This window comes from Neofelis nebulosa, chromosome 10 (genome assembly GCF_028018385.1).
Source record: "Neofelis nebulosa isolate mNeoNeb1 chromosome 10, mNeoNeb1.pri, whole genome shotgun sequence".
Lineage (NCBI taxonomy): Eukaryota > Metazoa > Chordata > Mammalia > Carnivora > Felidae > Neofelis > Neofelis nebulosa.
This window is the reverse complement of record NC_080791.1, coordinates 16,291,370-16,417,225: the sequence shown is the minus strand read 5'-3', so window position 1 is coordinate 16,417,225 and position 125,856 is coordinate 16,291,370. Positions and strand designations below refer to the sequence as shown.

Below are 125,856 nucleotides of genomic sequence, written 5' to 3'. Positions count from 1 at the left end.
GGGGCAGAGAGACAGGGAGACACAGAGTCTGAAACAGGCTGTCAGCGCAGAGCCCTATGCGGGGCTCAAACTCAGGAACGGCAAGACCACGATCTAGGCTGACGCTGGACTAAGCGCTTAACCAACTGAGCCACTCAGGAACCCCTCAATGATATATATATTTTTTAATAAGGCAGAGGTTTGGGGCACCTGGCTGGCTCAGTCAATAGAGCATGCAACTTTTGATAAATAAACTTAAAAAAAATAATGCACAAGTTTAATTATTGTAGTTTTAAATTTTTTTTCGTGGGTAATCTTGCTTATTTTTTTCCTAACAGCTTTAGAGTTGGCTTATCTGAGAGGTAGCAGGGATGAGTGGGTTTAAATCCTGACTGCCACTTAATGGCCCTATGATTTGGGCAAATTTCTTAGCCCCTTGCCTCAGTTTTCCCATAAAAATCGTGCCACCCTCATACGGTTGTTGTGAGAATTAATGGAAATAACATAGGAAAGCTCTCAGGGCAGTGCCACGCACATAATGCGTACTGTCTAAATGTTTGCTGTTTTATTAACCAGAATCCTGAAACAGGGCGCCTGGGTGGTTCAGTCGGTTAAGTGTTCAACTTTGGCTGAGGTCGTGATCTCACAGTTTGTGAGTTTGAGTCCTGCGTCAGGCTTTGGGCGGACAGCTCAGAGCCTGGAACCTGCTTCAGATTCTGTGTCTCCCTCTCTCTCTGGCCCTCCCCAGCTCGTGCTCTGTCTCTCTCTCTCTCTCTCTCTCTCTCTCAAAAATAAATAAACATTAAAAAATAATTAAAAAAAAAAAAAGAATCCTGAAACAAAATGATAAATGATGGCAACTGGAGATGGTAAGTAAAGGAATTTAAGGAATTTATCTTATTAAGGGGATATCAATTTTGGAAAGCTTAAGGAATAGAGAAAAAAATAAAGTCAAGTATGGATCTCAATAATTAAGGATACACTGCCTCCAAAACACTCACTTTCTTTTTTAAAATATTTATTTATTTAAGTAATCTCTACACCCAATGTGGGGCTCAAACTCGTGACCCTGAGATCAAGAGTCACGTGCTCCTCCAACTGAGGCAGACAGGTATCCCCCAGAAGACTCACTTTATTTTTTTATTGTTTTTGCTTTTTATTCTTCTTTATGTATTGGTCCTACCACGTGACCCATGTTCCTATGTGCACTGGCTACCAAAAGACTAACTTTAGGTCAAAAACAGTAATATGTTGACAGTGAAAAAATGGACAAATTATATTCCATGCAAATAGTAACTAAAAAAGTAGCTGGAGTAGTTCTACTAGTTTCAGACAAAATGGACCAGAAGTCAAAAGAGACTTAAGAAAGACATTCTAGGGGTGCCTGGGTGGCTCAGTCAGTTAAGCCTCTGACTCTTGCTTTCAGCTCAGATCATAATCTCACACTTTGGTGAGTTTGAGCCCCGCATCGGGCTCCATGCTGAGAGTGCAGAGCCTGCTTGGGATTCTCTGTCTCCCTCTCTCTCTGCCCCTCCTACACTCACACTGTCTCTGTCTCTCTCAGGATAAATATATATATATATATATATATATATATATATATATATATACACATATATATATATACATATATACATATATATACACACATATGTATATACATATATATACGCATATATATACATATATATACACATATGTATATACATGTATATATATACATATATGTATATATATATGTATATATATATATATAAAAAGAAAGACATTCTATATTTTTGTTACGTACACATTTTTCTTCATTATAAGAGACAAAGACATGATGTATTAATAAAAGAATCAATTAATTAAGAAGCTATAACAATTATAAACATATGTACCAAACCAAGGAGGCCCCAAATATATAAAGCATGCAATGACACTCAATGAAAAATTGAAGGAAGAAATAGAACTTCCACAGTAATAGTTGAGATTTCACTACCCTACTTTCAATGATGGATAGATCTTCTAGATGAAAGATCAGTAAGGAAACAGCGGGCTTAAAACTCACTATAAATCAACTAAACCTAACAGACTTCACCCAGTAATAGGACACTCCGCTGAGCAACAGCAGAGTTGCTCATTCTTCTCTATTGTACATAGAATATTCTTCAGCATGGTCTATATTTTAGGTTCCCAAACAAGTCTCAATAAACTCCATAAGACTGAAATCATACAAAGTATCTTCACTGACACAGTCAAACGAAACTAGACATCAGTCACAAAGAGAAAACTGGAAAATTCATAGATACGTGGAAAGTAAGTGATACCATCTTTTTTTATTATTATTAAAAAAAATTTTTTTTTTAACATTTATTTATTATTGAGAGACAGAGACAGACAGAGCATAAGCCTGGGAGGGGCAGAGAGAGGGGAAGACGCAGAATCCGAAGCAGACTCCAGGCTCCGAGCAATCAGCCCAGAGCCCGACCTGGGGCTCGAACTCACAAACCCCGAGATCATGACCTGAGCGGAAGTCAGACGTTTTACTGACCGAGCCACCCAGGCGCCCCGTGATGCAATCTTAGACAGCCAATGGATTAAAGAAGAAATCACGAGGGAAATCAGATACTACCTCAAGATGAATGAAAAGAACACTGGAGAAAGTAAAAAAGATAAGTGGTTTCTAGGGGTCAGCGGGAAGGGAGAGAGGAATAGGTGGAGGACAGAGGATTCTCAGGGCAGCGAAATCGTTCTGTACACTTTCATGGTGGCTACATGTCATTCCCAACCCAAAAAATGTACAACACCAAAAGTGAACCCTAATGTAAACTGTAGACTTTGGGTGCTAATGATGTGTCAGTGCAGGTTTATGGATTGTACAAACCATACCACTTTGATGTGGGACGTTGATGGGGAGAAGACTGTGGGGGTGGGGGTGGGGGCAGGGGGTACATGGGGCCTCTCTGTACTTTTCCACGTAACTTTGCTGTGAAGCTAAAACTGTTGTAACAAATAAAGTCTATTGAAACACACATGCTTGTGTGTATACATATATATACACAACATATCAAAACCTGTGGGGATGACTGAAAGCAATGCACAGAGAGAAATTATAGCAGTAAATGCCTACACATAAAAAGAATAAACATCTTTAATGAACAATCTCACTCCACTGCCTAAGGAACTAGAAAAATAAAAGTCAACTAAACTCAGCGTATCTGGGTGGCTCATTCGGTTAAGCGTGGACTCGTGGTTTCAGCTCAGGTCACGGTCTTGCAATTCATGGGTTTGACCCCCGTGTCCAGTTCCACGATGATGGTGAGGAGCCGGCTTGGGATTCTTTCTCCCTCTCTCTCTGCCCCTCCCCTCCTCGAAATAAATAAGTAAACTAAAAAAAAAAAAAAAAAGTAAACTAAACTCAAATGTGACAGAAAATAATAAAAGTGAAAGCAGAGAGGAACAAGATAGAAAAAAAAAAATAGGGAATCACTGAAACCAAAAGTTAATGTTTTGGAAAGATCGACAAAATAAATAAATCTATTAGGTAAATTAACTAAAATAGAAGACAGAGAGGAATCAAATTACTAAAATCAGAAGTGAAAGAAGGGATATTACTCCTAACTGTACAAAACTAAAAAGGATTGTAAGAGAGTGGTACGAATAACTATGTGTCAACAAAGTGGATAATCTAGATAAAATGGACAAATTCATAGACACACACAAACTACCAAAACTAAAAAAAACCCAGAAAGTCAGATTAGACCTATAACAAGTAAGGAGATTGAATCAATAATCCAAAATCTCTGGGGGTGCCTGGTTGGCTCAGTTGGTTAAGCGTCTGACTTTGGCTCAGGTCATGATCTCACAGCTGGTGAGTTCAAGCCCCGCGTCGGGCTCTGTGCTGACAGCTCAGAGCCTGGAGCCTGTTTCGGATTCTATGTCTCCCTCTCTCTCTGCCCTCCCCAACTCACATTCTGTCTCTCTCTGTCTCTTAAAAATAAACACTTAACAAAGAAAGAATATTCATAAAATAGAAGAATAAAAAAAAAGAATGGAGTTCTTGGGTGGCTCGGTTGCTTAACCTTCCGACTCTTGATTTCGGTGCAGGTCATGATGACACGGTTGTGGGATAGAGCTCTGCGTTGTGCTCCACGCTGAACGGGGACCCTGCTTGGGAGTCCCTCTCTCTCTGCCCCTCCCCCAATTGTGCATGTGCGTACGCTCTCTCTCTCAACATAAATAAACATTAAAAAAAATTTTTTTTTAAGTTTTTAAAAAGTTTTAATATGTATTTATTTCTGAGACAGAGAGACAGAGCATGAGTGGGGGAGGGGCAGAGAGAGAGAGGGAGACACAGAACCCGAAGCAGGCCCCAGGCTCCGAGCTGTCAGCACAGAGACACATGGGGCTCGAACTCACAAATCGTGAGATCATGACCCGAGCCAAAGTTGTCGCCCAACCAACTGAGCCATCCAGGCGCCCCCCCCCCCCGCAAAAATTTTTTTAAATCACAAATATCTGGAAAGGCTATAAAACTACTTCCTTTCCAGCTACATATCTGTGTGAGGCTCCATCTTCATATGCTTCAACCAAGCTAGCGCAGGCAGCAGTTTGAATGCAGAAGCAGATGTGAAAATACAGTGGTCTTCTCTTAAACCAGAAGTTAAAGAGATTTGCAAAAATGTAAAACGATCTCACTGTTCTCATAATTGTTTGTTTGTTTTTTTTTTAATGTTTATTTAATTTTGAGAGACAGAGAAAGGCACAGAGTACGAGCTGGGGAGGAACAGAGAGAGAGGGAGACACAGAACACGAAGCAGGTTCCAGGCTCCCAGCTGTCAGCACAGAGCCCGACGCGGGGCTCGAACTCACAAACCGCGAGATTATGACCTGAGCTGAAGTCGGACACTTAACTGACTGAGCCACCCAGGCACCCCTCATAAATTCTTTTTTTTTTTTTTTTTAAACGTTTTTTATTTATTTTTTTGGGACAGAGAGAGACAGAGCATGAACGGGGGAGGGGCAGAGAGAGAGGGAGACACAGAATCGGAAACAGGCTCCAGGCTCCGAGCCATCGGCCCAGAGCCCGACGCGGGGCTCGAACTCACTGACCGCGAGATCGTGACCAGGCTGAAGTCGGACGCTTAACCGACTGCGCCACCCAGGCGCCCCCCTCATAAATTCTTAAAATATAATTATTTGTCATTTAAAAAGCTATTTACATTGATGTCCTATTTGGTTTATTAGCATTACTTTAAAATGTATTCATAAGTACTTTTTAAATCTCTCAGTTTTTTCCGTTTATTTTTATTTTGAGAGAGGGATAGAGAGTGAGTGGGGGAGGGGCGGAGAGAGAGGGAGAGAGAGAATCCCAAGCAGGGTCTGCACTGTCAGCACAGAGCCCGAATTAGGGCTCAAACCCACAAACCATGAGACCATGACCTGAGCCAAAATCAAGAGTTAGATGTTTAACCCACCGAGCCTCGCAGGCACCCCTCTGTTTCTTTTTTAAGTTTATTTATTTGTTTTGAGAGAGTGAGAGAGAGAGACAGAGACAGAGAGAGAGAGAGAGAGAGAGAGAGAGAGAGAGAGAGCGTGAGTGGAGGAGGGGCAAAGAGAGGGAGAGAGAGAGAATCCCAAGCAGCCTCCACGCTGTTAATGCAGAGCCCAATGTGAGGCTCGAACTCAACAACTGTGAAATCATGACCTGAGTGGAAATCAAGAGTCAAAACCTTAACCGAGCCACCCAAGCACCCCCTAAATCTCTCAGTTTTAATAATGTGAAAAATATCCACAGAGATAACCTACATGGCTCTTTAGAGTCTTCAATGATACTTAAGAAGGTAAAATTATCCTGAGAATACCGGATTCAGATGATCTTCCTCTACCCTTAAAACTGTTTTCAGATGACTTTATATATAGAAAACCCTAAAGACCACCAAAAAACTGTTAGAACTGATAAAGGCATTCAGTAGCCTTGCGAGATACAAAATGAAGGACCCCCAAATCACTTGTGGGTGTGGTTTTTCTAAAGCCATATTGTTTTCCTTTTTTTTAATGTTTGTTTGTTTGTTTGTTTAGAGGGAGGAGGAGCACAAGTGGGAGAGGGGCAGAGAGAGGGAGAGAGAGAATCCAAGCTGAGAGCGCAGAGTCCTATTCGGGGACGGATCTCATAAACCATGAGATCACGACCTGAGCGGAAATTAAAGACTCCAACGCTTAACTCACTGAGCCACCCAGGCGCCCCTCACTTGTGTTTTTTTATACACTAACCAGGAACCGTCCAATAAAGATTTTTTTTTCCCCCTGCAAAAAGCATTATTGCTTCTATCTGGCCTAGGGCTTGGGAGAGAGCTGCAGGGTGGTTAAAAAGCTGCCTAGGGGCTGCGGGTAGAGGCTCTGACAGAAGCCCCCACACCAGGGGGTGCAGAAGGGCCCCTCAAAAGCCGTGGGCTTCGGAGGCTGCTAGGGGGCAGGAGGGTGAGTCTCTGGAAGAGACGCTGCGCAGTCGTCCCCGGGAGCTAGGCAGGTGCACCCCATCTTCCTGACGAGGTTCACCTGCTCCTATAGGATCCGGTTTTCCAGCAAGACCCAGAGTGTGTGTGGGCGGGGCTTGCAGATCCAGAAGGGCCTGCTTCGGGTTTTCTCCTGGGCTGGGGCGGCTTCCACTGAGTTCAGGGTTTGGCCCTGTCAGTCTTGGGAGGCTTCTGCTCGTCCTGGAAGAGGGCACAGCCGCGGTGCGGGGTTGACATCGAGGGGCTCCCAGTGCCTTGGCGCTGGTCCTCTGCCCACTGGCGGAGGAAGTGCCCCAGCCGTCCAGAGCCACACCGTCGCGGTGGAAATAGAAGCTGGGAGGGAGGTGGGGTAGGAGGCCCGCAGATGCAGGTTGATTAGGCGGCAGGCCACGTGGGTGGAATAATTCTGGCAAATCTGGGAGCTCAGTAGCTGGTCGACCACAAGGGGCTAATCTCAAAAGCAGGTGTTGGCTGGTCCCGGAGGCAGGGTGTGGTGTGAAGACGGTTCTGAAGGTTGCCTATGGACGTTGATCAGATGTTGGAAGAAATTGAAGCCTGGAGAGAGGTCAGGTAGGCCCACAGATGAAGGTTGATGAGGCAGTACCAAAGTATGGACCCACAGATTACTAATTACAAAGAGATACACTTGACAATAAAGAAATCAGGCGGACACCATTTTAACTAAATGATCAAACTTATCCCAAGCCTCCCGATGTGGTACACACATCATCATCTATACAGTACTTCTTCCAAAATTAATATTATCATCGCAAAAATAGTTGGACAAATATCGAGGGACATTATGTAAAACAACTGACCTAGACTCTTGAAAAATATTAGCCATGAAAGATTTTTTTTCTCTTCTTTTTTAAAAATGGGAAACTGCTTTCTCTTTATGTAGGCCTTAAGAAGAAAATTAACTTTGGTCACATACTCCCTTTTTAAAAAATCCAGTTTTACATATAGAAGACCAATTGATCAGAGAAGTAATTTTTTTTTATGTCAAATCGGGCCAAGTTTCATCAAAAATATAACACACTGTGTAATTCATATTATGTAAAGATTGCTTGGGATCGTAACATTCCAAATGTATGACAGTTGCCATCCCATCCTAAGAGATGTGGAAGTATTTCCTTTCGTGTTGCTTTGGGTCAAAGGCCAGTACCTAATCTTATGCCAACAATAATTTAGATTGCTATTGGCAGTAGAAATATCCATGATGAATAGTACTACTATTACAAAGAATAACACAAGAATATTTTTCATGAACATATCACAGTATCAAATAAGATTTTATAAGAGAAAAACATACAGGAACAAAAAAGGTGAAACAGTTACCACAAACTATAAAATGTCCTCCCTGTAACTGTATTTGGAAGGTTTTAAAAGGATGGGATTGGAAATTTGACGGTGCTGGGGTACCTGGGTGGCTCAGTGGGTTAAGCAGCAGGCTCTTGGTCTCATCTCAGGTCATGACCTCATGGTGTCATGAGTTCGAGCCCCACATCAGGCTCTGCACTGATGGTCCGGAGCCTGCTTGGGATTCTCTCTGCTCCCCCTCCTCCCCCCCAACTCATACTGTCTCTGTCTCTCTCAAAATAAATAAACTTAGACATTGTTTAATAACAAAGAAGTTTGATGGTGCCAATAAGGAAGAAAATTGAGTACTGTATTTATTTATTATCTTCTACAACCCTTACTCTTTGTCAAAATGGTTATAGTCATACCCATACAAGTGTAACCCATAGTATCTGCAGGCACTCTTTTAAATAATTATAATGTGGGGTGCCTGGGTGGCTCAGTCGGTTAAGCGTCCGACTTCGGCTCAGGTCATGATCTTATGGTCCATGAGTTCGAGTCCCGCGTCGGGCTCTGTGCTGACAGCTCAGAGCCTGGAGCCCATTTCAGATTCTGTGTCTCCCTCTCTCTCTGCCCCTCCCCTGTTCATGCTCTGTCTTTCTCTGTCTCAAAAATAAATAAACGTTAAAAAAATTTTTTTTAAATAAATAATTATAATGTAAAAGTCTGTGCTGTATAGTCCCCCACTGTCCATTATAATAAGGCTTTTATTTATATTCATTTTGATTCCAGTATAGTTAACATACAGCGTTATATTAGTTTCAGGTGTACAAGAGAGTGATTCAACCATTCTATATCTATACATTATTCAGTGCTCATCACGATAGGTATACTTTTTTTTGTAAGTTTATTTGAGAGAGAGAGAGAGAGAGTGCACATGCACGGGGGAGGGGCAGAGAGAGAGAGTGAGAGAGAGAGAGTCCCAAGCAGGCTCTTCCCTGCCAGCACAGAGCCCAACACAGGGCTTGATCCCTCGAACCATGAGATCATGACCCGAGCTGAAATCAAAAGCTGGACACTTAACCCACTGAGCCACCCAGGCACCCCATCATAAGAACCTTCTTAATCCCTTTCATTTATTTTACTTATCCTTCACCCACCTCCCCTCTGGCAGCTGCCAATTTGTTCTCTATGGTTAACAGCCTGTTTTTTGGTTTGTCTCCTTTTTCTTTGTTCCTTTGTTTTGTTTCTTAAATTCCACATATGAATGAAATCATGTGGTATTTGTCTTTCTCTGATTTATATCACGTAGCATTATACTCTCTAGATCCATCCATGGTGTTGCAAATGGCAAGACTTTACTCTTTTTTATGGCTGAGTTACACACACACACACACACACACACACACACACACACACACACCACATCTCTCTCTCTTTTTTTTAATGTTTATTATTTATTTTGAGAGAGACAGAGAGAAAGAGAATCCCAAGCAGCTCCAGCCATCAGCGTGGAGCCCGACACAGGGCTTGATCCCATGACCATGAGACCATGACCTGAACAGAGATCAAGAGCCAGACGCTCAACCAACTGAGCCACCTAGGTGACTCTATCACATCTTCTTTATCCATTCACGTATTGATGGACAATCGGGCTATTTCCATGATTTGACTGTTGGAAATAATGCTGCAATACACATAGAGGTACATATATCTTTTTGAATTAGTGTTTTCATGTTCTTTGGGTAAATATCCAGTAGTGTAATTACTAGATCATATGGTAATTCCATTTTTAATTTTTTGAAGAAACTCCATACTGTTTTCCACAGTGGCTGTACCAGTCTGCACTCCCACCAACAGTGCATAAGTGTTTCTTTTTCTCGACATCCTCTCCAACACTTGTTTCTTGTCCTTTTGATTTTAGCCATTCTGCAGGTGTGATGTGATATCTCATTTTTTTTAAGTTTATTTATTTATTTATTTAGAGAGAGAGAGAGTGGACGTGGGAGAGGGGCAGAGTGAGAGAGAGAGAATCCCAAGAAGGGACAATCTCTACACTGTCAGAGCAGAGCCCAACACGGGGCTGGAACTCATGAACTGTGAGGTCATGACCTGAGCCGAGACCAAGAGTCAGATGCTTAACCGACTGAGCCACCCAGGCAGCCCATCTCATTGTGGTTTTGATTTGCATTTCCCTGATAATGAGTGATGTTGAGCATCTTTTCATGTGTCTGTGGGCCATCTGTATGTCTTTGGAGAAATGTCTATTCATGTCTTCTGCCTATTTTAAAAATTAATTATTTTTGAGTAATCTCTGTACCCAATGTGGGGCTTGAACTCACAACTTGAGATCAAGAGTTGCATGCTCTACTGACTGAGCCAGCCAGGCATCCCTCTTCCACCCATTTTTAATTGGATTATTTGCTTTGTGGTGTTGAGTTTATATAAAGTATCTTTATATATTTTGGATACTAACACTTTATTGGATATGTCATTTGCAAATATCTTCTCCCATTGAGTAGGTTATCTTTTAGTTTTCTTGGGGATCCTTCACTTCATCCGGGTGCTCAGTTAGCTTGAAGTTCTTCAGCAGATTCTTCTTTCTCTGTGAACCACTTTCAGAGACATTTGGACTTTCAGAATCAGGTGAATCATCATCATCATCATCATCATCATCATCATCATCATCATCTCCAGCCATATTACTTTCTGTGCCATGATCCTCCTACCTCACTGAAGCCAAGTCTACAATGTCCTCAATATCTTTCTGATAGTTTACTATCCGTACTTTGCTGATATTAAGACTCCCAGTTCTTCATTACTTTTATCTTCTCCTAAATCGGCTGCCTCCCAATTGCTAGATCCAAGATTGTCATCTGGGAGGCTGAATGCTTCATCTTTCTGCTCAGGGGAATCCCTGGCTGCATTCATTGTTCTGGGTACCCAGACGGGAAATGAGGGGAAATACCAAACCCACCCACGATTCTCATCAGAATCCAATCAAGGGGCACCTGGGCGGCTCAGTCGGTTGCGCATCTGACTTTGGCTCAGGTCATGATCTCAGTTTGTGAGTTTGAGCCCTGTGTTGGGCTCTGTGCTGACAGCTCGGAGCCTGGAGCCTGCTTCAGATTCTGTGTCTCCCTCTATCTCTGCCCCTCCCTCACTTGTGCTCTCTCTGTCTCTCAAAAAATGAATACACGTTAACAAAATAAAAATAAAATAAGAGCTTTCATGAGGCATTCTGGAGTGGCACTGGTGGTGGCTGATTGCAGGCTTCTCCTCCCTTCCCTGATCACCTTCCTAATCTAAAAGATCTTTGCTGTCAACTTTGGAACACTTAGAATTCTTTCAGCAATTCTCCAGTAGTCTGTGAAAGCGATTACCTAAATTTTCTAAATTCTTATCTAAATCTTCTGTTGAGGGGCTCCTGGCTGGCTCAGCTGGTGGAGTATGTGACTCTTGATCTTGGAGTTGTGAGTTCGGGCCCCACTTAGAGAATATTTAGAAAAATAAGATCTTTAAAAAATAATAATAAATCTTCTGTTGAGTCCTCACATGAACCTATGAGGTTGGTAAGAAACTGGGGTTCATAGAAATTATTACCCGAGGTCACATTGTTAAAATGTAGTGGGTCCAGGATTAGAATTTAAGGTTTATTCCTGGCCAGGCACTTTAAACACCCCGTGTATTTTGTCTTAACTTTGTCCCCAACAGTCTGATTACAAATCAAATGTTCATACTGTATTTATTGAAGACTGCTTTAATTTCTTACAGAAAAGACTGTGCTCTCTACAAGGCCTTTTCCAGACTGTTAACGCGGAACAGTGATTGGTAGCGGGAGGCGCTCACTAAAAACTGGTATGTTGAATGCCATCGGTTAAAGAAGGGACCTACGAGTCCAGCCCCTAAGGGGCGCTGTTCTCACCCAAGGACCAGTACTACGGGCAGCTTTGGACTACACCCTTGGAGGTGGACTTGGCTCTCAGCCAGCTAGGCGCAGGCGGAGGCCCCGCCCCCTAGCGAGCGCAGGCGCATGCGCATGCGGTCCCGCCTCCGGGCTCTGTCCTATTCCGGCTCCCGCCTGCGTGCAGGTAGCGGGACAAATGCTGGGGAGGGGTGCCGCCTGAAGGCGGGGCTGGAGGGGGAGTCTCGGGTCTTGGGGCTCCTTTGTTAGAGCCCCAGTAAAGGTTGCCGTAACTTCCGATCCAAAGCGGAGGTGTTCCTGCAGCTGCCCCTTCTGGGATGAGGGGCAGTTCCTGGGTCTGGGGGCCTCTGAGGCGCTGCTCCGCACCAGCCTGCACCTGCTTTTTTTTGTCGCACCAGTCCGGTGTCTCCGTACCTCTCCGGCTGCCGGATCTGTGGCCTCGCAGCCCGAGTCAGGTGTCCTGGGTAGCTTGAGGACACGGGGCTGGGCAGGTGCCGAGAGCCTGCGCCTGGCCCCGTCCTGCTGGGCTGAGCCACTAGGCGCCTGGAGCGAGGAGCCTCCGGGAGACTATGAGCGGTCGCCTGCTCGGCTCTCGCCTACGCCTTCTGCTCCAATTGCTTTCCTAATCGAGCGGAAAAGCCGGGGGCGTGTTGCCGGGGCCCCAGAACGCTAGCGGGCTCGGCAGTGCAGCCTGAAGTCCGCGGGTGGACCTTCCCGCCCACGGGTCGTGCTGTCACTCGCCCTGCAGCCCCCAGCCAGCCAGAGGGCACCCCACACTGGCGTCATAGGGTAAAGGGACCAGAGGCAGCTGAGTGACCGTGACCGCAGGCTTTACAGGGGCTTTCAGTGCAACAGGGGCTTGCGCTGGGAAGTTCCCCTCGCTTACAATTCTGCAACTATCCATAAACAGCTACATCCCGATGTGTGCTAGGCATTGGGAGTTACAGGGCTTGAGTCAGCAGCCCTAAGAAGGCTTGGAAGTGGGGGTATGTGTTTGAGTGTGTGTGTGTGTGTGTGTGTAGAAACTAACCGAGCACCTAGTGCAGTGTCTGGCAACCAGTAAACCTTGGCTGAATGAATGAGAAGGTAGGTGGCTGAGGGAGCAGGGCTAGAGAGGGCAGCTCTGTTTTATCCCACCCCTGCCTCCCCTGGGCTCAGGCAGACAAAAGTAATTAGGTTGAGCCTTTAATCACAGCTGGTCTCACAGGCAGGCGGACAAGGAAGAGCGGAGAAAGGCAGAAATTCTAGGGACACAGCGTGCTGGCTTATGGGCAGTGCCTCCCTCTGGGACCCCCTCCAGCCCCCACAGATTCTCCGACAGTAATCTCCTGTTTTCTTGTCTCCCTCAGGACACTGGGTTCCCTACGAGCTGCCCCAGGCTTAATGATTGTCCAGAAGGTGGCTATAAAGGGAGCCTGGGAGGCTGGGTGGAGGAGGGAACAGAGAAAGCCTAACTCAGCAGATCTGGTCACTGAGAGAGCCACAGGCAGGAGCTGTGGTCGGAGGCTTCGCGTCTTGGCCACTGGGGCCTGCTCCCTTCCACCATGGCCGCCCAAGGCTACGGCTATTACCGCGCTGTGATCTTCTCAGCCATGTTTGGAGGCTACAGCCTGTACTACTTCAACCGCAAGACCTTCTCCTTTGTCATGCCGTCGTTGGTGGAGGAGATCCCTCTGGACAAGGACGACTTGGGTGAGCCACGGAAGGGCAGGGTGGTGGGCCCTGGGACCCAGGACCCGTAGGACAAGTTGGTGTTGGTGGCAGTGTCGTGCATAAAGGCACCTAGCGTGTGTGGAGCGTCTGCACAGTGGAGGGTAGGGAGAGTCGGCACACGCCGACCGGACTCTGAAAACCATACGCCTGGCTGTGGGCTAAGCACCAGGAGTGTAGTCGATACGCGTCTGAGGAGGGCTGCCTATGTGATGTGTCTTTGTGTGCCTGTGACCCACATGCGCCCCCAGAGGTCTGGCTTATTCCGAGTATGTTTAGGGGGCTTCTGGGCATGGTTTCCACACCTCGTGGGTGCGTGCTAAGACCACAGGGTGCACGCTGGCCACTGACATCGTAAGCAATGGGAACTGGACACTTGGCACAGGAACTTCACGTGGCCCCGCACGCTACATTTCAGGGGGAATAACGTCCTCGATTCCAATTCTAAGCTCTTTGCCCCATGCCCAGAGGTGGGGGTGACGGAATTACTAGAAGCCCTGGGTCGGCATCCAGGGTGAGGAGGAAATGTCATCAGGCATGGGTAAATCCCAGGGTGGGGCTGCCCTGTTCTCCCCTTCTTGCCCCCTGACAGCTGCAGCGGGAACTCTCCAGGTTGAAAAGCCAAGGGTCAGCCTGGGGCTAGCGCCGGCGGTGAGGAGGGGTAGCGGCGCCCCCTGAATGGGTGCTGGGATTCCAACACAGGCTGCTTCTGGTCCCCTTGGAAGGAACCTATCTCACCCTGCCAGGCACCTCTGCACCCGTGACCCCATGCCTTCCTCCGTCCCTCCTGTGCCCTTGGCCTGGCCCCTAACCCCCTAGGTGCGCTGCTTCCTGTTCCCCTCCCCTGCAGGGCTCATCACCAGCAGCCAGTCGGCAGCCTACGCCATCAGCAAGTTTGTGAGCGGGGTGCTGTCTGACCAGATGAGTGCCCGCTGGCTCTTCTCTTCCGGGCTGCTTCTGGTCGGCCTGGTCAACGTAGTCTTTTCCTGGAGCTCCATGGTACCTGTCTTTGCTGCTCTCTGGTTCCTCAACGGCCTGGCACAGGGGCTGGGCTGGCCCCCCTGTGGGAAGATCCTGCGGAAGGTGAGTGTCTGCTCCCAAGAAGCCAGTTGAGACTGGCCGAGGGGATACCTACAGGGCATGTGGGAGTACCAGCACCCCCGTCCCAGAGCGGGCCCCTCGGGAGTTCCGGTCCGACTCCTGTTGCTCGTCGAGATATTTTAGGAGCTAAACACGGTGGGATCAGGTGGCAGATGAGGGAATTGGCCCTGCCAAGTAGAGGCGCCCTCTTCCTCGTCCCTGTAATGTGAGCTTCTAGGTCTGCCCCTGCCCCACCTGACCCTCACCTTCAACGTGTTTAACGTGGGCACCTACTCTGAACCCTCTGCCCCACAGTGGTTTGAGCCATCTCAGTTTGGCACCTGGTGGGCCGTCCTGTCAACCAGCATGAACCTGGCTGGAGGGCTGGGCCCTATCCTGGCAACCATCCTCGCCCAGAGCTATAGCTGGCGCAGCACGCTGGCCCTGTCTGGGGCGCTCTGTGTAGTTGTCTCCTTCCTCTGTCTCCTGCTCATCCACAATGAACCTGCTGACGTTGGGCTCCGGAACCTGGACCCCGCCCCCTCCAAGGACAAGAAGGGTGAGCACGCACCCAAGCCGAATCACTGGGGCACCTTCATCCACCATTCATTTGGCAGACTTTCACTGAGGTCTGGCTGTATGCCCAGCCCTGTGCTAGCCGATGGAGGTAGGGGGAGGGATGGCGGTGGCAAGTTGGTGGGGAGTAAATAAAACTCCGTTCCAAGAGACACTTAAGTACCAGACAAGCGGCAGAGCCAACAAATGCTGTGTGACTCATGTTATATCCCGGTCCTTCCTCACAGCAGAGCCAGACTTCCCTGTCCTGTCCTGGACAGCATCCTAAGCTTAAGTGGCTTGGGTGCCTTCCTCCATGTGCCCTGGTCCCTGTTTCATTTGCTGAGGCCTATAGTGGAGGCGACAGGGTAGAACAGTGGGTGAAGGGGTGCCTTCCTGCTGGTCCCTGGCTGTGTGGATGGACTCTGGCCCTGTGGCTGGCTAATGAGTGGTGGGGGCTCAGTCGGGGCAGAGCAGCAAGAGTGGAGCCTCAGGCCTGGCCTCCTCCTGCCCCCAGGCTCCTCGAAGGAGGAGAGTGCTTTACAGGAGCTGCTGCTGTCCCCCTACCTGTGGGTACTCTCCACGGGCTACCTCGTGGTATTTGGAGTAAAGACCTGCTGTACTGACTGGGGCCAGTTCTTCCTCATCCAGGAGAAAGGACAATCCGTTCTCGTGGGTAAGATGAGTTTGGAATGGGGGTGGGCCTAGGGAGCAGGAGTCAATGAAGGGGATGGGACGTTTAGGCCCAGCTTCTCTTTATCCCTTCCTTCTTTCCCTGAGGCCAGGCACTACTCAGACAGCTGTGGTCGGTCACCCTTGGGGACCCTGTACCTCTCTGGGTTTAAGCCAGTCTGGGACAACCCCAGTGTGTAACACCCACCCTTCCTTTCCCTCTTCCCACCACAACTCCCTACTCCAGGTAGCTCCTACATGAGTGCCCTGGAGGTTGGGGGCCTTGTAGGCAGCATCGCAGCTGGCTACCTGTCAGACCGGGCCATGGCAAAGGTGAGTGGGCAGACGGGACAGGAAGGAGGAGGGTCCCTTTAAATCTTCCCAGCGTGACTGGGACAGGCACCAGAGAGGCGGGAGTCCTGGGGCACGGGCAGGCTGGCATAAGCCAGTTTAGGTTGGGGGAGGTTGGAATGATTCCAGGCTGCCATTATTCGCTGGGGGTGTGAAGGTTAAGACTCTTGGGGAAAAGGCTTTAAATGATGTCAAGGAGAGCTGGAATGTCTCTCAGCCTGGCAGTGGGCTTCTCCACAGCCCCAGGAAAACTGGGGTTGAGGAGGAAGCAGGTGCAGCTTGCCAGCACATGTCCCGACCCTGCCCCGTGGTGGAGGAAGGGATGTTGTGGAGTTTGGCCTCTGAACACAACGAGCAGGTCCCAGGGCCTCCCAGAGCTGCCCGGGGCCAAGAGCTGTGGTGGGATTGCCAAAGACCTGTCAGCAGAGGCCCTGCTGTATCAGAGTCCAGGGGTGGAGGTACTCTGCTGCTTTTAGGCCCTGACATTGCTGGGACTGTATCCACAGGCAGGCCTATCCATCTACGGGAACCCTCGCCATGGCCTGTTGCTGCTCATGATGGCTGGCATGACCGTGTCCATGTACCTCTTCCGGGTCACTGTGACCAGTGACTCCTCCAAGGTAAATAAGGAGGGCCTGGCCCACAGCAGGCACAAGGATGAGAAAGCGAGGGCCGCCGACTCTCAGGCTTCCTCTCCCTGGCTCCACCCTGGCCCAGGCCTTTCTTTGCCTCTCAGATCTCCCTTTCCAGGTCTGTCTTACCTCGTGTCCTCTTTGTACTTTGGTGCCCCTCCTGGACTCGGGACTTGGTTTCCTTTTCTTTCCTGTGCTCCTCTAGGATGTTGCTTTCTGGACTCCAGCTCTTCACCCTCTCGCTGAGCTCACAGGCTTTACGGAGCACGAGGTGCCTTATCTCTGGTTTTCTTCCTGGTTTGTCTTACCCTTGTCCTACTGTCTTCCTTGCCCCTAGCCAATCCAGCTAGCATGAGTTCTGAGAAGAGATAGCATCTAACTGGGAGGGATGGCTTCTGTACCTCCTTCACCTACCCACACAGGCCCTGGGGTTGGCTCGGTGTGGCACTCACTCCTCTAGCTCTGCCCTGTCCATTATATCAGAAAGTGGGGTGAGGGAGGTCATTTCCTGTGTCCTTACTACAGTTATTTGTTCTGTCCTCTGGCAGAGGTAGATAGGTAGGTAGGCTCTCTCAAACTCTGAATGCCACTCTGTGCTGCCCTTGCAGCTCTGGATCCTGGTGTTGGGAGCTCTGTTCGGTTTCTCCTCCTATGGTCCCATTGCCTTGTTCGGAGTTATAGCCAATGAGAGTGCTCCTCCCAACTTGTGCGGCACCTCCCATGCCATCGTGGGACTCATGGCCAACGGTAAGCGGAGTCTCCACCTCACCCCTACTTGTGCCTTGCACTTAAGCCAGCTATAGGCTGGGGCAGGCCCCGCCGGCCCTAGCCTCACAAATGACCCAGACTCTTCCCCTCCTCCTTGGCAGTGGGCGGCTTTCTGGCTGGGCTGCCCTTCAGCACCATTGCCAAGCACTATAGCTGGAGCACAGCCTTCTGGGTGGCCGAAGTGATCTGTGCAGTCAGCACAGTCGCCTTCTTTCTGCTACGAAACATCCGCACCAAGATGGGCCGAGTGCCCAAGAAGGCTGAGTGAAGACAGTACAGGCACCTGTGCATCCTCTCCCACCTGTGGACCTTCCCCTGCACAGGGCTGGGGAGGTGCGGGGGCGGGGAGAAAGAAAGTGGGGCTGCTCTGGCTACCGATGAACCTTGGATCGCCTTTTTTGCTCCTTTTCCCTCGCCCAGGTGGCGCTGGAAGTTATCAGTGGCTAATGAGGTCCCAGCTCCCCATCCTGTGCTCTATTTAAAAGACAACTTTTGTTCTTGGACTTCATTAGCTCCAATTTCCTGCCTTCAAACAGGAAACCCCTACAGTGAGGGAGTCTCCAATACCCTCTTCCTCTCCTGGACCCTGCCCCACCCCCACCCCACCCCACCCCACCCCACCCCATCCCCACAAGAGGTGAGGCTCCTCCTGTAGCTGCAGGGCACCAATGGGCCATGATTTCTGCCCTAAGGCCTCTTAGCACACGGTGACTGTTCTTGCCAATACCTCAAGATTCCAGGCAGAGAGGAGGCCATCACTCTCACCAATACCCCAGGAACACCGGGGCCTGGGTGGGAGGGAGGAAGACTTGATAAAGAGATTAAAACTAGATTTGATACTAAACACAGTGAGCCATTCTTTCAAAAGGGGTATTACAGACCAGAGACAGTTTTCCTTGGAAAATATTCTCTTGCTACCTGCTCTTTCCACCCCAAAAAGGACAGACTTCATTTCCTTGGAATGGGAGATCTGACGTATACTCCTTTTAGCTTATGTCTCCTTTGCCTTCAACTTTACACTGTATAATTCAATGATCATTTTAGAGATGAAGCTACTGGGTTTCAGACAAATTAAATACTTTGATGGAGGGAATCAGTAAACAGTGGCTTATAATTTTTTTTTTTAATGTTTATTTATTTTTGAGAGAAGGAGATAGAGGGTGAGCAGGAGAGGGCCAGAAAGAGGGGGAAACAAGAATCGGAAGCAGGCTCCAGGCTGTCAGCACAGAGCCCGACACGGGGCTCGAACTCACAAACTGTGAGATCATGACCTGAACTGAAGTCGGCCACTCAACTGACTGAGCCACCTAGGCGCTCCGAACAGTGGCTTATGATAGCATAGTCAGAAAGCCTGGGTTCAAACTCACGCAGTTAGTAACTAGCTTTGCGACTCTGAGGCATAGAGTGTCTGTACCTTGCTAAATCTCTTGTCCATAGTAGAATGTACCCCCTGAGATTAGGGTGAGGTTTAAGTTTGATAAAGCAGTAAAGGCTGGCTATAAACATTTGATAAATATTCCACCATCACCCTAGAAATCAGCAATTCTGGAACTAGACCAAGGTCCTGACTTAAAGCCCCAAGTTCATTCATTTAATGAACACTTATTTTTTTTCTATTGGAACATATCTCATCTCAGAATTCTCTTCTCATTCCTGTCTACCCACCAGATCCTTTCCCCCCAAACCATCAATTAGGATAGCAAACACAGATCAAAGGAATGTTTATTTAGCATTTATGGACCTACTCCCTCCATAAATAAGTCTGTACAGAGTTGGGAAATAGGCCCACGATAGACACGGGAGGGCAGAGAGCAGTATTAAGGCTCAGGGATCAGTATGTGTCATCAGGCTCTGCACCCTCCCATTGTCAAGTGCACTAAGGAAGCTGTGAGGATCTCCATCGGAGTGGATACAGCAGACTTCCTGCTGCAGGATCTCTCAAAATTTGGGAGATCCATTGCAGGCTCAGCCTATGACCCAGGTCCAAAAGTTCCAGCCTTCTCTGCCACCTCCAGGGCTAACTTCAGGTTCTGGTCAAACAGCTCACACCTAGGCCAGACCCAAGTGGCACAGATGAGGACAAAGTGTAAAGTCTCAGACTCTTCCCCACTTTGGGTGCCGAGGTAGAGCCAGTGGAAACTCTTCCATGAAGAAGGATATGAACCCCATAGGAAAGTCTTTAGTCTTCCAAAATAGCAAGAAAAGGCTAGTCACCTTTGTTTTATTTGAAAAATAACTCTTCTTACACTTTTGAAAAATATCCTTGGGGAAGAGCACAAAGAGAAGGGCAAGGACGCTTTGACCAATATCTGGGGAGGGCGACTACCTACCTGATAGGCATTTCCAGGGAGTAGAATGGATTCTTGAGGGCAAAGTCTGAGTAAATCTCATAAATCTTTCGGAGAAGAGAATCTATTCCAGCTTGCCTGGGATCTGCCAGTACCACAAACTTGATCCCTGGAGAAGGGCCAGGAATGGTTACCAAAGAGTGGAGAAAAGCAAATAACATCATCCTGTGTGTGTGTAGCATTTTCATAAGCCCATTTTTACTTTTATCCTATTGCTCCGTAAAGCAGGAAAACCAAGACTGTGGATCTATAAGACCAGAGCAGTAACATGACTTTATCACATCACCCACCTGATTGAGACCAGGCTTTGATTTCTAGCTCTGTCACTTAATTCCTAGTCTTGTGGTCCCTCGGCAGCAAGTGCCAGGCAGGAAACAAACTCAGGAAGTTTTCAATTATCCCCATTAAGGGAGTGAGGCAATGACATGATCCAAAGGTCATTTCCATTTGGCATTCAAGTTTCATTTGGAAACACTTACCAAAACATGTGCAACATTAAGGTTTTATCTGCACACAAGATAACCATGGCTGAGCGTGCTGGGTGGTGTGGGCAAAACTGGCATCAGATTAAATATTGGTTTTAGAGTCGCAAAACAGATGTGTCTGTGCAATTGTCCCAGGAAAAGCTAACCACCACCCCCTTGCTTACCAAAGTTGTCTCTGGTCAGTCCCTTCCCCCAACCAGCCCCCTGTGCATCCCTTTGGCCTATCTGAAGACGCATACCTGTCAGTGTCTGGAAACAGTGCAGTTTGAACGTGTCGGTCTCCAGCATCTCAATGCCTGAGCTGCCCTGTTCTGGAGACAGCTGGGAACCGATTGCGAACAGCCTATTTGCAAAGGAGGTAAGGTTGGGAATGCACCCCACTGTTTTAAGGGAGGGGTGCTGCTCAAACTTTTCCACTGAAGTAACCCTAGCTGCTGAGGAGTTTACATTACACTCGGAGAGGTCAGAAGAGGCAGTGTGATGGTTTGTGAGTTTGAGCCCCGCGTCAGGTTCTGTGCTGACAGCTCAGCCTGGAGCCTGCTTCAGATTGTGTCTCCCCTCTCTCTGCCCTCCCTCTCTTGCTTGGGAGCTCTCTCTCTCTCTCTCTCAAAAATAAACAAACATTTAAAAAAAAAAAAAAAGGAAGAGGCAGCTTCCTCAATTGCCTAGCAGAAGCACCAAAATTTCTTTAAAATTCATTTGAACTTTGCATGTAGTTTACACTCCTCTGCTGTAAAGCATTTTAGGTTGAAAGCTTTGGGTGAAATTAACACTGGGACTATGCGCCAGGGTTACTTACCCCATGACTATAATTATCCGGCATAGGTCATACTATAGTTGAGAGCAGGAAAAGGTCTTAAAGATCATTTAGTTCAGTTACCTTAAAGACTTAGAAACTAAAGCTGAGGGAAGTTGACTTACACAAGATCACACCATTGCCAGTATTATCTAAAGTCTAGTTATACTGGACTCGTTCTTTTTCTTTTCATAACACAAGAACTGATGACCTAAAAGGAGGCAAAGAGGGGCGCCTGGGTGGCTCGGCTGGTTGAGCGTCCGGCTCTTGGTTTCCGCTCGGGTCACAATTTCCTGGTTCCTGGGTTCGAGCTCTGCATCGGCTCCCTGCTGACACTGCAGAGCCTGCTTGGAAATCACCCTTTCCCTCTCTTTCTGCCCCTCCCTTGCTTGCGCGTGCTCTCTCAAAATAAATAAGCTTAAAAAAAAGAAAAGGCAAAGAAAGGTAAGCACTGCTGCTCAGGAGACTTCCCGCAGAACCACACTAATCCAGCTAGCCTAAGGGCCAAGTGAAGGCCAAAAGGCACTAGACAGGGTTGGGGGACTTACGAGTGAAACATGGAGGCCAGCATGAGCTTCTCATTGGAGGTGAGGCGGGGTCGGCCGAACCGAATGGACACCGGGTAATTAGCAGGGTTGCCCAGGTACTCCAGCACCTCTTTCCCATCGGCCGTGTACTTGCCGTTCACGTCCACGCCATTGATGGCCAGCACTGCGTGGCCCACTGTAGAGGTGAAGCTAAGGGTCAACGAAGCCCCAGCGTGGGGACTCCGCTGATGGGACCAGCGACCCGGCCTCACCCCCTCTCCCCCCACCCTACTGCCCAGCAGAGACACCAGCCCACTCCGCAGCACCGGGCCCGCCCATCGGACGCAATCCTAGCCCACCCCGGATGCCGTCGCGCTGGCCGAAGGCAACCAGCACACGCTCGTCGTGCAGCTTGAGCAGCAGATCAAGAGGGTAACTGAAAGTTTTCTCAGCCTCGGCCCGTGGCGCGTAGCTGTCCAACTGGTAGATGAGGCCGCCAGCTTTGTTCACCACGTACACGCTAAAAATCGCCATTGCGGCCGCTGCCCCTCAGAGGCGGGGATTCGGCTTCTTCCAGACGGCTCCGCCCCGGAACCGCAGTCGCGGGACCCGCCCCTCGCCCCCGCCCCCTCCTCCCAGCCTCGCAAAGCCGGCGCCTGCGCACTTGTAGCACCACGCTTAGCGGGATCGTGGGGGTAGTTACGGAGGCAGGCAGATTGTTTTCTCTCTTTATTAGTTTCCGGGACCAGGGGATAGCGACGTGTGACTACCTCACAACTAGCGGCAAAGTCCAAAAGGCCGCGGACAGTGTTCGGGGTGCGCGGCTGGGGAACAACAACCACCCTCCCTGCGGCCGCTGGACGAGGGGGCTGGACCTACGACCTTCCGCCGCTGGCTCCGCCCCTTGCCCCGGAAACGCTTGCTGAGGGTGGAGGTTTCTGGGCCCGTGCGTGAGCGCCGCTTCCTTTTTTGTCCGACATCTTAGCGAGGCTGCGGTGTTGGCTGTTGCTGAGCTTCGCTATGGTGAGCTGTTCCGAGTGGGAAACTGGTGCGGCTCTGAGAGCCGGGAAGCGCTGGGACGGGGTGGAGGCGGCACCAGACGCAGGGCCCCAGACTTGCCGGGCTACTTCGGGCGGGCGGGGGGATTGCTTCACCCATGTGCTCAGGTAGTGGGGTTTGGGCGGGTTGGGGGCGCTGTTGCAGACGGAGCTTGGGGCTGCCGTGTGATCTGGCTGCGTTCTCCCTTTTCCGCACAGCCGCCCAAGGACGACAAGAAGAAGAAAGATGCCGGGAAATCGGCCAAAAAAGACAAAGACCCAGTGAACAAATCTGGGGGCAAGGCCAAAAAGAAGGTAGGCGTGGAGTCCTCCAAGAGTGGGAGACACTGGGGACGCCGGGCCCGTGTAGCTGTAGTAATAAATGACGTGTATAGTAAATGGCTTTTAAGGTTGTGGCGTCTAGAGTCCGAGGACTAGAATTGTGCTCTCAAACCGTTTTGTGTTTGGAAGAATGGGGTGGTACACAGCAAGTGTGAATGTAGTCTGATGGTCACGTGGTGTTCTTTTAATTGGTTTAGTGGGGCTTAGCCTACACCCGAAACTCGTGCAGATGTGTTCGGGGGTGGTTTTTTTTTTCTTTTTAATCTCACTTATCTTGGATAACGTAAATGGCAATGGGGTCTTTTTTTTGTATCTTGGTTTCAGATTACTTGAATCTTAGTTTGCAGAGTTGCTGTAAATTCTAAATTTCGTAGATTTCTGCAGGGCAAGAACAGACAACTTTGCAGTATATTCCTATGGCCATGGAAAAAAAGTTCCGGTGACACAGATGGTTTGGTGAGGGAAAGAGTAATTTCTTCCAGGGAATGCTGACTGTCCTTTTTCTTTTGGGAGCAGAAGTGGTCCAAAGGCAAAGTTCGGGACAAGCTCAATAACCTGGTCTTGTTTGATAAAGCAACGTACGACAAACTCTGTAAGGAAGTTCCCAATTATAAGCTTATAACTCCAGCTGTCGTGTCTGAGAGACTGAAGATTCGAGGTTCCCTGGCCAGGGCAGCCCTTCAGGAGCTGCTTAGTAAAGGTGAGAGGGGTAAATTGTACCGGTGTGCTTTTGCATGTAAAACTGGTCTGACCATGTTAGCCATCTTAAATGTGTTTTTTACTGGAATTTATTAAAATGGGCGCAGGCTAACCAGTGATTGTAATATTCTAACATGCTATCTCTAGGGTAGACCTCAAAGCGGGGTTCCTGGCCAGTTTTGTGTCATGTGGTGAAGCACAGGGATTTCTTGTGTTCTCAAGTGAATAAATCCACTTTAAGAGTCACAGAATAGGGGCATCAGTTGGTTAAGCATCCACCTCTTAATTTCGGGTCAGGTTCTGATCTAGTTCATGGGAGGCTTTGGGCTTATGCTAACAGTGCAGAGCCTGCTCGAGATTCTCTCCCTCTCCTTTCTCTGTTCACACTCTCTTGGTCTCTCAAAATACAGTTACAGAAGTAACCCAAATGTACTGAAATACAGTTACTAAAATATTAAAAGCTTTGATAGTAAATCATTTTTTATTTCTGTGTTTTAAAAATCGAGTGGTGGGTCTACTCATAATCTCACTTTAATAGGAATATATATATTTTAAGCCCCTGCAGTGTCTAGTATGGAAATATAGTGACTTTTAAGTTTTATTAAAGTGCAATAAGGGTAACCATCCCAAGAGCAGATAGTGGGTCCCTCATTTAGAAAGGATAAATCAAATTAGATGATCACCAAGAAACATAGGCTTGCTTGCCTTTGTTATTAAACTCTCATGCTCAAATTCAGTATTTCTCACGTCTGTGAAGTATTTATTTCATAAGATTATGTGAAAACCTTACCCTTATTTTCTCCCCAGGACTTATTAAACTCGTCTCAAAGCACAGAGCTCAAGTAATTTACACCAGAAACACCAAGGGTGGAGATGCCCCAGCTGCTGGTGAAGATGCATGAACAGGTAGGCAAGAACCTACGGGCTCATCGTGTAGAAAGTATACATCCCCCTGCTGCATAAGGCTTTATGATTGTGATTTTTCTTTTTCTTTTGCAGATTCCACCACCAACTGTACATTTTGGAAAATAAAACTTTATTAAATCAAATAAGTGGGTATGTGTCTTTTCCTAAGAAAAGCAGTTACAAAGGATAAGAGAGAAGAGCAGGTATGGGTTTGTTGGCTTGGCTTTGTGCCTCATGGTGGTTGGAAAAGCATCAGGAAACATTTGGCTTTTTTTCTTTATGTGACTGTTTGCTCCTTGCCGCAGCTTCCGTTTTAAATTGATGTCTGAAAGAAAGTGAAGGGTTAACAGGATGAAGGCTGAGATCTCTCCAAAGGGGTAGTGGGTTGGGGTCCTGGCACTGGGCCCATACCTAGATTGCCAGCGGCGTCCATTATTCCAGACGCGGCCGAAAGAGGGCAGCCAGCCTACACTGGTGCTGGTGTTGTGATCAAAGTTGGCCCCAACTCTGTCTGGGGGGAGTTTCTTCAATTTCTGTTTTTCTTCTACAAAGAAGTAAACAGTTTTATTTGAGTAGGAAAACTTAACCCATTCCCACTCTGGAATTTTTTTTACTTACTTTCTTTAAGAAACTCTTCATAGGAGGGCCCTATTTGTTGGTTTCCAGAGCTGTATTCCTCATCTTGGACCATCCAGGGAGGTGTAGCTCCTGGAAAAGACCCATTCAGCAGAAATTAAGGCAAAGTTTTAGGCTACTGTGAAACTGCCCAAGGTAAAAGCTCTTAACTGATTGATAACTAGAAATGTTCAAAAACAAAACCCAGGACCTTGGGAAGTTGAGGGCCCTGGACTAATTTAAAGCAACACACCTTACATGTGACATGATGTGCTGATATTTAATACCTTTGTTGAGGCATAACTGACATACAGCTGCACACATTGAAAGTGTACAATCTGAAAAGAAAAACCCTTAGAAATATTTCCTGTACCTCCCCATATCCCTGTTCACAGCCCCAGGTAACCATGGGTTTGCTTCTGTTACTCTAGTTTGCATTTTCTAGGACGTACCTGGTTTTGGTCTGGCTTCTAACAGTTTTGAGATTTATCTATGCTGCGCTTAACAACAGTTCCTTCCTTGTTGGGCACTACTCTGTTGTTGCTTTGTCGAGGGGCATATGGGTCGTTTTCAGCTTGGAGGTACTGTAGATAAAGCTGTGACCATGTGTGTTGCAAGCCTGTGTGCAGGTAAGCTTTCTTTTATCTTGTAACGTCTGTATCCTATAACAGTGGGTATGTGTTTAATTTTTTAAACTCCTGAGCCACTTTCCAATTGGTTCTGCTATTCTACATTCCTGATAGCAGTATATGAGCATTAACACAGTCCATCTTTAATTTTAGCCACTCTGATGAGCATCTTTTTACATGACTTCTGCATTTTGAGTTTTTCATGTATTCAAGATACAACTCTATCTTGTTACCCACAAGATAGTTCTCCATACTGTACTTTAAAATTTTTTCTAAATTTATTTTGAGATAATGCGAGTAAGGGAAGGGCAGAAAGGGGGAGAGAAAGACCCAAGTAGGTTTTGAACTGTCAGTGCAGAGCCCAACATGGGGCTCAAACTCACAAAATGAGATCATGACCTGAGCTTAACTGACTGAGCCACCCAGGGGGCCCCGGTAGTACTTAATCAGTTTTATTCTTTAAAATAATTGTTTCTGGGGCGCCTGAGTGGCTCAGTCGGTTGGGCAGCCGACTTCGGCTCAGGTCATGATCTCGCGGTCCGTGAGTTCGAGCCCCGCGTCGGGCTCTGTGCTGACAGCTCAGAGCCTGGAGCCTGTTTCAGATTCTGTGTCTCCCTCTCACTGACCCTCCCCTGTTCATGCTCTGTCTCTCTCAGTCTCAAAAATAAATAAAACGTTTAAAAAAAAAAAAAATTTTTTTTTAAATAAAATAAAATAATTGTTTCTTACCATCTGAGAAACACTGCCTTAGGCCTTACCTGAGTGGATGTTACCAATTCCTGGCGTGTCCTGTAGTTAGAAATGGAGGGGGAAAATCCCAAATGAGAAGCCAGGACAGGGTGGATACTCCTAGCTAGAGAAATGACAAACCACGGGAGGGGGGGAGGGGTAGTGGAAGCACTACAAGTGCTAGTTCTGTGCCCTGGTTTGAAGTTAAATCCTAAGAGCACAGATAACTGAGAAACAGTCTTGTCCTCAAGAGACTTCTGGGTCTCCGTAACGAAGGTGTCCAAAAACAGAATGCCTGCTAGATGCCGGTAAGCAAAACCCTTTACTCACAGGGCACATGTATCATAGGGGAAGAGAATTAAGCATAAGTCACACATTATATTTGCAGCTTTTTACATGGTACTAAGTACATTTATAACAGGCAACCTGTTCAGATAATCATTCCATGAAAAGGTGACATTTGAACTAGGCTGAAGGAAGGTAAACGTTACTTAAGGCAGTGATAACTACATGTGCAAAGACAGGAAGCACAATATAATATGGCTGGCGTAGACAACATAAGAATAGGTGAAGCAGTGACTTTCCGTGTTTGGGACAGGAGTGCAGGAGGAATAGAAACTTGCGGGAAAGTGTATGTATCTGGAGGCCATCTTCTAGTCAGGTGATGGAAGAGGAAATAACTCATCCACAGTTAATAGAATAATAGAACGGTAGAGGTTAGCTTCAAGTGCTTATGAGATATTTATAGATATCCTACATTGAGTGGGACTTGGGGGTTCTGCAAAGGCATTGGGGCAAAGGTGTGATGAGATCACTGGAGGGTGAGGAAATGGGTCTGAGAACATACTATGGAACAACACAGAAAAGAAAGGTAGGAAGGGTTAGAATAGGTACAAAACCCAGGAGAGATGGTGTCCTGGGAACTAAGGGGACATTGGCCCTTCCTGGCTGGCTTATCCATTGTACCTGATGGCCAATGAATGTCAAAGGTTGTCCTGTTTCCATCCAGTCAAGCTCCGGGGCTGGTGGCAGGTCCAAGTAGGAAGGCTGCTGCGAGGCGGAGGCCACTTGACTGAAAAAGACAGACAGGAGCCAGGCTGGCAGATGAGGTCCTTGAACCATGAGGATGGCACAGATGAACTTTGTTCCCATTTCCCAGCCAGAAAGTTACAGAAGGCTCTAACATGTCAGACCCTCAACAAGAGTCCTTAACAAGTTTACCTGTTGGTCCCTTTCCAGCTTCCAAGCGCTGAAGAGCCTTCTTCTGGGTCTGGCACTGCCTGAGGCTGAGTTTGATTCAGGAAAAATAAATGTGTCTAGGACCCTTTAACAGTCTGTCTTGGCCATGCTCCCACCCTTCAGAAGGAAACTAGCATATGGAGGGTACTGTCCTCGCAAACTTCCCTCCGTCCCTCCCTCCTCCCTTCCCTGCCTTGCCCACATTGCCACTGACAAGGCCTGCCCCCCTGGCAGACAGTTAAGGGAATTCAAGCTGAGCAGATGAAGCATGGAGTCCATGAGTTCTCTTAGAAGAGCTGGTAGGTGAAATGCTGGACCTGGGAGAACCAGGGATCAAATGGATTTGGATACTGCTCTGGCTCCTCCGAGGGAAACCAACCTCTAAGACAGACCGAACCAGCTCCCGCCGGCTGTGCTCCACCTCACGGATCTGAGCTGCCATCTGTGGGAGAGAGGCTGCTTAGCTAGGTACAAGGTTGTAAGGTTGGGTCCTCCAGAGGCCTGCCTTTTAACTCACCTCTTTGATTACTTCATCCTCTTTTTCCTCATAGGAATCCAAACCTTTCACCATGGATTTCTTGAATCTAAAGAAAAAGGGCAAGTCAGCCAAGAACTCCAATCCCTGCCAGTTATGAAAAGACCTTCAGATCACTTTAAGTTTTGGTAATTTCGAAATCAAAATAGAACGAAGAACACCAATGTACCTTTCAACCAGATTCACTGTTAACATTTTGCCATACCGGCTCCACTTCTCTTCTATGCACACATTTCCTTTTTCCAAATCAAAAATGGGCTTTAGAACATCATGAGACTTAACTGAAAACTTCAGCATGCACCTAAGAACAGGAAGAGCCTAAGATACCATGAAACCATTACATACGTAAGAAAATCAATGATCAGAGCACCTGGGTGCTCAGGTAAAGGTCCGACTCTTGATTTCAGCTCAGGTCATGATCTCGTGGTTTTGAGATCGAGCCCTGCACTGGGCTCTGTGCTGAGCATGGAGCCTGCTTGGGATTCTCTCCCTCTCCCCAACCCCCAACGTGCACATGTGTACTCAAAACATTTTTTTTTAAAAATCAATTATCCTTTTTGATCAATTACCCTTTTGAATTGGTCCATATTTGGAACACCACCAATATGCTTGGAGTTGTTTTTATCTTCCATGCACATGTAAAGGTATCAGAATAATACCAATACTACTGATCCCACTATCACAAAACAACTACTAAGCAAGCCTCAATTTCTTTGCAGTTTTTTAGTCCTTAGAAAATAGCCTTCTTGAGGGTATACGGTTAGAATTTTGTGTTCAAGTTACTTAAATTCTTATTCTTTTGTGATACCAATTTATATACAGCTATGATAACTTGTCACTGTTGGCAATTAATTTTAGGATTTGCTTTCTGGCCTGATTTGAATATGTAAAACGCTGAGGGAATGGCTCTACCATGGTGCCCTGGCAGCCTTGTGCCTGTCCCTACGGGCAAAGCCTAGAACTGTAGCATCAGAGTCTTAGCCGGACGCTTGTGTGATGCCCCTGGAATACCAGAGGATGGGAGAGCTGAAAAGCTGCTGTGGGGCCATCTGCCACTCGCCTCCCGACCTCCCCCAACACCCCCAGGCCGTCATGAGAGTCTGTCATCACCTCCGGGCTCTGATGGCAGTATGCTGCTTTCTGCCCACTCAGATTAAAGCTGTAGGCCAGACTGGGCTCCCCAGCAGCAGGGTGTCCCGTGCTCACACTGCAGTTAGCTAGCTCTTTGTGTTTCAGAGTGGCTCTTTCTGGAGGGTGGGGCAAGGACCTGGGAAGTGGGCACTTGAGGTGTATTCTTTTTGCTGTGTATGTAATGAACGGTCTAAAGAGGGCTCATGGTATCTTTACTGGTCAAATTAGGCTTGGTTTTGCCTTGTGCGTGTGACCTTGAAATTTGTAAGATTCAGAAGTCAAAACTAATAAAAAGTTCAGGGGCGCCTGGGTGGCTCAGTCGGTTAAGCGTCCGACTTCGGCTCAGGTCATGATCTCACGGTTCGTGGGTTCGAGCCCCGCGTCGGGCTCTGTGCTGACAGCTCGGAGCCTGGAGCCTGTTTCAGATTCTGTGTCTCCCTCTCTCTCTCTGCCCCTCCCCCACTTGCACTCTGTGTCTCTCTGTCCCAAAAATAAATAAACATAGAAAAAAAAAAAAGTTCAAAGTGTCCATCCTCGCAATTCTCAATTATAACCTTTTCTGCTCAGCTATCCTTTATTCACCCACCCAAACCATCTGGAGCTGGGTCAGGATGTAAGGAGTGAGTGCTTTTTGGCCTGAGTTTCCCATCTCCTGCCTGTATGAACCACAGATTTGAAGGCAAGGTAGTAAGTTTTAGGCATTTCTTACCATCCCCTCATCATTCTCCACACTGAGAACAGACATGAGTTTTTCTGTAACTTTGGCTCTGGGATCCCCTTGGGCTCCGTACCCCATAATCTCAATATAGTCCCAATAAACGTAGTGTGAGGCTGCCTGTGTCCTCTTCCTGAAGCAGTCAGCACTCACCCCACTCCGTGCTGACCAGCTTCCTGCACTCCAGTTTCTCAGGGTCCTTCAGAGGCCAGTTAAAATAGAGTCTAAAACTATTGACACTGGGGGAGCACCAGTTTCTTGCACACTATAACAAGCCTGTTCTATTTCTAAAGGACTTTATCTTCTCTGTACCACGCATTTAAATAGTTGGTTATAGTCAATTTTTGTTATATACTATTCTCCATTTGCTAACGGCATTGTAAATCCCACCCCCCCCCCCCAAGTAGATATAAACCTTTCAAGGACTGTCACACTTTTGTGTCCAGTATAGTGCCTAGCACCATGAGTGCTATGAAAACGATAGATACTTATGAAGTCCCTACTGAATTTTCCAATTAGTAGAGGAAGCTCTAGAACCTGACACAGACCCAGAGAAGCCCTGTTCTGTTAGTTCACCTTTCATTACCAATGACGTACCGTGCATAGTCTTGGGAGGAGATCAGAAACTTCTCTTTCATCTGGAACTCCGCCTTGTTCTCCCACCAGAATCTGTTGGTTGCTTTCTTGTGCTCCGGGCTGAGAAGGAAGGAATAATCTCAATGATCTATTACAAAACATTACTCAGCTATGCAGACATCAGATACGTAGTGCACACTGACATCGGGGTTTCTGCCTCTGGGCAAGGCTGACGATACTGTTATCAGTCTCTTCCAGATGTCCAGTCTCCCTCTTCCAAGAAAAATAGAGGCATCTGATAGACGATGGGAGGTAATCCCGAGCCAGCTACCCAGCTGGCTTTCCCACCACTACCACTGGGGCCATGGAAGCCATAAACCCTTCTACCCCTAAAGAATGCAATGCCTAAAGGTGACTCAATCCACCCTCATCAAACCATCAAAGCGTTCTTCCTCTCCCCCACTCCTAAACCCTCCCTCCCACACAAGCAGGCGAGTGGGCTGGATGAGGCTCCCAGGCCGCTTCTCACCTGGCCAGATGCTCCAGCAGCCCCCCGTGCAGCACGGTCAGGTTTCCGTGGCTCAGGTGTTTCCGCACCTCACAGCCGCAGCACAGGCACCAGCAGCACCGCTCGTGCTCCGGCACGTAACGCTCCACCTGAGCGGCGCGGATGGCTTTGCGGGCGGCCTCCACCTGCGGCGGGGAGAGGCCGTGTAGGACCCCAGGGGTCCCCCCGCACCCCACACCCTCGCGCTCTCACCGCAATGCCCGCATCCCCGCCCCCAGGCGGTCCGCGGCCCCCTTCCGCCTCCCGCCCGCACCTGGGGCAGGAGCCGCTCCAAAGCCTCCTTCAGCTGCCGCTGGTGCTTGCGACTATACACGTGTCCGCGACCACAGAAGAAGGTCTGGCGGCACAGAGGGCAACGCTGCGCGGGCGCCATGGGCCCAAGACCGCTTACCCGCGACAACCTGCCGATCTCCGGCCATTCGGTGACCCCTGACCCCCTCGGGGGCGGGGCGAACCCAGCGGCCCCTGCGGCCCCCAGCGGCCGGCAGGCGCCACTGCAGGCCCTTCTGCGGCTGCGCGAGTCCTCTCCGGGGCTCCCCGTAGACGCGCAGACCCAGCCGTCCTCAAGATCCCCAGATGCCGTCTACCTAGAAAAAGTGGCAGCACCGCTGTACAGATGCACCGAAAGGACACACGCAACAGGTGACACTGCAGGACCACAAATCGCACGCATGTCGGGGCATCGTCAAGGACCCGCATCAGACACTGCAACAAATCATAACTAGTATTATTAGGGTGCTCACTAATGTCCAGAGCTTTACATTACCTGCCTGACCTGATCCAAATAATGTGACGCACTACTATTACCGGCATTTTACAGATGGGAAAACAGGCACGGAGAGAAAGGAACTGTGTGGAAGGTTGCACAGGTGTTAAGCATCAAAGGCAGCACCTTGGGTTTCAGTGTTCATCAGTACCAGCTGGCAGTAAGGAATACATGCTGGAGGTGGCCTTAATTTAAGACCTAATCACAGCTGTACCCTTGCGGGGTATTCTGAGCAGCTGTTCCTGTAAAGGGGAAGCTATAAAGGGTACAGAATCATGGCTGAGGGTTAACAGACATTTTTATTCTGTAAACATGCTCATCTAGTGGAATTTTCATTCTTTACAAGCTGCTTTTCCCAGAAGGAACAGCCTTCCTGTCTGTCCTGCTCCCCTGAGCCTGAGGGTCTAAGGTGAATTGCTCCCTTACATGGCTGGAATCCCCAGGCTGTGATCTCCACCTTAGAGCATCCCCCCCAAAAAAACCTGAGGCCCAGCGCAGACCTTACTTACATAATGTGTAATGTGCCTGGGTGGCTCTGTCCGTTAAGGGTCCAACTTCAGCTCAGGTCATGATTTAGCTGTGAGTTCGAGCCCCACGTGGGGTTCTCTGCTGTGAGCACAAGGCCCGCTTCCGATCCTCCATTCCCCACGCTCTCTGTCCCTCCCCACGCTCTCTGCCCCTCCCCCGCTTGCACGCATGCACATGCGTGCTCTCTCTCAAAAATAAACATTAAAATAGGGGCGCCTGGGTGGCGCAGTCGGTTAAGCGTCCGACTTCAGCCAGGTCACGATCTCGCGGTCCGTGAGTTCGAGCCCCGCGTCAGGCTCTGGGCTGATGGCTCGGAGCCTGGAGCCTGTTTCCGATTCTGTGTCTCCCTCTCTCTCTGCCCCTCCCGCGTCTCTCTGCTCTGTCTCTCTCTGTCCCAAAAATAAATTAAAAAACGTTGAAAAAAAAAAATTAAAAAAAAAAAAAATAAACATTAAAATAAAAAAAAATTTTAGAATGTGCCAGACAGGGGCACCTGGGTGGCTCAGTCATTTAAGTGACTGACTCTTGATTTTGGCTCAGGTCATGATTGCAGAGTTTGTGAGTTCAAGCCCTGTGTCTGGCTCTGCACTGGCAGCATGGAGCCTACTTGAGATTCTCTCTCTCTCTCTCTCTCTCTCTCTCTCTCTCTCTCCCCTCTCTCCTCTCTCTCCCTCTCCCCCCCCTCCTTATGTACCCCTCCCCCACTTGCTCTCTCTCAAAATAAATAAACTTTAAAAAAAGATAAGAAAAAGATTGTGCCACACAAAACCAGCACAGAGTCCCAAATTTCCCTTACATTTGTTACCAGTACTGGCGCATTAACCTGGATGGGCCACCATGTCTGTAGGTGGATATTCAGTTAACTATACATAATTCAGGCCCAGAAAGTAGCCAGACTCCCCTTCAGATCTTGACTTCCTCTTTGAGCTCCCCTTTAGATTCAGGCCTCTGACAGATGTGACTCATTTTGAAGACCACACAACACTCGATTCCTTGACCTCCCATCATTTCCCTGGGAGGGTCCATCCTGAATCTTGTCTACCCCAAATTGCTCCTTCTCTGAATTCAAATTCTGCAGTTATATCCCGACCACCATCTTCCATTCTTGAAGATGAGCGCTCTAATCAGTTCACTCAGAAAACTATTCAGTATCTACCAGCGACTTTGGTCTGGGTGTTCAAAGTGTGGCCTCCGGGTCAGCAACAGTAGAGCCTGTCAGCTTGTTAGAAATGAAAATTCTTGGGCCCATCACAGATGTACTGAATCAGAAACTCTGGAGCGGGGCCCAGCAAGCTTCAGTTGAATGAGTCCTTCAGGTGATTCTGATGATCAAGCAAGTTTGAAAATTACCGGTCTCGGTCTTCGGTCCTTGGCTTTGCTCTACCCACCGGATCCCAGGACTATTTCTACCATACTTTTACGGCAACCTGTTACTTCACTTGACCTTCCAAAACTTCATTTCATCAAACCCCAAGTGCAGATCAACCCAGTCATCTGTTTTCCTCATTTGTTCCAAAGCTACTTAGTCTACATCGCTTCGACTTCTACTTTCTTAGCCCTCTGCAATTTTGCTTTCGAAGCCGTCTCCCCAAAGTTCTCCACTACCGAGTGTTCATTCAGTTGCCCACCGAACTTGACTTGTGTGAAATGGAACTCAACGTCTTCCACTTCAGAACATCCCCTATTATCATGCTTCCACTGAATACAGCCAAGCTAGAGCCTGGAGTTTGGGGGAGGGTTATCTTGACACTTGCTTTTAGTCAGTCCCCATATCCACCCCACCCAAGTTGTCGTCTTGGATTTCTGAGATTTCTTTTTATTTTTTGTTATTATTTTTTTAATGTTTGAGAGAGAGAGAGAGCATGAGTGGAGGAGGGGAAGTAAGAGAGGGAGACACAGAATCTGAAGCAGGCTCCAGGCTGTCAGCACAGAGCCTAAGACAGGGTTTGCACCCACAAACCGTGAGATCATGACCTGAGCCGAGGTCGGATGCTTAACTGCCTGAGCCACCCAGGCACCCCTCTGAGATTTCTTGTATTTATTTATTTTGAAAGAGAGAGAGAGAGAGAGAGAGAGAGAGAGAGAGAATAAATCCCAAGCAGGGTCCATGCTAATAGCCCCAATGCTGGGCTCGATCTTATGAACTGTGAGATCATGACCTGAGCCAAAATCAAGAATCAGGTTGCTTAACTGACTGAGCCAGCCAGGTGCCCCTGGATTTCTGAGATGTTTAAAGCCTAGTCTCTAATTTTTTTTTTTTTTTTTTTTTTTTACTCCTAAGAGCATACCTTGTTTCAATTCCCTTGCTCTCTTACTTGGATTCATACAAAATCTCTCTAACTGGTTTCCAAGTGTCTGGTCTATTTCAGCTCCATTTATCCTCTAGACTCTGGTTTTAAGAAAGTCTCTAAAATGACTTTCTGGATAGGGGCACCTGGGTGGCTCAGTGAGTTAAGTGTCAGACTCTTGATTTTGGCTCAGGTCATGATGTCACAGTTCATGGGTTCAAGACCCCATCGGGCTCTGCACGGACAGTGCACCTGCATGTGTCTGTCCTGTCTTTTCCTTGGAACAGGTCACTTTTCCTTCCCACCCCATCGCTGCTCCTCTGTACCTCCCAGCCTCCACCTCTGCCTCAGAGGAGCAGAAGCAGCTACCCGCAGAGCATGGCTGGCTTTGGGTGCTTCTCAACAAGTGCCAGCTATTGTTTTCTAGACCTGGGGAAAGACCCAGGGCTAACTCCTCCTGTGAGAATTTTTCCCTAGCTCTAGACAGAGCTCATTGCTGTTAGGTGTGCTTCCAGAGAATATGGAATCTGCCTGTTAGAGAAGTCACTAGTGGCGAATCATGCATTTTTTTAAATGTTTATTTTTGAGAGAGAGAGAGAGAGACAGATAGACAGACAGACAGGGTGCAAATGGGGGAGGGGCAGAGAAAGAAGGAGACACAGAATCCAAAGCAGGCTCTAGGCTCTGAGCTGTCAGCACAGAGCCTGATGCAGGGCTCGAACTCATGAACCGTGAGGTCATGACCTGAGCCAAAGCTGGCCACTTAACCAACTGAACCACCCAGGCACCTCACAAATAATGCATTCTAACTGCCTAACAGGCCCCACGCTAGGCTTTGGGGGGATGGACATAAACATGATTTATTCCATTGTCCTCACTGGTTACCAGTGTCACTGTGGGTGAGCACCTCTGGGCAGGGACTCTATTTTATATGTTGCTTGGTTCAGTGGTTCTCTATCCCATCAGCCTTAACACCCGAGGAACAGAGCAGACATTTTGTAGACTGTCTTTACCACCTTGGAATGAATCTTACTAATAAAATAACTGACCTACATATGCGATTTTGAAAAGATCAGTATAACACTTTAACTGCAATAGAACAGAAAAATAAAGGGAAATTGTATTTCAATGGATAAACTGTATTTGAAAAGGAGATAGTTGGAAATTTGTACATACTTACAGTGAAGAGCTCAGATTTAAGAGCTGACAGTCATACGACTATTGACAATACTTTGTCTTTATATCGGCTGCCTGGATGTAATAAAGATTTGTTTATACATGCAGAATCCCCGTGAGTGCAGCAGACACAAACACAATCTGATACAGGCATGTGGTATTGGTGACTTAAATACCAGAGCAGCTTTGCTGTCAGTGAAGTGATTTTCTGAAATGGCAAACAACTCTTGGTCAACTTCCAAACCAAAAAAAAGCACAATCATCCTTCATTTTACATAACAGTTGCATTCCTGGAAAGTTCAGTGTATCTTAAAATGGTGCCACAAATACTTTCTGCTTAGGTATAACCCCAGGTCAGGTTCTTGGCTGATCTCATGGCCAATGGCCTGGGGTAGAAGGGTCAGTTCTTCAAGGTCAAAGACTGCCTCCTGCACTGAGGATAGCTGAAGCCCTGGGTTCTGAGGGTGGAGCCCTGTTTCTGTGCAGATCTCCTGGGGGGAGAGGGGAGAGCAGGAGAGGGAATGAGAAAGGTCATTGCAGCCCTGTGGGAAATTCAGTATTGCCTTCAAGCACTGTCTGAATGTCTGGGGTATCCCGATGCGGCTTTAAACCTCATTCCTCTCTCACTCACTCGGGCATCTCCATACTCCCCTCAGACCCAAGGCTGGCATCTGGCCCTGCCCTGGACACCGCCCCTGCCGCCAGGAAATCCACAGCACCCAGCTGGGATCCGAAGTCTCTAAGGACTCCTAATCCAACCAGTGCTGTGGCCTCTGCTGAGCCATGGTGGAGACAAACAGCACGGGGAGGTACCCCATCTTGCCTCCAACTTCCCACCCCTCACTGCCACCCCTCCCGTGCTCAAAACGATTAAATGGGGGTGGGGGATGAGGCTTGAGCCTGACCATCCTTTTCCAAAAGTCTTTCCTCTCGCCCTTCTCACTGCTCCTTCTTGGCCTCCTAGGAGGGTTTGCCTTTCCTTCAACAGCCCTACAAGTGATGTGCTTCCTTCTGCTTCTCTCCACTGTCCCCAGTTGATTACATCCCCTCTGTGCCCGGGTCGTGCTGCTTTGGGCCTTTGGCAGGGCTGGCCGCTACGAGCTAGCATCTCCCGAGACTATCCTCATAATCCAGAAAAATGGGATTTGCTCCAGGCTCCTGAACGGGGCTGAGTGTTTTCTTCCTTTGAGGAAAGAAGTGTATGGGCTCCCTCGGCCGCGCGCCAGGCACCTGCCCTATTGCCTCTGGAGCATCCGTCAGCTCGAACGGCATCCCATTTCCAGCCCGAGAGCCGACCTCCACCTCCACCCCCACCCCGTCCCCACCCTCAGAGACCACACACACACCACCAGGCTGCTGCAGGTAACTTTAATAAGGGATGGGCTGACTCCTGCTTCTTGGATTTAAAGGTCAAAGAGGAAGGGCATCACATCTGTAAGAAAAGAAGAGAGTCAACAGAATCTACCTGCCCTTTGCGGCTGCCGTTCCCTCAGCCTGGCCCACCTCGCGGCAGATGACCTATTTTTCCCCTCAAGGCCCAAATGCCACCCGGTCTCCGGAAAAAGAAAAGAAACCTCTGCACGTCACCGCTCATACCGTGCGTCTCTCGCTGCGCCGCCACCCTTTCCCTAGGCTGCCGGGCCGTGAGGCCAACTGCACCTCAGCTGTTCCTCCGTCAACCCCCTGGACCTCAAGTACATGCCTGGGTGGCTGGGGTCCCACCCGGGGCAGGCCCAGGGTCTGGGAACACCGCTATCCCCTCCCCTTCCTACAGAAGGTGTCCCCCGCCCCCACGGTGGGACCCGGTCTCCTTCCCCTCGCGTCAGGATGGTGGGGGGGGGGTGCCCCTGGGCCCCACGCGTGCCAGGGCCTCACACCTGGCTGGCTCATGCACCGCTGGATGCTCTCCAGCCGACTGGAGGCCAAGGCGCGGGCCTCCTCTGCAAAGCGGCGGCGTCCCTCCTCAGTTAACTTCCAGAGGCAGGAGCGGGGCCGTGTGCCGGCGCCACCCTGCACGCTGGCCGGCACTTTCTCAAAGCTGTCTCGGAAACAGAGATTGTGACGGACGGTATTCTTCCAGCCTTCCGGGGCCGTCCGGAAAAAGGGGAAATGCTGTCTGCGGACAGGGGGGAACGGGGAGGAAAGATATGCTGTCTTCGGGAGACGCCCCGTCTCGAGACGGCTGTCCCCCAGGCGCCAGGAGCCTCGGCCCCTCTGTCAAGGTGGACGGTGGCCTGGAACAGCTCTCTGCTGACGGAGCACGCGGCAAAGCCTGACCCGGTGTGTTGCTTGTGCCAACCCTCATTTTTTTTTTTAATTCTAGAGAGAGCGAGAGAGCGAGCAGGGGACAGGGGCAGAGGGAGAGAGAGAATCCCGAGCAGGTTCCATGCTGAGCATGGAGCCCAACGTGGGGCTTGACCCCAAGCCCCTGGGATCACGACCTGAGCCGAAATCAAGAGCCAGACGCTCAACTGACTGAGCCACCCGAGGCACCCCGCAAACCCTCGTCTTTTAAACCCAGTTTACTGCTCCCGTTCCGAGACTCATTTTGTCCTGCTTCCCTCTGAGGGCTCATGGCTGTGACTTGTGACGTGAACGGACCAGAATCAGGCCAACCCATGCCTGTAAGAGGAATCCTGGTCAAGGAAGGATGCCGCTTGTGGATTAATATTCTGAGACTCTCCTGCTAGAGGGAAAGGGTCTGAGAAACCCCTCACGCTCACGTGTAGGCGACTGTCGAAGCTAAATGCACATCCCTTCTCAGCCGGGTGCCCCCCTGCTCCCCTGGGCGTGCGGGGACCTGTGCCAGGCAGTCTAGCCAAAGGGAAAGCATGTGAGAAACTGCTGGCGGAACCAGATTTTCTACTGGATAATCTTGACAGGGAGGATGGGAGAATTTCTGACCCAGGCGAATTTACGTTTTATTTTTTTTTTATATATTTTTTTTTCAACATTTTTTTTTAATTTATTTTTGGGACAGAGAGAGACAGAGCATGAACGGGGGAGGGGCAGAGGGAGAGGGAGACACAGAATCGGAAACAGGCTCCAGGCTCCGAGCCGTCAGCCCAGAGCCCGACGCGGGGCTCGAACTCACGGACCGCGAGATCGTGACCTGGCTGAAGTCGGACGCTTAACCGACTGCGCCACCCAGGCGCCCCAACGTTTTAAGGGACTAAGACGTAAAACGGTTAGGGTTTTCTAGACGTGAAAGGGGGTGGAGGTGGAGGTCTTCCCTAACGCAGGGTACGTGGACACCCACCTGGGGACAGCGCAGTACCAGTGTCTGGGGAAGGAGGCCTGGGAACACACTCATCCTTTCAGACCCAGATGGGGGAACTGAGGCAGCAGCCCAGGGCCAGGGGCAGCCTGGAAGGTGTCAGTCCGAGGGCCCTGACCCCCTCCCGTCCCGTCCTTACAGGCCCCCCCCCCCCCCCCCCCCCCCCGCCCCGGGGCACGTACCGAGTGAAACTGTAGATCTGTTGCACGTTGAGGCCACAGGGGGCACTGTTTCTTAATGCCAGTGCAATGAGGTGGAAGTAATTGAGAGGGGGCCGGGACCAGAGCCTCCCCTCTTGGCTGCTGGCTTGCCGAAACCTCCGACTTTGGAGGGGGGCCCTTTTGTGAGGGGACGGGAGAGCCACAGAGGAGCTGTCATCCTGGTCCTCAGCCTCCTCCTCTTCTGTGAGCTAGAGGAGCACAGAGTAGGAACTGGTCCTAACTCCACCGCCTCTACTCCAGGGGTGCAGTGGCAGGGAGGGGGGGGGCCCTCCTCGGGGCTTCTCCCCAACCCAAGGGCACAGCCTATTTCTGAACCCGTTAACCCTCGGTGGTCCCTAAGGATCCCTCTCTGATCGCATCATCCCTGCACCCTCCCTGCCTACAGCCCAAGTCCAGCCCAGGACCCCAGAAACTCCTACCTCCCAGTTGCTGGGGGAAGAGGCAAACCGCTTCTGAGGGGGAGACTGCTCGCTGGAGGGCGAGGATAGTGGCAGTGACTCCACCGCCGTGGCCTCTGAGCAGCTGGCAAAGTCTTCCTCTTTGGGGGCTGGCTGAGGGGAGGGGAGTGTGCCTGGGAGATCCTCTCCCTTATGAGGTTCTGGGACCTCCAGCTTTCCGGGGGGATACACGATGTTGGGGTTTACCCACATCCACAGGTTGGGCTCAAGAGCTGGGCCTGTGCAGAGAAAAAGGAGACTGTGCGCCACAGCTCACCGGCTTTGGGGTCCGGCCCAGGCCGCGTGACCATGCCAGAGAACCCACCACCCCCTACTCACCATCTTTATCAGAGTTGGGCGTTTTTCCCACAGGTACTCTTGGTGGTTCAACTATTCGAAGTCTATACCTGGCAACTGGCAAAAAGAAAGACAGAAGAGGGTCAAAATGTCCTAGTATTCCCGCTGTGGCCCCAGGGTCCTGGACCACGTGGCTGTGGGCCCTCCCTGGGGCGTTATGACACCATATTCGACTTCTCTGACCTCGTTCCACATACACTGTCCCGGAGCCAATTCATGAATGCCTGTGGCCTCAGCCACTATCTATCAACGTAGGGCTTCCAAATCCTTACCTCCGGCCCAGACTCCTCTGCTTGCCCGTAAGTACCACTGGGCCTTGGAGATCTTTCCTTGCATAACCCGCAGGTACTGCAGACTCCACCTTCCTGCAACTAAACTCCACCTTCCTGCTCTCGCTCCTGTATTCGTCTCCGCAAGTGGCACCACCATCTAACCGAAGTGGCTTGGGTCAGGAACTCGGAAGTGTTCTTGCCTTCTCTTTCCCATCCAGCCACACCCAGTCAATCCCCAAGTCCAGCCATAACCTGAATGGTCTGTTTATCTGCTTTTCTCCAACTTAGTCCCCCTGCAGCTGGAGCATCTTCCTAAAATATTAATGCAATCCTGTCACCTTTCTGCTTAAACACTTTTGATGGCTTTCTGTGACCCTTGGGCCAAACTGAAGTTTATTGGGACAGTCTGCAAGGCCCTGGCTCCTCATCAGTGTTGGGTCATTCCTCCCAGGCTCTCCAGGTCTCCAACAGACCACACTCTAGATCCCGGGCCTCCCCACAAACTATTGTGTCTTTGCCAGATACACTCTTCTCTCTTCCCGCTGCCCTAGTTAATTGCTATTCACTCATCATGTCTCTGTTGAAACATCTTTCTAAAGCAGGCCTTCTCTGCCTGTCCAAACACTTCCCTAACACACATTTTATCCTAATTACTTTGCTTAGAGCCAATCACCAGGACTGTCTTTTTCACTGCCTGGCACATGGGAGGAGCTCAGCTTAACCTGGAGGAGCTCAGCTTAACTGGATGAATGAATACGTGGTGGGCTAAGAGTAAATCATATGTTTTCACTCATATGTGGATCTGGAGAAACTTAACGGAAGACCATGGGGGAGGGGAGGGGGAAAAATAGTTATAAACGGAGGGAGGCAAACCACAAGCGACTCTTAAATACAGAGAACAATCTGAGGGTTGATGGGGGGCTGGGGGAGACGGGAAAATGGGTGATGGGCATTGAGGAGGGCGCTTGTTGGGATGAGCACTGGGTGTTGTATGTAAGTGAAAAACCAGGGGAATCTACCCCCAAAACCAAGAGCACACTTTACACACTGTATGTTCGCCAATTTGACAATAAATTATATTTAAAAAATTATAAAATCATTTGTGAAAATTAAAAAAATATCTGTATGATAATGTTCAGAGCAGCTTTAATCGTATTAGCCAAAAACCAGAAGTGACCCAGATGTCCTCCAGTGGGTGAACTGTAAACAAACTGTGGTCCCTCTGTACCATGAAATACCAAAAAATAAAAAGGAACCGTTAAAAAAAAAAGAAAAAAGAAAAAGAGTAAATCGAGTGTATATTAGAGCTATCTGCTTGGCCCTATGCTGGCTCCTTGGGGGTTAGTGGCAACTATTTCCACCTCACCCGCCCCCCTCCAAAAGGACTCCTTCAGGGGCGCCTGGGTGGCGCAGTCGGTTAAGCGTCCGACTTCAGCCAGGTCACGATCTCGCGGTCCGTGAGTTCGAGCCCCGCGTCAGGCTCTGGGCTGACGGCCCGGAGCCTGGAGCCTGTTTCCGATTCTGTGTCTCCCTCTCTCTCTGCCCCTCCCCCGTTCATGCTCTGTCTCTCTCTGTCCCAAAAATAAATTAAAAACGTTGAAAAAAAAAAATTAAAAAAAAAAAAAAACAAAAGGACTCCTTGGGTGTCATCATACTGCAGCTGAATCTAGGTTTTTGTCTGGAAAATGATGATATACCTATTAGAGAGCTCAGTAATTAGAAAGAATGCCCATTACATTAATAATAATGTCCAACATAGTATTGAAAAGAGGAAAAAGTAGAAAGAGATGTAAAGTCAGAAAGAAACAGATATAAAGTCAGAAAGAAAAAGGCAAAACTAGGGGCGCCTGGGTGGCGCAGTCGGTTAAGCGTCCGACTTCAGCCAGGTCACGATCTCGCGGTCCGTGAGTTCGAGCCCCGCGTCGGGCTCTGGGCTGATGGCTCGGAGCCTGGAGCCTGTTTCCGATTCTGTGTCTCCCTCTCTCTCTGCCCCTCCCCCGTTCATGCTCTGTCTCTCTCTGTCCCAAAAATAAATAAAAAACGTTGAAAAAAAAAAAAAATTAAAAAAAAAAAAAAAAAAAAAAAAAAAAGAAAAAGGCAAAACTAGCATTATTTATAGAAGAAAATGTTAAGACAGAAACCATACAAAATCAATAGACAAATTATCAGAACCGACAAGAGCCTAGAAAGTTTGCTGGATATAAGAACAAATACTAATCGCTGTTCCTCCATAGCTGCATGAAGAAACTGGAAAAAATAAAAAAAAATTTTTCTAATTAAATTAAATTTATTTATTTTTACATTTACATCCAAATTAGTTAGCATCTAGTGCAACAATGATTTCAGGAGCAGATTCCTTAGTGCCCCTTACCCTTTTAGCCCATCCCCCCTCCCACAACCCTTCCAGCAACCCTCTGTTCTCCGTATTTAAGAATCTCTTCTGTTTTGTCCCCCTCCCTGTTTTTATATTATTTTTGCTTCCCTTCCCTTGTGTTCATCTGTTTTGTCTCTTAAAGTCCTCATATGAGTAAAGTCATGATATTTGTCTTTCCCTGACTGACTAATTTCACTTAGCGTAATACCCTCCAGCAGTTCCATCCAGGTAGTTGCAAATGGCAAGATTTCACTCTTTTTGATTGCTGAGTAATACTCCATTGTGTATGTGTGTATATATATATACATGTATATATATATATATATGTATATATATATGTGTGTATATATATGTATATATATATGTGTATATATATATATATGTATATATATGTATATATACATCTTCTTTATCCTTTCATCTATCGATGGACATTTGGCTATTGTTGATAGTGCTGCTATAAACATTGGGGTGCATATGTCCCTTCGAAACAGCACACCTGTATCCCTTGGATAAATACTTACTAGTGCTATTGCTGGGTCGTAGAGTAGTTCTATTTTTAGTTTTTTGAGGAACCTCCATACTGTTTTCCAGAGTGGCTGCACCAGCTTGCATTCCCATATAAAAAAATTTTTTTAAAGAAGGTACTGATTGTACACTGAAAACTATAGAAAGCTTATGAAAGAAATGGAAGAAGACACACACACACACGCACACAAAGAAAAAATATCCCATACTCTTGGATAGGAAGAACAGATATTGTTAAAATGTCAATACTACCCACAGCAATCTATATACTGAATGCAATACCTATCAAAATAACACCAGCATTCTTCACAGAACTAGAGCAAACAATCCTAAAATTTGTATGGGACCAGAAAAGACCCCAAATAGTCAAAGCAATCTTGAAAAAGAAAACCAAAGCAGGAAGCATCACAATCCCAGACTTCAAGCTGTATTACAAAGCTGTAATCATCAAGATAGTATGGTACTAGCACAAAAACAGACACTCAGATCAATGGAATAGAGAACCCAGAAATGGACCCACAAACGTATGGCCAACTGATCTTTGACAAAGCAGGAAAGAATATCCAATGGAATAAAGACAGTCTCTTCAGCAAGTGGTGCTGGGAAAACTGGACAGTAACATGCTGAGAAATGAACCTGGACCACTTTCTTACACCATACACAAAAACAAACTCAAAATGGATGAAAGACCTAAATGTAAGAGAGGAAGCCATCAAAATCCTCGAGGAGAAAGCAGGCAAAAACCTCTTTGGCCTTGGCCACAGCCGCTTCTTGCTCAACCCATCTCCAGAGGCAAGGGAAACAAAAGCAAAAATGAATATTGGGACCTCATCAAAATAAAAAGCTTCTGCACAGCTAAGGAAACCATCAGCAAAACTAAAAGGTAACCGATAGAATGGGAGAAGGTATTTGCAAACGACATATCAGATAAAGGGTTAGTATCCTAAATCTGTAAAGAACTTATCAAACTCAACACCTAAAAAACAAATCATCCAGTGAAGAAATGGGCAAAAGACATGAATAGACACTTCTCCAAAGAAGACATCCAGATGGCCAACCGACACGTGAAAAAAATGCTCAACATCACTCATCATCAGGGAAATACAAATCGAAACCACAATGAGATACCACCTCACACCTGTCAGAATGGCTAACATGAACAACTCAGGCAACAACAGATGTTGGCGAGGACACGGAGAAAGAGGATCTCTTTTGCACTGATGGTGGGGATGCAACCTGGTGCAGCCACTCTGGAAAACAGTATGGAGGTTCCTCAAAAAATTAAAAATAGAACTATCCAAGACCCAGAAATTGCACTACTAAGCATTTATCCAAGGGATACAGGTGTGCTGTTTTGAAGGGACACATGCACCCCAAAGTTTATAGCAACACTATCAATAGCCAAAGTATGGAAAGAGCCCAAATGTCCATTGATGGATGAATGGATAAAAACGTGGTATATATATATATATATATATATATATATATATATATATATATACACACACACACACACACACACACACACACACACACACATACATACACACAATGGAGTATTACTCAGAAATCAAAAAGAATGAATTCTTGCCATTTGCAACTACATGGGTGGAATTATGCTAAGCGAAATTAGTCAGAGAAAGACAAATATCATATGACTTCACTCATATGAGGACTTTAAGAGACAAAACAGATGAACATAAGGGAAGGGAAGCAAAAATAATATAAAAACAGGGAAGGGGACAAAACATAAGAGATTCTTAAATATGGAGAACAGAGAGTTACTGGAGGTGTTGTGGGAGGGGAGATGGGCTAAATGGGTAGGGGCACTAAGGAATCTGCTCCTGAAATCATCGTTGCACTACATGCTAACTAACTTGGATGTAAATTTAAAAAACAAATTAAGTTTTTTAAAAAAGGTACTGTTTGCAGTAGCAACCAAAAGTATAAAGTATTCAGGAGTTAACCCATCAAAGAACGAACTAGACCTTCATGGGAAGAAGATGCAGTCACTATTTTTTTTTTTAATTTTTTTTTTTTTAACGTTTATTTATTTTTGAGACAGAGAGAGACAGAGCATGAACGGGGGAGGGGCAGAGAGAGAGGGAGACACAGAATCCGAGACAGGCTCCAGGCTCTGAGCCATCAGCCCAGAGCCTGACGCGGGGCTCGAACTCACGGACCGCGAGATCGTGACTTGGCTGAAGTCGGACGCTTAACCGACTGAGCCACCCAGGCGCCCCTGCAGTCACTATTTAAGGACATGAAAGCCTTGAATAAATGAAGACATAATACATACTAAAAGATACCAATTACCCTCAAATTAATCTATACGTTTTAGGTAAATATAATACATAAAAATTAAAATGTTCTGCAGAGTAAAACCACGAGCAACAACAAGAAAATCAATAGACAACAAAAAAAGCCAGAAAAGAACATTTCAACTCCTGAAGTTCTCAGCTCTCTACCAGACAATCTTTCACTTACTGACTTGCAGAAGCTAACACAAACCGATAAGTGGGCAAAAGATACGAATCAGTATTCATAAGGAAGGGATACCTGAGTTACTAACAAGATGTTCTTGGCCTTACTAGTAACAAGAACACAATAAAATAATGAGATCATCATACTGACAAGTATGAAAACAGATAATCCCAAGTGTTGGCAAAGATGCAGGGAACTAGAAGAGAATCCTTTCTCAGACTCCAGATCTGAACAGCAGCTGGTGCTATCACAGTGAAGGGCTGATTCAAGACACCAAGGTCTACTCCTGCGTGTGTCTATTCAAGTCAGTAGGGGAACTTATATGCTAATCTTCTCTGGTACGATCAGTTGGGTGTAGACATTGATTAACTGATTTAACAAACAAATTAAAAATCTTAAGTTTATTTATTTGAGAGAGAGAGAGAGAGAGAGAGAGAGCAAGTGGGGTAGGGGGAAGAGAGAGAGAGGAGAGTGAGAGAATCCCAAGCTGCACTGTCAGCACCGAGCTCATGCAGGGCTCGAACTCACAAACTGTGAGATCATGACCCGAGGCAAAATAAAAAATCGACGCTTAACAGACTGAGCCACCCAGGTGCCCCGATTTAATAAACAAATTAAAAAAAACATACTTCACCTATCTTTCCAGCTAACTCTCTCCCCACTCCAACTATCCTTGGATACCATGATATCACCAATCCGTTGGTCTATGGCTTTGGAGTACTCTTTGGTAGAGTTGGATTTAATCGGGGTGGTGGTTTGGCCAAGCAAGTGCTCCAAAGCCAGAGAGGGTCAAAGGAATCGATGGAGAGCATGTTTGACCACGGGATTACAGGTTGGTTAAAGAAGGAAAAACACCCAAGGCTCGAGAGCAGAAAAAAAAAAAAAGGGTGACATCAACAGGTTGGTGATCTCAGGGAGATCAGAGCATAGTGTCTCTGTTTCCCTCCCTCCCTCCCTGGCACAGATGCTCTTGAGCCTTCTCAGGGATAATGTTCCAACCAACCACTCCTCTATTTCCTGTTATTTGTGTGTGTATTTACTAGTGGATCCTTCTTATTAGCATTCAAATATGATGTTAATTCTCTCATCTTATTGAGAAGACCTTTCGCCCTGGTTTTCTGTGCCAGGCCACTGCCCTATGTTTTTGCTTTCTTTTGAGGAAGAACTCCTCAAAAGAACTACCTGTTCTTTCGGACCCCACTTCCCCTCCTTCCACCCTTAAGCCCTTGCCAATCAGGCTTTCGTCTCCACCACCCCACCATCATCATGGTCACCAATGATGTCTGCTTTGCTAAACCAAATTGTCCGTGTACCTCCCACCTGACCTCACAGGGGTAGTCCTCTCATCCGACCAGTCCTTCCGTGACACACTTTTTTCACTTGTTTCCAGGAAACCACGGTTTCTTGGTTTTGATTCTCAATGGTCCTTTCCTTAGTTTGGGCTGGTTATCTCTCTTCTCTCCGGTATCTTTACAATGGAATGTCCCCAGGGCTCATGTTTGGTCCTTCTCTCTCTTCTCTCTTCTCATCCTTTAAACGCCACCCACATACCAAAGACTCTCAAAATAAACCTCTCTCTAGTACTCCAGGCTTACACATCTACCTGCTCACTTAACATTTTTGCTTGGAAATCTAAAAAGTATCCTCAAACTCAGCAGGTCCCGAACAGAATTCCTGATCTTTCTCTCTGTCCGACCAGAAGCTTCCCCCCATCTCAGTACTCCATCCTTTCACTGGATCAGCCAAAAACTTTGGAGGAGTCATCCTCTCTCTTTCATACACTCCACATCCGATCGATCAGCCAACCCAGCAGGTTCTGCCTTCTCTGCCACCACCCTAAGGGTCCAGCCTACCACCATCTCTGATCTGGATTACAGTAGTAGCCTTCTAGTCTGCTGGCTTCTTCTACGTTTACAATGTACCCACAGCAGCCAAAGCGATCTTTTCAAAGTATAGATCATGCAGGGTTGGGTTACATAATTTGCAGAGCCCAGTGCAAAGTGAAAATGAGGGGTTCCTTGTTCTAAAATGAAAATTATCTCAAGTTAGAAATTATCCTCCTATATATCCTATAATAGATAGAAACTATTCCTCCAGCAGAGGAAGCAACTACACGGGTCACACACTTGGGAAGCCTGAATCATGGCACTCCACTGCTCAAAACCTTTCAACCTCAAAGTCAACCCCAAAGTCCTTAGAGTGGAAAATGGGCTTGTCCTGATCTCTGCTCCACATGCTCTGAACTTCCCTCCGTATTTCCTTTCATCCAGCTTCACTGGCCTCTTTTCCTGCGCCTCCAACACTCCAGACATATTCCTTCCTTAGGACTTTCGCCCTGGCTATTTCTTCTGCCTGGGAAATTTTTCCTCTAAATACCCTTCAACTCTCTGCTCCAAGGTTAGGTTCCCAAGGAAGCCCAACCTGACGACCCTATTTAAAACCGTGGCTGTCACCACCTCCCCACATTCCTGAGCCCTCTTACTGTATCCTTTCTCCCCCATCTCAGTTATCACCTCATACTATAGATATATTTTTATGTGGATTGTCTGCCCCCGGTGGAACGTAGGCTCCATGTATATTGTCTGTTCTGTTCATTATGTACCACGGGTGTCTAGAACATTGCCGAGCAAATTACAAGTGCTCAATAAATATTTGTTAATCAACGAAGATACAGGAATTCCTTAGCATTACTTATGGTGGCAGAGAGCTGGAGGCGATCCCGGTCTCCATCAGCAAGGTACACGCAAAAGGTAGTATATGCAGATAACAGAATACCACCCAGCCGTCAGAAATAATGAACCAGACCTTCCCGTAGCAACCCGAGTAGCTCTCAAAAACAATGCGAGGAGGCACAAAAAAGCAATGAGCATTAAGTAAATGAAGGTCATCTATAAACATAAAATAACGTTAAATCGTTTTCAAAGATAAACCTATCTAAAGACATTAACTCACTTAGGGTAGTTACAAGGGAGTGTGCGAGGTGATGGAAGGCAGGGTAGGGGTGGAGGTGGGTGCACTGAAGTGGGGGTAAGGGGTTAATCCAAGGACCTTGCCTGACCAGATGGCAATAATATACCACGACCGTAGGAGGGGATCGTCTTTGCCTCTGCCTTTGAGGTCCAAAGAAAAAAACCATTTTTTTAAAAGACCATAACGGTCAACCATCCGTTCGGCAAATATCGAGCACCTCTAGGTGTCAGCCAATGTACTAACGGGGGTGGGGGTGGGGGTACCGCCTCGAACAAAACCGATAACATTTTAAAAACAGAACGAGTAAAATGTTCGTGGCGCGCCAAATGGCGGTAGGCACCATGGGAAAAGGGCCGAGGCGAGGCCTAGAAGGTTCTGGGACACAGCGGACGGTGGGGGTGGAGGTGGCAGGCGGTGTGCTGTGGCGGGACCCACTTCCTGGGGGCTCTGGGTCGAGGCCAGCGTCGCCATGGCCCCGGTGGGGGTGGGGGTGGGGGTGGGGCGCGGAGGGGCTCCCGCTCGGCCGCGGTGGGGGGAAGGGGGGGCGCGGATCCCGAAACCGCACTCGGGCGCCCAGCTAGTCCGCGGGGCCGAAGGTTGGGGGGCGGGGGCTGGGGGCCAAGGGGCCGGGAGCCCCGCGAACACCCCACCCGGGCGCCCACCACGCCCCTCCCCCACGCCTCCCCGCCCCCCAGGCACTCACGGTTCTGCTCGGCCAGGGGCAGGTGCGCCGTGGTGAAGGCCAGGAACGACTCGTTGCCCATGTCCCAGTCCAGCAAGCCCGGAACCTGGCCATGGAGGCTGGCCCAGAGGTCGAGGTGCTGGAGTTTCAGGTCCACCTTCAGGGAGAGGAGAGGTCGCCCGGCAGGGGGTGGGAGAGTCCGGGGCTGAAGGCCTCGCACCACTTCCTCACTTCCACGGGCTCGATCTGGTTAGTTGGCGCCCGCTCAGGTGTGGAGAGTCCCCAATTTGACGCCTTTAATCGCCTCTGGCCTCCACCCGGTACTCCTGCGACGTCTCTCCTCAACCCCCTACGCTTTCATTTGGGGGCTTGGGGACCCTGGGGGGTCCAGAAGGGAGGGATCCCAGGCTCTCTTCCCGCTCTACATTTGCACAAAGCTCTTCCTGTGTTTAGTAAGTTTCTCTACCACTTAAGAATGATCCCGTGATAGTGTTAATAGCTACTTTCTGATAGATTTTATGGCTTATCGAAGATCTCATCCGTAGCACCTATGGCGATAGGATTGGAGGGTGGTTTGTTTTGTTTTGTTTTTTAATTTGGTTTTTAATCATTTCGAATTTACAGAAAAATGCCAAGAATAGTATAAAAAATTCCTGTATGCCTAAATCCTGTAATCCACCAATGACACTAATTATCAACATTTTATCACATTAAAATTTTTCTTTCCATATAGAAGACATCGTTGTTGTTGTTGTTGTTGTTGTTTCTGAACTATTTAAGAGTAATTTACAGACAATGCCCCTTTCCTCATAAATACTTCAGCGTGTGTTTCCTAAAAACAGGGATACTGGCCTGTATCACCAGAAATGAGAACATAATCAAAACCAGAAAATTAAACATTGATTCAGTACTTTATTTAACATACAGATTCCATTCAAATTTCACTGATCATCCCAATGATGTCCTTTGTATAAATTTTTTCTCTGGTCTAGGATCGAGTTCAGCATCACGCAGGCATTTCTTCTTCATTGTCTCTTTAGTCCTCTTTTCATGCGAAACAGTTTCTCAGCCTTTTTAGTCATTCATAACATGGACATTTTGGGAAGAGTGTTGGCCATTTGTTTTGTAGAATGTCCCTCAGTTTAGGTTTGTCTGATGTTTCCTCATAATTCGACTTACACATTTTTGGCAAGAACACCACACGAGTGCTGTTGACTGCTGTTTCTTTCTCAGTACCTCACATCGAGAGCCACACTGTGTCAGTTTATCTCATTATTATTGACGTTAACTTTAATCACTTGGTTTAGTGGTCTCCACCAGGTTTCCCTACGGTAGTTATTTTCTATTTTGTAATTGATAAGTAATCTGTGGGGAGGTACTTTGATCTAAAATCCTGTTCCTCAAAAAAAAAAAAAAAAAATTAAATACTAAAAATAAATAAAATTAACTAAAGTCCTGTTCCTCATCAAGTTTGGGCCTTTTAATTCCTATCTATTTATGATCCTTGCCTGAATCAATCATTACTATGATGGGATAAAATGATTTTTTTTTAATGTTGCTTTATTTATTTTGAGGGGGGAGGGGCAGAGAGGGGGAGAGAGAATCCCAAGCAGGCCTCACACTGGCAGCACAGAGCCCAACTCAGGACTCCAACGCATGAACTGTGAGATCATGACCTGAGCCTAAATCAAGAGTCAGACACTTAACTGACTGAGCCACCCAGGTGCCTCTAAAATGATTTTTCTGGGGCGCCTGGGTGGCTCAGTCGGTTGAGCGTCCGACTTTGGCTCAGGTCATGATCTCACAGTTCGTGGGTTTGAGCCCCACATCAGGCTCCGTGCTGACAGCTCGGGGCCGGGAGCCTGCTTCGGATTCTGTGTCTCCTTCTCTCTTGCGCTCACCCCCCCACCCCGCTCACACTTTGTCTCACTCTGTTTCTCAAAAATAAATAAATGTAAAAAAATTTTAAAAAATAAATAAATAAATACAATAAAATAAAATGATTTTTCTAAATCTATCACTCCTTTCCCATTTATTTAGTTGACATTCTATTGTAAGGAAGAGCTTTTCCATATCTCATATATTTTTTAAAATATTTTATTTTATTTTTATTGATTTTTTTTAACTCTAAGAGGTAAAGATTTTATTTTTTTTAATTAATTTTTTTTTTTAAAGAGAGAGAGAGCATGAGCGGGGAGAGAGAACAGAGGGGGGGAGAGAGAGAGACTATTAAGCAGGACTTCCATGCTCATCAACAAGCCCAACGAGGGGTGTGATCCCACAACCCCTGGGGTCATGACCTGGGCTGAAATCAAGAGTCAGATACTCAACCGACTGAGCCACCCAGGTGCCCCTAAAGATTTTATTTTTTAAATAATCTCTACGCCCAACACGGGGCTAGAACTTACAACCCTGAGATCAAGAGTCACATGCTCTACCAGCTGAGCCAGCCAGGTGTCCCCTTATCTCATATTTGTTTGTTTATTGTCAGTATGGACCCAAAGGATTCGTAGAGTGGATTATTTGTAATTATTGATTATAGCAATTTATTATAGTTATAAAATTCTGTCATTCTATATAGTGAAGTATAACTCATTAATAGTATGTATTTTAATCCTCAAATTGTGCCAGATTTTGCCAGTGGGAGCCTCCTTGGATTCCTCCTTTCCCCTACTGTGCTGTCTGTGGCTTGTCTAATAGACCAGAAACTTTGAGAGCACCTGGCATATAGGAGACCCTCAATAAATGTTGTTTTAACTACATTGAAAACAACAGCTCCCTTTTTAAAAATTTGCTAGGACTCTACCTTTAATACCAATAATAGTAATTTTAATGATAATTTCCCTCATTATAAAAGTAATACTCGTTCTGGGTGCCCGGCTGGCTCAGTCAGTAAAGCATTGACTGTTATCTTGGGGTCGTGAGTTCAAGCCCCACGTTGGATGTGGAAATTACTTTTTATTTTTTGTTTATTTATTTTTAAAGTTTATTTTATTTATTTATTTTAAATTTTTAAATGTTTTTTTTTTTATTTTGAGAAAGAGAGAGAGTGTGAGCAGGGGAGGGGCAGAGAGAGAGGGAGACATAGAATCAGAAGCAGGCTCCAGGCTCTGAGCTGTCAGCATGGAGCCTGATTCAGAATTGATCTCATGAACTCTGAGATCATGAACTGAGCTGAAATCAAGAGTTGGACACTTAACTGACTGAGCCACCCAGGTGCCCCTGGAGATTACTTAAAAAAATAAAGGTCAGGTCACGAGCTTGGAGTTTGTGAGTTCGAGCCTCACATTGGGCTCTCTGCTGTCAGTACAGAGCCCGCTTCAGATCCTCTGTCTCCCTGTCTTTGCCCCTCCCCTGCTCTCTCTCTCTCAAATAAAATAAACATTAAAAATAAATAAATAATTTTTAAAATAATAAAAATAAATAAATAATACACATTCGATGCAGAAAACTCGGAAGTATAGAAAACACAAAGGGGAAAACGACAGAGCAAAAATCATTCTTTGTATCAATCAGATATAGATCACATTTTGATGTATATACTTCCAAAAATTTTCCATATGGGTATTTCATTTTTGTGTTGTTAAAAAAAAACTTACCGTAATGCATCTACACTTTTATAGCCCTTTTCAAATTAGTCTACCATTTAAGAATGTTTATATCATACAAATCATATATCTGATAAGGAATTAATATCCAGAATATATAAAGAACCACAGCTCACACACACACACACACACACACACACACAATTTAAAAATGGTCAAAGAAGTTGCATAGACATTTTTCTAAAGAAGATAGACAAATTTCCAATAGTCACGTGAGAAGATTCTCGACGTCACTAATCGTTACGGAAATGCAAATTAAAAACAGAGTGAAATACTACTTCACATCCATTGGGAAGGCTTTTTTAAAAACAAATACAACGAGAAAATAATAAGTGTGGATGAGGATGTGGAGAAATTAGAACACCTATGCATTGCTGGTGAGAAGGTACAATGGTACAGTCCCCAGGGAAAAAGAGTATAGCGGTTCCCCAAAAAATTAAACAAAGAATGACCATACGATCCAGCCATCCCACTTCTGGGTATCTCTCCAAAAGAATTGAAAGCAAAGACTTGAACAGATATTTGTGCACCTCTGTACCAGCATTGTTCAAAAGAACGAAAAGGTGGACACAACCCAAATGTCCATCAGCAGGTGAATGGATAAACAAAATGTGGTCTATACATACAATGGAATATTATTTAGCCTTAAAAATGAATAAAACTCTGACACAGGCTGCAACATGCGTGGACCTTGAAAACATGATGCAAAGTGAAATAAACCAGACACAAAAGGACAAATCTGTGTGGTTCCACTTTTATGAGATACCTACAACAGCCAATTTCACAGACAGAAGGTAGAATGGTCATTGATAAGCGTGGGGGAGGAGGCAATGGGGATATTGTTAAGTGGATACAGAATTTCTCTTTGGGGTAAGGAAAAAGTTCTGGAGCCCATAGTGTTGGTAGTTGCACAACATTGTGAATGTATTTAATGCTGCCAAACTGAACACTTAGAAATGGTTAAAATAGGGGTGCCTGGGTGGTTCAGTTGGTTGAACATCTGAATCTTGCTTTTGGCTTAGGTCATGATCTCACAGTTCGTGGGATGGAGCCCTATATCGGGACTCTGCGCTGACAGCTCGGAGCCTGCTTAAGATTCTCTCCCTCTCTGCCCCTCCCTGACTTGCACTCTCTTTCCCTCAAAATAAACATTTTTAAAAAATGGTTAAAATAGTTAATTTCACGTTACGTATATTTCATCACAATTTCAAAAATGTTTATCTCTGTACGTTTCAAACTTTACTGCATATTCCAAATTTTCAAGATCTCCTGAGGATCTTGAAAAAATACTGATGCCTGGCTCCTACCCCAGTCATTCTGATTCTGGTATGGGGAATGGCCTAGGCGTTGAGGTTTTTAAAACCCCCTAGATGGGGGCGCCTGGGTGGCTCAGTCGGTTAAGCGTCCGACTTCAACCCGGGTCACCATCTCACGGTCCGTGAGTTTGAGCCCCGCGTCGGGCTCTGTGCTGACGGCTCAGAGCCTGGAGCCTGTTTCAGATTCTGTGGCTCTCTCTCTCTGACCCTCCCCCGTTCATGCTCTGTCTCTCTCTGTCTCAAAAATAAATAAACATTAAAAAAAATTTTTTTTTAAATAAAAAATAAAACCCCCTAGATGATTCCAGTGGGCAGTTTGACTCCCAGTCTGATGGTCTTCCCCCAGCATGGGAAGGTTGGGCTCCCAAACCCCCCTCGGCTGGTGCAGTGAAGTTAGGGAAACAGCCCAAACCATTCTCTCTGCTGGGCACGTCCTCTCTGCCTGTGTCTCCTGACTTTAAGCCTCAGCTCTGTTAGGCCCACCCAAAGTTCCAGTGTTTGTTTCCTCTCTCATTTCTCACAGCACTTACCACATTGTTGTTGGTTTTGTTTGTTTGTTTGTTTGTTTGTTTGTTTTTGAGAGAGAGAGAGAGAGAGAGAGAAAGAGAGAGAGCTCATGGCCTGTGCAGGAGCTGGGGAGAGGGAGAGAGAATCTTAAGCAAGCTCCACGGTCAGTGTGGAGCCCAACACGGGGCTCGATCCCATGACCCTGGGATCATGACCTGAGCCAAAATCAAGAGGCAGACACTCAACTGACTGAACCACCCAGGCGCCCCAGCACGTATCTCATTTTTAATTTATTTACTTGTTCACATTTTTGAGAATCTGTCTCTTGCATTAAGTTCCATCAACTCCGGGAGGGAGGAACAGTGTCCTTCCACATTTTATTCTTAGCACTTCTAGCAGCACCTGGCACATAATAAATGCTCAACTAATGTTTGTGGGATGACTAAACATTGTTGCTCCTCTCTTCCATTGCCTCCCTCTCCGAGGCTCTCATGTTACTCTATAAAGGGGTCATTAACACCATTGTTCCAGCATCTTCGAGCTCTGTGTTGTTTTTTATTGTTTTCACAGAATTTTTGGCACTTGCCCGGTCCCCGCCTTCTCTTCAGGGGCTTATTCATTCCTTCATCCATTCACTGATTCAACAAGTATTTACTGAGTACCTACTATGCCCCAGGCATTGTGGAGGAAAGGTACTTTGGGAACAAAATGACTGCTCTCATGGAACACACAGTCTGGTTGGGGAGATAACTGAATAATCACATACACATATAATTATAAACCACGGTATTGCTATGAAAGACAGGAAAGGGGAACCCAACCCAATGTGGGGGGGGGTAGAAGTCAGGGGCTTCCCTGGAGAAGGTGGGTTACCTGTGCAAATAAGAATGGAGTGGGGATGGGGGGAGTCATAAAGGCAAGTCAGGCATGTGGAATAGTCGGTGCAAAGGCCCTGAGGCAAGAGGGAACACAGGATATTGGAGGGAACACGGTGAGAACTGAGGGGCAGTTAGGGGAGAGACCAGGGCTCGTCTTGAAGGTCGCCTTAAAGATTCTGGTATTTCCCCTAAGATCAATGCAAAGATCACTGATCCTTACAAGAGTTGTGTATTGGAAAGGAGAACACTCCTACTCTTTTCCCTCAGTTCCCAGTTACTTTTCCCTCAGGTTACCAGACTGTACCACTGTTGTCCTCCTGCACCCAGGCTTCTTCCATTTCTCTGCCCTCCTCCTAGGTCCCCTCTAGAAAATTCTCCATTTCTCCCACCGCCCAGCACCCTGTCTGGGGTCTCAGCCTGGTAGCCCTCTCTGGCTCTCCCCAGTCAGAGCCCGCACTCCTTTCCCCAACACTTCCCTTTGCTCCACAACACTACACACCCTCAGCCTCTAGACTCACCCACACAGTGCACCGCGCCCTGGTTGGGTGGCCTGCTGTGGAGGGGGCAAAACCCGCAGCCCACGTGGGCTCTGAGGACTCTTGACTCCTGGCATCTAATCCCGCCCCCCCCCCCCCCCCCCCCCCGCCTCCTGAGAGGAGCAACTAGGTTGTTCTAGGGGGGCAAGGAGGGCGGACTGGGAGCCTAACGGGGGGGGGGGGGGGGGGGGGGAGGGGATTCGGGGATTCGGTTCCACACAGGCGGAGCACATGAAAGGGAAACACACAGCAGAGGCGGCAGCAGACTTTATTCTGGAGACTTCCATCACTGCGGGAGGGGTGAATTGCTGAGGGAGGGGGAGATTAAAGAGGTGAAGTGGAAGGAGCGCCAATTGTGACAAGAGTGGGGGTGAGGGGAGGACAGGAAGTGTGGGGAGAAGGTGAGGCACTGGGGACAAGGGGAGGGGCAGAGGGAGGAGAGGGCTCCAGTGAGAGGGGGCAGGGAGGGGAGGTGAAGCCATCGAAAGAGCCAAAGCCTCCAGGCTGAGGTCTGGGAGCAGGCGGCGTCTTCAGGAAAGGAGGCAGGCACAGAGGGCAAAGCCGGGGGCTGGGGAAACGGATAGCGTCGCGAACCCTCTGGCGGCCTGCTGCCTGGTGAGGGCCTCCTCACCTTCGGGCGCCCAGTGCCAGGGCGATAATGAAGCCCATGACCAGAAGGAACATGGCGACAGAGAGCAGCACCGTGATGACTACCATGCCCCCCGTCCGGGCCATCCCCAGCCCAATGGATTCCATCTTCCGCCCTGTCAGGAGACAGAGCGGGGAGGCCTTCGTGGGCAGGAACAGCCCCTCTCCTGACCCCACGCTCTCCGTCTCATCCGGCCATCCTCATTCATTCATCCATCCAACCAGCCAACTGATCCACACATCCACAACGCAAACATTTACGAAGCAGCTCCTATGTTGGTCACTGAGGGTACAGAAATCAATCGGGCACCATCCCTACACGCACAGAACCTTTAGTTTATGAGACGAGCCAACAGGCACTTAAAATGCCAAGGGCTTAGTACGAGGACACAGGTACAAAGAAGCTAAGGGGGCACAGGGAGGTGCAGCCGGGGGATGGGGTGGGAGGGCCAGGGGAGGTTCGGGGGACCCTGATGTTACTTACGAGGAAGCGTGGACATTGGGATCTCTCTACTGGACTCAGTGGATGCCCCCTTCGTCACTAGGTAGGAAAGGCTTTTGTAGTGGGGTTCGAGAGAGAGAGTGGAGACTCCTCAGTGATTATCTGGGACTTGGAAGAAGACGGAGCCCAGGCACCCTCCTTTGTAGCTGTGCCCTCCTCCAAGAGAGGCCCCTTCTAGACGCCGTCAGCCGCACCCTCACTTCCTCCCCCAGGCTGACCATATCACCTCCCACCGAATGTTAGGACTCAGCTTCTCTTCCTGTCAACCCCCCCCGCCCCCCCCCACTCCCCCCCCCCCCCCCGCCAGCAGGTGCCCCAGGCCTGGATCTGGTACCTACTAGTATTTGGTTCCCGGCGCGAGGTTTGTCACCTGGTATGCACTGAGCCGGGTGACGGTGAAGCCAGCCCCGCTGTCCACCACGCTCACCAGCTCCCGGCGCCCACGGCATGGAGGCACCATGAAGCTGGATTTCACCACTGGACAGGAAATCGGGGGTGAAGTCAGGGTCATGTTTCTGGAGGCCCCAAAGAGAAGGGGCAGCAGAGTATGGATGGCTCAGGAGAAAGGTCTACAGGAAGGCAGGAGTGGGAGAAAGGGTGCTGGTGGTGGCCTGGGTAGGGGTCTCTGGGGATCAGGGGGCCCCTTTGGGAGTGGGGTAGCAAACCTTTGCTGTCATTGGCTCTCCGGACCATCAGCGTGGCATTGCCCGCTGTGAGGTGACAGGGGGGCAAAGCAACTAGCAGGCTCTCCGTCAGCGCCGGGGACAGCAGACCAGAAACGCTTGAGATGTTGAAGTCTGCTGGGGAGCCAAGAGGGAGTTCGGGGTGGGGGCACGCAATTCCCTTTCCTGGCCCTGACCCCTGGGGGCCATTTCTAAGGATGCAGAGTCCTCCCCGGCGGTGCTGCAGTCGGCCAGCAGAACACAGGCCTTTGCTTGTGTGACCACCAGGTGGCAGGCTTGGGACGCAAAAGCCGGGTCCTCCGCCAAGCGGCCAGATCCTGGGTGTCAGTAGGGGGCAGCGGTCAACCTTACCCAATCCTTAGCCCTGGGCCCTTCGGCACATCTTTCTGCCTCCTGGGTTTGGAAGAGGACCAGGAGTGTCCCCTGGGCTCAGTGACTGATGCCTGGTCACTGCCATCGTCAGCTCCCCACCCCCAACCGGCCAGGCCAGCTCTGCTTTGGGAGCCCTGGAAGGCCCAGTGCCTCCCCTCCCCACACCCCCGCCAGAGAAGGCAGAGACCTGCAGCCCCCAGGGCCAGGACAGTCAGCAGAATCAGGTTCAAGGGCAAGGTCCGGAAGGGCAGCGGGGATGCCATAGCTGGGCTGGGAGCTGGGACAGGTGCTGGCAGGCTGAGGCTTCCTGAGGCAAGTGAGGCCTGGCCCCTGGGGTGGCTGATTTTGTCTTGGGGTGGGAGTGGCTGGAGGGGAATCCTGTCCGACCTGCCCTTTGGGTCCTACAGCCTCAGGGCAGGCCCCCAGACAGGTTTTTCAGGATGGGGAGCTGGCTCTCAGGTCAGAAGTGGGGATGCCCTGGCTGGATCTTGCTGGCTTAGTCAACTGCAGAGGGGCAGAGTAACTAAAGTGGGAGGTGGAAATCACCCCTTCTTCTGGGACTCCCGCGTGTTAGGGCCTGAGTATTCTTGCCTGTGCGTGCATCTGGGGCATGGCCTGTGGAGGACTGGCCCCCTCAGGTATGGGCGTCTTCCCGGGAGTGCAGCGAGTTCTGAGATTGCCGTGGCATGCAAGAAAAGGAAAGCAACGCCGAGGGGCTTCTGCCAGGGCCTTGGCCGGGCGAGGATGGCAGGGAAACTGAGGCTGGTAGGAGGGGACGGGGGCAGCAGACCCAGGGGCTCCTCTTCATGGTGTCCACCGAGGCCCAGGTACTGCTGCTCTGGGAGAGGCTGAGGGGTGTGGGTGCCAGGGAGTATGCGAGCCTCCAGGTTCCTCTGGAGAGCTGGGCAGAGGGACGCTAGGGAAGACTTCCAGAGAGACCGGAGGGGTGGCCACCAACCCCATCCAGCAGCGGTGGGCACAGTCAGCCTGGCTCAGCAACCACTGTTGAAACGATTGAGAATAAAGAGGAGAAACAGACCCGGCAAGCGAAAGTGAAAAAGAGACACAACTCCTCTGACCGCATCCCCCAGCCCTGTGCTGGATCAGACCGAAGTGAAAGGGGAGTTATAAGCAGAAAGCAAGGAGAGACGAGGAGAAAGTGCCCACTGTGGACATGAGCCAACATACTTATCCCTACAGCCAAGGGGCCGCAGATGTCACAGGCTCCTTTTTGCAGATGTGGAAACAGACTCAGAGAGGAAGTCACCTGTGGGAAGCGGGATAGTCCACAGGGAGAGGCCAAGAGCTGTACAGAGAGCGCTGATGTAGGTCTCTGTGCCATGAACTATTCTGTCTTCCCCAGACCCAGAGAAGGGCCAGGGTCCTGTAAGGAAGCAAAGGGTTGGTGGCGCTGTGTCCTTACTCCGATGGTGGGAAGAAGGGTAGGTTCAAAGCCTGGAGTGTGAGCCCGGGGTGGGGGGGTGGGGGTGAGGGTAAGGATAGAACTCACAGACCCAAGCAGAGGGTCAGAGGGTCTCAGACCAGCGCTTCTCCACATTGAATGTGCCTATGAATCACCAGGGATCTTGATGAGATGCAGTTTCTGATTCAGTGGGTCTGAGGTGAAGCCTGAAAGTCCACATTTCTAACAAGTTTCCAGGTAACATTGATTGATGCTAGTCTGAGAGGCCCACACTTTGAATTGCCAGATGTTCCATATTGCACCCCGTACACACACACACACACACACACACACACACACACACACACACACGCTGGTGGAGATCGGGGGCAGGTGTGTTTCCCCAGTCTCCCAGAACAGGCTGCCTTGGGGTGAAGAACTGAATTCTGTTTTTCCGGCACCTTGGCTTTTGTTTCCTCTTCCATCAGATCCTACCATCATTCTACAAACTGAAAGAGGACTGTTTGCACGTTGAGGAGAACTTTGGAGAGAGGGAAGAAGTAGGTGGTGGCATTCTAGGAGCGAGGGGATCTTCCTGATGCTCGCTCTTCAAATCCCATCACTAAGCCGGAAGGATGTTTATGCTCAGGCTTGGGAGGTATGTCTTCCCATTTCACTCATAAACCAAGAAGCAGAAAGAAGAGGTCGGGTTTCTTGCAGGGTGCGTTGTGGTTGGGTCCACATCTAAGCCCCCATCCCATCTGAAATTATGAGTGGGGCAGAGTGGGGTAGGGCAGGGCAGAGCCCTGGCCAGATTTTAAAGGGATAAGAGGGCCCTGTGCCTTTAAGTCCTCCCTTCTCCCTCCAGCCCCCCTTCCCCACCCGGCCCTCCCCAGGTTTCTGGAGGAACTGAGAGTTGCGTCTTCTCCCTGCCCTGCCGAGCTGCTCACTGGCTGCTCTGGAGGCTGTGCTTTGCGGTCTCCATGGAAACCATTAGTTGCTAAGCAACTGGAGCATCATCTGTGCTGAGCTCTCGCATCTAATTATCCCATCACAGCGGCCGAGAAGGGTTTGGGGAGCTGCGAGGAGGGGGAGGCCAAGCGCAGGAGCAAGAGGATAACTCTTTTAGCAGAGCAGATTCATTGACACACGGAAGTCATTTAAAGCCACAGCACCCTGTGCCTCTGGAGGATGTCCTCAGGATTTGGAGTAAAGGAACCAGGGCCACAAATGTCTGGAGTTTCTCTCTTGGACCCACACCTCCTAGGCTGTCTCCCCCTCAGATGCTTGATTCTAAACTCATGCAAGTTTTGTCTTCCGCCTCCTTCCTTCCAAGCTCCATACTCAAGTCAACAAACATTTTATTAAGTACCAGAACTGTGCTAGGCACCAGGTACGCAAAGGCAAAATAAGTTTCTGCCTTCAGGGAGTTCTTAACCTCTCTCTTCTGCCTGGACTAAAAGATTAGCTCTTAAAACAGACCTACTCTTTCTGAATTATGGTACTTTTTATCTTTTCTAGAATGTGGTAGTTTTGCAGCCACGGGATCTCAGGTGGGAACCCAGCTCTGTCTGGTATACCGATGGTTCTTGCTCCGGATGCCACTCGTCTGCTTGTCAGTCAGTTAAAAACACGTCCACTTGGGGCGCCTGGGTGGCTCAATCAGTTAAGCGTCCGACTTCAGCTCAGGTCAGGATCTCACGGTTCTTGGGTTTGAGCCCCGCATCGGGCTCTGTGCTGACAGCTCGGAGCCTGGAGCCTGCTTTGGATTCTGTGTCTCCCTCTGTCTCTGCCCCTCCCCTGCTCACGTTCTGTCTCTGTCTCCAAAATAAATAAACATTAAAAAATAAAAATTAAAAAAAAAACCCATGTCCACTTGACTCCATGGGCATGTGAGCCTCTGATGGGGACTATTGTCCTCCTAATGATAGGTGATACCGTTTTGAACTTCAGTTTTCTCACCTATAAAATGGGAAGACTCATTCCTTCTCAATCATCTAGCAGGATATGACAGGTGTAAAAATGCTTTAAAATAAAGGTGCAGAAGGAATATCGGCCATCACTGTCACAGTTGGTGGGAGCAGACTGGGGGAGTCCTTGGATCGAGAAGTAATATGCAGTGCTTACCAAATATTGGTCTGATGGGAAACGGCAGGGCCTGAATCCTTGAGATCTGAGGAAAAGGCTGGAAGGAAAGGAAAATCTGTGTGTCATTCAGGGTTGAAAGAGACCTGGGTGCTCCTTTATTTTTTGTAATGCTCCCTATGATACAACCACTTACCCCAACTCTTCTTCCTGCTTTGTGACCATGTTACCTACTGCAGAAAGGGCCTAAAATCTGTCTCACTGAACTAATATGACCATCACTCAAGCTAATTTATTTAAGAGTGCCTAGCATGATATCTGGTTCAATAAATATTAATTTAAGTAATCCATCTTATCTTCTCCTTTAACCCTTACTGCAGATGAAGTCTAGAGGCTCAGAGGCAATAAATGAGTTTCCTGAGGTCACAGAGCTAGTAGGGAATGAGGTGGGATAGAATTTGATCAGTAGAGCTGCTCAGAATTTGATCAGTAGAGCATGCGACTCTTGATCTCAGAGTCATGAGTTCAGGCCCCACACTGGGTATGGAACCTACTTAAAATTAATTAATTAAAAGGAAGAAATAGGAATTTGTTTTTCCCAATTCTGGCATCGATGCAGGGGGAAATGGTTGGGCAGGAAAGGTAGAGTGAACGGGAAGGTGACGGAGATGTGAGCCAGCTGTTCCTTGTATGCTAAGCATGCCACCGGGGTCCCAGGCACACAGGAACTGCCTGCTCACTTGTGTATTCATTCAGTAAACATCTGTCAAACAACTGCTCAGTGGTAGTTGCCATGATAGGTGAGACACAGAGAGGACAAGAAGCCATTCCTGCTCTCAAGTTGCTGAGTTTTGGAGAATGAACTAGAGGTAGCCTGGTTAAAGTAAGTGGAAGAAGATGGGGTGCCTGGGTGGCTCAGTCGGTGAAGCATCCAACTCTCGGTTTTGGCTCAGGTCATGATCTCACAGTTCACGGGTTTGAGCCCCACATCAGGCTCCGTGCTGATAGCGTGGAGCCTGCTTGGGATTCTCTCTCTCTCTCTCTCTCTCTCTCTCTCTCTCTCTCTCTCTCTGCCTCTCCCCACTTGAGCTGTCTATGTCAAAAAAAAAATAATAAACTTAAAAAAAAAAAAACACTTTTAATAAAAAAAAAAAAAGAGAGATAAGTGGAAGAGGATATTCCAAAAAGGGAACAGCATATGAAAAGGCTCAGAGAAGTGAATGATCCTGACACTTTCTGGGAACCGTGAACAAATACACCTTGGCTAGAAAGAGGTCTTCAAAGATGAGTGGGACAATACCCCTCGCCAGCAGCTGGGTCACCAGTGGCATTGGATCCTATACTAAGGAGCTTGGGTTTTACCCTAAAGGAAACAGAGAGCCTCTGAGGAGTTCTAATTGTGGAAAGAGCATTTTGGAAACAGTGTGGGAAGGGATTGGCAGGAGGTAATGGATTGGCATGTTGTAGCAGGGTTAGTCTGTGTGACCAATAGAATTCAGCAGGGGCAATGGTCACTTCTGAGGCTAGATCATAAAAGGACTTGCACCTTCCTCTTGCTTTCTCTTGGACTGTTCACTCTGGAAGGCATAGGAGCACCCCTACGGGGAGGTCCCTATGGCAAAGGATTGAGGCCTCCTGCCAACATCCAGCATGGAACCGAAGCCTCTAGACAAGACCCATGAGAATAAGCAAGCTTGGAAACAGATCCTCTAGCCCCAGTCAAGCCTTCAGATGACTGTGGTCCAGGTCAACATCTTCACTGCACCTTCATAAGATACTCAGCCAGAACTGCCCAGCTAAGTCTTTCCTGATTCCTGACTCTCAGAATAATATTTGTTCTCACAGGCTGCTAAGTTCGGGGGTACGTTGTTATGTAGTAATAGACAACTAATACAAAGGGGAGGACTGAGAAATGTCCACTGGGCTTGGCATCTTGAAGGACACACATCCTTCGGAGCAGCTTCCTCTAGGTGGGGAAGACAGAAGCCAGACTGCAAGAGTCTAGAGATGACCGGGAGGGGAGAAGCAGAGGTAAAACAAAGGAGCTTAGTTGGGAAGGCAAGGAGACAAGAGTTTGAGTAGCTATTTGTGGGAAGAGGAGGACACAGCTACCAGGGACCTTGAGGAAGGCTGTTTGGTGGCTGTGGCCCAGCTGAGCTTGGGGACCACTGGTCTTCAGGGGCACTGGCTGCATTAGTCAGGGTTCTCTGGAGAAACAGAGCCGACAGGATGTGTATATATAGAGAGAGGTTTATTTTAAGGAATTGGCTCATGTGATCGTGGAGGCTTGGCAAATCCACAGTCTAAAGGGGGAGGCAGGCAGGCTGGAGACCCAGGAAAGAGTTGCAGTTGGAGTCCAAAGGTGATCTACCAACAGAAATCCTTCTTTGTGGGGCAGGTGAGAGGGGAAGTCAGTCTTTGTTTGTTCAGGGCCTTCAACTGATTGGACGAGGCCCACCATACCATGGGATAATCTGTCTTCCCCCAAAATTCACTGATTTGAATGTTAATCTTGCCCCAAAAAACATCTTCACAGAGCCATCCAGAATAACGTTTCACAAAATATCTGAGCACCATGGCCCCGTCAAGCTGACACATAAAATTAACCATCACACTAACTTTGACATTTTGGGAGTTTTTCAAATTACACAACAGCTTGAGTGCAGCAATGATACAACTGTCAAGTTGTCCAGACTCAAGGCACGGAAAGTTGAGGGTATTGGCGAGCCTGAAGGGTTGGAGAACAAGATGGGGCTAGTTACGGAAAGGAGTGACTGGATGTGCCAGGAAGTGGGGCACTGAGGGGTGAGGTCAAGGTCGAATGAAGCATGGGTGTGTGGACGGGGACAGGAGGGAGAGTGGCGGCCATCCAGGTGGCTGCTGGGGAGAGAAAGTCGAGGCCCTTACTGCAGCTGGATCACAACACTGTGAGGTCGGACAGGGGCTGTGGACCCCTGGGGCCAGGCAGGTGACCAAATCAGTAAAACAAGGTGAGTGAAACTGAACAACATACATCTTTGAGGCCAACTTTGCCACTGGGTGCCCCAGATGGTGTCATCTGGGACAGGGTGTCAGAAGGGGAGTGGTGTTTTGCTAGTGAGCAAGGAGGAAGCGTATTTGAGGCTGAAGGGATAGAGGCTGCAGGGTTGTCAAAGCAGAGGGGTTCCCTGTAGCCAGCGGGGCAGAGCCTGGCAAGGAGGGATGGCAGTGGAAGGGAAGGGAGGGGAGGAGCAGATCTAAAGAAGCAGATCTTCTGGGCAACCGCCCTGCAAAGGCCTGGCCCACCATGTTTTTCAGACTGTCAGGAGCCTCTGACAGGGTTTAAGCAGGGAAGTGGCAAACTTCAGTATTGTAGGAAAGGCGGAGGCTTGACTGCGGGGTAATTAAGCCTCTCCTTAGGCCTGAAGGAGAGCGAATCGACCCAAGAAATAATAGTGGCCCGAATGAATATGAATTAATTTATTCAATAAATGTTTCTTACATGCTTTTGTACCAGTCACTGTGCTAAGTACCGGGCATTCAGAGGTGAGTACGATTGCTCTCCCGGAAAATTATGGTATAATGGGAGATACTGAAGAGTCCACTATTTCACTGCAGCAGGATTTCAGTACAAAAAGTAACGCTAACAGCTATTATTTATCGAGTGTTTACCACATGTCAGGCACTGCACTAAGTCCTTCCTATATTTTCTTGCTCAATCCCTCAGAGCAAACTCTGTGGGTGGGTACTGTTATTCTCCTCATTGTATTAACGAGGAAACTGAGGTCAGAGACATTAAATGACTTGCCAGAGAGGCTCCTCACTGAAAGGGTAACTTACATGGGCTTGGGCAGTCCTGGAGGGCTTCCTGGAGGAAGTAGTAAATAAGTGAAGATCTGAAAGTTGAGTAGGCATTAGCAGGGTGAAGGTGGAGGGAGGAAGGAGTGAGAGGGGAGATTGTTCTCGGCTGAAAGAGCTGCAAATGCTCATTAAGCGACTGGAGGTTTAAAGTGGAATTTGATGGAGGGCACCTGGGTGGCTCAGTCAGTTAAGTGTCTGACTCTTGATCTCAGCTCAGGTCTTGATCTCAGCGTCGTGAGTTCAAACCCCACACTGAGCACCACGCTGGGCATGAAGCCTACTTTAAAAAAAAAAAAAAAAAAAAAGAGGGGCACCTGGGTGACTCAGTCAGTTAAGCGTCCGACTTCTGCTCAGGTCACAAACTCACAGTCCGTGAGTTCTCCATGAGTTCGAGCCCTGCGTCGGGCTCTGTGCTGACAGCTCAGAGCCTGGAGCCTGCTTCAGATTCTGTGTCTCCCTCTCTCTGACCCTCCCCCGTTCATGCTCTTTCTCTGTCTCAAAAATAAAAATAAACATTAAAAAAAAAAATTAAAAAAAAAAAAAAAGAGTGGAATTTGGGGAAGTCACTGGAGAAGCAGCCAGGACCAGATGAAGAGCTTTGTAAGCCCGTTTAAAGAATTTTAATTTTTATCCTAAGGATACAAAGAAGCCCTTGAAGGATTAAAACTGGAGAGTGTCATGATCAAATTTGTATCTTATAAAGATGATTTTCGTTGTACTGTAGAGATTGTGTTGGATGAGTGGTTGGGAGATATTTTAGATGTCTCTTGACACACTGTTGAGATACAATTCTGGGCAAGAAACGACCAAAGAGAAAATTCTAAGGTGATGGTTTGGCTGGGAGGGCTATGGGGCGGGGTGGGGAGCAGGGTGAAGGATGCCTCCCAGGCTGTGGCTTGGGCAGCTGGGTGGATGGCGGCACCCTCACCAGCTGGGGTGCAGGTGGTGGTGGGAGGAGGTTTTTCCGGGAGGGGCTGGAGATCTACGATTCCCGGTCTGGAGCTCAGGAAGACTGTGGGCCCTGGTGTGACAGCTGCAGCCTGGGGGAGGAGCGCAGCCCAGTGAGAGGACAAGAGCAAGGACAGAGCCTGGGGAATACCACTAGGGTCAAAGGCAAAGAGGAGCCTGCCAAAGAGACTGAGAAGCTTCCCTAGAAGAAAAAAGAAAAGAGCCAGGAGGGAGTGGTGTCCCAGGTCCCCAAAGAAGAATGCTTCCAGGACCCGCGGCCCACAGCAAACTGGTTCATAGGGCACCAGAGAGATTCGAAGCGTGCTCCTTGGCTTTGGCAAGTAGAAGTCATGGAGATTGCTTCAGTCTGGGAGTGAGGGTGTGTGGATGAGGACAACGGGGCTGGACAAGAGGGTGTTGAAGGACTGGCTGTCTGGGTGGAGCTGGGTCTGGGGTTCAGGGAAGGGCCAAAGCACCAGACGGCCCGGGAGGGCAGGTGTGAAAGAGGAGGGTAGGAAGAGTCTTCTTTGGAGTGGGGGGGACTCCCTTCCACCCCCTCCCCCATTCTTTTACCTCAGGCGGGTCCCCTTCTAGTTGTCTGTAGAAACCTAACATGGGCAGGGGAAGGAGGTCAGGAGGGCTTCCTGGGATATTGGTGGAGTGTGAAGGGGTGAGTCGGTCTGGGTCAGTCTTCCCTGGGTCACGTCTGCAGAGGAAGGGGTTCTATCCCCTCATCCCCCCCTACAGGGGTGAGGGGCAGAGACCTGGGAACTCAAACCCAGCGAACAGGTGGGGGGGGGGCGCCAACAGAACTGTGACCTTTAGCCTCTCTTGGGGTCCAGCCAATTTCTGCCCCCCGCCCCCAGCCACTTCCGGGTTAGGCTGTGGCTCCAGCCAATCCCCAGAGAGAACAGGGAGGTGTTTCAAGGTGGTCACTAGAAGGAAAAGCAAGGCGTGTGGGAAGGGGTCAGAATCCTCTGGAACCCCACTCCACCCTCTGGCAGGGAGGGGCAGTCTTGGCTTGGCTACCCAAGGTCACAGCCCTGAACTCTGCCTTCTCCCATCTCCTCAGGCCCTGTTTGATATGCGCATCAGATCCGGTGCCCTTTACAAAACTGTTATTTGTACAGCCGCCCCGAGGCAGGGGGAGGGAGGGGGAGGGAGACAGGCCCCCCCGCTGCCACCACATAGCCACTTCCACTTGCAGGGACCTGCAATCAAACACCAGCCCCCAGCCACACTCACTCACCAGCTCAGACGCTGCAAGCCTGAGTGCTCCCCACTGGGCCTTGCTGGAAGTTTCTCCTCAGCTCTGCCGGAAACGCCTGCCTCAGAGCTTCCCCTCAGCCCCACAGTCCTCTCCCCCTCAGCCCTTCCTCCCCACTCCCCTAGCCCTGAGCTCTGAGCTCCCCTGCGCCTCCCACTTAGCCTGGAGGCTGTGCTGGCTGTGGCACATTTGCCTCAAGTGTCCCCAATTCTCTGTCTCTAGGAATGGAGCTCGAGCCTTGAACGGGTCCTCCCCCCAGCACCTCCCATCCTGGCCTGAGGGGGCGGAAAGCAGGCCGCGAAGGGTAGGCAGGGGGCTCGGAGGGCAGAAAATGGCTTTGGAGCAGATGGGCCAGCTAGGCGGCGGCCACTTTCCAGCTTGGGACCTTGGTCTGGGTTTCCTGTCTGCCAGTGGGGGTGGCGCACCTAGCCCACGGGGCTGCGGTGAGGCCCCGGATGAAACAAGGCGCGAGGTGCCCAACACCGTGCGGGGCACACAGTAGGTTCTTAACACAAGTCCCCTCCCCGCGCTTCACTTGGGGGCTCCGAGGAGGAAGACGAAGACGTGGGGAGGACAGAAAGTAGGGTGGGTGGAGCAGGCTGTCCCAGAGCCAGTGAGGCACGCTGAGGTGGGGGGGGGGGGGGGCGGGTACAGATCTGTGCCAGCCCAGGCTGGAGAGGAGGGGAGAAAGTGCCTGAGCCCTGGGCCCCTCCCATGCTTCTGTCCCCACGGTCCTCCCTGGGCTGGCCTCTGGGAGGCCTCTCAGGAAGGCGGTCCTCACGCTGCGGGAGGGCTGCTGGGGCCGGCCAGCGGGGGTGGGGGGCACTGCCTCTGGGTCTTGAGCGACCCCCTCCCCGTTCCCCCAACTCATAATCCGATTGATATTCCTACTCCCTCCTCTGGACCCGTCACCATGGCAACAGTTTTCTCAGTTGCACTTCATCAGTTTCTCGGCAAATCTTTTTTTCTGCCCCCTCCTTCGGTCTCTCTTTTTCTCCTCCATCAGCCCGCATTTCTACCTACTCATGGTGCCCACCTTGCCCTGCCTCTCCCAGCTTGTGTGTTTCTCACTCGCTCTCCATTTGTCCCCACCTGCTTCCGTCCAAATCTCTCTCTACAGGTCCCCTCCCGTCTCTCCCTTTTCCAGCCCATGATTGTAGCAACAAGCTAGAGTCTGTTGACCAGATAAGAACTCCTGTCCTGATATCAGGGCCGAGAAGCAGAGAGGCCTGGAGGGACAGGGTTCGGGTCCCAGCAGGCCCTGGACTGAGGCCCATGATGCAAAGGTGAATGTAAGGTCGAGATTTTCCGGTTCAGCTCTGACGGGAGGGGGCGGGGGGAGGGAATCAGCGTGGCTCTGGGGGGTATCCTGCAGGCTACTGTTGTCGGTTCGATTCCCACCTTCCCACCTCACCCTCAGAGACCTGACCCAATGGCTACAGCTACCAGGGTGCTTCCGAAACACCTAACCTTCCCTCTGACTTCTTCTGCACACAGTTCCCCTTAAATCTCTCCACCCGCTCGTTGGTCATACCCCCTGGGATGTCCTACTATCCTGCCAACTTTCACCACTCTAAACACGAACGCTTCTATTTTTTTTTTTAATTTTTAAATGTTTATTTATTTATTTTTTTAATTTTTTTAAACGTTTTTATTTATTTTTGAGACAGAGACAGAGCATGAACGGGGGAGGGGCAGAGAGAGAGGGAGACACAGAATCAGAAGCAGGCTCCAGGCTCTGAGCCATCAGCCCAGAGCCTGACGCGGGGCTCGAACTCACAGACTGTGAGATCGTGACCTGAGCCGAAGTCGGACGCTTAACCAACTGAGCCACCCAGGCGCCCCAATGTTTATTTTTGAGAGACAGACGGAGCATGAGCCGGGGAGGGGCAGAGACAGAGGGAGACGCAGAATCCGAAGCAGGCTCCAGGCTCTGAGCTGTCAGCACAGAGCCCCATGCGGGGCTCGAGCTCACGAGCCGTGAGATCATGACCTGAGCCAAAGTCGGACACTTGGAGCCACCCAGACGCCCCTGAACCCTTCTTCCCTAATCCATTTCCTCTCTTTGTGCTCCCATGTCTCCTCTCTGTCATTCTCCACACACGTAGCCAGAATCCAAGGTGAATCACTTCTCCTTTTGAAATGTCACCCACATCCACTTCCAGCGGTCTGCCATTTCGTATATATTGCCCTAGACCAAGCATCCAGTCAATCTGGGCCTCACCAGAGGCTCATTTTACACTTGGATTTTTTACTTGGGCCTATCATAAATTTGCCACCCCTACCCGCTTCCCCACCCCCCCTGCCCCGCCGCCGAAACTAAGCCTGTTCTAAACACGACTTTCTTCTCTCCTTCTTTCTCCTGCTTTTTCTTCTTAGTTTATTGAGAGCCTTTTATGTATGAGGCTTTTCATATATATCATCTCACTTAATCTCCACAGTCGAGGAGGCATTATCCCATACTACAAGAGAAGAAATTGATGTTCTGAGTGGTTAAAGTAATTTGCTCAAAGTTCTACAGCGAGAAAGCGACTGAGCTGAGATTCAACTTCAGATGTGCAGAGTTCCAAAGTTGGTGTTTTGTTTTATTTTTTGCTATATCAACCTGTTTCTTTTTTTTTTTTTAATTTTTTTTTAACGTTTATTTATTTTTGAGACAGAGAGAGAGCATGAACGGGGGAGGGGCAGAGAGAGAGGGAGACACAGAATCGGAAGCAGGCTCCAGGCTCTGAGCCATCAGCCCAGAGCCCGACGCGGGGCTCGAACCCACGGACCGTGAGATCGTGACCTGAGCTGAAGTTGGACGCTCAACCGACTGAGCCACCCAGGCGCCCCTATATCAACCTGTTTCCATAAGACTCTTGTGCTCAAAAACCTTCTGAATCTATTTTCTTATTCTTTCTTTACATGTTGGAGGCTCATTACCATCTGACCCCATCCCACCTACAAAACCATGTATCATCTTCTCAGTGTGACACAGACCGGTATCAACCAGGAGGACAACTGTGTCATTTAGAGTTTTGTCTTCATCTCTGTCCTGTTAAATATTTTTATCATTATCTGATATGAAAACGTAGTAGCACATTTCACACATATAGCCCTGGAAGGATAGTAAACACTTTGAAGGACAAGATAAGGATCCCCCAATCATCTCCATACGTAGAATGTCAGGCCAACTTAACAAGATGAAATGATCAAAGGTCCGTGTAAGACCTCAGCATTGTACAATGGTGAGGCTTAGAAGCAGTTCACGTGAGAAAAAAAAAAAAAGAAAAAGAAGCAGTTCGGGTGAAACAGAATCACAGAAATGAGGGGTTTAGTAAGTTCAGTCTGAGTCATCAGCATGATACGGTTGCCAAAAGTAAATTCAATTTTAGGTCGGATTAATAGAGATACGGTATTTGGAATAAAGGAGAGGATTGACAGCCTTGCTTGACTCTAAGTTGGCCAGGTGTTATCATGGGAGTGAGGGTTTATTGAACTGGGAATATTTAGGTTGGGTAGGAGGAGAAGAGTCAGGAATCATTGAAGCTCAAATAAGTGAAGGGTTATCATGAGGAGGAAGAACTAGCCTTACATTTTGTGACCCGAGGAGGTAGCGCGTGTGGACTAATAAGTAAAGACCACTGGGAGAGAGTTCAGCTCGAAGGAAGGAAAAACAAATGCTCATTCCTAGGGCTGCCTGGCTGGCTCAGTCAGTAGAGCATATACTCTTGATCTCAGGGTTGTAAGTTCAAGCCCCATGTTGGGCCTAGACTTACTTTAAATACATGAAATAACTTTAACTAAAAACAAAAACCAGGGTCACCTCGGTGGCTCAGTCGGTTAAGTGAATGTCTGACTCATCACTTCGGCTCAGGTCATGATCACATGCTTCATGAGATCAAGCGTCGCATCGGGCTCAGTGCTGACAGCATGAAGGCTGCTTGGGATTCTCTCTTTCTCCCTGCCCCTCCCCCATTGGTGCGCAAGCTCTCTCTCTCTCTCTCTCTCTCTCTCTCTCTCTCTCTCTCAAAATAAAGAAATAAACTTAAAAAACCCCACAAATGTTCATAAATGGAACTGGCTTCCTTGGGAGACAGTAAGTTTCCCACGGCTGGAGGTGTTCAAGAAGACGGTGACTGATCCCCTGCTTGCCAGGGCTGTTAGCTGAGCATCAGAAAGAACCCGAACTAGGTAGCTGTTCTTTGTTGAGGCCCCTTCCCACCAAGATCTGTGATTCCATTGCTTTTCTTCTTTCTGTGCCCCTTACTAAGCCCTTGCCCTCCCCTGGACCTGAGGTCAATCTCCTCTTTCTCCACAGGTCTCCCCGAGGATGCCGCGCTGATCACGTCAGGTCCACATCTTTCAATTATTTAGCAACGTTTATTGTGTTTTAACTGTCTCCACCTCATAAGCTCCTTGAGGGCAGGTGCCTGTTAGAGGATCAAAACTTATCCATCATTGACTGTTCTCAGCCTCCCTCTGCCTCCCCTCTCCCTGCCCCCACCCCAAGATAATTTTATCCCTCACCTGTTGTTGGAAATGTTGTCTAGGCCCACTCAGTTCCAGGGCTTTTGTGATACAGAGAACTGGAGGGATAGCCGGGGAGAAACAGGAGGCAGGAACCAAGCAGCTTCCTTGTGTGTTAGAATCTGGGTAACGGGTGAAAGAAACGGAAAATAATGAAGCCTGACAGGCTAAGCCAGTCCATACGCTACGGAGAAGAGAGCGGGCAAAGAGAGGCAGAAAAGCTCTGTTGACTCCAGAGGACAGAGAGAGGCAGAGAGACAGGTAGCTGCTGCAAGGTGTAGCAGAAAAGGGGGAAGGGAATTTTAACAAGCGGCGTTGTAGGTAATAAACCGGAGCAGCCCCAAGAGATACAAGTGAAAATTGGGATTCCTTGGTGAAATTATTTTCGGTTGTGGGAAATTAGTTGGCGGGATCGCAGAATAGGTTCAGGTTTCGTATCCTGCAACTTCCGCGGGGTCCAGCACAGTGCGAGGGTGTGGGCACCCCGTGAGGCGGTACCCTAGTCCCAGCAGATGGAGCAGACGGGGTCCCGAGGCTGCGGGATTCTGCGAAACAGACTGGATCGTGAAGCTTCTTCCCTTACCTCAGAGTTACGTCTTGTAAAAACATTTCCTCATCTGGGACTTCAAGTTCCAAGTACCCTAGCAATTAGAAGGGGTTGTGGGTCTTGACAGATGGAGAAAATAAGGCCCCCGGAAGTCCATCACAGAGCGGTTTCTGGAAGTCACAGAGCAGGCGTTAGGCCCTGCTGGGACTGAGGATATGCCTCGTTCAGGGGGTTGTCCACAATCCAGGGGTGCCATTTTCCCCTTGGGCCAGAGAGTTCCGTGCCTGTAAAGAGACTCATGATGAGACAGAAAAGGGGGGATGGGGGTGCCTGGGGCATCTGTGCACCCCTCCCTGTGTTCAGAGCTCCGCACCAGGCTCTGGGGGATGTCCAGATAAGAAGGCCAAGCCTGCCTTCCCAGATCTCATGGCCTCCCAGGGAAATGAGCCAGACACAGGAAGAAGTCCAATGGAAAGTTGGAAGCAAATGCTACAGTGGTGTGGTGGAAAGGGTCTGGACTGGGAGTCAGGAGGCCTGGGCATTGCTTCTAGCCGTTGCTCACCAGCCACGTGGTGTGGGGCAAGTCCTTTCACCACTCTGGGCCTCAGTTTCCTTACTTGCGAACATTCTATTAAAAACAAAAGCTCTGGAGTGCTACACTTGAGAGCAAATTAATGCGGCAACGAAATGTATCCTATGTGTGCTCCCTGCCCCCATGCTCACTCCTCCCAGCACGGTCTTAGAAGAGCTCTTGCCTTCAGTTGATGGCAGAAATTAAATGTTCCCAGCACTCAGAATTGCCAGGCGATGGGGCTCCTGGGTGGCTCAGTCGTTTAAGTGTCCAGCTCTTGTTTTCGGCTCAGGTCGTGATCTCACAGGTTTGTGAGTTCGAGCCCCATGTGGGACTCTGTGCTGATAGCGTGGAGCGTGCTTGGGATTCTCTCTCCTCGCTCTCTCAAAAATAAAAAGGGTGTGTCTGGGTGGCTCAGTCGATTAAATGTCCGATTTCAGCTCAGGTCACAATCTTGAAGTTTGGGAGTTCGAGCCCCACGTCCGGCTCTGTGCTGACAGCTCAGAGCCTGGAGCCTGCTAGGGATTCTGTGTCTCCCTCTCTCTCTGCCCCTCCCCCGTCGTGGTCTGTCTCTCAAAAATGAATAAACGTTGTCATAAAAAAATTAAAATAAACATTGAAGGAAAAAAAAAAAACACCTGCCAGTCGACGTGTACGGTGAGGGGTAGGAGGTGGCTTTCTCTGGGCCCCTGCTTGTGGTAGCCTCTCCTGGGCTTCTGAAAGCTGCTATCCCTCCCCAAGCCCACCAGAGCTAAGTGAGTATTTCTCTCTTAACTAACCAAGCCTTCTATTTAATTGCTATCTTCCTGATAAAGAGCCTGAAGATAAACTCCAACCCTCTTGATTTCCATTTGAAAAAACTAAGGCCCAGAGACTGGGTGTGACTAGGCCAAGGTCACATACTCTAGATTCTCAGGTTAGTCCTCTTTCTTTTGGGACTTGGAAAATTTATTAGAAATAGGTTGTTTGGGGGACAGCTGGCTGGCTCGGTCGGTAGAGCGTGCGACTCTTGATCTTGGGGTTGTGGGCTCTTAAAAGATAAAATCTCAAAAAAAGTCAGAAAAATAAAAAATAAAATCTTAAAAAAAAATTTTTTTTAATGTTTTATTTTATTTTTGAGACAGAGAGAGACAGAGCATGAGTGGGGGAGGGTTAGAGAGAGAGGGAGACACAGAATCCGAAGCAGGCTCCAGGCTCTGAGCTGTCAGCATAGAGCCCGACGCGGGGCTCGAACTCATAGACGGTGAGATCGTGACCTGAGCCGAAGTAGGAAGCTCAACTGACTGAGCCACCCAGGCACCCCCAAAAATAAAATCTTAAAAAAGAAATGGGTTGTTTGGGAGTGCAGCCTTAGAGACACCCCCCCCCCCCCCATAACATCTGGTGAGGTCCCTTGTTGGAATCCTGTTCTATCTTTAGGCCTCCAGTGAGATGTACTGTTCACCTGGGCGGAACCACACCTTAGGCTAGAGTAAGTCTCAGCTCAGATGTTGCTCCCAAGCCGGAAACTTTTCAGACTCCCAAGTCCAGGATAGGTGTCTCTCTGAGATGCTCCCCAAGGCTTCATGACAATGAACTGAGATCATTTGTTCACTTCTCCATCCCCACCTAGACTGCAGGCTCTGAGGGTGACACATCTGTCTTGTTCCCCAACATAGACGCATTGTCTCATCCAGTGCCCAGTGCATAGTAGGTCCTGAAAAATGGTTTTTGAATGAATAAGTCCATGGGTTGGTCAGAGAAGGATTCCAGGAGGAAAAGGGAAATGTTGAGTCAGTCAGGGTCCCTGTGTGCATGAAGTGCCTATATAAAAAGGAATTCTTGGGGCGCCCAGGTGGCTCAGTCGGCCTGACTCTTCATTTTGGCTCAGGTCACGAGTTGGGCTCTGGCAGTGAGCTCGGAGCCTGCTTGGGATTCTCTCTTTCTCTCTCTGCCCCTCCTGCCCCTTCCATGCATGCACTTTCTGTCTCTCTCTCTCCAAAACAAATAAACATGAAAAAGAAAGAGAAAGAAAGAAAGAAAGAAAGAAAGAAAGAAAGAAAGAAAGAAAGAAAGAAAGAAAGAAAGAAAGAAAGAAAGTCTTAGAGGATAATGGGAAATGGGGAGAGGGAGGGAAGTGAGCCAATTGAAAGGAACAGCAAAAAAGAAGGAAGGAAGGAAGCCCGCAAGAACAAGGCCTTCAGTAACCTGGAAGGGCTTGGGGTGGAGGGGAGGAAGGGTCTCAAGCCCTGAGGGGGATAAGGGGAAGCGGTTGTGAGCACCTAGAACCCCTCAAGAGGGATTCTTTTATGAGGAGAAACCCAGAGGGCCGCTTGGCTGGAGGGGAGGGTAGCTGAGGTGTGCCAGGGTAGCTGGTAGGAGCTCCGAAGCCTGACTACAGGTTTGAATTTGATGCTGGGGTCCAGAGGGAATGGGAGTTCTGGGAAGGCTGGGGGCACAAGAAGAAAAAGAAGGTGAGGAGCAGCGCCCCGCGACTGACCTCCTCTATTAGGATGAGACAGAGCCTATGTCTTCACTCCCTCCTCCCTCTTCCAGGTCCTTGGGCACCTGAAACCCGCGAGTGGAGTCCCCCAGGGCAAAGATCTGGAAGTGGCTGAGGCAGCCCGCTGAGTGAGGGGGACATGGCAGGGCCTGTGGGAGTTCCCTGCTTCCACGAGCCCTCCCAGAGGATTCTCTTTCCCTCCGGAAGTGTTCTTGGCGCGGGAGGAGTCCTCTAACTGTCTGCAAAATCTTTCCACCCATCCCCACCGGCGCGGCGCGCAGCTTCCGCCTGCCACTGCTAGGCCAGATCTAGCCACCAGGGGGCAAAAAAGCGGCCCCTAGGTCGGTGTCCCTCCACGTCCCCACCCACACACACCTGAGGGCCAAGATGGGCGGTGCCTCACCTGGCTCTCACACGGAGTCGGCTAGCTCCGTTAACCCCTTCCTGCCTGGCCTGGTTTACTTTGCTCGGGCAGAGTCATTCAGAGCCGAACTGGAAGGCCAATCTGATGGCGGAGGGGGTGTTGCCCGAGAAAGGGGCTAGGGTGGAGGTGAAGTCAGGGTTTCCAGTTACTCAGGCCCTTGTTCCAGCCGGGGCTGGCGGAGGCTACCATTCCCTGCCTCAGTTGGGCAGCTACCTCCGCAGAAAGGTGAAGGAGCCCCCTGGAGGCAAAAGAGGTACGGGTTGTGGTCACCCGCGCTGGGCCTCACAGAGGATACAGAGAATGCTGGGGCAGCCACAGAACCCAGACTTCCGGGTTCTCACGAGCCTTCTGTCGGTCGGGGACCTTTGTAACGACTGGTGGGTCGGGTAGTGGGGGGAGGGTAGCCGAAGAGTGGAGGGAGAGACACAGAGGACTGGGGTGGCGGGAGTGTAGACGGTTAAGATTTGGCAGCAGAATGGGCCAGATTATGCAGCTCTCGGGTGCCGGGTTTTGTGTATCTCTCCTCGAGTACCAGGCAACCTTCCAGGGCTCTGACCAGCCCAGATCCCGAGACTGCGTTCCGGGCCACAAGGTGTTAAACAGTGGTGGGAGTGGGGTCCGGAGTCTCCTCCCTCCCTCCCTCCCTCCCTCCCTCCCTCCCTCCCTCCCAGAGTCACCACCTCAGAGTCCACCAGGCTGGCACTCAAGGAGTTAAGTCTGCCCGCAATCTGCAAGACTGGAGCCGGGGAGGGGGAGGAGGGGGGGGCGAGGAGAGGGGGAGTGGAGGAGAAGGGGGAAACAGACTGCAGGGAGACAGCGCCAGGAACCCCCTCCCCAGGGACCTGGCCCCTGGGCCCCCAGCCCCAAAAGAGGCCCTGCCCTCCCCGGGGTCGTGCTCTCTTCCCCCGCCCTGCCTCCGCCCTCCAGCTTTGTGTCCCCAGGAGGGTGGGCTGCAGGATTTCCAGCCAAGCCTTGGCTGCCTGCTCAGTTTTTCCAAACCCTCCAGTCGGGGAAGGCGGGAGCCCTGTCAGGATAAGAGTCCCTCCCCCACTGCCCCTGCCGGCCCCCTCACCCAGGCTCCTTTTTCCTGCCCCCGCACCTTTCCCAAACTTCTTTCCCTTTCTACCCTGGCCCCTGCGCCCCCTATCCCCACCTCTTTTGGCTCCCAAGTTCCAAGTTCAGGTTCGAGGGGCCAGGTGGGTCCCACAATCCCGGCGAGGCGCTGGTAAAGCCAAACTCTGCAGGCCGACACTGAGACCTGCTGGGCGCCCGCCCGACTCCCAGCCTGGCGCCCGCCCCATCCCAAGACGTGGCCCCAGGTCCACCGGGGAAGGTGGCCCAGGGGTCTCCCGCCCGGGGATGGAGGTGGTGCTGGGGGAGCCGGCAGAGCTGGGCGGCGGGCTCTGGTGCGGCTGGTGCCAGACCTTGGGGCACGCTTCGAGGAGGGGGCAAAGTGTTCCGAGCGCTGGCACGGTTCTGTCCAGCAGGTCTATTATATAATAATCACCATCTATCAGGAAGCCAGGCAGCTGGAGTGAGTGGGGAAGCCAGGATGCCCGGATCTGCTCTTCCTCCAGGCCCAGGAAGGTGTCTCCACCAAGATAGGGGTGTGGGCGCAGCCCAGAAGTAAAATGATGTGGGGGTCTAGGGGCAAGCGAGGGGCCCTGGGCAGTTCGCAGGCGGCCCGAGAACCCCGCCCCAGAACTCTGATTGACAGTGCTCTGAGCCAATGATTGAAGCCACTGTAGGGCTCAAAGTTAACCCTTTCTTGGGTCGTCAGTTCCTTTAGGGGATAGAGTGCCTTCCCAAGACCTGTTCTTCAGTCCTGAATTCCTCCCATCGGTATGGGGTTGGTGAGGAGTCTCAGCTGGAACCGACTTTCGTCCTAATCACTTCACGAAGTAATCTCTGATAATATGCAGCCCTAGAGCCGCCCTCCTCACTCCCCCTCCGCCTCCAGCCCCAAAGTAAATTGTATTCCATGATACGGTTGTGTGTGTACATTCTGTGGTTGCAGAGACAGGCCCGCATGGCACTGTCGCACCCACACTGCTCCATGAGCAGGCACCTTCACTCACCTCTACCCGTGCTGGCACTTCCACCGACACTCACTGACACACCTGTGACACTCCTCGTGACACGGTGACACACAGATACACGGAAACACCTGGTGATTCCCCGAGTTCGCCAGTAGAGGGAGCCGCTCGATTCCGGCAGTGGGCCGCCGGCCCCTCTCCTCTCCTCGCTCGCTCCAGGGTTCCACCCAGAACTCGTGGCTGCTCGGAGCTCAGCTCTGCATCCCGACCTGGAACCTACGTTGGGGCAATGAGTCACAGCCCCACCCAGGGGAGCGCTCTACATGGCTGCTCCACAGGACATGACGAATACGCTTGAACTTACTGTGTACCACATTTAACAGACCTCTTACAACACAGCTCTCACTCCTGCGAACAGTTTTCTGGACCTCCTGTGAACCGGGCATTGTGCCAAACGGATCATAACAAGCCCATGTGGTTTGTCATGTATGTAAGAGGAGACTGATCCACACAAATGGGGTGGGCCCTACCTTCTAACCAGCACACTGTTTGAGAAATGGCCCTTTTGCCTTGGTGGCTCACGTATATCCACAGGACCCTGGAGAGAGGAGAGGAAATTAGCCTACTGCCTAGGCTCTAGGATCTTGCAAACCTGAGCTCAGTTTCTCTGGGCTTCAGTCTTCTTTTCCTTTAAGTGGGAATACCTACCTCATGAGGTTGTGATGATTCAACTCCTGACCCAGCTTGGTGTTTGGCACAGCAGTTAGTAGGCACTTGGGGAAGTTTTGTTGATTGGATCAAAACATGATCTAGAGATAATGTGCATGAAAATGATTTGTAAACTGATGTGAGGCTCACACAGGGGTTATCTGTTTTTGAGGGTTTGTCCCTCATCTCCACCTGTGCCTCCTCAGACCTTGCCCAGGCCCCAGCTGCTGGCACTATCAACCCACCAAATAAGTGTTTACAAAAGCCCTACTATGAGCCCAACATTTGACTGCTGTGGGGAATGTAGAGGCATAGAAAGCATGGTCTGGGTCCTCAATCTTTTGGGGCAACCAAACATATATACAGGAGAAACAAAACGTTAAGTAAGCACTCAGTTGAGTGGCATAGATGTAAGGAGAGGTAGTCAGGAGAGAGGGCGGTCTGTAAGGCGATCTGGGGACCATCTATTCGAAGGGGAGGAGAGAGGGCAGTGGAACTGAATATCGGGAGCAAACAGGTTTGCTGGTCTTCTTTCTGAAGCAGCCCATGCTTGTTACTTGTTGGTATTAATTTTAGGTGGGAGCAGTGGGATACAGGGGAAGTGTCCTGGGATAAGGAGACCTGAATTCCACTTCTGGGCTTCCCACGTTCTAGCCTAGCCGTATAAACCTGAGGAGGTCCTTAACAAATGCAAGTCTTAGTTTCCTCACCGATATAATGGGGCCATAACATCTTTCTCACGGGCTTGTGGTAAACACCGAAATCACATTGGTGAAATGCTTTTTAAAAGGGCTTTATAATTTCTTTTTCATTGCATCTATCCTCCTATAGAGTCGTGTGTGTGTGTGTGTGTGTGTGTGCACGCGCCCACGCGTGGAGCACCTTGAGATTAGGAGAGAGTTCTTTTGCGAAGACAAAGATTTTACTTCCACAAACATTTTCTTAGCATTCACTTTGGGCTAAGGATTGAGATGAAAAAACTCAGTCTATGTCCTCAAGGACCTCATGATCTACTAGGAAAGAAAGATGAATAAAGAGATGCTCAGTGCATAATGAATGTGGGTGGGTACAGTGAAAAGGGGACCCAGTATTTGTGTGTGTGTGTGTGTGTGTGTGTGTGTGTGTGTGTGTGTGTGTGTTGGGGGTTGCGGGAAGTCCAGGCAACTCCCACTCCTTCCAATCAGCGTAGATTGGAGGGTAGGTTTGTCAAATCTCTCTGTTGCCTGGGATGGTGTTGAGGCGTCTCGTGCCCAGTCCTCAGGAATGGGGAGGAGAGAAGGGTAGAAGCCCCCTCCCCGCCCCCGGGCCAACCTGCCTCCCGCTAGCCAGCCGGCCGGGCGCCTTACCGAGTCAGACCACTGGGAGGCTGGGGGAGCCGGGTTGGGCGAGGAGGCGAGCGAGATGGGGGAGCTCTTATTTTGACAGGGGCCTCTCCGGGCTCTGGTATGAAGGCAGAAGGAGGCAGCCAGAGAGCCCCGATGCTTATTCAGGCTGGGGAGAGGAGCCGAGTGGAGGGGCGAGCGAGGCTCCGGCAGCGCAGGGGAGCCCGGGGAGGCGGCGGCGCGCGGCGGAGCCAGTGGCCGGACATGCCCCGGACCCGGGGCCGCTGCACCACCGCCGCCGCCCGGAGCCAGCCGGACGGACGCCCGCACGCCTGGGTCCCCCGGCGCCGCGCCGCCCGGGGGCTGCGACCCGGACCCTCGGCGTCCGACCAACAATAAGCGCCCAGACAGCCCCCTCCCCGCCCCGCGCCCGCCGTCCCCGCGGGCCTCGGGGAAAGTGAAAGGAGGAGGCGAAGGAAGGGAGGAAGGAAGCAAGGAAGGAAGGAAGGAAGGGAGGAGGAGCAGGAGCCGGAGCCCTGAGGTTCGGGGCCGAGACCCCAGCCCCGAGCCCCGGGCCGGGCGGGTGTGCACGCTCTCCCGCCGGTGTCCGGCGCCCAAGACCATGCTCGGCGGTGGGGAGGCAGGAACCCAGGCGCCCAGAGACCCCCGGATACCCTCTCCCGGCCCGGGCTGGTATTGAGATCAAGGCATCCAGCATCAAAAGATCACCGCCTGCCCGCCCCCCTACGCACCTCCAACTGGCAACCCGGAGGACCCCAATCCAGTCACCGACCCTGACCTGGTCATGGTGTCCAGCTCCGGCCTGGCGTGAGGACCCCCGACCGGCGCGAGGTGAGGGGTGGGCTGGGGCCGAGGGCGAAAGTCATGCCAGGCAGGCAGAGGCGCGAGGAGGGAGATCCAGTTCGAATTGGGAAGGGGGAACACAGTCTGATTGTTGCCCTCTGGCACGCACCCCTAGGCTGTTTAAGGGGTGGGGGACGCCCTCAGGATTTGTGGTGGCTACTCTTGGGCCCCCAATCAGGTTGGCAGCCCCAGAGCTCAGGGGGGAGGGCTTAGGGGCAATCAGGGGACCCTGCCACCCTAGCGCAGAGAACAAGGCCGGCCTTGGGCCAGCTGGAGCAGCAACCCTGCCCTGGGGGCTTCTGGGAGATGTAGTCCCCCTCCCAGGCTCACCAACCCCTTGGGTCTCAGCACCCCAGCACTCCTCCCCTGGTTAATGGGAGCCTCCAGAAAGAGGTACATTGGGATTGGGGATTGCTGGGGTTACACTCTGCCCCCAAGCAGTGCCTAGGTGCAGCAGGGGCTGTGACTGGAGGAGTCTCCCGGCCAAGGATTCTCAGTGGTGTGGGCTTGGCTGGGGGGTGGGGCAGTCACACAGTTCCTTGGAGGTGTCCCTGCTCTGCTAAGGGGAGGCTCCCTCTGCCTTGGTCCCCCCGGAGACCGTGGGGGAGGAATATGGGGAAGAGAAGTGAGGCTTAGGGCTTCTCACATGTCTGGGGGTATGTCCTATCCCAGAGCTACTGGAATTTGGTTTCAGGAGACACTAAGTCTACTCTCCCCTTCTCCCTCTTGGGAGCAGAGAAAGAGAGTGTCCCTCACCGTCTGGGAGTCTGGAGGGTGTCTCTCTGGAGCAGTGAAGCCAGGATCTGCTTCTGTCTGTCTGTCCGGCCTCCTTCCTTCCGGGTTTTTCTGACACCCCTCCTCCCTCCTCCTTCAGTCTGTCTGCTGCTTGGGGTGTGTGTCTGTGTCTGGGTGTGGGGGGTGGGGGGTGCTCCGCTGCAGAGAGAAAAAGTGTTGCTTGGGAAAGGTGAGCTGGGCATGTGACTGAGCCATGGGATAGGGGGCTTGAGGCCCACTTGATCTTTGGCCTTGGTTTCCTGTTTTACCTAGGAAAGCTGTCTGCACACTGTATCAGCTGGAATCCTACTGATGCCTCTGGGCAGCTCTCTGAGTGAGACCTCCAGGGTGGGTGGGCTTCCACTGCCCCGGTTCTCCCGGCTCCTCAGCCTCTCCAGCAAGCAGCCACTTCTGTTGGGCCTGGCTTTTCTGCCCCCCACAACCCCCAGCACCATCTCACCTTCTCTGGGTCAAGACCATGCTTTCATGGCCCCAGGGGAAGAGCGTGATTAGGCCCTGTCTTTCTGGTGTCATCTGTGAATTGTCTGCTGATAGAAGCCTCAGGACCCAGTGAGAATGGGCAAGGAAGGTGAGGGGCCAAGGAAGTCTGGTAAGGGAGGAAGGTGCTCACTCCCCTAAGAGATCAGGCTCCTTGGCCTTGGAGAACCTGGTCTGGTTCTCGCTGCCTCCCTCCAGAGGTTCTCTGCTTACCTGTGTTGTTCTTGATTAGGGGAAGGGGAGCTTAATGTTTCCGAAGGTGCTGGTCGGGGATAGAATGGTATAATCTTAGATCCAGAGTAACTCTTATGCTTGGGATAGCAGGGGCCCTATGGCTAGAGGTGGGTTGTGGAGGTCCATGTGGAGGTCCAAAAGGAGTCTTTAACTACTGGGGTTGAGGGTCAAGGCGGGAAGAGATTACAGAGTCCTGGAGAGGGATTGGTGGTCCACAGAAATCTGGGGCTAGCACAGCAGTGGTAACGTGGGGTCCAGTGAACTTGCTTATTGAACCTGTGCTGGGCGCCCGTGCCTGTCTGGGGAGTTCCCGCCCCCCGCCCCCACCCCAGTGTCTGGGTACCTGGGTTAAGCGGGAGCCCTGGGCTGGGGACTCGACTTCCATGAATAAGCAGGGCAGTAGCCTTCTGGGCAGAGGCCTAGTGGGTGGCAATGTCGACTCAGCCAGGGCTGGAATGCCTGGCACCTGCTTTAGATTAAAGGAGATGCCTGCAAAGGGGGGATGCCTGCCTGTGGGGGAGTGGCTGGGACGGAGCTCCGTGGAGCCCAGGAGTGGGGTGGAAGGAAGGGACCAGCGCCGCAGGTGGCAGAAGCTGTGGTGGGAGCGGAAGGGGCCAGCGGTCACCCAGCTCTGCAGCCCCTCCTCCAGGGAGTCTGAGACAGGATCTGGGGGCACCCCCACACTGCCTCTGGCGCCACAGGCTGAACTTCTGCCCCAGCGCCCAGGGGACTGGGCAGCTGCAGGGATCCAGGGTGTCTGAGTGTCCTGTCTCCCCAGGACAGGGAAAAGCCTGCAAGGAGGTGGGGGGCACTTTGGAGTTCTTGTTGTCCATCAGGACATGCTTGCTCTTCTGGGGCTCCTTGGTTGCTGGTAGTGAGGCACCCCAAGAGCCTGGCATCCAGGGGTGACAGGGAAATGGCATCCCTTCCTTGCGCCAGGAGCCCTGGGCGCTGCCCGGGTGCTGACCCGGGGGGGAGGGGGCAGAGGGGGATGGCACCGTGGGAAAGTGGGCAGCCGTGGGAGCCAAGCGGGTACAGGCTGGGTGCCGCGGGCAGGGAGCCTCTGCCAGGCCCGCTCTCCCTGGGGTGGGGCTGGCTGTTCCAGGGACTGGCTCAACCTGTTGAGCGCCCGGCTGCTGTAGTTTGGCATCTGTGCCCCTGCCTGCCAACCCTGGCAGCTGCCCACCCTTAGCCACACTGTAGGGGCTGCCCCCCGGGGATCTGGGAAAAGGAGGCTCTGAGTGGCCAAGGGGCCGGGATGGGGCTGGTGGAGGCTCGCCCAGAGAGTCCTAAGTTTCCCCAGGTCCTGTCCTTTATCTACTAGAGCTGGGGCTAGAGCCCATTGGAGGGCTAGGTAGCCAGAGGCTGGGAGCTGAGGGTCTCAGTGGAGGACGCCCCCGTACTAGCACTCTTGAGGTGCTGCATGCCACTTGGATGGGCGGCCCTAAAGGCAGCCTGGAGTTACAGCCTGGAATTTCCTCTGCCGGGTGCCAGGGCCAGGCCTCCAGAGCCCCACCCCCAGCCTGGCCTGACCTCCCCTCCCTGGGAGAGAACTGCCGACTTTCCCCAGAGGTTGGGGGAGGGGCATGGAGGGCATTCTGCTGCCCTGGGAGGAAAGGGGTGACTTCCTGGGTGTGGGGGTGTGTTGTACTCCCTCAGTCTCCCCAAATCCTCCCCCCCCTCCCTCCCCCCCGCCCCCCCCATGAAGAAGAGGGAAGCTCCTGGTTCCCAGGCAGCTGTCTCCCACCCTGCTCTGAGTATGGGGAGGCTCGGGTCCCAGGAAAGATCTCTGAGCCCTGCAGGCCCTAGCTATCCCCCCACCTTCTTGGACCCCTTAGCTTTGGGCCCACCTTGGGGCTCTGCTAGCTGGTGGAGAAGGGCAGCCAGGGGGCTACTCTGTAGGGGAGAAGGTGTTTACCACTGCCCATAACTGGGGGAAGTGGGCACAGGCAGCTTCCCTCTTCCTCTCACTCCTCAGGGGAGGGGTGACCTCCCTGTCTTCTTACTTTTTCAGTCAGTGGCCAAAGGGGAGCCCTCTCCTTTTTTTGCCTCCTTTCCACCCCAGGCCCTTCCTGCTTGGTCCTGGACCACCTGCCCCTCCTAACCTTGGTGTCTCTTCTAGGCCCCCTTCTCCCAGAGGAGGCTGGGATTCCCTCTGTCCAACCCCCTCCTCCAAAGGGCTGGTGGCCCTGCACTGGCCTGTCTTCCCCTCCCCCTTACTCCCCCCCCACCCCCCCCCCCACCAGCCTCAACTGGGAATGGCCCTGAATCCAGCATTTCCAGCATTTCGAAACCAAGATTGTTTTGAAATCCCTGAGTACTTCTCCACCCCCCTCTGCCTCCCCTCCTCCCCACTAGCCCAGAACTTAGTCCTCTAATCTGACCTCACGCTGTGCATTGCCAGGGTGTGTGTGTGTGTGTGAGTTTGAGTGCTAACACTCAGCCACGTGCATACTACTCTGCGTGTGTGCGTGCACGCCAGTGTGTGTGTGTGTATCCCACTGTGGGTGTATCTTCTGTCAGCAGTTCTGTGTGACTGGCCCGTGTGTTTTGTGATTCTTGAGATCTCCTCATTCTCTACGAGGATGACAGCCTCTGTGGGTTTTGAGCCATTCTTAGGGAGTTTGGGGTTACTTTTAGGAGGTATCTCGGATGTGTATCTTTGGGAATTGTGTCCGTGTCTCAGTTGCGCCTACGGGGAGTATCTGTAAGGAGTGCGTATATACGCCTGGGGTTGTGTCTCTTTGATGAGCGTACGTGTGTGGATGTGTGTGCGTTTGTGCACGTGTGTGCTCTGCTTCTGTTCTCACTTCTCTCCTCCTCCCTTTGAACATGTCTGGGGTGTGTCGTCACAGGTCTCCCTGCAGCGACCTGGGACATGGAGTCCTCTGTCCCTTGATAGGGAGGTTTCCTGGAGTGGGGCCAAGGCTTCTGGCAGTTCCGTGGTCCTTGGAGAGAAAGTGGTGGAGTGGGGAGACTTTGGGATAAACTATCCCCAGGGCTGGGCTCTCTTCCTCTGCCCCTCGCAGATGCCCAGCATCTTGAGGGATCCCCAAACTATCAGTGCACCGTCTTCTTGACCTGATGATACAGTGGCGGCTGTCACAGGGAGGCCCCGGTGCCCGAAAGGGCTAGGAAAGGGGATTACCCCTCTACCCCAGTCACTTCCTTCCCGCAGGGATGAGGAACATCCAGCCACATCAGACCTGGGAGCTTGGTGGTGGCTAATTTAAGATTCAGGAAAGTTGACTTCTCTGGCTAGGGGCAGGCAGTAAAACGACACAAGACGTTTGTGTTTCCCACCTTCACAGAAGACAGAAGGGGCTGGAATCCTAGGGGTGTGATGTTTCACCCCAGAAATATGAGGCATTTGGGGAGGGGCCAGCTGCCATTGTAGCTTGGATCCTGGGAAGTCCTTCCTGATGTTGAATCTTATCCGTTCCTTCTGCAGTTAGACTGTGCTCTGCAGTGGGGCGGGGAGGGGGTGGTGGTGCCAGAGGGGCTGTTTTTTGGTTTTGAGGGGTTTTTTTTTTTTGGCCAAAGCAAGGGTGGTGATAGCAGAGTTATGTTGTTATGTCAGCCTGGGATTCAGGCACTGGAAACCCTGATGTCTCGCTATGACTCAGTTTCCCAACCTGGGATCTCTGGCTACAGTTGGATGCTTCCCTCCAGTAGCACTTGGGTCAAATCAGTGAGGAAGAAGAGGGCCACGGCAGGGGCTGTTTGTAGGAGTCAAGGGCCTGTGGAGACAGCAGCAGGAGGTAGGCAGAAGGATAAGCTGTCCTTTCCCCCCACCCCCATGGCCTCTGGTCCCAGGACACAGTGGGAGGAAGGGAGGGGTAGAGGCACAGGTTGGTACAGTGCTCAGTGACCCAGCAAGGGGAGGGCTTTGGCAAGGAATTTTCAGTTTGTTTCTCAATCTCTGTCTCTGAGACACGCACACACACGTCACTGCAGACACCTTCAGGAGATGAGCCTAGAAAAGTCACCCAGGTGGCGGTAGGGCAGGGTGCTACCAGATGGGGCTATGTGGAACCAGCTTTATTCTGGCAGAAACTCTGCACTTGCCCCCTTGAACTGGAAGTTGAGCTCAACTGGAAGTCTCCTACCCAACTCCCCCGTCCTGGGCCTGGGAACAACACAGTCTGGACAGGGTTAAGTCTGGTTGGCAGGGACACCCCCCTGCCCCCAGTGCAGAGAGAGAGAGAGGGAGGGGTGGTTAGCAGCTTGCTCTAGTTGGCGTCTCTCCCAGAATTCTTCGGAAAAGAACTCCCCTTTGACCCCCAGTACAAACTGAGCCCAGCCACCAGCCTCCCTCCCGCCTGCCTGTGGGAGCTTCACCCAGCCCCCCTCCTACTGAACGGCTAAGCCTGATTCTCTCACCCCAGGTCCTCCCACCCAGGCCGGTGGGGACTTTGCGTCTTCAGGGGATAAGGGGTGTAGCCAAAGAGACCACACAGGGGCTCAGGAGAGGCACCCTTCTTTTCTCTGACATAGGATAGCCCTGGGGGCGGCTGGCACTGAAAGCCAGGGTCCTCAGGTCTCCCCATCCATCCTTTCCCCCAGAACCTCAGGCCAGGTCATGGGAGTCATCGGCCCCTCCTCTCTCTCTCTCTCAAAGGCATCTTCCAGTGCCTTCTCCTTTCCTGCTTCCAGGATAGGGAGGGGGAGCGGTGTGGTGCAGCAGCTGGGTCAGGCCTGGCTCCCAGCCAATCCACAGAAGTTCTGGAGTTGGGGGGGGGGGTGGTGTCCGAGTTGCTCAGAGACTTCCTGGAGCTGCAGGCTGTGTGTCTGTGTGTACACGTTTATGTGGTGTGCATGTTGGGGGAGGGGCTGGGGTTATGGGAGGAGCAGGGGCAGAGATTGCTGGCTTGGGCTTCTAGCTCTGACCGTCTCTCCACAGGGAGCCCCCTTCCCAGACCACACCCTTGAGCCTGAGCCCGTCACACTTTGCTCCTGAGGTGAGAGCTCCGTGTGCTTGTGTGTGCCCTCCGCAGCCTCCTCGCTGCTCTCTTGTCTGCCAGAGTCTCCCGCTTGGCTTTTTGTCTTGGGCGCCCTCCTCCTGGCTTTCTGCCCCCACTTCTCCTTTCGCTCTCTTACACCCATTGGAGGGGAGCTGCGGAGCCTTGGGGCGGGGCGGGGCAGGAAGGGTTAAAGCGCCACTCCAGTGAAAGTCCCAATCCTTTTCTTAGCTGGATCCCATCCCGGTGGGAGGTGGGGAGCTCCTGGCCAATCACCCCTGGAGGGCAAGGTACAGTTTCCTGGTCATCCCAAGTACTTGCCCCGCTCTGTCCCGGCTTTGGCCTCCGCTGGCTGAGTCAAAGCCAGGGTGGCTACCAGCCACCGTAATGTGGTTTCTGCCCTGGCCTCTAGACACACACACACACACACACACACACACACACACACACACACACACACAGAGGCTCTCTCCCTACTACCACCCCCCTCCTTCCCTCCCTCCCCTCCCTCCCCTCCTTCCTTACTTAGCAACAACTCTCTGAATTCACAACAAACACGCCTGTAGGCTCCTGGACTGACTAGGGAAAGCTGGAGAAGGCTGAGGACCAGGAGGAGGCCCTTCTCTCAGACTGTCCTCAGGAGGGAGGGGCTTCTAATCCCCCCACCCTCCTTCCCTGCTGGAGGCCACTACCCCTCAGGGACTGGCAGGAAGTGGTCCTGTTTCCAACTGGAGCCCTGAGAAAAGAGGGGAGCAGTGACAGGTGTGGCTGAGCAGGTGTGGGGGCAGGGTTTAGACTCCACCCTCACCAGTGAGTCCTACTTGACCTTTGACCCCCACCTGGTGAGTGAGAGGGGTGGCAGACTCACCGCCAGCCTAGGGGCCTCTCTCAGCTGGGGCCCTGTGCTGTTGTCATGGTAACTTGCTTGGCTCCCTTCCCACTATTAGGGACCAGGATGGGTGAGGACTTAGCAGATTGGGGGTGGGTAGGACTGGGGGCCCTAGAGAACTTTGCTCTCAGGGCACCTGTGCTGAGGGGGTGGGGACTGGTGCCCTCTCTTTGATCTCTTCCCTGGGCAGGAACTGGGGGCCTCTAGCCAGGACCTGGTGCACATCAGGCGTGGAGGGAGTGTGTGCAGAATGAGTGAGGGGCACCCGTTCTCTCGTCAAAGCCGATCCAGGGTGAATCTGTATTGCAAAATGGTTACAAACCCAATTGCTGGCGGGTCTGGGTTCAAATCCTGATTCTTCCAATTCTGGACTGTGTACCTTCGGCAAGTTACTTAGCTTCCCTGTGCCTTAAAGGTGGGGATCAGGAAAGTACTTTTTTGTGGCGTTATGGGGAGGATTAAATCAGATCATGCATGTGAAGCATTAGGGGCAGTCTGATGTTACAGAGCCAGTGCTCAATAAACGCTGGAGTTGCTTCTCTTCATTATTAGTCACGGCTTTCTGCAGGAACCCCCGACCCTTCCCCTCCCGACCCTCCCAGTGGTGCTCTAGCAGGGAAGAACTGACGGCCGGTGGGAGGAGTGGGGGGGGGGGGCAACCTTTCCAGCACTTCAGATTCCTGGATTCTAATACCCTTCCAGACTCACTTTCTTGCTGCCTCAGTTTCCCCACCGTTGGAGCCCACCAACATCTGGGTTGCAAGTTTGCCAAATAGCCAGAGGCCCAGAGAGGAGCCTGGGGGACTTAGGACATGTCCCTCCCGGTCTGCCAGCACTTCTCAGGCTGAGCTTTCCCTCCCCCGGGCTGCTTGGCTCAGATCAACTTTAGCACCCCTCCCACCATCCCATCCCTGCTGCTCTGTTCTTCACCAGGCTGAAACGCTACATTCTGTCCTTAAATGGCTTAACTGGTTGCCTCCTCTCCTTCCTGGCCTAAGAGGTCAGGGACCTTCCTTGGGGAGAGCCATGGCAGTGTGGAGCTGTGACTTGGATGGCAGCTGTGAGGCCTGCCCCAGGGTCCAGGGTCCCCTAGATTCCCTGTACCCTGCCTGGACATTTTCCCCAAGTGTGGCAGAGCAGTGCCCAGGCCCGGGATATGTATAGAAGCCCAGATGGGCCTGCCTGGCACCTGCTGTACACAAGCTGGCAGGGAGGAGGCATCCTGAACCCCCGGGGGTGGGGTGGGGTCATATTGGCATCCACCGTGGCCCAGAGGACTCTTTTCCTGGGCTGCTTGAGTGTGGGCAGTGCTGGAAAGAGTTCTGCTTCAGCCCTGTGTACCGTGGGGCAGGGGGGATGCTGAGTGACCCTGGGTGAGCAGGGTCCTGTGGGCCCTGGGGTAGGAGTGAGATAGTGGAGGGGCTGAGGCTTGGGAACTTCTGGATGAGGAGCCCAGGAGTAGGCAGCAGGCATGGGGTACCCACAACAGGGGGAGCTCTGCAGACGGGTGGTTTGGATCTTCTGGGGAGCGAGTATTCAAATCTCAGGACAAAGTGGATTAAGATGTGGCAGAGCTAGGATCCCAGGGCTCCTGGGTCTGAGACCTGGGCTTGGCTGGTCGGTACCAAGATGAGGACCTGGTACTCTGGCCTGGTACCAAGATGAGTGGGCTGGAGACCCTGGCTCTGCTCATCACCTCCTTCTGGGACCAGGGAGGATACCTCCCTTCTATGGGCCTGAAAGTGAGGGCTCAGAGTTGGCCTGGGCCATGCCTCACTGCCGGGCTGGCCATGCTGCCTATGCCCAGCCCCTGGGGCCTGTTCCTTGGGCAGGCTGGGGCTATTTTTGGGATCGGGCTGGGGCTCTGGGGCTGGTTTCAGATGTTCCAATGTGAACAGGAGAAAATGGGAACAGATGGCTGGAGGGTTCCAATCAGCGGGTCCTGCTGGGAGCAGGTTATTTTTAGGGCCTTGTTAACCCTTTGGGGGCTCGGGGAGCCACCCTGAGAGGGACAGCCCTCTCTAGTTGAGAAGAGGACAGGTCTTCTCCCTGGACCCGTGCTTTCCAGAACTGCCTGTGCCAGTTGCTTTTCTTGCTCTCTTGGACCCTTCACCCTTTAAAGATGTGCATGGCAAGAAAGGAGGCCCCAGCTTCCTCCAGCCCAAACCCTACAGGATACTACCAAGGGGTCGGACGGGCAGAGGGATGCCTGGCTGGAGGATACAGGCCACTACTGAAGGAAAACCCCTCCCACTTGCCTCCTGAGGCTTTGAGACACACACCCGAAGCTACGAGAGCGGAGAACGTGATCACTTTGGGGGTTCACACTCTGGGTTCAAGTGTATGTCAGTGCATCTACTGATACCCAGGGGAGTGCTAGCTGAGGGAGCTGGCCTCTTCCAGAAGGGCAGAGGAAGAGCCGAGCGTTTGTACTTGGTACCATTAATATGATGTCCACAGGCCCCATTCCCTTGGATACTCCAAGGGCAAATGCCCACCTTTACCAAATGCCCACATATCTGGGTGCTATGCAGGGGGCAAAGAAGGGGATATCAGGGCCAAAGGTGGTTTCCTGAGGGCTGAGTATGTCATACGCGTTCTGTTAGCTATTTCACTACTAGTATCTCACCCTATAAATGTATCCTCATTTTGCAGATGAGGAAACGGGCTCAGAGGGACAAGTCCCATAGCTCAGAAAGGGCGGGATGTCACTGGCACCTTGTCTGTCTGACCGCAAACCCAGTTCTCACTGCCCTGCATCACTCGCACTGCCTGCCAGTGTCCCGACCCCAGAAGGTGAGGCTGCTGGGGCAGGATCTCCTCAGGGAGCAGGTTTATGGAATGAGTGTGGGAAAGGAGGCCTGGGGGCAGGGGACCCTGCCGGTCACTCACCGGTCTCACAATCCCCTAAGCCCTTCTGGCCTGAGGGTGCCAGGACTGACACCAGAAACCCCGTTTGGCCTTCCTGTCTTCCCTGCAGGAGGATCACAGGCACACATCCTGTCTCGTCAGTCCCCACCCCCACCCTGCCCTGGCCCACATGCCCCTGCTTCCTGTAGGGTCAGAGCAGTCTGGATGTCAACGTGGGCAGAGCTTGAGGGCCCTCCAGGTGCTGCTGGTGCCAGGGGTCTGGGCCAGGCGGGCGAGGGGAGGGGGTTGGGAGGACGTCTGGGCCGCTGGCAGTACCTGGGGGAGAGAGCAGTGAGGCAGGCAGGCCGGCTTTGGGTGAGGTCCCGCCTGGCTGGCTGTGCCAGCAAGTCTGCCCGCACTCCGGTCCTCCCACAATGGCCCCATTGTTCCCAGCCGCCAGGCAGTTTGGAGGAGGTTCCTAGGCCACCCCTACCCCCCCCCCCCCCAACAGGAGCCAGATTAACCCCTTGGAGGACTGGCCAGGTGAGGGCCCTCAGGGAGCTACCCTGCCCATTCCTCCCTTCTGGGAAGGCTTTGGGAGGTCACCTCCCACCCACGTGTACCCAGCAACAGGACAACTCCAGAGACCAGGGTCTCCCACTGGGTAGGGAGTAGCACCTAGACCCTCTCCCACCCCCACCGTGGTGCAGGTGCCAGGGGGCAGGAAGTGCCAGTGGGGTGGCAGGCGGAGACCAGATATATTTGGGCCGGTGGGGCTAATTCCAGACACCACCGCTTGCCCTACTGGCTCCTGAGCTCCTTTCCTTCCTGTGAAACCAGAGCTGGGTTGGGCCTAGCTCAGGATTTCGGTGGATTTAAAGAGGCAGCACCGTCCCTTGCCAGCCTGGCTTCCTCTCCCCCTCCCCAGGTAGGGTCTGGGGCAGAGAGAAGGCTGAAGAACCGCTTGCTCCCGCCTTGCCCCCGGCTAACCCCAGGCCCTTGCCCCAGTCGGGGTACCAGCCTCTTGGCAACTCCTCTCTCCCAGAGCTTTGGGCGGGTGGGGTGGGCGGGGGTGGGCTGTGGTTTCCTGTGTTGGCTGTTTGTGCCTGGCCCAGAGTGCCCGCCGCCTGCCTGGGCTTCCTGCCCTGTCTTGTTTCCTTGTGCCCCCCACCCTCCCTTCCCCCACCCCCCCACCCCCGAGGGAGGGAGCAGCCAGGGATTGGGCAGCAGCCTTTGGGGGCACCCCACTGCCAGGGCATGACTGTGTCCCAAGGCCTGGCCACATTGGCACTGGCTGAAGGAGCCAAGTGAGGTGACTTCAAGCTTGTCTAGGCAATGCCACTTGTTCTGCGGCCTCCAGAAGGGACAGTGGGCACCAGAATGGGCAGCATCCCCCCCCCCCCCCAGAAGCACCCTGTTCAGAGCCCCCAGACTACAGTAGTCTGGGACCAGAAGTTGCCATGTCCCTGGAGAATTGAGGTTGCCTGGCGTCACCCTGGGGCTGCAGGTGGGGTGAGGTGGTTTGTCAACCAGACAAAAATTGTTGATTTGCATGGTCTCCTTTGGCAGGAGGTGGGGGGAAAGGGGGAGAGCTGCTAGGAACCAGGGCAAGGGGAAGGCCTCTGAGTCTATGAGTCCCCATAGAGGGTCCCAGAGCAATACCTTGGTCCTTGAGCAGATTTCCTGCTGGGGTATGAATCCTTGACCTCCCCTCTTGGCTGAGTCACCACCTCAGGAAGAGGAAGTGACCTGGGTGGTAGGGGAGAGCTTCTAGGGACCAAGGTATCCTGACACCCAGGAGGAAGGGGCACCCGGACCTTGTTGTCTTGGGAGCTGCGTCTCCCTGAGCCAGGGGACAATAATCCTACCCCTATTGCTCTAGCAGGGCCCTGACCTTTCAGCCATCACAGAGGGCCCAGGCAGCCCATTTCCTCTCTAGAGGTGTCTGCCCACTGTATGGGGGGAGCATGGAGCCTCCAAGCCATTTTCTCTCTGCGTCTCTTGGATGGTTTTGAGCTAGGCAATGAGACCGGTGGGCTGGCTGGCGAACCAAGCAGGGGCTTCCAGTGTGGGGACAGCTGGAAATAAGCAGGTTGCCAACCGGTGTGTGAATGCCTGTTGTTACCTGTGGCGGTTCTGTGTTGAGCATCCATGGAAGCCTCCTGGTCTTCTCTCCCAGCTGGGGTCAGGTCCGCTGGCTACCCCCCCCCCCCAGCCCCCACCTCCCCCAAGGAAGACAACCAGCAAAGCAGCTGATCTGAGGTTCTTTGTCTCAACTGCCTCCTAGGCTCTGTTCTCAGGGTGTGCTCCTGGCCATTCACTCAGGTGAATGAAGCCTGTTTGTGAGCACAGGTCACCACTCCCCACCCTACCCTCTAAGAGGGAGCCACAGCGCTGTTCCCAGAGCCCGGTGGTACCTTTCCTTTCACTCATCCCAGGGGCTTCTGCTCTAGTGCTGGGAAGTCCCCTTTACTTGGTGGTGAAAAACTGCACCCTCCAGGAATTAGCCCTTCTACCCCCATCCCCAGGCCTTCCAGGTCTCTTCTGGGCCTGTGAGTGTGTGAGGATGAGGGGTCGTTGGGAGCTGGGGCAGACTCCTGAGGGGTAGACGGGGGGAGGTGTGAGAGATGGGAAAGTCCTGACTCATCTGTGCTTGACTCAGCTCGCCCTGCGGCGGGGTGGGAGCGAGGGGGTGGAGTCCGAGAGGGAGTCGGGAGGGTCACTCCGAGATTCTTCTGAGGAGGAGCCCTGGCCTGACTGGGGACACAGGAGAGGACTAGTTTTCTAACAGCCACTTCCCAAATTATTACAGGTCCCAACATTTGAAGTAAACACAGGAGGTAGTGGGTGGCCCTCGCCCTGCCCCTCTGCCCCACAGGGGGCGGGCCCAGTAGGTGGCCTGTGAGAAGCCCACCGATATGGTGCAGGCTCTGATACGTCGTCATGACACCAAAGGGGGGGGGGCGAGACACTGCAGTGCGGGAAACACCCCAGGAATGGGGTCTCGGCGCTCCCACATACTGGTCACATGACCCAGACCCTTTTCCCGAATCTCCGTTTCCCCGGTGTGAAATGGGGATACTGTCCCCATGGGGTCGTAGGTAGTTTTGAGGGTCAGCGCGGTGGTGAAAGGGAGCGCTCGAGACTTGTCAGCCACGGGCCTGTCCCTAAGCCCAGGTGCCTTCTCCAGCCCCACTCTTTAACTGTTCCTGCTCTGACCTGTTGCAGGAGATGCGGGCTGGCAGCGGGCGGCTTCCCAGCCAGGCCCTGGACTTTGGAACCTTCCCCTGAGCAGCCTCTCTTCCCGGAGACAGAGCTAGAGCAGGGAAGGCCAATATGCCTGGGGTTAAATTAGGGTTAGACTTCCACAGGATCACGGGGGCGGAGGGTGGGAGGGAGCCTCGCCTCGCCTCGCCTCCCGCTCCAGCCCAGCCTCCAGCAGCCTTCCAGGGAGCAGCGAGAATGTGTACCGGTGTCTGGCTGGGCCTATCACGAGGGCAAAGCTAGGCCCAAGACTCCTCCCCTCCCCCACTCGGTCGGTGGGGCGGGGGAGGGCAGGGTAGGGGGCGGTTGGGTGGGGCGTCGGTGCTTGTGTAAGTCTGTTTCTTGGTGTATCTGTGGCCCCGTGTGCGTGTGTGTGTGTGCGTGCGCGCACGCGCGTGGTTCTTTGTCACTATCAGGCTCAACTTCCCATGGTTCCCTTGTGGCCGGGCCTCAGTCTTTTCATCTGTTCAATGAGTCGGCCCGCTCCCTCTCTGCTGTCGGGCAGCCTGGGCGTCCGCGGGTGCCCCAGGCTGATTCCGTGCTCTTGCTTGGGCCAGCGCCTCCCTCGCCCTCCAGCACACCTCCTCGGGGTCGGCGTGGGCGCGCCTTTAGTTTCCTGGGCTCCGTGCGTGTCTTTGTCTTCCCGTCCACGTGTGTGCTGTGAGTGTGTGTGAGTCAGTTTGGGTGCTTGTGAGTCTCTGAGCCCCTGCCAGGCGGCGCCCGGCGCTAGGTTGAACCTCGGCCCGCCGCCGCACGCGCCCCGCCCATCGCCGCACTTGGCCGTGTGTCTGTCCGTGCGGCGCGTGCGGGGCCTGGCGAGGCACGCTGCAGTCCTGTCCGTCTCCCGCTCCCTCGCTCGCTCGCTGGCTCCCTCGCTCGCTCTGCCTCTCCGCTCGGGCTCTGCCGAAGGGGGCGGGGTGGGGTGCAGGGGCGGGGGGGGGGGGGGAGGGGAGGCTCCTGCATTCTTGCGGTCGGGGAGGAATCTGAGCCAGCGTTACTGGTCTCCAGAAGAGCCCAGCTGCAGCCCCGGGGCCCCGCCAGGCCTCTAGCTGCCCGCCCGGGCCTGCTGGAATGGGCACGGGCTAGGCCTCGAGCTGGGGGCGGGGCGGGGCATTGCCCCCACCCCGGCCCCCTCGACGCCCCGGGCGCCCTGGGGGCGGGGCGTGAGGAGGTCCCCACCCCGGGTGAGGGGCGTGCCTGGGAGCGGGAGTCCCCCAGGGGGCTAGAGCAGACCTCCTGGCAGCCCCACGCGGGCACCTTTGCAACCTATCCTTTTAGTGATTTCTGCCTCAGCGGCCCGGGGTGGGGCGGGGGGTGTGGGGTGTGTGCTTGCTAGAGACTGCAAGCTCCCTGAGGGTAAGGTGCGGGAGGGATGGGGATAGGACCGGCCTCCAGGATAGAGACCCCACCTAGTAGTCCTCCCTTTCCATTCCCACCTTACCCTCTCTAGTTCCCTAGTCCCAGGGCTGTTGGGTCCTCCCGTCACCCCTCCCCTTCTCACACCCCCTCCCCAAGTCACAAGTTTTCTCTTTGGGGCTTGTTGCTGCAGTCCGTGCTCCAGTACCGAGTACCTGGCTGGGCCCTGGGCACGCACAGGGGCCGTAGCCCCACTGTGTGTGGGAGCCATGAGGATCCTGGCTAACAAGACAAGGTGTGTGGGTGTCGTGGAGGGCGGGAAGTGTGTGTGTGGAGTGCGGGGAAGGGAAGGGCCCAGTGGTCACGGGGCTGAGCGGTGCTGGCTTGGAAAGTGAGCCCTGTGGGCACTTGGCTTCCAGGCCACCGGTGGGCTAAAGGGGGGTCAGAATGGGAAGGCCTGCCCTGAGGCAGGAGCCCACGGCCTTAGTGCCTGGGCCCAGGGGACAGAGGGGAATGGCAGTCAGCTATGACTGCTGCTCCAGTCCCTTCCAGCCCTTGCCTCCTAAAAAAAAAACGGTTTGAGCAGACCCCCGCCCACCTCACTGTCGGGTCCAATGGCGCCCTCTGGCCTCAGTCTAGCCGGGGGTGGGAGCTGGAGGGAGGGGCGGTGCCTGCCTCCCTCCCCTTCCCCAGGAGAAGCCGGCAGACAGGGCCAGGCGGCAGCAGCAGGACAGCAGAGCTGAAATAAATCTGAGCTGGTGTGGAATGAGGGGGGATAAATATCCTCTCCCGTGATGTGATCTTTCCAGCGGCTATTAATAGGTCTCCGGGGAGGGGGAGGCGGTGGGGGGAGCGGGCTGGAGCTTAAAGGGCCCGCAGCCTAGGCTGCAGGAATCCTTGGCTTCCAGCTTCACTCCATTCTGCTTAACACGCCACTCCCCTCCCCCTTTCCTCCTGCTCCTGCCTGCCTGCCTGCCAGGCCTGCCGGTGGACCCCCTTCAGGCTCCCCCCCTCCCTGCTCTGGGGAGCTGTCTGGATCAGTGGGCACTACTCTCCAGTGTGCTTTTCCCCACTTCCCCAGAGGAAGGGGGCTGGGGCATGAACAATGACCCTCAGGTCCCATTTCCCTTACCTGCTGGTGTAGGGGCACATGAAAGTTGAGGTGTAGGAATTTGGAAGGAGTCTGAAAACAGCAAACCCTAAAAGAGGTTGTTTAAGTGTTGGTCAGGTGTTAGAGGAGGGGAGTTGTCATGGAGGCTTGCAGTGTGATGGATGTTGGGGGGGGGCGGATTCTGCCAACCAAGGCCCTGGTGTCCACTTGAATCGTGGGGTCTGAGATGTGGAGGGGGTTGCCCTATCTTCACTCCCCAAGGTGGAGAAAGACCTCAGCCCTTGTCTGAGAAACCATGGAGGGAGATAGGGAATAGCTGGTGGTCTTAAGATGCTACTCAGCCCCCACCTCCACTACCACCAGGTGAGGCAGGATGGGGCATTAAAATCAGGTGCGCTAGGCCCCTAGCAAGATTAACTTTTCATGTCTCTCCCACCTTCTCCCAGGTTACCCCACCCCAGGAGGAGAGAAGCTCCAGGGAGCCCGCCGCTCTCCCCACGCGGCCACTGCCCCCCAGCCCCAGCCAAGCCAATGCACCCAGAAAATAAGTTGACCAATCATGGCAAGACAGGGAATGGCGGGGCCCAATCCCAGCACCAGAATGTGAACCAAGGACCCACCTGCAACCTGGGCTCGAAGGGCGTGGGGGCGGGGAACCATGGGGCCAAGGCCAACCAGATCTCACCTAGCAACTCAAGTCTGAAGAACCCCCAGGCAGGGGTGCCCCCTTTCAGCTCGCTCAAGGGCAAGGTGAAGAGGGAGAGGAGCGTGTCTGTGGACTCTGGAGAGCAGCGAGAGGCTGGGACCCCATCCCTGGATTCAGAGGCCAAAGGTATCCCTTTTCCTGGTCCCCAAGACCCCAGCATGTTCCATAGTCCAAGGCCCAAGCTTGCTGCCCTCTTTGCCCGATTCCTATCACTTGCTTCTCTCCAGCATTTATGCAGGGTCGCCTTTCTCTTACCCCCATTATACCCACCAACTCGGTCATTGTCTCAGGAGTGGGGTTGGCCAGGGTGGAGATTTTTCATCCTTAGGTGCCACCCATGGAGGGGCCACCCAGCGTGATGGGGCTTCCGGTCAGCCTCATTGCTCTTCTGCTTTCCCACCAGAGCCTCCAGAGGGGGAGAGGGAGGTGCTCTGGGGTGAGGAGCAGACCCACACACCTCCTAGGAACCTCCTAGTATCCCAGCTGGTGGGAGCTCTTGAGCAGGCTCTGGGGCCTGGAAGAGTAGCAGCGCCTTCCCCCTCCCTCACCATCCCCCCCCCCCCCCCAGCCCTAATTAGAACCAGTTGTGGTTGGGGATTATGCTGTGCTTGGTGCTGGGTGGGGGAAGGGAGACAGGCAGCGGGGCTGGAGAGAGAAATCAGAAACAAATGGTGTGGTGGGGGCCAAGGGCTGGCAAAGTGCCCACCATGTCCTGGGCATTGCCCTCTTGGGGTGGGGCATCTGGGAGAATGGGCCTGTGGAGACCCTGGGTGTAGGAGGACAGGGCCTCTGGGTATTCCTTCTGACCCCTGCCTGCTCTGTCCTGCCCGGGCAGAGGTGGCACCCCGGAGTAAGCGGCGTTGTGTGCTGGAGCGGAAGCAGCCGTACAGTGGGGACGAATGGTGTTCAGGACCCGACAGCGAGGAGGACGACAAGCCCATTGGGGCCACCCACAGTGAGTGCCCATTGATCCCAGGATGCTGTGGCCCATTGTGCCCCTGGGGGATGGCTGCCCTGAGGGAGCCTCCCTCTCCTCACCTAGGGCTTTAGCCGGCTGAGTCTGGGCAAGGAGCAGGGGTCAGGAGCCCAGGCTACTTGTTTCCCATCCTACCTGTCACTCTGTCCCTCCCGCGATGTGACAGCTTAGCCCCTGCCTTCCAGGTGCTCAGTGGCCCCCTCTTCCTTGGGACAGAGGTAGGGTGGGGTGGCCCCTCTTGGCCACACCACCTAGACCTCCTCCCGTGAATTCCTGGCCTCTGCTGCCACCTACTGGTCAGTGGCGGGAGGGTGGCGAGGGTCCTGCATCCCTGGGAGCCAGACATTGGCTCTGCTCGCGAAGTCTCGCTAAGCCTGGGTGTGAGCTGACAGTGGCTGTGTCTCTGGCACCCTTCCCCAACCTCTAATTGACTCCTGGCAAATGCCTAGAGTGCGTCACCAGGACGAGGAGTGGGTGTGGGTGGATGCCCCTTCCTCTCATTATTGTATTGATCCGTGTGTATTTGGGCCTTTGCTCACGTAATGGGGAGAACCAGATACTGTCCTGCCCTTGGGAAGTCCATGCGCATTTATTTGGTCGGCCCCCTCAAAGATTACACCTGTCTGAGGGGTGAAACAACTTAATGCAGAAGAAGCCAGCCAGAGAAATGTTAAACTGTGAACTTCTCCAGGGCTGGGACCCTACAAAGAAGGAAGAAAAAGAATGTGCTGGCTACTTTGCTACTTTGTTTTAGTTAATCCCTACCAGAGCCCTATGAAGTAGGTGTTCTTAGGATGCCTATTGCAGAGGAGGAAATAGACTCAGCAGATGTTTGTGGAATGAGTGGACCGTGTTGGTGGATGGGATTAAATACAGAAGCCTCTGCAGCTGTCTGGGAGTTTAAAGGTCATCTGGTCCCAAGTCTCCCCCCCACCCCCGCCCAGGTGGTCCATGAGCCCCACTGAACCCATCAGGGATAGATGGGGCTGGTCACTGCCTCCCAGGACCCTCAGCCCCCCACCACCCTCGTTCACTTTTATAACATTAGACTGCCGGGATGTAGAAACATTGAAAGAAACAGGGAAATACAAAGGAGAAATTGATAGCTTCCAATACCCAAAACTAAGGCAACCACTGTTACTGTTTCAGTTCTGTCATTAGATTCCCAAATTCTTAGGTTGGGGGCAGTCTAACGTAGAGGTGAGTAGCACAGACTGCAGTCAGACCGCTTTGGTTCATACTCCGGGTCTCCCATTTATTATTTGTGTACATTTGGGAAAGAGCCTCGGTTGTCCCATCTGTAAAAGTATTTACCTCATGGGGTTGGTATGAAGAGAAAATGAGTAGTTATGTGTAACACTTAGAACAGTTAGCTTTTGCTATTGTTCTTTTTTTTTTTTTTTTTAATTTTTTTTTTCAACGTTTTTTATTTATTTTTGGGACAGAGAGAGACAGAGCATGAACGGGGGAGGGGCAGAGAGAGAGGGAGACACAGAATCGGAAACAGGCTCCCGGCTCCGAGCCATCAGCCCAGAGCCTGACGCGGGGCTCGAACTCACGGACCGCGAGATCGTGACCTGGCTGAAGTCGGACGCTTAACCGACTGCGCCACCCAGGCGCCCCTGCTATTGTTCTTATTGTACTAGAAAATTCCTCATTGGAATAAAGCCTGCCTCCCTCCCCTAACTTGTACCTGGGAGTCCTAGTTCTGTATACCAAATATGCACCTTCCTCTTCCCCAGGGCAACCCTGCACATTGAGGTCAGCTCTCAAGCCCCCCCCCCCCCCCCCCGGGCCCCCAAGCTTTTGGCTCTGTCACTCTATGTAAAATTTGTTTTTCTTTCTTTCTTTCTTTTTTTCATGTCTGTTTATTTATTTTGAGAGAGAGCGTGAAGGAGCAGAGAGAGAGAGAGAGAGAGAGGGAGAGAGAAAATCCCAAGCAGGCTCCACTGTCAGCACAGACCCTGACACAGGGCTTGATCCCTCAAACCATGAGATCGTGACCTGAGCTGAAATCAAGAGTCGGATGCTTAACTGACTGAGCCACCCAGGCACCCCTAACTTTTGTTTTTCTTGGCGTGGGAATGGGTCTGCTGACTTACCTAGTCCCATTAATGACCACGTGTAGATCTTTTTTTTAGGCTAGGACTCAGAATCAACTTTGTGACCGTGGAACAAACTTCGGTCCATACTCAGGGCGGTCCGTCCACCCTGGGAGTGCATTCCCTTATGCCAGCCTTTCATAACTCTGTTTTTGGAGTGATTTTTTTTTTTTAGTTTGTGACACAGTTCTGAAGTTACCGTAAAAACAGATTTCTTTGGCCTGCCTCCTGTGCAGAGTGGGAGTTAGTATTTCCATTGTGTAGACGAAACAACTGAGGCTTAAGGGGACGGACTATCATCTTCATAAGGTCATAACATCCGTTAATGGTGGATTCGCTTGCAAAACCATTCATCGTTTGAATCATCGATCTGTACAGCCTCTTGGCCTCCTCCTACCGTCACCCCCACTGTTGGAGCATTCACAGGGGTGTGTGTGTGCGCGCGCGCGCGCGCACACACACACACGCTATAGTGCGTGGCTCAGAGAAGGGCTTTGCAGTCCCTGCCTGGGTTCAAATTTTAGCTCTGCACTGATGGGCTGTGTCACCTTGGGTGAGTAATGTCATCCTTCCAAAGTCCGTTTCCTTCTCCGTAAAGTAGGGTGTGTGACACCTCCCTCCCAGGGACGTTGTGGTTAGATGGAATCACGTCTGTAAGTACCCTGCAGAATGCCAGGCACACAGGAGCCTGTTTGCGGGGGTCACGCTTTCCCTCCCCCTCGGCTCTGTATGCTCCCCACGATTTCTCCGTCGTGGTCGAGGACTGGTATCGGGCAAGTAAGCGTAGAAGCCAGACACACACCGCCAGAGTGTGACAACAAACGGCCCCTGCCGGCACGAGCCGCGGAACAGTGAGCCCGTCTGTCCCTGGGCATCTCTGGGATGGGGTGGTGGGGAGTGCCAGCTGGCTCTCCTTTCCAAATCTGGGCTGCTTACCCTGTTTCTCTCCTCTCTCACGCAGACTGTAATGTAGCAGACCCAGCCATGGCGGCCCCACAGCTGGGTCCCGGCCAAGCCGCCCAACTGCCCCTCAGCGAGAGCAGCGCCCCAGGCGCCCCCCACGGGCCTCCGCCAGGCCTCCGGCCTGATGCCCCTGGGGGCGGGGGTGGGGGCGTCCCCGGAAAGCCTCCCTCGCAGTACGTGTACGTCTTCACCACCCACCTGGCCAACACGTAAGTGCCTCGGGGCAGGCCAAGCCGGCCCCCTTTCCCCGGTGCCCCTCAGCCTGAGTGTGTGGCTGCCGGGAGCCAGGCTTAGGTTGGGCTGGGTGAGGGCAAGGGCTCCCTCCCGCCCCCTGTCTGAGCTCTCTGTGCCCGACCCTCCCTCCCGTGCAGGGCTGCTGAGGCGGTGCTTCAGGGCCGGGCCGACTCTATCCTCACCTACCACCAGCAGAACGTGCCCCGGGCCAAGCTGGACCAGGTGGGTGCGCCTCTGTGAACAGGAGGATTGGCTGGCGCATCCCCTTAGCTGTCTCACACTCTGCCTCTGTCGTCCTGCAGGCCCCGAAAGTGCCACCTACCCCAGAACCGCTACCCCTAAGCACGCCATCAGCAGGCACGCCACAGCCCCAGCCACTGCCGCCGCCCCCGCCGCCCCCCGCTCCTGGCAGCGCACCGCCCGCCCTGCCTTCAGAGGGTCCTCCCGAGGACACCGGTCAGGACCTGACACCCAACTCCGTGGGAGCCGCCAGCACGGGCGGTGGCGCTGGGGGCACCCACCCCAACACCCCGACAGCCGCCACCGCCAATAACCCGCTGCCTCCTGGAGGAGACCCCGGCAGCGCACCGGGCCCTGCCCTGCTGGGGGAGGCCGCCCCCACCGGGAACGGGCAGCGGAGCCTGGTGGGCTCGGAAGGCCTGTCCAAGGAGCAGCTGGAGCATCGGGAGCGCTCCCTCCAGACGCTTCGAGACATTGAGCGGCTGTTGCTCCGCAGCGGGGAGGCCGAGCCCTTCCTCAAGGGGCCCCCAGGAGGAGCCGTGGAGGGGGGCCCACCAGCCCAAGCCCCTCCCGCCCCCCAGCAGCCCCCTGCGGCCCCTCCCAGCGGGCTGAAGAAGTACGAGGAGCCCTTGCAGTCCATGATTTCACAGACGCAGAGCCTAGGGGGCCCCCCGCTGGAGCATGAAGTGCCTGGGCACCCCCCGGGCGGCGACATGGGGCAACAGATGAACATGATGATGCAGAGGCTGGGTCAGGACAGCCTGACGCCGGAGCAGGTGGCCTGGCGCAAGCTGCAGGAAGAATACTACGAGGAGAAGCGGCGGAAGGAGGAGCAGATTGGGCTGCACGGGGGCCGCCCTTTGCAGGACATGATGGGCATGGGGGGCGTGATGGTGAGGGGGCCGCCGCCTCCCTACCACAGCAAGCCTGGGGATCAGTGGCCACCAGGGATGGGCGCCCAGCTGCGGGGACCCATGGACGTCCAAGATCCCATGCAGCTCCGGGGCGGACCTCCCTTTCCCGGCCCCCGTTTCCCCGGCAACCAGATGCAACGGGTGCCTGGGTTTGGGGGCATGCAGGGTATGCCCATGGAGGTGCCCATGAATGCCATGCAGAGGCCCGTGAGGCCGGGTATGGGCTGGACCGAAGACTTGCCCCCCATGGGGGGCCCCGGCAATTTTGCCCAGAATGCTGTGCCCTACCCAGGGGGGCAGGGCGAAGCAGAGCGATTCATGACCCCTCGGGTCCGGGAGGAGCTACTGCGGCACCAGCTGCTGGAGAAGCGGTCGATGGGCATGCAGCGCCCCCTGGGCATGGCAGGCAGCGCCATGGGGCAGGGCATGGAGATGGAGCGGATGATGCAGGCGCATCGGCAGATGGATCCGGCCATATTCCCCGGGCAGATGGCTGGTGGCGAGGGCCTGGCGGGCACCCCCATGGGCATGGAGTTCGGTGGAGGCCGGGGCCTCCTGAGTCCCCCCATGGGGCAGTCTGGGCTGAGAGAGGTGGACCCTCCCATGGGGCCAGGCAACCTCAACATGAACATGAATGTGAACATGAACATGAACATGAACCTGAACGTCCAGATGACCCCACAGCAGCAGATGCTGATGTCGCAGAAGATGCGGGGCCCCGGGGACATGATGGGGCCGCAGGGCCTCAGCCCTGAGGAGATGGCCCGGGTGCGGGCCCAGAACAGCAGTGGCATGATGGGTGGCCCGCAGAAGATGCTTATGCCCTCACAGTTTCCCAGCCAGGGCCAGCAGGGATTCTCTGGGGGCCAGGGACCCTACCAAGCCATGCCCCAGGACATGGGCAATACTCAAGACATGTTCAGTCCTGACCAGAGCTCGATGCCCATGGGCAATGTGGGCACCACCCGGCTCAGCCACATGCCTCTGCCCCCCGCGTCCAATCCTCCCGGGTCCGTGCATTCGGCCCCCAGTCGGGGGCTGGGCAGACGGCCTTCAGACCTCACCATCAGTATTAATCAGATGGGCTCACCAGGCATGGGGCACCTGAAGTCGCCCACCCTTAGCCAGGTGCACTCACCCCTGGTCACATCGCCCTCTGCCAACCTCAAATCACCCCAGACTCCCTCACAGATGGTGCCCTTGCCTTCGGCCAACCCACCCGGACCTCTCAAGTCACCCCAGGTCCTCAGCTCCTCTCTCAGTGTCCGTTCGCCCACGGGCTCGCCCAGCAGGCTCAAGTCTCCTTCCATGGCGGTGCCTTCTCCGGGCTGGGTCGCCTCACCCAAGACAGCCATGCCCAGCCCTGGGGTCCCCCAGAACAAGCAGCCGCCTCTCAACGTGAACTCTTCCACCACCCTGGGCAACATGGAACAGGGTAAGTCCGCCAGGCCAGGCCGGGGGGCACTGGACTCTGGCGCTGGGAACGTCCGGGGGTCGGGGGGCGTGTTCGGGCTGGGGCAGGCAAGTGAGTGAAGGCGTCTGTATCCGGGCGCAGAGGTGGGTGGCTCTGCTTAAGGGGCACATGTCACCAGCTGGGCGTGAGCTTCCGCAGGGAGCGCCATGGTGGTCTCCCAGGCGTTTTGAGGGGTTCATACTTGGGGTCTCCCCACTGTCTGGGCCCCTGAGGCTGCAGGAGTTGCTTGAAGACGGGTGGGCTGTAGTGATAGCGGGGGTCCACGTTGAGGGTGCTGAGCAGAACACTGGAACGGAGGTGTGCTTGGAGGAGTCGGGAGATTCGGGAGCTGGCCTTTTCCTCACCCACAACGTGAGCAGCCAAATTCGTCTTCCCCTCCCCAGTCACTCCCGCTCTTTCTGTCTCCCCGCTTCTGTAGGTGCCCTCCCGCCTAGCGGCCCCCGGAGCAGCTCCTCAGCGCCTCCCGCCAACCCTCCCAGCGGCCTCATGAACCCCAGCCTGCCATTCACTTCCTCCCCAGACCCCGCGCCTTCCCAGAACCCCCTGTCACTGATGATGTCCCAGATGTCCAAGTACGCCATGCCCAGCTCTACCCCGCTCTACCACAATGCCATCAAGACTATCGCCACCTCTGACGACGAGCTGCTGCCCGACCGGCCCCTGCTCCCCCCTCCGCCACCGCCGCAGGGCTCTGGGCCAGGTGCGAGGCAGGAAGGGGGCCGCAAGGAGAAGAGCTGGTGTGGGCACCGGGCACGGGAAGAGATGCCATGGCCAGCGGTCACCCCTGCGGTTATGCTGGCTTTCGTGTGCTTCCAGTGGGCCCTGGGGATGGGGGTGTGACGTCCAGGGTCAAGTTCCCGCTTGTCGTCAATTTAGCGAAACGAAGCCCAGAGTACTCCAGTGGTCTTTCCAACATCCAGCGATGACCCCATGGCACACTGGGCCAGAACTTGGGTCTCTTGGCTTCTAACTTGAATGCCTCAAGTCCACGCCCTTGCAGCCAGGACAGGCCCACGGTGGAGGCCCCTTACCCCTCCTGGCATGAGCCTGGCTGGGGAGTGGCGAAGGACTGAGTTCTGCACCCTCTCACAGCTGGGCGCACACAGCTTCTGAGCCTCTTTTCTCTCTCCCCACAGGGATCAGCAATAACCAGCCCAACCAGATGCACCTGAACTCGGCTGCGGCCCAGAGCCCCATGGGCATGAACCTGCCAGGCCAGCAGCCCCTGTCCCACGAACCCCCACCTACCATGCTGCCCTCCCCTACCCCTCTGGGGTCCAACATTCCATTGCACCCCAATGCGCAGGGGACAGGAGGGCCCCCTCAAAACTCGATGATGCTGCCTCCGGGGGGCCCAGACTCCCTGAATGCCCCCTGCGGCCCCGTGCCCAGCTCCTCCCAGATGATGCCCTTCCCTCCTCGGCTGCAGCAGCCCCACGGTGCCATGGCCCCCGGTGGGGGTGGGGGTGGGGGGCCTGGCCTGCAGCAGCATTACCCTTCAGGCATGCCCCTGCCCCCAGAGGACCTGCCTAGCCAGCCGCCCGGCCCCATGCCCCCTCAGCAGCACCTGATGGGCAAAGGCATGGCTGGGCGCATGGGCGACGCCTACCCGCCGGGCGTGCTCCCCGGGGTGGCATCAGTGCTGAACGACCCCGAGCTGAGCGAGGTGATCCGGCCCACCCCGACGGGGATCCCTGAGTTCGACTTGTCGAGGATCATCCCCTCTGAGAAGCCAAGCAGCACCCTCCAATACTTCCCCAAGAGCGAGAACCAGCCCCCCAAGGCCCAGCCCCCCAATCTGCATCTCATGAACCTGCAGAACATGATGGCGGAGCAGACCCCCTCACGGCCCCCCAACCTCCCGGGCCAGCAGGGCGTCCAGCGGGGGCTCAACATGTCCATGTGCCACCCCGGCCAGATGCCCTTGCTGGGCAGGACAGGTGTGCCCCCACAGCAGGGCATGGTGCCCCACGGCCTGCACCAGGGGGTCATGTCGCCTCCGCAAGGCCTCATGACCCAGCAGAATTTCATGCTGATGAAGCAACGGGGCGTGGGGGGCGAGGTCTACAGCCAGCCCCCCCACATGCTGTCCCCACAGGGCTCCCTCATGGGCCCCCCGCCCCAGCAGAACCTCATGGTGTCCCATCCCCTGCGGCAGCGCAGTGTGTCTCTGGACAGTCAGATGGGCTACCTCCCGGCGCCGGGCAGCATGGCCAACCTGCCCTTCTAGCAGTCCCCGTGCGGGGCCGGGGCTGGGGCGATGCCGCAGACATGATAACCTTAAGAGAGTTCCTTCCCCTCCAGTGTCGGGATGGCCTGGGTCAAGGGGTGGGGTGGAGGGGGTGGGAGGGGCTTGTGTGGGGCGTGGCATTTTGTGGAAACCAGATGTGCTGGCGGCTTAAGGGGAAGTGACGGAGCGGGGTGGGGGGTTTTGGGTTGGGGTTCCATTTCGGCCACCGGGGCTGCCCCTCGCGCGTTCCTCCCCAGTCCCATGGAGCCTCTCCCTTCCCTCTTTCTCTGCACCCACCCTCTGCAGCTGTGCTTTCGGAGTCCTGTGTCGAGTCCGTGGGGGAGAGGGGAAGGAGGAGGTCTCCCCACTCTGTCCCTTTCCTTTCTGCCGCGAGCTTCTCTCCCCTCTTGGTTTCTCTGCTCCCACCTGTTTTTCCTTCTGTCTCTTCCTGCCTCATTTCCTCTCCCTGCTGATGTGGCTGACCCCCTCTCCCACCCCTCCCTGCAGGCGGCTGGCCAGGTGGGCAGGTGCCAGCCGCAGCTGTAAATAGAGCGCTGCGCTTTTGTGCCGGTTTGTGTGTGTGCTGTATTTCTGTGTTTTGATAGAAGTCACAAAAAAGAAAAAAGGATAAAAGAAAACCCTTCCCTCCCTCTTCAAATTCTTGCCCCTTCCATTCTCCTGGACTCCGGACCATGCAGTCTGACACAGGTACCCAGTGTTTGCATTGTCTCTGGGTCTGTAAGGATACCATTCCGGTCCCTTCCCCAAACGGTGAAATGAAAGATACCCCGCACCTAAACTGAGGTCAGACCACCGAGGCTTCCTCCCGGAGAGCCCCATCCGGGCTGAGGCCTCCCAGAGCGGCAGTCTGTCTGTTGCTGAATGATTCAGGAGAATGTGTGCACAGGCGTGTGTGTTCGCCCCGCACAGGCGACACGGGGCCCTGGCTCCCCAGCTATGGATGGCTGGTATCCCCTGCTGCTACATCTTGGCCAGAACTTGAAGTCCTCCCTCCCCAGTGTGGGATGAAGGAAAGGAGGGAGAGGTGGAGGCTGTGTGGCCCCCTTGAGTGGAGCCATGGGGTGGTGGCACGGTGGTCCACGTGGTCCTGTGCCTGCTGCGGTAGCCCTGGGCCAGGTGACCCCCAGGCCCCGTCTCTTCCAGGAACTGCCACCTACTTCTTATCACCAAAGGCGGAAGGAAAAGGGTTTGGCTGAGTAGATCTGTCTCTCTCCAGCCTCCATCCTTTGAGCGTGGATTAGAGAAAGTATTGGAAAATCAGGGGGCATCCTGTCGCCTCCTCTCTGCCTGCCTTCTCACCGGCAAGGTCCCCCTGCCCCGGGCTCAGGGCTCTGTGCCCGCCCAGGCGCAGCCACTGCCTCCCCCTCAGTCCCCTGCTCTTTCCCAAAACTCCCCACCTGCCTCTGGTCAGAGCTGAAGCCATACAGACTCAGTGTTTTGCCCCCTTGGCCCCAGGAGTAAAACACTTCTCCTTTTCTCACTTCCTTTCCTGCCTTGTGAGGTGGCAGGGCAGTTCCCTGGCCTTCTGTGCCCCGCCTCCGGGGCCGAGGGCCATTTCTAGACAAGGGGTCTTCTGCCGTGGCCCCTTCCCCAGCCTTCCTGATCTGCAGGGTCTGGTCTAGCATTGGCAGCTGTGATACAAAGGGAATTCGCCCCACTTCTCCCAGTCTGGTGCTGTCCTCAGTCCACCGTCAGCCAGGTCAAGCGCTTCCTCTGGGGCCGGCTGGCTGCAGGCCCCTGCCTCCCCCAGCACCCTCCCAGGGGCCCAGGGCCAGGGCCCCAACATCTGTGTTTGGGGGCCACCTAGCTTCCATCCTGCCAGGCGCTTTGCCCACCCTGCCTCAACCTGGGCCTTGTACCCATGAACCCCCCCTCCCCCCCCCACCCTGACCCCAGACTCCCCAAACTGACTCTAAGTGTTTCCTGCCCAGAGGAGAGAGGGGTCAGACCGCAAAGGGCCTAATGCCCTCCCCATTCTCTTCTCCCATCTCCGCCACCAGACTAGCTTTCCAAGGTGAACTCCACAGGCCAGCCTACTTCCCTCCATTCACGGCCATACCCCCAGCCATTTTGTACCATTATATAAATATATATATATAAATATAAATATATAAATACAATATGTGAAGACATCTTCTCGGTTTTTATTTTGAAACAATTTTTAGGCTTGTTCCGGGGGTCTCTGTGCTGCCTGTACTGTATTGACCTGTTTTATAGGTGCCTTTTTATTAAAAAGAGAAAATTAAAATCCATCCTCTTGCCTTTTTGCTTCTGTGTCTGGCTACTCGACTGCCCAGCTTACTGTTGGATGCTGGGAGAGGAAAAGCGGGGCTCCGGGGGCTTTCCCAGGGTCCTACGGTGAAGATACAGCCCTCCCTCCTGGGGTCACAAGCTCTGACTTCCACTATGGGGGCCTCCCAGGGAGCTTGGCCAGCTGCCTTGAGCGGGACTGGGCAACCCAGAGGTGCCCTCAGCGAGTGCTGGGGTCCCGGACATCCCGCCCTGGCGAGCCCAGAGGCTGTGGAGGAGGGAGGGAGAGCCCTCTCTGGGCAGGCAGGCACGGAGCAGCATCCTCTGGTTCCATCTGAGTAGTATCCTCTCAGGGGCAGGGCTTGGCTTCCTGAGGCTCGGGGACTTCCCTGCCCAGGCCTGCTTTTCACCCTGCCTAGACGAAGGGGATGCCTCGTGGCTCTTGCTGAGGCCCAGAGAGACAGGCAAGCTCTGGGTTTGGCCTGCAGGCAGGGCGCTGGATGTGATGACCCCCAGAAGCCCCTTTCAGTCTGCTGTCCTTCTCTGGGGGCGGGTCTCCATCTCCGTTCTGACTCTTGGCGAAGTGCTCCCTCCGTGCGATTGAGACCCCTTTGCTGTGTAGCTTGCAGAGAGGGGGGTGGGAAGGAACGGACTGCCTCCTTCCTTATCGGTGCCCAGACCCGCCAGGACCCCGGACCCTACTGCCCCTGGCCCTCTTTACACTGGGCAGAGAAGACAGCAGGCCTTGGTTTTTACTTGTGCCTCCTTGGGGCTAAGGAAGGAGAATCTTTCCTGTCAGTGGCTTCTCTCTGCTGGCTGGGCCTTCTTTCTTCTGTAGGACACCGGCTGGCTGGTCTCTGAGGGCGCCTGGAGTCTGCCCTCAGTCTGCAGACCTCCCAGGGCCCAGTGACGCGGGGCTGGCCCAGCGCCATTTTGGTCAGGGCCAGGAGCAGCTTCTGGGATTGGGTCAGTCTGAGTTTCCTGCCTGGTCAAGATGCTGCAGGGCTGGTGGCCCGGCAGAACGTCTGTGTTTGTTAGTGACTGAGACATTAAGGCCGCGTTCTTTTGCCAGCTGGCCTTTCCTCAGCCTTGACCTCCATCCATCCCCCTGGTGCTCAGCCTCTAGCTTCTTTCGGCAGGTGGGGCGAGAGGAGTGGTGGGTAGTGGTGCAGGTCGGTGGTCCCTGAGCTGACGCAGTGCATTCTGGGAGGGGACTGACTTCCGCGATGGGCAAGGGCAGAAGTAAAAGTTGTTTCCTGAGCTTCCAGTGGTTACGATGAAACAAGGCGTGTGGGGGTCATCTCAGCCCCAGCGGATACAGCTGGGCACAGGTATCCTTTGCTTTTGCCTTTGGGCTGCCTCCCCTCCCCGGCCTGCAGCCCAGCCCTGGGGCCGGAAGAAGCCATGGCAGGGATGTCCTGGAGAGAGGGGTTGGTTCATCCAGCTGCCCCATGTGAGGACACAGCTAGGCCACGGCGAGCTCTTAGGATCCCAGGTCCCGTGGAAGGGGCTCCAGTAACACCGCATCCCCCAAGGAAAGCAGAAACGAAGGGGGCCGGGACCTAGAAGGTGGTGAGGGAGGTAGCATTCTCTGACTCAGAGAGACTGCTCTTGCGCCAGGTAGGGAAGAACTGGCAGAGGGAGGCGGGGCCGGCACAGCCCAGCTTGGTCAGGAGGCGCGACAGGTCACTACGGAACTTGACGCCCGCGAACGTGTAGAGCATGGGATTGAGACAGCAGTGGGCCACGCCCAGGAACTCGCTCATGGTGATGGCCACGGAGAGGTAGCCGTTCAGCTCACAGCTGTTGCTCACGGTCTTCAGCCTCGCCAGGGTGTCCAGGAAGATGACGACGTGGTAGGGTGACCAACAGAGAAAGAAGACACTCGTCACCAGGATGGCCACCCTGACCGCCTTCTGCCTCTGAGGGCGCCGCTGGGCCTGGCACAGCCGGTGCACCACTCCTACGTAGCACCAGGCCATCACCAGCATGGGCAGTAGGAAGCCCCCGAGGTGGTAGAGGAAGCGGGAGGTGAACCAGGCGTTGGTTTCAGCTCGGTTCTCCTGAGAGAAGGTACAGCGCGGCAGAGAGTCGTTGCGATGGAGGCGGCTCACTTTGGCGAAGAGGATTTCGGGCAAGGCGAAGAAGATGCCCGCCAGCCAGATGGTGGCACAGGTGATGTGGATGGAGAGGAGGCGGCGGTGGCGGTAGGCGTGGACGGCGTGGACGATGGCCAGGTAGCGGTCCACGGCGATGCAGGCCAGGAGCAGGCTGCTGCAGTAGAAGTTGATCTTGTGCAGGGCGATCACAGTTTTGCAGAGGAAAGTGCCCAGGAGCCAGCCCACGGAGCCCTCGATCACGGCAAAAGGCAGGATGAAGACCAGGAGGAGGTCGGCCACGGCCAGGTGGAACAGGAAGGTCTCGGTGGAGCTGCGGGTTTGCCGGTGGCGTTCCAGGATCACCAGCACCAGGATGTTGCCCATCATCCCCAGGAGGAAGATGAGGCCGTAGGCCACGGGCATGAACACGGCCTTGAAGGAGGACAGGAGGGGCCCCTCCGCTGTGGAGCAGAGGTGATTTTCCACCGCGGGGCTCTCCGTGCTGTCGCTGTAGTTGCCTAGTTCCTTGTACTGCAAGGGCAAGGAGACAGCAGGGCGGGGAACTGAGGACCCATCTTCCCCCTCACAGGGGGACCCCGAGTCCCCTGTAGATTTCTCCTGTCCTCCCCACCCCCAGGCTGCCTTTGTCCCTGGACTCCCGATACACCCCACCGACCAAATCCCGACCTCCCCTTGTGTGTCCACGAACAAATCGCTTTGCCCTTTCCAGCTGCAGGTTTTGACTGTAAACGGGACTGACTCCTCGCGGGGTGGGGTGGTGACGAAGATGGAGGGAGATACGTGGTGGGAGAGGCTTCACGGACTCTGAAGGGCTGTGCTTCACCTGTTAGGTGCTTGGAGTTTACGCGTCCTCGGGTAGGGAAGGCCGCCGGCTCACGGCATGGAATCGGAACTTCAGTTTTGGAAATGGGTCTGGTTGGGGCAAGGGGCCGTCTGCTCCCATTCCCAACAGAGCAGCGGGCGCTAAAACCTAAGATCCTGCTGAGGGGGCAGCTGCTGGTGTGGCCTACGGGCTTCCTCTTGATGCGTCTCCCTGTTCCTGAATGTCTTCACTGTAGCTGAAATTGTAGTGCTAGCCTCCTGCTTTGTTCACTCCGCATAACAAGCTCAGGTATGTGCTATTCCTGTCTTTTTTTTTTTTTTTTTAATGTTTGTTTATTTTTGAGAGAGAGAGAGACAGACAGACAGACGGAGAGCGAGCAGGGGAGGGGCAGAGAGAGAGAGGGAGACAGAATTGGAAGCAGGCTCCAGGCTCCTGAGCTGTCAGCACAGAGCCTGACACGGGGCTCAAACTCGCTGTGAGATCACGACCCGAGCCGAAGTCAGACGCCTAACCGACTGAGCCACCCAGGCGCCCCTGTGATTTTCCTATCTTACGAAGGTCAGGTGTGTTTGAACCCATGTTGATCTCCCTCCAGAGCCGATTTTTCCACCACTACGCAGCCCTGCCTGGGCTTCCCTCCCTGCTCCTGCCCATCACTTGGGAGCTCCCTCCTCTGCTTCAGAAGAGAGGAAGGGGTGTTGCTGTTCCAAGAGAGGGTGATGCGCCCACTTTGTCTCTGGAAGCTCCTCCTCCTCCCCTTCCTCCTCCCCTCACCTCCTCCTCCTTCTCCTCCCCCCCTCCTCCTCCCCCCTTACCCCACCCCACCAGCGCTCAGGTTGTTTACCCAGCTAACCGCAAAGGAAGACACGGTGTCTGTTTTCATACCTTTCACTCGCAGCTGTCCCCCTGCACCTGCTCCTCCTCACTTCCCAGCCCTGTTCTCCACCCCTCCCACCGGCCCCCTCCCCATGGTTTCAAACCAATTATAACCAACTTATGTGGGTTGAAAAAGACACTTCTATAAATGATGAGCCCCGGGGAGGCAGAGGATGGGACAGGATACTCTGCACAGAAGCTCTAGATGGTCTCACACTGCCCTTTTTCCAGGAGAGTGAGGGTCTTGCACAAAGCAGGAGATGGTTACACTGCCACCCAGGGGCCCCAGTTGTGGGTCACACATTCGCTCTCAGTGGGCAGACCCAGGTCCCCAACCTGTGTCTTTCCTTCCGGTCCCCGGGGCAAGTGGGTCTGGGGGAAGGGGGTGGGGGATACATCGGTGCGATGGCAGAGCCCTCTGCCTCCCCCCACCCCGCATCCCTCTGCCACAGCCTCAGTCCAGCCCTTCTTCACCCTACCGCCTCCATGGCCCCGTGCCAGCAACTTCTCCACCCTTGTCCATCCGCCAAACACAGGAGGAATTTTCCAACCCGCAGATCCCATCAGTGTCCTGCTTAAAGTCCTTCGCTGGTCCCCGGTTACCTGTAAGCGGTGGTTTTCTTTTCACCTTTACCCCCCTCGCCCAGTTTCACATTTAATAGCAAAGCCAATTATAAGAAGTCATGTCTGTGATGCAATTACTCAATAAGAGATGGGCGTGAGCCAGTCTCCGTGCATTCACACAACAGAATACGATGTAGTTCTCCAAAAGAAATGAGATTAACTGCCTGTTCTCTCAGGGAAAGAGGTTTGACACACACGGCCACGTTTCAGATCCGATTGCAGGGCACTCCACACAGCGTGATCCCATCCAGGGACTGTCCTTGCAGGGCTTCCTGGGGCTGGGGGGGGGGGGGGGGGAGGAGGGGGGAGGAACAGAGAGAGAGAGAGAATCCCAAGCAGGCTCTGCACTGTCAGCACAGAGCCTGACCTAGGGCTCCATGCCACGATCCCACGATCCCGCTAACTGTGAGATCGTGACCTGAGCCAAATCAAGAGTCGGACGCTTAGCTGACTGAGCCACCCAGGCGCCCCTCTCTGTGTCGTACTACCGCTGAGAGCAGTTTCTCAGAGAGGGCCGGGGGCCTTTGTATTCCAAAGTTTGAGGCAAGTCCCTCTCTGTGCCTCTGCAGAGACTCAAACACTTCTTTTCACCCTTCCTCGGTTCCTGCCTCCTCCCAATACCCTTGAGAGCCTAGAGCCCATCTTGGGTTCTGTCCCCATACTTGTTGACTCCTATTGGAATTGACCAGGAGGTACACGGGGGAAACAGTGAGGTGAGTGGTGAGCAAAGCAATTCAGACCAGGGGCGAAGAGATACGGGGGCCTGGGGCAGTGAGTGGGGCTGGACTCCGCCTACCTTTGGGGGGGAGCCTGGCCGCCCACTGCCCCTTGGGCAACGTCTGGCCTGGCCGGTGTAGGTACAGCCCGCCTACCTGACCCCGGAGGCCCTTTATGAGAACCACTCAAATCCTTACCCTCTAAAGCATCCAGGCTGATTGGTTTATTGCCCATTTAACATCCGCACGGCGGGAGGTGCCCCTAGGACCCTAGAACTCCCATCTCCTGAGAAGCTGGGTTTCAAAGAGGGTTGAGGGGAGCTATCTTTTCCTTCTTGCCAAGAGGTATTTGTTTGGAAAAGTGCTCGGGCAGGGAGGGCAACAACATGGGAGGAAGCCGGTTTGAGGGGTGCTGGGAGTTGTTAGTACATCTCAGCAGGAGGTGTCAAACAGACATTTTGGGGGCTCAGAAGTGACACATGTGAAAGCCACTTCCCATACCTAGGGGATCAGTCGCCCCACCCCTCCCCGAACCATGGAGAGAGGTAGTGAGGCAAGGTTGACTCTGGCCTGGTGGGAAGATGAGGAACCTAATCCTAAATACGTCGAATGCTAAATACGTTGGGGAGTGGGGTGCAGAAGGGAACCCTCCAAGGCTCACACCCTGAGGGAGCTCGGTGCAGGCAATCTGGCCGAGCGCTTACTCATTCTTTGACATCAAAAGCTGCAGGAACCCGGGGCCCTCAGGCACACACATACTCTGACAGCAGCATGCACCGTGTAGAGACTCAGCCACGTGCCCAGGCCAGGCCACGAGGGCATGTGGCCTAGGTAGGTACCCAGCAGAGAGCCTGCACAGGAGCCGGGGGCTCATGCCCCAGAGAAGGCAAGGAGACCTGATGAGCAGGATAAAGCTGAGCAGTGAGCCAGGAATCCAGGTAGAAATTGCCCTGAGCACCGGGGACAGGGCGAGAGGAGTTAGAACATTCTGTGTTCTGGTGTTGAGGAGAAGAGAGGATGGGCCGGGGGGAGGAGGGGAGCAGGTGCATCGGGGCGCTGCACTGGCCAGCGTGAGGATTAGCAAACATTTGCTGATTAGACCGTGTGAGCTGATGGGGCAGGGGCTAACCGGGGCATTCCTCCGGAGTCTGTCCCGGACCCTCACCCCTTTGACACTCTCCACCCTGTCTTAGCTGACATGGCTGGGGGACCCTTCCAGGCAATGCAGCGTCCTCCACAACCTGGAACTAGAGGGCCCAAGCTGACCAGATGGAATTGACAGGGGAAAACATAGAGACCTAGACGCGGGTTTAAGATTTCAACCGTCGGGGGACAAGTTAGGGAAGACCTGGCTTACCGACAGTTGATGAAGAAAAAGGCCCGAGAGTCTGTCGGTTGCTAGCTTAAGATGAGTCAACAGGGTGACGCGGCTGCCAGAAAGGCTCCCGTCACCTTACTTAGGTGAACAGAAACCTGTAGGTGGGCAGCTGACACCATCGCAGTTTGTTTGGTCTGGACAAGGGTGACCAGTTTGCTGAGGGGTCTGGAAATCCCCACCCCGGGAGGAAGTTTTCTGGTACCGGGGTGCAGAGTCTTGGGAGAAGAAGACCCGAGCCCAGGACAGATGCCTTCTTCAAGGACTGGAAGAACCACCATAGGCAAGAGGGCGGGACGGGCTCACTGTTTGAGGCTCTCGAGGGCAGATGGGGAGGGATGGGCAGAGGCTGGGGGTTGGGTGTTTCGGTCAAAGGAGAAAGGAGCTTCTCACAGGCAGAACTCTCCCACGGTGGGTTGGGGTCCCCTGGGAGGAGGAAGAACGAGCTCAAGTATTCGGGAAGGGATTCCAGCCCTGGACGGGAGACTGGGCTCTGCCCTCGAGTGCCCCTCACTCACAGCTCCCAGATACTCCGATTCTCGGGCTGTCATGCTCTGCCCAAGGATGAGCACGATCTTCAGGTAGCTCGGCACCTGTGGGGGAGCTTCGCTTCTCTAGCTGTCTGTCCTGTGGCCAGACTGACCTTGGCGTTCAGCCCCCCCAGAGAGCGCCGGCCTGCTGGGTGCTGCGGCTCATCTGCGCAGAACCCCGGGAGCCCAGGGGCCTGAGTCATACTGGCCGCAGGACGCGTCTGCACACAGACGCAGGTCATCGCTCTGGCCTTAGGGAGCACCCACAGGTTCCGTCTCCTTTTGTGTCCTTGTCTGGATATTCCCAACCAAGAGTCAAGAGCTGTGAACGGAGTCAGCCGGGCATCTGTCCTTCCAGCCTTCAGTGGCTTGAGGACTGAGATCGGGCTGAGGGTGCGAATGGGGGTCTGTGTCCCTGATCCCATTCTTCCTTTTGAGGGTCCACACTCCCAAAAGACCATCTGAGACTCTGGCTTGCCACTTGAAGGAAGAAGAGATGTGGGGCCTGGGGGGGAGACTTTAAGCTACTTCTACGTTTTTGGTTTTGTTTTAATGTTTATTGATTGAGAGAGAGAGAGAGAGAGAGAGGGAGAGAGTACCAAGCAGGCTCCCAGCTGTCAGTGCAGAGCCCGACACGGGGCTCGAACCCACGAACCACGAGATCATGGCCTAAGCTGAAATCAAGAGTCAGACGCTTAAGCAACTGAGCCATGCAGGTGCTCCAAAGCTACTTCTATCTTTGCGCAGAATCTTTAGGTTTTGGGGGAGGGTCCCCATATGGCACCCCAAAGTCAATTTACACTTTGGGGACAGTCACCTAGTCTGAGGGACAGGTAGATGTGTACCCTAGGTTTTGTACAGCAACCATCTCGTGGGTCAGCACCCACTTGAAACATTTTGTCCGGTCATTCCTGAAAGACTATTCGTTCTTGTCTCCTGATTCTCAGGGCCTAGTCCGTGGCCCCTTTTTCTGCCGTTCTGCCAGAGGGGTGGGATCTGTGTCCTTAAGGAAGGCGAGAGTTCCCGGTGGAGACTGTGGTCTGTGTGTCTGAGCCCAGATTCGCCCCAACACTGAACCCTCCCCAGGCTGGACCCGGGTCTCTCCCTCACCTCCGATTCCTCAAATCACCTCCAGTTGGGGCCCTCTCCACTGGGATTCTTCTGGGACTTTTGACCTATTTGGCGTGGGGGATCCTTCCCTCTCCCAACGCATGGCCCGAGACAGCCTGGGCTGGTTTTGGTTCCTCTTCCTTACACCTTGATGAAATGAGGTGATACACGTGGACAGGCTTTGATGCTCTGCCCACAGTGAAATATTTTGGGGGGACCATCACTGAGGAGAGGATAGGGGAGTCCAGGTCCTGGGGTTGGACCAGATTCGTCCTGCTTTTTAGCAGCTTCCCCTCCTGGCTGCTGTGGTGGGGCTGGAGGTGAGGTTTTCCCCCAGCCCCTGTAGGTCCCCCAGCCCAGGCCCCGGGGCTGTCAAGAGGAGGCTCTGCACTCTCAGATCAAGGTTCCTGTGGACAGAGACTTTCCTAGGTCTGCCTAGGTCTGCCTTCCTAGCAGGATCGGTCCCAGGTACACCCACCCCAGGGACCTGGCTCCTTGTGCTTAGTCAGCCATCTAGAGTTTTTGTGTAGGTCCGCCACTCATGGGGATTGGCTGCTCATCTTTTAAAAATGGACATTTCAAGTGGCTGGAGTTGATCTCAGAATTCAAGAGGCGGAAGGGAAGACAGGATGACCAACACCTGGCTGTGGCCAAGGGCCCTCAGTTCGTAACAAGTAGTCGGGTCTCTCTCCCTGGGCTGCTGGTGGTCTTTAATATGTGGGACACACCCTGTTGTCCCCTGCCCTCTGCCACCACCTGTCTCTAGTAGGTCACGCAGTGGAGAGGCGCATGCAGTTAGGGGAAACTCTTGCGGTTTCTCAGAAGCCAGGAGTGGCCAGATCTTGGGTTGGTTACTATGCGTCCAACTGGGTCAGGGTTCGTGGTCAGCTCGAAGCTGTGGGCAGAGGAAAGCATCCACTAACCTACTCGGGTGAGGCCAGGGGCCAAGACTGGGGGCCAGGGTGGGAGGCTGGCACCTTGTCAGGGCGGTGGGGTTTTAGCCTGATTGAGGGTACTGCCCAGAGTCTGTCATTTCTCTCAGGGCCAACTTTATGGACATGTGGCCTGTGCAGTCACGCCGGGCCCTGTACTTAGAACAGCTCCACGCTTGGTTTAGGGCTCTGCGATTGCTATCTTGAGATTCTTAATAATTTTTGAACAAGGGGCCCTGCGTTTTCATTTTGTATTGGCTCCCACAGGCTAGGCGGCAGGTCGGATTAGACTGATGGTTCTGGCTCTGCTTTTTATCTGATTGGGTCTGAGGGACCAGACTTGGGGTAATTAGCTCTTCCCCTCACATTCTCGGCGGCTTCCTAGCTCTGGGATCTGGGCAAGTGGGCGGGCTTTTCCAAGCACGTCTGGGAACCCGGCTGGTAGAGTTCCAGCATGGATTCCAGCCGGTGGAACTGAAGGGTGTTGGAGAACATTTCAGGGTGAGTTTAGGGTCAGGAAAGCAAGTGGGCGTTGGGAGAAAGGATTTGGATCTTTTCTGATCCAGCCCAGAGTGTAGCTCAAAGAGAAGTCCTTTCCCTAGAAGTGCCATTGGCCACGGGAGGAAAGGAGGAAAGAAGTTCCCCAAAGATCCTCCTAAAGAGCCCTCTCCTGCCGACACACAGGAGCTCCAGAGTCTCTGCTTTAGCTCTTCCCTACACACCTCCTTTGCGAGCCCAGTGACAGCCAAGCCAGCTGAACCTCTGCTTCACAGGAGGGACTCGGGTGCGAAGCAGAGTGTGATTCTGGGAATCATTTTCTTAGCCCATCCGAGAACACCTCAACTCTAGAGATTCCAGTGTTCTGACGGGGACCGCAACATGCTTTAAAACATTTCTAGCATTAACACAGTTTCTCCCACCAATTTGGCATCCCTGTGTCCCCCCTGACTCTGACCCCATGTGGTCCCCTCCCTTGCTGGCCACCTGGTCTCACAGTTCCTTGGTTTAGCACCCAGTTACTGTCTAAGTTTCCAGTGAGTGGGGGTTTTGTCTTCATGGGTAGACCGTGAGCTATCTGAGGGCCAGGACCAAATCCTCGGCTTCTCCATTCAACACAGAATGTAGTGCCCTGATGATACAATCATATAGCGAGCGATGAATAAATATCCTGGAACAGCACCAGGTTCCTGACGGTAAGAACACTTCCAAAGTACTTTCCCATCTAGACCCTTATTCCAGCCCTAAAAGATAAGAGGAGGACCTTCTTCTGAAGAATGGAGAGGCAAAGTGACTTGTTCCAGGTCACATAGCAAGCCCGGGAGGATGCAGGACTGGAACCCAAAATTCTGATCCCCTCTAAAGGATGTCTATTTAAAGCAACAACTCTACTTATCTGCTTCCTCCTTGGAATGGGGAAATACAGTCTTAAAAGGCAGGTGCCATTGGGCCTGTCTAGATTCTGCTGATCCACAGCGGGAGGGGACTCCACAGCTGTCCCCTCTTCCCTAAGCCCTGGGCACAGGAAATTGAGAATTCCAAGTGGGGTCTGGGTGACCATCTGTCTCTACTCACCATGTCCTCCAGGTTGTAGTTGATAAGGTCCATGTCCAGGGTTAAGGGGTAGTTCATGCTTGTAGCCGTATGTCACCAGACTGGTCACTGTCTGATGTTGAGAGGCTCTCTGCCTGGTGCCTATAGAGAGGTGGCAGCCGTCAGCTGCAAATTTAAGCAAATGAGTTGCGCACTGTCTCCTGGGGCCGCGTAGGACCCGCTGTCTGCCTCACAACTCATCGCTTTTTTTTTTTTTTTTTCCACTGGGTCTTTTTTTTTTTTGAAGAAAAAGGGAAAATCCCCATAGCATCAGTGCTAGTCAAGCATTTCGGCTTCTTTCCTGGCAATAGTTGTCTCAATGGGGCTTGTGACAGATACGAAGGCTGCCCCTCGCCTCTCCTCCCTGTACCTCCCAATAAGGGAGTTGTACCTTATAATGACAACCACCACACCAGTCAGTGGTGGCAACGAGGGACACTCCAGATAGAAAGGGAAGAGGAGAGCCCTTCCAGGACCTCCTCTCCAAGTCACCTCCACGTCTTCACCTCTCTCGCCACTAGGGTGACCAATCATCTGGTTTGCCACCAACCGAAAGTCCCTTGTCCTGGGAAACCCCTCACTCCCAGGCAAATGGGGACGCTTGGTCATCCAACTTGCTGCTATCCTTTTGCCTGGTCAAGGGCAAAACCTCTTGCCTTTCCAGTTCAAGTCCTGGAGAGAAACGTTAGAAACTTTCAAAGGGAACATCATTAAAACATTACTGGAAGACAAAAATAAAGTCACCCAAATTACCAGCACAAAAACATAAACAGTCACCGAGTCGTCTTCTGACTCAAAAGAATGATGTTCCGGCTACACATTAACTTGGTTGGCACCTAATTATTAACAGCAGCCACTACCCAGCTGGAGCAGAGTTTTACACAGGAGGATCCTGAGGCTCAGAATGGGAGAGGAACATCCCCAGGACCCACAACTAATCAGTGGCAGAGCGGGGACCCGAACCCAGGTGTCCTCACGGCACGTTCAGAGTTTTCTGTATACACCAGGCTGCCACTCTCACAGGCTCATGTGACCCTCTCGTTTCCTTCAACTCTGTCCTGTCTGAGGACCCCTTCCTTTAAGAAGCCCCTTTGTAGGCACAGATCAATTTCCTCTCCACACCTCATCTTTGGGCCCTTTCTTCCAGGAGCGGGGCATTTCCTCTCTTGGGCCACAATGTCGTGAAAACAGTGACTGTGCACACAGGGGTACCCACACATGACATGCCACTTCTTTGCTCTTGTCATCAGCTTCCTTTCCAGCCAGATTACCATTTGCTGGGACTCCACCCTTTCTAGTGCCTTCCTTCACCTTTTCCTCCATATTCATCCCCCCCTCTTTCTCTCCTATTCGCCTCGTTTATAACCCCCGCTGCACCCCCAACAGACACAGCTTTCTTGGATTTCAACGACTTGAAGAACTCAGGCTTCTGTTTGCGCTGTTGGGGCCTGTCTTTCCCTCCTCATTCGCTCACCGCCTTTGGCAACTGCTTTGAAGGAGGAAGAACCCGAGGACAAGGGGTGGGAGTTCCTCTTCCGTATTTCCAGTCCTGAAATGCTCAGAAGGAAGCTGCCCCAATGTTTCCTGTGTCCCATGCTTGCTAAGCGCTCCCCGTTCTTCCAGCCCCACGCCCCAACATCTCTGCCCCTCCAAAGCATTGATAACATTCAACTTAGTTTTTGCTACTTCTAAGGACATTGATCAGGAGGGAATACAGCATACGGAATCATATGGGAACCAGAAGGAAATTTGGAAGATAAGCCAGTCCCTTCTCATTCCCCCTCCCCTGCCCCCAGCAAATGCAAGATTCTTGTCACTACATCTTTATCACACGGTCACCCGGTATTGGACAAACATCACTAAGGGTGAGAAACTTGTTCCTCTCAAGAGATTGGTGTTTTAAGGCAGGATGATTTAATCATCGCAAGCAGGTTCCTCATGCTGAGTCAAAGTGTATCTCCCTGTAACTCATCCCAGAGGTCCTGGCACTGCCTTCGTCCTGATTGTCTAATAAGCACCTTCTGAAGACGGATCCCACATCCCCATTAGTCTTCTCCTCTTCAAAATACACATTCTGCGTGTCTCCAGTCATTCTTCAGAGGACGTGATTTCTGAGTCCCTCATCAGCCACTGGGTGATTTCTGGTTATCGGTCCACATATTATCTGTCTAGGACAAAATATACAAAGATAAGAGTTTCTTTGTTCGAGACTCCGTACGTATATAACCATGATTAAAATGGGCTTTCCTATAGGCTCCCACTCCCCTTGACAACGTGCCTAACACACTTCATTTTGGTGGTTCTCCTGCATCATCTCCGCCTGTGAAGGACAACTTTTCAAATCCTGATTCGGTCATCTGATGATGTGTTAACAACATAGGCAAGCATGCCATTCTTCGGTCTCTCTGAGTCCCGATGGAAAATATGAGCAGGACAACGTCAAACACGGAGCTCTGCTTCCTGCATTAGAGGCCCATTGTTCTCTAAGGCCAGGGAAGGCTTTCGTGGGAGAAGTGGGACATGAGCCGGACATTGAAAGTTTGGATAAAGACCTGAAGTGACTAGAGGGGAGGGTGCATGGCTAGGGGGCATGGGAGATAATGAGGACTGCATGAAAAAATACGTGGGGGTGTGGTCATGGTAGTGATGATGATGATGATGATGATGATGATGAAGGACAGCAGGAGGAGGAGGCACGAGGTCAGAGTGTGCCTGGGGAAAGATAGGAATTGCTCTTGGGGCCTTCTGCTCTCCTATTCTTCTTATAGTTGCCCATTTCCCATGATGCACTGCAGCCCCAGAAGAGGAGTTTGTGAGGAGGCTCAGGACTACTTCTTAAGTGCAGCAGCAAGCTACAGTAGTAGTTCCAGCCATGATGGTGTGGGGCAGAGAGGTATCTACTGGCTTCTCAATGGCTGACCTGGGTTTCATGAACAGAGAGAACCGTGACTGTCCCCCAAACTCCCTTCTAGTCCTTTGACCTCCTGATGCTTCTTGCACCATGGACCCATCCAGATGTTCCTTCCTGTCTCTCCAGATGCTAGGACATACTGCAGGTCCCCAGAGCCCACTTGTCCCGGCCACTGGCCTTTGATGGTCGACTCAATTTGCCCTAAATGGATACATACCTCTCGACCCTGAATTCTAACATTGCCTTAGAAGGTTCAGAGAGTAACTGCCTCTGGTCGAAAAGATGATCTTTTGACCTTCCAACCCATCAAGTCAGACTAGCACCCCACCCCCCACCCCCCAAAATAGAGAAGGCAATGCCTAGGCTGTGATCCCTTGACTTTATTTATTTATTTTTTAAATTTTTTTTAACATTTATTTATTTTTGAGACAGAGAGAGACAGAGCATGAACGGGGGAGGGGCAGAGAGAGAGGGAGACACAGAATCGGAAGCAGGCTCCGGGCTCTGAGCTCTGAGCCATCAGCCCAGAGCCCGACGCGGGGCTCGAGCTCACGGACCGCGAGATCGTGACCTGAGCAGAAGTCGGACGCTCAACCGACTGAGCCACCCAGGCGCCCCAGTGATCCCTTGACTTTAAAGATGAGACAGCACGGTTTCCACCAGTGTGTAATAATCAGATGGCTGGGTGGGGGTAGGAGGGAAAGCTTCCAGATCATGCAGCCCAAATTTTATTTCAACGTGCAACGTGCTTGTATTTCTATTATGTGGTCTCCCAATCCCCACACCCTGGGCAGCCTACCCAAGGCTGAATTATTTTCCAGGGTTCTCATCAAAATGACCGCTGTGGTTAGCTCAGGTGAGTCTTTCTCCACTATTTTACTTCACAGTTTGTGGATTAGGTTACATTTCTGTCTATTTCAGACACCAGATACAATCACTTGTCTTAGAGTTCATTTCCCACATTCCACAGAAAAATTAAGCTGTTCTGCAGAGGGTGGGGTGCAGGGAATGGGTTGGGGTTTTTTTCCTGAGACGCTGTCTTCTCTGATCTGGACAGAGGTCTTGTTGTCTTCTTTCTACGAGTTTTTCCCAACTGTTCAGAACAGAGCTCCCCAGGTCCCCCCCCTCGTCCCCCCTCCCCACCAGTGAGTGGACCTTGGGGGAGCACTGGGCATCTCTCTAGGCACCAAAAGAGGACAGCAATGACATTCGCCTAGCATTTACCGTTGTACGAAGCTCTGCAATTTTGACATTTCATTTCGCTTCATATTTAACTTCATTTCGCATTTAATCCTATCTAATCCTCAAAACACCTTGTGTGGGAGGTATTGGCATCATTCCTGACCATATTTCGGGACAGGGGTGGGGGGGCGAAGAAACAGAGGCTCAGGTCCTCGCTCATGAATGATTACAGGGAGAGTAATTGGCGGAGTGAGGGTCGGAAGCAACCCTGCGGACCCCAGACCTGAGGATCTCTCCCCAGGCCACACAACCTTCTCTCAGAGATTGTTTTGCAAAGGATAGGTAGGCACTCATCTGGCTCTCCGAGGAGAAAGCTCTGCCTACACCCTTGATGGGCTGTTCGTCAGGTACTTTCTATGTGCCACGAGCTGTGCTAAATTCACACACATTATTTCCTTCCATCCTCTGAAGACTCATAAGGTGTTAAGGTATTTTTGTCACATTATCACACACGTGGAGATTGAACTTCAGGCACTACTAGGAAGTAGTTGTGAGTGTTAACAGCTCACTCAGGCACCAGGGACCCAAAAGCACAATACAAATCAACACAGGAAGTGGGGTGGTAAAGATTCTCAGTGGCGGCACCCACGCATAGCTCCTCTCTCATTAGGTAACAGGTAGGTGTCCTGCGGGAGGAAATGGGGTGCAGGTGCTGGTAGGCACATCAAGGTTATCTCAAGGTTACAGGGGCCATGAGTGTGCTTGGGAACCTCGGCCCACGGGTGGGCTGTGTGGCCAGGGTTAGAGAGTGAGTCAGGTGCTTGGTCAGGTGTTTGTGCAACATGAGCTGAACCCCTACCAGAGGGGAAATGTGAAGAGCAAGGGTGGCGGGATTCAGCCCCTGCCCTGGGAGGACTTTGTCTGACGGAGAAGGCAGAACAGATACACCCGTGCAAGTTTGCACTCTCACATACACGTGCATCTTGAGAACATTCGCAGAGCCGTATGTATGAACGTACCGTATCCACGAACCCGGTGCGGACCGAGGCTAGCAGTGCGGAAGGTGACCGAGTAAGAAGGGTAAACCCACCGTTCCCACCCACCTAAGTGCAGCACGGGAATGTGCCACAGAAATCGTGGAAACAACACTGGGTTTTATATCACAAGACCCAGATTGGAGGCCCAGCACTTCTGGTTTCCGACAAGGCTGCTTTTGGACCAGACCCTGCGTCGCTGTTCTCAGACACAGCAGAGAAT

At 52.5% G+C, this 125,856-nt stretch overlaps 8 protein-coding genes across 25 annotated transcripts; 3 read left to right on the top strand and 5 right to left on the bottom strand.

The window, feature by feature from the left end:
- The first annotated feature begins 11,771 nt into the window (after positions 1-11,771).
- SLC37A4 (solute carrier family 37 member 4) lies at positions 11,772-20,903 on the top strand. 3 transcript variants are annotated; one of them, XM_058686959.1, is made up of 10 exons: positions 11,772-11,866; positions 13,050-13,392; positions 14,261-14,493; positions 14,806-15,049; positions 15,563-15,721; positions 15,965-16,050; positions 16,575-16,688; positions 16,906-16,971; positions 17,309-17,447; positions 20,485-20,903. In XM_058686959.1, exons 2-10 carry the CDS (start codon positions 13,245-13,247, stop codon positions 20,568-20,570), a joined length of 1,275 nt encoding a protein of 424 aa, XP_058542942.1. In that variant the 5' UTR covers positions 11,772-11,866; positions 13,050-13,244; the 3' UTR covers positions 20,571-20,903. The 3 variants fall into 3 exon arrangements, with proteins under 3 accessions (XP_058542942.1, XP_058542940.1, XP_058542941.1); XM_058686957.1 differs by lacking the exon at positions 20,485-20,903 and adding an exon at positions 17,570-18,312 and having other exon boundaries at positions 11,773-11,866; XM_058686958.1 differs by lacking the exons at positions 16,906-16,971; positions 20,485-20,903 and adding an exon at positions 17,570-18,312 and having other exon boundaries at positions 11,775-11,866.
- On the bottom strand, positions 19,173-22,225 carry TRAPPC4 (trafficking protein particle complex subunit 4). Its single transcript, XM_058686964.1, has 5 exons — positions 21,984-22,225; positions 21,646-21,820; positions 20,541-20,644; positions 19,799-19,925; positions 19,173-19,517 (listed from the first exon to the last, which is right to left on the bottom strand). The coding sequence occupies exons 1-5, from the start codon at positions 22,156-22,158 to the stop codon at positions 19,439-19,441; spliced, it is 660 nt and encodes a 219-aa protein (XP_058542947.1). The 5' UTR covers positions 22,159-22,225; the 3' UTR covers positions 19,173-19,438.
- Positions 22,226-22,516: 291 nt separating this feature from the next.
- Positions 22,517-24,754, top strand: RPS25 (ribosomal protein S25). The gene is made up of 5 exons (XM_058686965.1): positions 22,517-22,647; positions 22,881-22,976; positions 23,520-23,703; positions 24,510-24,608; positions 24,702-24,754. Exons 1-4 carry the CDS (start codon positions 22,645-22,647, stop codon positions 24,602-24,604), a joined length of 378 nt encoding a protein of 125 aa, XP_058542948.1. The 5' UTR covers positions 22,517-22,644; the 3' UTR covers positions 24,605-24,608; positions 24,702-24,754.
- On the bottom strand, positions 24,718-31,789 carry CENATAC (centrosomal AT-AC splicing factor). 4 transcript variants are annotated; one of them, XM_058686960.1, is made up of 12 exons: positions 31,599-31,780; positions 31,307-31,470; positions 30,799-30,897; positions 28,525-28,656; positions 28,338-28,404; positions 28,200-28,262; positions 27,803-27,867; positions 27,548-27,653; positions 26,611-26,641; positions 25,227-25,316; positions 25,020-25,152; positions 24,718-24,933 (listed from the first exon to the last, which is right to left on the bottom strand). In XM_058686960.1, exons 1-12 carry the CDS (start codon positions 31,716-31,718, stop codon positions 24,861-24,863), a joined length of 1,143 nt encoding a protein of 380 aa, XP_058542943.1. In that variant the 5' UTR covers positions 31,719-31,780; the 3' UTR covers positions 24,718-24,860. The 4 variants fall into 4 exon arrangements, with proteins under 4 accessions (XP_058542943.1, XP_058542944.1, XP_058542945.1 ...); XM_058686961.1 differs by lacking the exon at positions 28,525-28,656 and having other exon boundaries at positions 31,599-31,777; XM_058686962.1 differs by lacking the exons at positions 24,718-24,933; positions 25,020-25,152 and having other exon boundaries at positions 26,611-26,705; positions 31,599-31,789.
- A 5,666-nt stretch (positions 31,790-37,455) lies between these two features.
- Positions 37,456-50,364, bottom strand: FOXR1 (forkhead box R1). 5 transcript variants are annotated; one of them, XM_058686954.1, is made up of 6 exons: positions 49,727-50,364; positions 40,378-40,452; positions 40,021-40,277; positions 39,563-39,789; positions 37,981-38,219; positions 37,456-37,535 (listed from the first exon to the last, which is right to left on the bottom strand). In XM_058686954.1, exons 1-6 carry the CDS (start codon positions 49,785-49,787, stop codon positions 37,507-37,509), a joined length of 888 nt encoding a protein of 295 aa, XP_058542937.1. In that variant the 5' UTR covers positions 49,788-50,364; the 3' UTR covers positions 37,456-37,506. The 5 variants fall into 5 exon arrangements, with proteins under 5 accessions (XP_058542937.1, XP_058542936.1, XP_058542934.1 ...); XM_058686953.1 differs by lacking the exon at positions 49,727-50,364 and adding an exon at positions 49,006-49,469 and having other exon boundaries at positions 37,981-38,141; XM_058686951.1 differs by lacking the exon at positions 49,727-50,364 and adding an exon at positions 49,006-49,468.
- A 6,440-nt stretch (positions 50,365-56,804) lies between these two features.
- On the bottom strand, positions 56,805-81,058 carry UPK2 (uroplakin 2). 5 transcript variants are annotated; one of them, XM_058686946.1, is made up of 11 exons: positions 80,924-81,058; positions 79,578-79,678; positions 77,987-79,467; positions 72,810-75,623; positions 62,285-62,342; positions 60,023-60,139; positions 58,943-59,757; positions 58,366-58,497; positions 58,039-58,177; positions 57,683-57,753; positions 56,805-57,314 (listed from the first exon to the last, which is right to left on the bottom strand). In XM_058686946.1, exons 7-11 carry the CDS (start codon positions 59,016-59,018, stop codon positions 57,178-57,180), a joined length of 555 nt encoding a protein of 184 aa, XP_058542929.1. In that variant the 5' UTR covers positions 59,019-59,757; positions 60,023-60,139; positions 62,285-62,342; positions 72,810-75,623; positions 77,987-79,467; positions 79,578-79,678; positions 80,924-81,058; the 3' UTR covers positions 56,805-57,177. The 5 variants fall into 5 exon arrangements, with proteins under 5 accessions (XP_058542929.1, XP_058542930.1, XP_058542932.1 ...); XM_058686947.1 differs by lacking the exons at positions 72,810-75,623; positions 77,987-79,467; positions 79,578-79,678; positions 80,924-81,058 and adding an exon at positions 68,280-68,377; XM_058686949.1 differs by lacking the exons at positions 60,023-60,139; positions 72,810-75,623; positions 77,987-79,467; positions 79,578-79,678; positions 80,924-81,058 and adding an exon at positions 68,280-68,377.
- A 10-nt stretch (positions 81,059-81,068) lies between these two features.
- On the top strand, positions 81,069-109,812 carry BCL9L (BCL9 like). Of its 5 annotated transcripts, XM_058686940.1 has the most exons (10): positions 81,069-81,751; positions 88,173-88,230; positions 96,783-96,884; positions 98,147-98,532; positions 99,242-99,361; positions 102,446-102,656; positions 102,819-102,903; positions 102,984-105,270; positions 105,728-106,009; positions 106,446-109,812. In XM_058686940.1, exons 3-10 carry the CDS (start codon positions 96,859-96,861, stop codon positions 107,537-107,539), a joined length of 4,491 nt encoding a protein of 1,496 aa, XP_058542923.1. In that variant the 5' UTR covers positions 81,069-81,751; positions 88,173-88,230; positions 96,783-96,858; the 3' UTR covers positions 107,540-109,812. The 5 variants fall into 5 exon arrangements, with proteins under 5 accessions (XP_058542923.1, XP_058542924.1, XP_058542927.1 ...); XM_058686941.1 differs by lacking the exon at positions 88,173-88,230; XM_058686944.1 differs by lacking the exon at positions 96,783-96,884.
- CXCR5 (C-X-C motif chemokine receptor 5) lies at positions 109,685-120,727 on the bottom strand. Its single transcript, XM_058686945.1, has 2 exons — positions 120,489-120,727; positions 109,685-112,440 (listed from the first exon to the last, which is right to left on the bottom strand). Exons 1-2 carry the CDS (start codon positions 120,543-120,545, stop codon positions 111,373-111,375), a joined length of 1,125 nt encoding a protein of 374 aa, XP_058542928.1. The 5' UTR covers positions 120,546-120,727; the 3' UTR covers positions 109,685-111,372.
- Positions 120,728-125,856: the final 5,129 nt, after the last annotated feature.

Bases quoted from the DNA above. Each gene is read 5' to 3' on its own strand.
- SLC37A4 (XM_058686957.1), top strand. From the start codon at position 13,245: ATGGCCGCCCAAGGCTACGGCTATTACCGCGCTGTGATCTTCTCAGCC. The intron at 15,050-15,562 runs GTGAGCACGCAC...TCCTGCCCCCAG, and splicing joins CCCCTCCAAGGACAAGAAGG to GCTCCTCGAAGGAGGAGAGT. The intron at 15,722-15,964 runs GTAAGATGAGTT...TCCCTACTCCAG, and splicing joins AGGACAATCCGTTCTCGTGG to GTAGCTCCTACATGAGTGCC.
- TRAPPC4 (XM_058686964.1), bottom strand. From the start codon at position 22,158: ATGGCGATTTTTAGCGTGTACGTGGTGAACAAAGCTGGCGGCCTCATC. The intron at 21,821-21,983 runs GTGGGCTAGGAT...TCACCTCTACAG, and splicing joins CCAGCGCGACGGCATCCGGG to TGGGCCACGCAGTGCTGGCC. The intron at 19,518-19,798 runs GTAGGTAGTCGC...GGTCTGGCCTAG, and splicing joins TCCCTGGAAATGCCTATCAG to GTGTGAGCTGTTTGACCAGA.
- RPS25 (XM_058686965.1), top strand. The intron at 22,977-23,519 runs GTAGGCGTGGAG...TTTTGGGAGCAG, and splicing joins GGGGCAAGGCCAAAAAGAAG to AAGTGGTCCAAAGGCAAAGT. The intron at 23,704-24,509 runs GTGAGAGGGGTA...TTTTCTCCCCAG, and splicing joins TCAGGAGCTGCTTAGTAAAG to GACTTATTAAACTCGTCTCA.
- CENATAC (XM_058686960.1), bottom strand. From the start codon at position 31,718: ATGGCGCCCGCGCAGCGTTGCCCTCTGTGCCGCCAGACCTTCTTCTGT. The intron at 27,868-28,199 runs GTTGGTTTCCCT...AATCAAACTCAG, and splicing joins TGGTTCGGTCTGTCTTAGAG to CCTCAGGCAGTGCCAGACCC. The intron at 24,934-25,019 runs GTATGGGCCCAG...ACTTTCTTTCAG, and splicing joins GGACGCCGCTGGCAATCTAG to ACATCAATTTAAAACGGAAG.
- FOXR1 (XM_058686951.1), bottom strand. From the start codon at position 49,189: ATGGTTTTTTTCTTTGGACCTCAAAGGCAGAGGCAAAGACGATCCCCT. The intron at 40,453-49,005 runs GTGAGTTAATGT...TCTTTTTGCCAG, and splicing joins CTCCCTTGTAACTACCCTAA to TTGCCAGGTATAGACTTCGA. The intron at 40,278-40,377 runs GTGAGTAGGGGG...TTCTCTGCACAG, and splicing joins GCCCAACTCTGATAAAGATG to GCCCAGCTCTTGAGCCCAAC.
- UPK2 (XM_058686946.1), bottom strand. From the start codon at position 59,018: ATGGCATCCCCGCTGCCCTTCCGGACCTTGCCCTTGAACCTGATTCTG. The intron at 58,498-58,942 runs GTCTCTGCCTTC...GCTCCCCAGCAG, and splicing joins CCTGGCCCTGGGGGCTGCAG to ACTTCAACATCTCAAGCGTT. The intron at 57,315-57,682 runs GTAAGTAACATC...GTCTCCTGACAG, and splicing joins CCCAATGTCCACGCTTCCTC to GGCGGAAGATGGAATCCATT.
- BCL9L (XM_058686941.1), top strand. From the start codon at position 96,859: ATGAGGATCCTGGCTAACAAGACAAG. The intron at 99,362-102,445 runs GTGAGTGCCCAT...TCTCTCACGCAG, and splicing joins GCCCATTGGGGCCACCCACA to ACTGTAATGTAGCAGACCCA. The intron at 105,271-105,727 runs GTAAGTCCGCCA...CCGCTTCTGTAG, and splicing joins CCTGGGCAACATGGAACAGG to GTGCCCTCCCGCCTAGCGGC.
- CXCR5 (XM_058686945.1), bottom strand. From the start codon at position 120,545: ATGAACTACCCCTTAACCCTGGACATGGACCTTATCAACTACAACCTG. The intron at 112,441-120,488 runs GTGAGTAGAGAC...TTGCCCTTGCAG, and splicing joins ACTACAACCTGGAGGACATG to TACAAGGAACTAGGCAACTA.